General features: G+C 40.8%; 1 protein-coding gene across 4 annotated transcripts; it reads right to left on the bottom strand.

The window, feature by feature from the left end:
• Positions 1–26,288: 26,288 nt before the first annotated feature.
• On the bottom strand, positions 26,289–142,283 carry POLR3B (RNA polymerase III subunit B). Of its 4 annotated transcripts, XM_086401143.1 has the most exons (29): positions 142,006–142,281; positions 138,385–138,417; positions 137,096–137,187; positions 136,140–136,196; positions 135,991–136,055; positions 129,976–130,051; positions 128,048–128,148; positions 126,697–126,788; positions 124,607–124,724; positions 123,013–123,121; positions 115,504–115,626; positions 107,209–107,328; positions 104,820–104,954; positions 94,383–94,544; positions 91,441–91,641; positions 89,162–89,324; positions 87,764–87,917; positions 81,902–81,976; positions 81,251–81,349; positions 74,263–74,390; positions 65,909–66,118; positions 63,134–63,292; positions 62,397–62,514; positions 60,761–60,903; positions 39,593–39,696; positions 38,873–39,039; positions 34,032–34,145; positions 32,476–32,649; positions 26,289–27,037 (listed from the first exon to the last, which is right to left on the bottom strand). In XM_086401143.1, exons 2-29 carry the CDS (start codon positions 138,410–138,412, stop codon positions 26,908–26,910), a joined length of 3,417 nt encoding a protein of 1,138 aa, XP_086257269.1. In that variant the 5' UTR covers positions 138,413–138,417; positions 142,006–142,281; the 3' UTR covers positions 26,289–26,907. The 4 variants fall into 4 exon arrangements, with proteins under 4 accessions (XP_086257269.1, XP_086257270.1, XP_086257272.1 ...); XM_086401144.1 differs by lacking the exon at positions 137,096–137,187 and having other exon boundaries at positions 142,006–142,283; XM_086401145.1 differs by lacking the exons at positions 26,289–27,037; positions 32,476–32,649; positions 34,032–34,145; ... (7 more) ...; positions 81,251–81,349; positions 81,902–81,976 and adding an exon at positions 82,696–82,835.
• Between the last annotated feature and the right edge of the window lie 1,896 nt (positions 142,284–144,179).

The following is a 144,179-nucleotide window of genomic DNA, read 5'->3' as shown; positions in this document are numbered from 1 at the left end:
TTTTCATCTTTGCTAAATAACAAAAGGGCTTCCCTGGTGGCTCAGTGGTAAAGAATCCGTCTGTCAATGCAGGAGACGCAGGTTAGATTTCTGGGTCAGGAAAATCCCCTAGAGAAGGAAATAGCAACCCACTCCAGTGTTCTTGGCTGGGAAATCCCATGGACAGAGAAGCCTGGCAGGCTATAGTCCATGGGGGTCACAAAAAGTTAGACGTGAGTTAGTGACTAAGCAACAAAGCAAATAACAACAGTAATATGTTTTAAATAAAAACTCATATTATATAAGCATGTATTAAAAATTAATACTCTCCCTCCCCCATAATTCTATTGTGATAACATATATTAATAGTTTAGTATATGTGATTCTACACCTTTTTCCAAGCTCAACAGAAACAAATTAACTGGGTAAGAATATTTCATAGTGTAGATGTATTATAATTTCACCAGTGTTTCTTTTATTGAAGGTTTTTAGGGATGTTTCCAGTTTGGGGTTTTTTGCTGTTATTTTTTTGCCATCATGAATAATGTTACAACAGGCCTCCTCACACTTATGTTCTTAAGTACTGGTGTTTAAGTACTCTATCAAATAGATTGCCATGAACAGGAGAGCTAGGTCATTTAATATTTGAATGACCTTGATGAACTGCTTTCCTCAGAAGTTTTAACAGTTCACACTTCCACCACCAGTGAATGAAAATACATGCATGCCCTTGCTTGTGGTAAATGTTATCACTTAAAATTTTTTTTTAGCCAAATGGGGAGCAAAAATGGTGAATAATTGCTGTTTTAACTAGTGAGATTCAGCACCATTTCTTGTATTGATTAGATGGTAACATTTTGTCCCATGTGGATTGCTTATTTCTATCCTGTTAAGCAACATTTAAATCCCCATCTCTGGAATTCAGACACTCCTGTAATTCTCTCTCCTTGAATGTGTGCTGGACCTATTGACTCATTTCTAATGAATGGAATTCAGCACAAGTTGTGGGATGTCACTTCATTTTTTCCCCCCACAATCAAGTTAGTCATAAGGGATTTGATTTAGGTCATACCTGAATGGTCTAGTGGTTTTCTCCACTTTCTTCAATTTCAGTCTGAATTTGGCAATAAGGAGTTCATGATCTGAGCCACAGTCAGCTCCCCGCCTTGTTTTTGCTGACTGTACAGAGTTTCTCCATCTTTGGCTGCAAAGAATATAATCAATCTGATTTCAGTGTTGACCATCTGATGATGTCCATGTGTAGAGTCTTCTCTTCTGTTGTTGGAAGAGGGTGTTTGCTATGACCAATGTGTTCTCTTGGCAGAACTCTATTAGCCTTTGCCCTGCTTCATTCTGTACTCCAAGGCCAAATTTGCCTGTTACTGCAGGTGTTTCTTGACTTCCTACTTTTGCATTCCAGTCCCCTTATGACTATACAGCAGAAGTGAGAAATAGATTTCATGGACTAGATCTGATAGACAGAGTGCCTGATGAACTATGTAGGGAGGTTCATGACATTGTACAGGAGACAGGAATCAAGACCATCCACAAGAAAAAGAAATGCAAAAAAGCAAAATGGCTGTCTGAGGAGGCCTTATAAATAGCTGTGAAAAGAAGGGAAGTGAAAATCAAAGGAGAAAAGGAAAGATATACCCATTTGAATGCAGAGTTCCAAAGAATAGCAAGGAGAGATAAGAAAGCCTTCCTCAGTGATCAATGCAAAGAAATAGAGGAAAACAATAGAATGGGAAAGACTAGAGATCTCTTCAAGAAAATTAGAGATACCAAGGGAACATTTTATGCAAAGATGGGCACAATAAAGGACAGAAATGGTAGGGACCTAACAGAAGCAGAAAATATTAAGAAGAGGTGGCAAGAAAACACAGAAGAACTATACAAAGAAGATCTTCACGACCCAGATAATAACAATGGTGTGATCACTCATTCTAGAATGTGAAGTCAAGTGGGCCTTAGGAAGCATTACTATGAACAAAGCTAGTGGAGGTGGTGGAATTCCAGTTGAACTATTTCAAATCCTGAAAGATGATGCTGTGAAAGTGCTGCACTCAATATGCCAGCAAATTTGGAAAACTCAGCAGTGGCCACAGGACTGGAAAAGGTCAGTTTTCATTCCAATCCCAAAGAAAGGCAATGCCAAAGAATGCTCAAACTACTGCACAATTGCACTCATCTCACACGCTAGTAAAGTAATGCTTAAAATTCTCCAAGACAGACTTCAGCAATATGTGAACCGTGAACTTCTAGATGTTCAAGCTGGTTTTAGAAAAGGCTGAGGAACCAGAGATCAAATTACCAACATCTGCTGGATCATTGAAAAAGCTAGAGAGTCCCAGAAAAACATCTATTTCTGCTTTATTGACTATGCCAAAGCCTTTGACTGTGTGGATCACAATAAACTGTGGAAAATTCTGAAAGAGATGGGAATCCCACACCACCTGATCTGCCTCTTGAGAAACCTGTATGCAGGTCAGGAAGCAACACTTAGAACTGGACATGGAACAACAGATTGGTTGCAAATAGGTAAAGGAGTATGTCAAGCTGTATATTGTCACCCTGCCTATTTAACTTTTATGCAGAGTACATCATTAGAAACGCTGGGCTGTAAGAAGCACAAGCTGGAATCAAGATTGCTGGGAGAAATATCAATAACCTCAGATATGCAGATGACACCACCCTTATGGCAGAAAGTGAAGAAGAATAAAGAGCCTCTTGATGAACATGAAAGAGGAGAGTGAAAAAGTTGGCTTAAAACTCAACATTTAGAAAACTAAGATCAAGTTCTTAGAAAACTAAGAACTAACTTCATGGGAAATAGATGGGGAAACAGTGGAAACAGTGTCAGACTTTATTTTTCTGGGCTCCAAAATCACTGCAGATGGTGATTGCAGCCATGAAATTAAAAGATGCTTAGTCCTTGGAAGGAGTTATGACCAACCTAGACAGCATATTCAAAAGCAGAGACATTACTTTGTCAACAAAGGTCCGTCTCATGAAGGCTATGGTTGTTCCAGCAGTCATGTATGGATATGAGAGTTGGACTATAAAGAAAGCTGAGCACCGAAGAATTGATGCTTTTGAACTGTGGTGTGGACAAGACTCTTGGACTGCAAGGAGATCCAACCAGTCCATCCTAAAGGAGATCAGTCCTGGGTGTTCACTGGAAGGACTGATGTTGAAGCTGAAACTCCAATATTTTGGCCACGTGATGCGAAGAGCTGACTCATTTGAAAAGACCCTGATGCTGGGAAAGATTGAGGGCAGGAAGAGAAGGGGACGATGGAGGATGAGATGCTTGGATGGCATGACCAACTCAACGGACATGGGTTTGGGTGGACTCTGGGAGTTGGTGATGGACAGGGAGGCCTGGTGTGCTGAGATTCATGGGGTCACAAATAGTTGGACACTGCTGAGCGACTGAACTGAACTGAACTGGGTTGTTTAAACAACAGAATTTTATTTTTTCACAGTCTGGGGTTATGATTCTAAGATCAAGATTCTGGTAGATTTGACAGTCCCTAGGGTTGCAAGAGTTGGATGGGACTGAAGCATGCACCCATTCTTGCAGGATGCAGACTATGACTTGATGTCTCCCTCTTCCCCTAGCAAGGAATGTTAAGAGGTTAGCCAGTTTGTTTGCACATATTATTAACTAGCTCTTAACCATACAGCTTGGCTGGAGTGCCTACTCCGATGTTATGTTGGTAGTCCTGACAGTATGCACTGGTTGTTTGCTTTCTTTTCCTGCTTCACCATGGCACTGAGATGAGCAAAGCCTTCCCAAGACAATGTTAAAGAGCAGAAGGTATATCTCAAAGTCTCTGCAATCCACTTGCCCGTGTTTGCATCCCTGAGGCTCAGCCATGCTTGGTTCTGGGCTTCCACTTCTCCCACATCAAGACCTAAACACTTGCTATTGCACCAGAGATTTCTCATGCATTTATGTTAGGAGTCACACAACTTCCTCCTGGTTTTTATGAAATAGGATTTAGAGGAAGGAATTAGTGAGGCTAAACTGATCCTTCATCTTGTGAGGAACTGTAACTACCAAATTATTTGCATTTTAAAACTGTATACACATGTATATTTGATAAAACAAAATTTAATTTAAAAATAAACAGAAGAACAAGGAAATTGAAAAAAACTGAGGGGATGTGCAAAAGTTATCATTTGAGCAGTGCCTAAGAATGAGTCAATATAGTTAGAATTAGGTTCAACTTGAATGGAAACCCAAAATAAGAGTCGCTTATTCAAGACAGAAGCTTCTTTCATGAAGTAGAGATACTTCGTTATTTTTTCCTGCATGACCTACATTCCTAAGATTATTTCATAGCCAACATGGCTGCTTCAACTCTATTTATCATGTATATATTCCTATATACACAAAGGATAAAGGAAAAAAAAGAGGCAAAGAGCATATGATAACCAAACCATATATATATAGGCTTATAAACAACAGAAATTTATTTGTCACAGTTCTGAAGGCTGGAGGTGTGAGATCCCTGTGCCAGCATGGTTGGGTTCTTGTCACCATCCTTTTCCAAGTTGTAGACTGCCAACTTTTTGATGATAACCATATTTTAAGGCAAGTGTTTTTATTTCTACTGAAGCATAACAAGCCACCTCAAAACTTGGTGGCTTAACACAGCAATAATTTATTAAGTTATTCCTCATCATGATTCTGTGAGTAGACTACCACAGTTCTGCCTCACCTGCTCTTGGCCAGCATTCCGGGACAAATGATAGATCCAAGTCAACCGCTGGCTTTTATCTAGAAGCTCACTGGGGCCATTGCCTGAAGCCTCAATTCTCCTTCACGAGGATTTTTCCTCACGGCTGCCTGGGGTCCCTCACATTATGGAAGTTGCCTTCAAAATGTATCATTCCAGGGATTTCCCTGGTAGTCCAGTGGTTGTGGTTAAGAATTCATTTTCCAATGCGAGGAACACAGGTTTGATCCCTAGTTGGGGAACTAAGATCCTACAAACTGTAGTGGGGCAACTAAGCCCACACACAATAACTACTGAGCCCGCGCGGCACAACTAGAGAGAAACCTGTGCACAACAGTGAAAGGCTCCACACGTCACGACTAAGATCCGATGCATCCAGATAAATAATTATTATTATTTTTTGGAAAATGAATAGCATTTAAAATAAAACTGTCAAATAGTTTCCCAAAGCAAGTGTTGCATGGTGCAGTCCCATCAGTATGAGAGTTCCAGTGTCTCCACATCTTCAGATCATCACTTGACATTGTCAAATTTAAACATGCTTAGTCATCCTAATGGCTTATTGGTATTTCACTGTGTTTTCTCTAATTCTTTAAAATTTTAGCATTCAATATTGTTTCATTTATCGTTACATTGCCATAAATAGATTAAATATCAGTTTAGATCATTCTAATTACAATTCTGAGGAACTCTTACTTTCTACAATGCTTTTTCCAAAAAACTTTTTATTTAGAAGAATTTAAATTTACAGAACAGTTGCGAAGGTCATAGAGTTCACATAAACCCCACACCCCACTTTCCCTTGTTAACATCTCACACTGGTATAATATACTTGGTAACTAGTGAACCAACATTGATTCATGACTATTAACTAAAGTCAGCCCTTTATCCACATTTCTTCAGTGTTGATCTAATGTCCTTTTCTTATTTCAGAACCCCATCCAAAATACACATTACATTTGGTAATCATGTCTCCTTAGGGTCCTCCTGGCTCCCTCTTGCTCCTCCATCTCCAACAGTGAGAAATCTGGCTCTCACCATATACCATCATTTTCTTAACTGTTCAATTCCAGTATTGTATAGTGGCACTGAAATTGTTAACCCGTACTCCAAAGGAAACAACTTTATCACCTAGAGGACAGGGCCTAAGTCTTACAGACCACTGATGTCCAAAGTAACTTGGGACAGTACCTTTCCCACCCACTCCCTTCAATAAAGTTGCTTCGTTCATCTGTAAAGGAGATTGTTTAGTCACATTTATACCCCATCTAACCTCATAAATAATGTTTTAACTTTGCACACATTAAGGTTCACACTTCATGCTATAAAGTTCTACGTATTTTGACAAGTGCCTAATGTCAATGTATTCACATGTATTCACAATTACAGTATCACATATAATAATTTATCTACCCTAAAAATATGTGCTTCATACCCGCTATTCCACCTCCTACTTTATCTCCAATCACCTGACAATCAATGATATTTTTACCATCTCATTTTTACAAAGTTTTGCCTTTTCCAGATAATCTCACTTAGCAATATAAAATTAAGATTAAATCTTATCTTTTAGTGGCTTGATTGCTCATTTGTATTGCTTAATAATATCCCATTTTATGTATGTACCACAGTTGGATTTGAAGGACATCTTGATTGCTTCCCTTCTTCTGGGAATTATGAATAAAGCTGCTATAAACATACCTATGCAGACTTTCCTTTGTGCATCAGTTTTCAAATCAGTTGGATAAATTCTTAGCCTCCTAATTGCTAGATTATATGGTAAGGCAATGTATACTTTTGTTAGAAACTGCCAAACTGTCATCCAAAGTGGCTGTCCATTTTGCATTTTTACCAGCAATGAATGAGAAGTCCTCCCGCTCCATACCCTCACCAGCAATTCGTAGTGTCAGTTTTCTTTTGGAGTTTTGCCATTGCATATGTAAGTGGTGGCATCTCATTGTTTTAGTTTGAAATCTCTAATGACAAGTGATCTTTTTAAAACTTTGATCACTTCTGTTTAATATAAAAGATCCTAGATGAGCTCTCACAGATGTAACCATTATACTGACCTTTCAGTACAAAGGGTTCTATTGAGTACAATTCAAAAACAACTCTTTCTCCCACTGTCCCCTTAGATATGCCTGTGGGCTCACCCAGCTCTGGATGAAATCTCAGGCAGGATTAATAACTTCCTGTCTAGTATTATACATTAAACTTTGAAAATTCAAATGCCATAAAATTTACCCTCTTAAAGTGTACAATTCAGTGGTTTCTAATATATTCACAAAGTTTTACAATGAATCACAACCAATTCCAGAACATTTTCATCACTTCAAAAAGAAAATCCATACCCATAGCTGTCACTCTCCACTTTCTCCTCCCCCTAGTCCCTGGCAACCACTAATCAACATTATATCTCTATGGATTTGCCTATTCTGGATATTTTATGTAAATTGGGTCATACATTACATGGCCTTTTGTGTCTGTTTTTTTCACTTAGCATAATGTTTTCAAATTTCATCAGTACTTTATTTCTTTTGTGGCTGAACAATATTCCATTGTCTGGATATATACCATATTTTGTGTGTCCATTCATCAGTTGACGTACATTTGTGTTGTTCAGAATTCTTAGTTATTATTAATAATGCTGCTAGGAACATTCACAGACAAGTTTCTGTGTGGTTACGTTTTCAGTTCTTTTGGGTGTATACCTAGGAGCAGAATTGTTGGGTATTTGAATATTCAGGGTTGATTTCCTTTAGGATTAACTGATTTGATCTCTTTACAGTCCAAGGGACTCTCAAGAATCTTTTCCAGTACCACAGTTCAAAAGCATCGATTTCTTCGGTGCTCAGACTTCAGACTTTTTTTAAACTGGAAGTTAATTATTTTATAATATTGTGATGGTTTTTGCCATACATCAGTATGAATTTGCCATAGGTATATGTGTGTCCCCTCCATCCTGAACCCCCTTCCCACCTCCCTCACCACCCTATTCCTCTATGTTGTCCCAGAGCACCAGCTTTAGTGCCCTGCATCATACACCAAACTTGCACTGGTCATCTGTTTTACATATGGTAACATATATGTTTCAATGCTATTCTCTCAAATCATCCCACCCTCTCCTTCTCCCACTGAGGAGTGCTTTTGATAATGTGTTTGGCAATACTTTTTTACTTTTAAGTTCTTTATTTTTGGCTGTGCTGGATCTTTGTTGCTGTGAGGGTCTTTCTCTGGTTGTGAACAGGGGCTACTCTGCACAGGCTCCTCATTGCAGTGGCTTCTCTTGTTGCAGAGCATGAGCTCTAGGGTACATGGGCTTCAGCATCTGTGACTCCCACGCTCTAGAGCTCAGGTTCAATAGTTGTGGCACATGGGCTTAATTGCTCCATGGGATGTGGGATCTTCCCAGATCAGGGATCGAGCCCATGTCCCCTGCATTGGCAGGCAGATTGTTTTTTTTAACCACTGAGCCACCATGGAAGCCCTTGGCAATGCTTTTGATGGAAGCTTCCTGCAATTTTTGACCTGGGTAATGCCGTTCATATGCCTAGACTCCTATATCTCAATTCTTAATCATGGGCAGTCTACCAATGCAATAGAGGCTACCAATTATTTCCCAATATCAGTTTTACCCTTTCTACTCAGGATCCCCAACTAGCTGAGCACATGGAATCTTGGAATAGTATCATTTTCCAGTCTGCCTTGTAGCTGTCTGTAGCCTATAACCATGTTCGATCCAATGATTTGTAAATGAAAGTCATATTTGCAATTTCTGGGAATTGTCCTCAAATGCAAAAAGGCTGCTTTTCTCCTTTATTCCAGCTGTCTGTAATGCAGAAGTAATGGATGGAGCCAGAATAGCCATGTTGGGTTGGGTCCTTTGGTGCAAGCCATGTATTGAGTATAGCAAGGCAACTAGACAGAAGTATCCTGGACCCCTGATGATTTTGGAACCACCATATTGGCCCTCATTTACTTATACTTACTTGATAGAAATTAACTTCCCTTTTATTTAAGTGCTGCCATTGTTAATTTGTCCTCACTTGCAGCAAAACAAATCTTACCTAATGCTTTCCTACTCTGATTCTCTCGGAGCTCATCAACTCTTTAAAAATTTTTTTTAATTAATTATTTTTGGTTTTCGTTGCTGCTCGGGCTTTTCTCTAGTTGTGGCTAGTGGGGGTTACTCTTCATTGCAGTGCATGGGCTTTTCATTGCAATGAGTTCTCTTGTTGTAAACCCTGGGCTCTAGGGTGCCCAGTCTTCAGTAGTTTGGGCTCAATAGTTGTAGTTCCCGGACTCTAGAGTACGGGGTCAATAGTTGTGATGCACAGGCTTAGTTGCTCTGCAGCATGTGGGATCTTCCCCAGCCAACAATCAAACCACGTCTCCTGCATTGGCAGGTGGATTCTTTACCACTGAGCCACCAGGGAAGCCCCTGCATCAGTTCTAGAAACAGTCCTTATATCTGCCGTCCCTGTGACAGTATCACTAGGCAGCCTTCCTCCTGTGGGTTCATTCAGCCCTTGGGAAAACTCACCATTTCCTTGTCCTTGTCATCAGTGAAAGTGCAGAGCCCTGCCCTTCTCCTCTGCTCCTTCATCCCCATGGCCACAGTCTCTCACTTTTTGCTTTCTTGGGCATGTATCAGATTCAGACTGGACCCCTGTGGAGCCTCCAAACTGTCCCTTTTAAGTCCCTCTCTTTGGGGTTGACAGGAGGGAGGAACCGCCCCCCCCGCCCCATCTCACTGGCTTTCGTAGGTGATGGGAAGGGGAAATACCGCAACAATCCAGTTCCTCTCTCCAAAGAAACCCTCTCCCTCTGGCCTCTTCCACCCCTTCCTTCTGTAGGCTAGACATGGATGATTCCTGCTACTGATGGAATGGTTTCATAATCTCAATACATTCTGTGGAGAAGGTCTAGCACCTTGACTTAGGAAATGGGGACACATCATTGCTCTTGCCTTTTGGGTCACAAAATACCCAGTTTTAACTTCTGTTTACACCAAACATCACCTTTGGTATCTTCTTTCTTGAGGCCTCTCTTCCTGCTGGCCAGGTAAGAATGATTGCAAAAAGCATTCTTTCTTTACATGAATAAAGGCTTTTATGGTCACAAACACCTTTGAGACGTGTATGAATGTTGGGACTCAGCCTCACTCCTCACCACCACGAGCTGTTTCAAGGACTCTTACACTATGTTATGCTTCAGGCAGTAGTTCTCAAAATGGGGTCTACTAACTGGTTGACCTTGGTCACCTATCCAATGGTCCATGCGTGTAGCTAGTAAGTGGCAGTACTGGGCTTCAAATCAAGGTCCTCTGGCCTCCTGAAGCTTTACTCTGCAGTTCCCCCTCAACTGCCCTCAGCACAGGTCACTCTACCTGAAACCAACCTCACTATTAAGATTATGCTTGAAGGGACTGGCAGGCTACAGTCCATGGGGTTGCAAAGAGTCAGACATGACTTAGCAACTGAGCATGCACGCACTTTCTTGGCATGCATGAAGGACTTTCTTGGTGGTCCAGTGGTTAAGACTCCATACTTCCAATGCAGGGGGGCATGGGTTTAATCCCTAGTCAGGAACTAAGATCCCATATGCCACAGGATTCAGTAAAAAAGAAAAAGATTATCTTCTGCAAAAGAGTGGTGTGATGATCTGGCAGCTTTCCTTTCCTCAAATGACCTGAAGGGTGTAGATATTATCAGTGATGCACAACATGGACCAGTCCTTGTGTGGATGTGCACACAGCTGGATAAAACCTCTAACATCACAGATCATGGTCCTGCTCACAGTGTATCGCAGTACAGAGACAAACATGTACTGCATATTGAAAGTGGGTTTTTTTATTGGTGAGAACTGACACGAGAAACAAGATGTTTTACCCACTTGATTAATCATTAGTTCTGAGGTGGTGTGGATAGGATAAGGTATGCAGGGATTAGAAGTGACAAAAAGGTTAAGAGAAATATTCTCTAACAAGGAGCTGCCCATAAAAGCCAACACATAGCACCGGAATTACAGAAAACAGTCAGTGTAATAATAAGCTTTTGAATCTGGACTCAGCATTGAGGGAAATAGTGAAAACTGAATAGGGCCCAATCTCAGGACCCATATGAAATATAAGCCCAGTTCAGTTCAGTTCAGTCACTCAGTCGCGTCCGACTCTTTGCGACCCCATGAACCGCAGCATGCCAGGCCTCTCTGTCCATCACCAACTCCCGGAGTCCACCCAAATCTATGCCATCCAACCGTCTCATCCTCCGTCGTCCCCTTCTCCTCCTGCCTTCAATTTTTCCCAGCATCAGGGTCTTTTCAAATGAGTCAGCTCTTTGCATCAGGTGGCCAAAGTATTGGAGTTTCAGCTTCAACATCAGTCCTTCCAATGAACACCTAGGACTGATCTCCTTTAGGATGGACTGGTTGGATCTCCTTGCAGTCCAAGGGAATCTCAAGAGTCTTTTCTAACACCACAGTTCAAAAGCATCAATTCTTTAGCACTCAGCTTTCTTCACAGTCCAACTCTCACATCCATACACGACCACTGGAAAAACCATAGTCTTGACAAGACGGACTTTTGTTGACAAAGTAATGTCTCTGCTTCTTAATATGCTGTCTAGGTTGGTCAAAACTTTTCTTCCAAGGAGTAAGCATCTTTTCATTTCATGGCTGCAATCACCATCTGCAGTGATTTTGGAGCCCAGAAAAATAAAATCTGACACTGTTTCCCCATCTATTTCCCATGAAGTGATGGGACCGGATGCCATGATCTTAGTTTTCTGAATGTTGAGCTTTAAGCCAACTTTTTCACTCTCCTCTTTCACTTTCATCAAGAGGCTTTTTAGGTCCTCTTCATTTTCTGCCATAAGGGTGGTGTCATCTGCATATCTGAGGTTATTGATATTTCTCCCGGCAACCTTGATTCCAGCTTGTGCTTCTTCCAGCCCAGTGTTTCTCATGATGTACTCTGCAAAGAAGTTAAATAGGCAGGGTGACAATATACAGCCTTGACATACTCCTTTTCCTATTTGGAACCAGTCTGTTGTTCCATGTCCAGTTCTAACTGTTGCTTCCTGACCTACATACAGGTTTCTCAAGAGGAAGGTCAGGTGGTCTTGTATTCTCATCTCTTTCAGAATTTTCCACAGTTTATTGTGATCCACAGTCAAAGGCTTTGGCATAGTCAATAAAGCAGAAATAGAAGTTTTTCTGGAACTCTCTAGTCTTTTTGATGATCCAGCGGATGTTGGCAATTTGATCTCTGGTTCCTCTGCATTTTCTAAAACCAGCTTGAACATCTGGAAGTTCACAGTTCACATATTGCTGAAGCCTGGCTTGGAGAATTTTGAGCATTACTTTACTAGCATGTGAGATGAGTGGAATTGTGTGGTAGTTTGAGCACTTTTTGGCTTTTTCCACAGTGAAGTGTGCTGGCTGTGGTGGTGAAAGTGTTCATGCAAATTGCCTCTTCTCTGTTAATTTGATCTTTAATTATACAAATAGTACCTGATTACAGAAAACCAAAAAGGACAGATAAAGCTAAAGACCCCTGAGAACCATTCCTGATCCTACCTCTTGCCCTGGGAGTAATTACTATTATGAGTTTTTAAAGTGAGGGATGAGATAAAACATTTTTTATGATGCTGACAAAGCCAATAAGAACTGTTTTGATGATTTACAGGTGTCTTGCTCAAGGGCACCTCAGTGAAACAGGAACTTCTTTTGTGCAGCCAGAGCCTATCTTTTCAGGGCTAGGATTCTGTGAGCTTTTCTAGGAGGAGCTGGTATCAAGACTTCTTAAGAAGGACAAACTGGTGCAGATGACTTAAATGCTAAGTGTGAATCTTTTCCAATCCCCTTCCCCCCCTTTTTTTGGCCGTGCTGGGTCTCTGTTGATATGCATGGACTTTCTCTAGTTGCAGCGAGCAGGGACTATTCTCTAGTTGCCATATGTGGGCGTCTCACTGGAGTGGCTTCTGTTGTTGCAGAGCAGGGGCTCTAGGGGGCATGGGCTTCAGTAGTTGCAGCATGTGGGCTCAGTAGTTGTGGCACATGGGCTCAGTTGGCATATGGGATCTTTCTGAACCAGGGATAGAACCCATGTGCCTTGCATGGCAGGCGAATTCTTAACCACTGGACCACCAGGGAAGTCCCTTTTATTTTTCTTTACTCTTCAGAATAAATCAGGACATCTTTATATGAAAGAAAAAAAAAAAAAAGAGCACATTCAGGGACTTCCCTGGCAGTGTAGTGGTTACGACTCTGCATTTCCAGTACCTCCACTACAGGGGGCATAGGTGTGATCCCTGGTAGATCCCACATGCCATGCACAAAACAAACAAACAACAAAAAAGCCACATTCCAGTGCTGCAATGGAAAGGAAATATTTTCAAGGGTGAAATCCTAAGATTGCCACAAAAGGTGCACTTATCACTACATCCCAAGTTGAAACAGTGACTCTTCCAGCTGTTGGGCAGGAAACATTTGGAAGCTTGTCTCACACAGTGCTAAAAGAGGCTGAAACGAGAAAGTCTCCAGTGTATACTGTTATGTTGGTGGCTCCTGGTTATGCCTCCTAGGGTTCACACACTTTGTGGTCCTTCCCACACTGACTCTGGACTTGGCTATGTGACTTGTTTTGACCAATGGGATATGAACAAATAAGCTGTCTTTGAGAAGTACCTGGGCTGTCCCTTTGGAACACTCAGCCTTGGAGCCCATCTGCCCTTGTAAACTGTCTGGACATTTGCTGGGAAGCCACATGGTGGGAAAGGCTATCAGTCATTCCAAACACTCCAGCTGAGGCTCCAGACATGTGAGTGAGGCCTTCCTGGACCAGACAGAGCTGGACACAGTCTAGAGATGCCTGCTGACATGGCACGGAGCTGAAGAACCACCTGGCTGAGCCATACACACATTCCTGACCCACAGAATCACCCACAGAGAAATAAACTGTTGCTTTAAGCTGCTGAGTTCTGAGGTGGTTCAAGGTGGCAACAGAAACACTTTCCACAATGAATATCAGAACTACCTATCAGAACCACTTATGACTTGTGAGTTAGGATTTTCTAATTGAGTAAAAAGTAATAGTTGAGAAAAAAAAGAAGACTGATGGAAACCCTCACCTAGGTCTCTAGCCATTCATCATCAAGCTGTATATAAAACCTGGGTAAAAAAAAAAAAAATGCAAGTATCATCTCTTTCACAGATTTAAAGTAGAAATAATTTTAAAATATTGTTTTTATTGTTTACAAAATGTGTTGAAACTCTATGTATTATTTGACGTAAAACTGATGGGATGCATATGTGTAGTCGTTAGCTGATGGATCCCGAGAATTACTGTCTTGGGGATCCTCCCACAAAGGTGGTGTGCATCTGACTATATTTCCAAAGCAGGAGGGGAAGGGGGAAGGAGGCATCTCGGGTATTAGGTGATGAAAGGCAGGCTACAAAGTAGTGTGTAATATCTGATCCCACTGACAGAGACCCATTTATTCTATACACTACCATGGAGAGGTCTCAAGGATACAGTGTTAAATGAAAAAAAAATCAAGTTGGAGACGTATATGTAGTTATTTCTGTTTTTCAAGGAGGAGGATATAGGTATACAGTTAAAAATATATACATAGAAGCGTAACATTTAAGTGGCTACCTAGAGAAGGAAGTTCATAAGGTGGAGAAGACAGGGATAGAAACTAGACTTAATATCAGATCAGATCAGATCAGTCACTCAGTCGTGTCCGACTCTTTGCGACCCCATGAGTCGCAGCACGCCAGGCCTCCCTGTCCATCACCAACTCCCGGAGTTCATTCAGACTCATGTCCATCGAGTCAGTGATGCCATCCAGCCATCTCATCCTCTGTCGTCCCCTTCTCCTCCTGCCCCCAATCCCTCCCAGCATCAGAGTCTTTTCCAGTGAGTGAACTCTTCACGTGAGGTGGCCAAAGTACTGGAGTTTCAGCTTTAGCATCATTCCTTCCAAAGAAATCCCAGGGCTAATCTCCTTCAGAATGGACTGGTTGGATCTCCTTGCAGTCCAAGGGACTCTCAAGAGTCTTCTCCAACACCACAGTTCAAAAGCATCAATTCTTGGGCGCTCAGCCTTCTTCACAGTCCAACTATCACATCCATACATGACCACAGGAAAAACCATAGCCTTGACTAGACGAACCTTTGTTGGCAAAGTAATGTCTCTGCTTTTGAATATGCTATCTAGGTTGGTCATAACTTTCCTTCCAAGGAGTAAGTGTCTTTTAATTTCATGGCTGCAGTCACCATCTGTAGTGATTTTGGAGCCCAGAAAAATAAAGTCTGACACTGTTTCCACTGTTTCCCCATCTATTTCCCATGAAGTGATGGGACTGGATGCCATGATCTTCGTTTTCTGAATGTTGAGCTTTAAGCCAACTTTTTCACTCTCCAATATCAGACTTAAAACAAAATTAAATAAAAGTCTTAAAAACCAAATTCCAATGACTCTAACTTTGCACATTGTCAGTGGAAACCTTGATCCCCAGTGACTTCCAGGTCCACCTTGGCAGCCCGGCCTCTCATCTCGGGTAGGGCCGCTGACTCAGATGCTCATTGATAGGCACCCAGCTCAGTACGCTCCCAGTGAAACATATCATCACCCACTTCCCCCACCACTAGCTTTCTGCCAGCCACTCCTCATCCTGGTGGCTCACTACCCAGTTGCCTTTCCAATCCCCTACTCCTGAGTTTCTTGTTGATTCTGTTCTCCTTCTCTCACCTCCTACAACATCAATTCTACTTCCTTATTCTTTCTACCCATCCTCCTCTTCCTCCTCCTCCTCCTCACCTCCAGTCCCAACCCAAACTATCCTTCCATTGGCCAATGTCCATTCACTCATCAAAAATCACTTCTGGGAGTCTCATCCTCTGGGAAACTTTGTTGGGAGATCCCACTTTGTGATGTCACAGGCTGGCTTCCCCCATCTGATGGAGGAACCCAGTCTCACTAGTGAATTAGCTTCTACAGTAAGCATGGAAGAGGGGACAAAAGTCAAAATTACTCCTGAAGACAACATAGACTCCTCAGCATTGGAACAACTGGCTATTTCTTTGGTTGACCACCTAATAAGACAGCATCTTAAATTCAGGGCCCAGAATGTACCAAAAAAAAAAAAAAAGTCACCTACAATTTTAATTCTAGAAACTCACACCAGAGCAGAGATCCACACAGTGAGGGGCACAGGAGATGACAGGTTATGTTTCCTTTAATCTAGATGAGGGGGAGGCAACAGCAGAGTTGTCTGGCTTGTTTCAATACTACCCTTCCCTCTCTTTTCCAGTGCTGAGCACTGTAGTTGAATTTGCCAAAATTATGTATGTAAAGGGCAGCCTCCCGGCTCCTTGTGTTTTAGCTTCTCTGTGCGTGTGAGTGTGCTAAGTCACTTCAGTCGTGTCTGACTCTTTGCGACTTTATGGACTGTAGCCTGCCAGGCTCCTCTCCAGGCAAGAATACTGGAGTGAGTTGCCAAGCCCTCTTCCAGGGGATCTTCCTGACTCAGGGATCAAACCTGCATCTCCTGCGGCTCCTGTATTACAGGCAGATTCTTTGCTGCTGAGCCACTGGAGAAGCCTGTATCTTCACTGTCTTCCCTCCCAGTTTGAGAATCTAACTCAGGACTGTATTCCCAGGACTTAGGAGAAAGCCCTCCACTTAGAAGAAACAGAGAATGGTGGTTGAATGAACTGATGGTTTAACTTCTTGGACCTCTCCAGGGATGCGGAATTCCACAGACAATGAAACAGCCCATGATGTCATCTGAACAAATGAAGTAGATCCACTGGTTCAAGGTCTCTACTGCCTTCCCAGGATTCTAACTGCAATTAATGCTCTGAAGCAGGGTTCCCAAAGAGGAGCAGGATTGAAAGGCAGAGAGGGCTCCAGATCAGCTGATCAGCAGATAACATCTCTCTGAAGCCTCTCTGGTGGCTGGACCAACCCAATGATAGGCTCTGGCCGTGTTCCAGCCGCTGGTCTGCTTGCCCCTCTTTTCCCTAATCCAGGTTTAACAAGATAAGCATCATTAAGAGAGGCAGAGCAGTTATCCTTTAAGTGAGCAAAGTGACTCTTCACAGAAGGACTGATTTTAATAACCCAGTGCAAGACCCCCTTTAAGGTACAGAGTGATTCTGGCACATCAGTTAAGTGTTACACAAAACAGACGTGAGTGTTCAAAATCAAAGGCGGTTTTCATTCATGTGAAAAGGGATCAGCAAGCTGCAAGAAAACTGGGGTGCGTAAAAGTCCCTGGGGCCTCCGTCCACAGCAGGAAAAGCTCAGAGTAGATTGGACCCAGGGGGAAGCAGCCTGGGCCGCCCATAACTCAGAGATAGAAGGCGGCGATCTCCGCACGCGGCCCCTATTTCATGTGCGGGCTCCTGCCTCTGATCTTTGGGCAGCCGCCTAATTGCCAATGACTGTTTCTGTGGACATGAGGGTCTGTTAAATGTGTAAGGCCTGCATTTTTCCAGGGGAGACTTTTTCCTTTGCACGTAAGCCAAAGATTCTTTCAGACACAAATTCTTTCTTACGCAGGTCATCAGATTCTTGCGTGGGGGACATTAATGTGGAGTTCAATGCACACAGCTGAAAATGAATACATATATATGAATATAAATATATAAAACCTAGTAACTGAGGGTTTCAGGATGCTGGATGGGAAGACCAGCACATTATGGGCATGTCCTGAATTTTTTTCACATGCAAAGATGGCGCTCCTAAGCCAGTATTAGGGTTAGGGTTAAAATACTTGAAGCTGTTTGCTTCCAACAGTGGAAACGGCTTTATTTTCAGTCAACCACACCCTCTGACCCAGTCTCCACTGTAACCAAGGCACATATTTGGGAGTGTCTGAATAGAAGTGAGGGGCAATTTAAACTTACCGCTCCAACCAAGATCAAACCCTTGCCTTATCGGTATTATAGGCTGCTGCGTGAAGGTAACAAATCACACAGCTGAACCAGACTTGATTCAGAAAGAGGAGAGATGTTATTATACAGGAAAGGCAAATAGGTTCCATACAGAAGCCACTTTCAATCAATTATAATGAGAGCTGATATTTATTGAGCACTCATTTATGTGGGTCACATAAACTGAGTATTCTTACCTCATTGATAGCGCAGTTGGTAAAGAATCTACCTGCAATGTAGGAGACCCCGGTTCGATTCCTGGGTCAGGAAGATTCACTGGAGAAGGGATAGGCTATCCATTCCAGTATTCTTGGGCTTCCCTTGTGGCTCAACTATAAAGAATCTGCCTGCAATGTGGGAGATCTGGGTTCGATCCCTGGGTTGGGAAGATCCTCTGGAGAAGGGAAAGGCCTACCTGCTCCAGTATTCTGGCCTGGAGAATGTGACCCCTATATAGTCCATGGGGCCACAAAGAGTCGGACACGATTGAGCCACTTTCACTTCATTTTGCAGATGAGGAAATTGAGGCAAAATAATTTGCCCAAGATCATTCAGCTAGTAGGTGGTGAGCCAGGATTTGAAGGTGGGCAGTGTGAATGCAGCATCCTAGCTCCCAACCATGGTCCTGGCCTACCAACTGGTGGGGGCTGGCGGTCTGAGCTCCGTAGGTCTGAGGCCGAATTCAGGTTTAAGCAGGGTGGACTGCCATGATTAATTAGAGAGCTGCCAAAGGGATGCAGACACAGAAAAGAAGCACATGGGTGGTACTGGCATCCCTGATTTTATTGAAAAGAGAAAGGTCTTACAACATCTGTGCAATCAGAACCATGGCTGTCTCAATCTCTGCAAATGTTCACTCCTAGATTTTTGTAACATCTGACACTGAGGAAGGTAATCAGAGTAACTCTCCTGGTAGGGAGAGCAGGTAATAGATCACAAAGAGCCTCGTGTTTCATTTTCTGGCCTGACGTTGATAAATTTCAGTTTCTGAAAGATTGGAGACCTACATGGGACACGCAAGACCCAGAGTAACAATGAAGGAAAATTTCTAGGAATTCAGAAAGACAGCTGCTGCTGCTGAGATTCCAGAGCCCTCGCCCCAGGACTGTCACCTTCCAGTGCAGGCGGGACTCTGGCTTGCTGGGATGGCCAGGACCCCGTTTACTCCCACAGGACTATTCAAAGGAAGGGCAGTCTTTGGCTTTGGAGTAGATGGGGGGCTAAAGAGTCCCTGCCACATGGCAGGCAGATGCAAAGCTGAGGTTTGCCTGGATAAAAGATGAGAATCAGCACCCATCTTTGACAAAAACAAAAAATAGGCGAAATCTAAAACGTCAGGCTGCGGGCAGATGTGAATAGAAATGTAAATTATAACTAATCTTATTTTTTTTAGTATCTGTAACATTATCAGCAGATACATAAAAGCACATTTTACAATAGGAATGAAACAATTAATGACCAACATGATTGACGTGTTTTATCTGATGTCATTTACGACGGGTACATTGGAGACAAGACAAGGGCTTTGTGGTTCGGGTTAACATTTGTTAGTATAGTCACTCCATTTTCCAGAGGCATATGAGCTGCCCGTCTGAGGGCCAAGCCATACAACTGCGGTCTGAAACTGTTTTCGTCTGCTTTGTCATGTAAACCGCTTTCATCTGCCCTGTCTGGAGACATGCTTGATCATCAAGACTAGGGGGAAGCTACTGGCATCTAGTGGGTAGAAGCCCGAGGTGCTGCTCAATGCCCTCCAGGGCACAGGTCAGCACCGCACCCCCCTCCCCACACACAAAATTATTTGGTTCAAAATGTCAGTAGTGCTGAGGTTGAGAAACTGATCTAGTTTGATGTTTACACATATGGGGAGAGGAAAGCTAACCTCTATTGAATGTTTACCGGGGCGGGGTTGGGGGGCGGAGGGATTTCCTTGGTGGCTCAGGAGGTAAAGAATTTGCCCACGATGCAGGAGACCCAGGTTCGATCCTTGGGTCAGGAAGATCTCCAGGAGAAGGGAATGGTTACCCACTCCAGTATTCTTACCTGGAGAATTCCATGGACAGAGAAGCCTGGTGGGCTATACAGTCCATGGGGTCACAGAAAGTAGTAGGACATGACTAAGTGACTAACCCTTTCACTTTCAGGTGCTGTTCACTTGAATTAACCCATCTCACCCCAAACCTGTGCGGTAGCCACTATTCTCACTCCTGAACCAAGCCCAGGTCGGGTGGAGGAGGCAGGCAGGCAGGTAGATTACTCTATGAGACAGATGGGAAGCGCAGGGCAGGGCGTCACCTCTGCTGGGCTCACACGCATAGTGCAGGAAGGGCAGAGTGTTCTGCTTGCTCTCTCCCTCCTTACTGGTAACACCACTGCCGATGCCTGTTCAGGCAGGAGCTCCAAGGTCACTAGTGGCTCTGGTGTTCCCTCACCCAAGCCTACAGGTTCAGCACCTGGAAAGAATAGGAAAATCACAGCTCCAAAATAGCCCTGCGGGGCCCACAGAAGCTGTGGGGCACCCAGCGCATCTCCGCTGACTTTGAGCTTTGCTTTGGGAGAGATGACACTGTGGTACCCCGGGAGCACCTGGACAGTACACTGAAACGCCCAGCAGGAATAGAGACAGAAACTGGAGTATTCTGGAGAGAAAACAGCCACCTTGGACGTGGGTGTGTCTGTGGGGCTGGCAGGCAGATCTGGACTGAGTGGAAAGAAGCTGCAGGAGAAAGGGGAACCTCAGGGCTGGAGAGTCAGAAACCGGTCAGCACAAGAGACAGCAGCATCCTAGGTTGCTCAAGAGTTGTTTTTTCCTGCATAAATCTGGCCTTTAATGAGTAATTTCCTCTCCATCAGCAGGGGGTGGGGGTGGGGCGCAGGAGGGTGTTGGAAGGGAGGGCTGGAGCCCTGTGGGAGGAGTGGCCCCGCCAATCTGCTTCTTAAGGGGAAGTCACATCACAGGAGAGAGAGTGGGGGGCTAGTTTTCAATGTGTGCCTTCTTTGGCACCCCTAAAAATCCAAAGGCTGGTTCTAAGAGAGGATGGAATCCAAACCTCTTCACACAGCTTGCAACAGTGGGTCTCAACGTTTAGACTGCATTGGAACCACCTAGAGGGCTTTTGGGAGAAGGCAATGGCACCCCACTCCAGTACTCTTGCCTGGAAAATCCCATGGATGGAGGAGCCTGGTGGGCTGCAGTCCATGCGGTCGCTAAGAGTCGGACACGACTGAGCGATTTCACTTTCACTTTTAACTTTCATGCATTGGAGAAGGAAATGGCAACCCACTCCAGTGTTCTTGCCTGGAGAATTCCAGGGACGGGGCAGCCTGGTGGGCTGCCGTCTATGGGGTCACACAGAGTTGGACACGACTGAAGCTACTTCGCAGCAGCAGCAGCAGCAGCGGGCTTTTGTTCATCAATCCATAGACTGCTGTGCATGTGTGCTAAGTCGTTTCAGTCATGTCTGACTCCTTGCAACCCCGTGGACTGTAGTCCGCCAGGCTCCTCTGTCTATGGGATTGTCCAGGCAAGAATACTGGAGTGGATTGCCATGCCCTTCTCCAGGGTATCTCCCTGACCCAGGGATCGAACTCGTGTCTCACATCTCCTGTATCAGCAAGCAGGTTCTTTGTCACTAGCCCCACCTGGGAAGCCCCACAGACCTCTGTGTTACACCCAAATTCCTAACAAGTTCCCAGGTGACATTGATGCCTCTACTGGTCCAGGGACCACACTTTGAGTCAGGCTACCTGCCCCACTCCAAACAGCAGTTATCATTACTTAACCATAAATGGTATTATCATTATTATTATTCCAGTGTCTTCAAAGACAGTGTTAATAGGAGTCCCTATTTAACACGCAGTAAATGTCCTAATCTCCAAACAAACTGTATGAAAAATGCAAATGTAAACGTCACCCCAGCATCTCATACAAAAGATTTTGGATCCATCATCTGTTTTAATTTATTCACACTACTCCTTGCCTTCATTAACATGGATGATCGGGAGTTACCAGACCTAAAATTTATTATGTATGGAATGAGATCTATTACCCGGATTTGAAAAACACTTTAAGTCCTCGGACTTTGGTCTGAGATTTTAGACCTGAATAAAGAATGTGAGTTTCAGGTTGTCCTGAGAATGTCTGCCATGATATCCTGATCACAATAAATTTGATTTGCTGCAACAAATCTCTTAATTGCTTCTGGAGCCCATGTCTGAAATCCAAATTGGTAGCTTGGCTTCGATAACAGAGAGTATATATACTTCTGGATTGCCACCGCTGATTTTCTTCCTCCCGTTTGAAATGGCCTCTTTAAAGGCTTGACAGTAATTTCCCACCAACCTTGGCCCCGTGGGGCTGATGTAGTAAAAGTCCAACTTTTAGTCAGCAAATGAAATAAGCTGTTTTCAAGACACATATGGAGTAAATATGGACGGTAAAGAGGTGCTACTTTTACAGTCACTTTTCTGAACATCCGTCTCACAAAGGAATCACTTACAGGCCTCTGGGAACCTGGCTGCTCTATCCTCAGCCGGGCGAGCTGCGGATGGGCTCAGCCACCAGCCCTCCTGTGCTCCCTCTCATGCGACTCATTACCGCAAATGAAGGTGTTGGCCCCAAACGCTCTGAAGCAGCTGAAAACTATCCTAATATATAGCACCCAATCAAGCCCCTCTCCGCCTTGACTAGACTCTCCGCACATGGAAGTGTTTTGAGATCTGGTTCTGTGGGCTCCCACGCCGACGACAGGCCTCACTTTGATGTCAGCGATAAAATGGTTGTTCCATGGAAGTGTGTTCTTTAATCCCACCACCCTCCTTCCCCCTCATCACCGTGAACCAGGGCAGCTTTCACAAACAGCTTTGGTAGAACCCTCCAGTCTCTGCCCTTGGCCCTGGTTCCTATACTCTTTCTTCCAAAGGAAACCAGGGGCTTACTTTTCCTGACCCTTTCCTGATGAGGCCAGTCCTGGCAGCGGTGCAAGTGAGGAGTCTGAACACTCTCACTGTGTGCCTGTCACGCGCCAGGCACTGTGCTGAGTCATTTAGACATATTATCTCATTTAACCTTGAAAAGGGGCCCTGGCTGTCAGTTTTGTTACTTTTTCCCGTTTTGAAAATGGATAAACTAAAGCAAAGATAACATATGATAGTTGGGGTGACAAAGCCATTGGATGAAGAGGCTGAACAACAGGTTTAGAATCTGTGTTCTTTTTAAAAACTTAACTTGTTGAAGTATAACGTGTATTCAGAAAAGTGAAAAATCCTGTGTATGTAGCTCAGTGTATGTTCATAAACACCCATATAACCAACTTAGGTACAAAAAAAAAAAAAAAAAAAATACAGCCAGCACCCTAGAAGCCCCTTGTACTACATAGTCACCAGCCACCCCACTCAGCACAGGAACTGTTATCAAGATTTCTTAGATCATACGTTAGTTTTGCTTATTTTTGAATTTAAATGGAATCAATACAGTGTGTATTCTTTTGTATTTAGCTTTTTTTTTAACCCACTATTACCGCTGTGAGATTATCTGTGATCTGTGTGAGGCTTTTCATCACTATATAGTGTTCCACTTGCAAACATGCTATAACAGATCTATTTCATCATTAGTAGTAGTAGTAGTTGTTGCTCAGTCATGTCTGACTCTTTTTGACCCCATGGGCTGTAGCCCGCCAGGCTCCTCTGTCCCTGGGATTTCGCAGGGCAAGTACACTGGAGTGGGCTGTCATTTCCTTCTATATCACATTGTTAATAGGCAGGGGTTATTTATGTCAGGGCTACTACATCAGTGCTATTAGAAGCATTTCTGCTCCTGCCTACTGATAAGACACACACACACTTCTGATGGGCACACACATCCAGGAACGGGACGGCTGAGCATGTTCAGCTTTAAAAGACACTGCGAGCAGGCCAGCCAGTGCTGTTAGGAGCTGGCAAATGCCTTGATGGGTATGATGGACTGAACTGTGCCTCTCCAAAATTCCTGTGTTGAAGCCCCAACTCCCAATGTGGCTTTATTTGCAGACAGGGCCTTTAAGGAAGTAATTAACGTTAAATGACGTCACAGGTGTTCTTTGAAACAGAGGAGACCCAGAGCTCACTCATTCTCCTCACACACACAGAAGAAAGGCCACGTGAGGACACAGTGAGAGGCAGCTGTCTGCAGCCAGGAAGAAACAAGAGTCCGCACCAGAGACCAAACCTGTCAGCACCTTGATCCTGGACTCTGAATCTCCAGAACTGTGAGAAAATAAATGTCTATTGTGTAACCGCCCAGTCTGCGGCATCCAGAGCCGCCTACTACGAGGGGAAAAGTGGTAGAGAAGCTGGGTTCACCTCAGGAAGCTTGCTTTCTATTTGGGATCTTGGCCTTTCTAGGCCTGTCCTCTTGGCCATACTGAGCCCACAGTTTTGTCTCCCCAGCCCTTGGACTCACCAAAGCTCGGGAAAGGGGTGCAGTCTTGCAGTGGCTTTGGCCTGGCTTTTTAGCCTTTCATCCTTGAGCCAATTTCAGCCTGGCAAAGCCCAGAGGGAAAAAGGCACTTTGAGAGTGGCCTGCAAAAGGTTATTTATCATTCCTGGAAATGGAAATCTAAATGGTCATTTTTTAAAATAAGGAACTTACAAAATAAAGCTGTTGCTGCTGCGGCTGCTAAGTTGCGTCAGTCGTGTCTGACTCTGTGGGACCCCATAGACGGCAGCCCACCAGGCTCCCCCGTCCCTGGGATTCTCCAGGCAAGAACACTGGAGTGGGTTGCCATTTCCTTCTCCAATGCAGGAAAGTGAAAAGTGAAAGTGAAGTCGCTCAGTCGTGTCCGACTCTTTGCAGCTCACCAGGCTCCTCCGTCCATGGGATTTTCCAGGCAAGAGTACTGGAGTGGGGTGCCATTGCCTTCTCCGAAATAAAGCTGTAGTGGAGCTCATATCAATTCTGGGTTCTTTTCATCAAAATATTATTCAGTCAACTAGTTATTCAAATGGCGTATCTGCTGGTTTTTGAAATTACCAACCTGACACAATTTTTTGCTCTAAGGAGGTCTCAGTTTGGAACCCATACTTTCTAGATCTTTGTTAACTTGGAGAACTGGGAACTTCCTAGCCAAATTCCCTTCAGAACTGACTGAACTGTTTTTGAAAAAAGAAGTTTAAGAATTCAAATACTCAGTGGCACTTGAATTAAAAAAAAAACAAAAACCTGTCACATTTAGTGACTGAAAAATAGAATCCTGTGGATGATGCTCAGAGTTGCACAATGTGAATGTACTTAGTGCCCCTGAACTGTACAGTTATTGGTTAAAATAGCACATAAAATATAAATAAATAAATAGCACATAAAATAGTATGTGAATTTCACAATAAAAAAATTTCAAAAAAAAACCCCAGAAAAATAAGAATCCTGGATGCAACCCAAAGTGAGCCCTCCAAACCAGGAACCCTGGTCTCCAGGCCCCTACTGTTCCCCATCAGTGGTGGGGTGCAGGGTGAGTCAGCCAGTTGCAGCTTCAGCTTCTTGGGCTGTTTCGGAAACTTCAGAGCACAGCTAACCCTCAGCACTGCTGGGTTAAGCCTCAGCACTGGTTGACGGGCAGTGTCCCATGACTAGTGGCATCTGGTCTCCCCCACTGGGCTCTGAGCCCCTTGGGGCAGCAGTCGTGTCCTGCCCCTTCTATCCTCAGTACAGGGTCTCACAACGGGAATGTGATGAAGCCCCCGTGCCAGCACTCTGCATGCTGGCAGCTCCTCCCAGGGGTCACTGTCATGGCATGCCTCACGGGGCAGGGCTACGGCATCTTTAGCAGAGTTGATAGTGAGTTGTCATGTAGCAGGAAATAGTCAAAAGTTACCGTACAAAGCTCCTTATACGGCCCACGAAATGCAGGACATACACATCCCATCTAGTAGAGTCATCTTCAGGCACCAACACTCTTGAGAACAACAAAGCCAGATGCAAAGAAGGAACCACCAGCTGAAGCAAGAGATCTGGGTGTGCAAACCCCTCTGCCTTTGTAAATCCTACCCGTCCCTGAAGGGAACAGAGACATGTGGAGACAGCTGGAGAAGGTCTGCTCCCCAGCAGTCCATCCTGAGAAACCTCAGGACCTGAGTGAGACTGTTGAGGTTGGCTTCAAATATCAGTGACTAGCCTGGCTCCCTCTCTCAGAGGTCCCAGCACAGTAGCTTGGTAAAGCCTCTGAACAAGTCTGTGGTAGTTTTACGTGGATACACTCTGTTTCTCAACCTTAATTGACACTGGACCTTGATTCTAGAACACCTATTAATATTCCGTGGCACAAGCTGAATGTGACACGCTGGGGACCTGGCCTTAGACCATTACTCAAAGGTTTTCTGACTTACAAATAATCCCTAACACAAATATTTATCTGGCTTCAGGGCAGAGCAATTAAGAACAACCTATTATAGAATCGGATGAAGAGTGCTGTCCGATTAAAAACCAAATGAACAGCTAAACATCCTGGCAGGAATGGAAGGGATGGAAAACTTAACAAAGCATCCATGGAATTATTTTCAGATACTCAACAAACGTTACTGCATATGATCATGGCGGTTCAGAAGAGTAGCAGTTAGTCCTTAAGACAAGGTGACATCCTTGGTAAACTTGAGAGTACCTTAGGAAGACATTTATTAATAGAATTAAAAAGTTGGGTGTATAAAGACAAGATTCAATTGTTGGGAAAATTTATCCCCTCACTGCACCGGACAAGAAAGACCCTGCTTATCCTCTCAGCTTCCTGCTGTTGTTTTCCTATAGACACAGCTCAGAACAGACTCCCAGACAAAGGAGTCAACCAACTCAAACAGATTCTTCCTGTTTCCTAAGAATCTTGAGTTTTCTTTGACCCTAAACATTATTTTCTTAAGGAGGAAGGTCTTTCTAATGAGTAAATTTCAAGATACCAGGCCATAAATAAAACCTTATCCTTTAGTTCACATCCACTTGTGAATCACATTTGGTACATGGACAAGAGACTTCACTAGAGTCTGTATCATTGGCACCTCTCTCGTGGCATGAGGCTCGTTGATGGAGGTTGCTCAGCCAAGTCTCCCAACGTATAAAAAGCCTCTCCATCAATTATGTGGTTTGTTTTTTTTGAGAGAGAGAACAATTCAAAGGATGTTTGAACACCCCAGAGTACAGGTGGTCCTCATCTCTTCCGCTTTCCACTGCGTTGGACATATCGACCGTTCTTTTTAAATAACCATCCGCCATCCTTACTCGTTGTACTTGGACAGTTTCAGTCTGGGGATGATGTTCATGGACTGCAGCTCCTGGAAGAGCAGCTTGCAGGCGTACGGGATGCGCAGGGAGGACACGTGGCAGGACGACTTGCAGAAGTGGCACCTGAAACCAAGTCAGCTGTGTTAGAGGGACAGCAACTCGGGCGGAGGCAGCGCGAAGGAAGGGAAGATGCGCTCTGCCCATTCCACGACCATCCTATTGAATTCCCTCGTTTCCTAGTCCTCGTGTTCATTCACACTATCAAATAACTATGTATGAAAGTGAAAGTGAGTCACTCAGTGGTGTCTGACTCTCTGTGACCCCATGGACTATAGCCCGCCAGGCTCCTCTATCCATCAAATTCTCTGGGCAAGAATACTAGGGTGGGTTGCCATTTCCTTCTTCAAATATGTATGTGTACACCCGTGGAATAAAAAGAAGCATCCAAGGCAGGAAAAGAAAAAAACAAACCAAATACCACTCCCCCAGTTTTAAAAGCACGTACTTTTAATCAGTTGCATCCACACTTCTAGACCTTTCTCTTTAAAATGCAAAATATCTGCCTATACACTTGTTTTGAATGAGGCCCAGAAATCTGAACTATCTGAAAGTAACTCAGATTTAGTCTTTGTTGTTGAAAGAATTTCAAAACAATTTAGTCCCTATCCCTGTAGTTGAAAAGCTACTACTGCTCTATACAATTCTAGACAAGATGCTCAATTTGCTTTCTGTCACTGAAATGCTTGAAGTGTGATGGGCAAGAGAAGACTTTCATACAGGAAGGTGGTGTCAGTCACATGCTACTTATTTTTCCAGTGCTCTTCAAGCATAGATATTTCCCTTAGTCCTGGAGGCCACTGCGCTCACAATGCACTGATTCCTGTGTGTGTTCATGTATTCCCACTTTATCCTCACAACAGCACCTGCTCCGAGCCAACGTATCTGCTCTTTCAATTAGTTTTCTTTTCTCTTCCTTCAGGAAAAGCCAGTGAACTGAACCTAGATCTTAATCAATGGCTACAACGGAAGAAGGGTCCCAGGAGAGCAGCTGAGTTATTCTCTTAGGTTTCAGACCAGAATAGGACCTCACCCTGTATCTCAAGGGTCTGGGGTACCTGGGACAATAGATTTCCAGTATATATCCTGAAACTTAACAGGTAGAAAACTGGATCCTCCCAGCTAACAGGGTGCAAAATGAATGTAGGAGGGACAGCAACCATGGCTTAGAAGAGTCAGTGCTGACTGGGGGCTGGAGGGAGATTCCTTAGTGATGGAGATTCCTTAGTGATGGGCAGAACAGAGCAGTAAGACAACGTGTGTTAAACATGTAGAGGTGTGTGTCATTTCACTGAGTAAGCACAAAAGTGGCACAAGAATGTTCATGGTCAAACTGGTTATAACGGCATAAAGCTAGAACTCACATGTCCAATAAATTACTGGTTCTGTGATTACAGGACATTTATGCAGAAGAACCCTGTGCAGCCAGATCCAGATTAGTGAAATGTAAAGGTGATCAGGACACAGTGTGGAGTGAAAAAGCAGTCTACTCAACAGTGTGATTACATGGGGGGGTTCTCAGATGGGTTTCAGTAAATGTATGAAGCTTTCAAAATCATCTGTAACCAGATTTTCTGGTGTATATAATTTTCTTTTTATGCTATTATCAGAATCTCAAAGGGGTTCATGATTTAAAGTAAAAAAGGGTACAGACTATTGGGAGAAGGAAATGGCAACCCACTCCAGTGTTCTTGCCTAGAGAATCCCATGGACAGAGGAGACCGGTGGGCTACAGTCCATGAGTTGGACATGACTTAGCAACTAAACCACAGAACAACTGGCAAACAGAAATGTCCCCAAAGGGTCACTAAAATGTTGACAGTGGTCATCTGTGGGTGGCAGGAATTTGTATTGTCACAAACGTGACAATTTTTTCTATATATATGTATTTTTTACAAATGAATATAATAAAAATATTCAGGGGTCATTTTTGCCATCAGTAAAATAAAGCTTTATTAATTTTAGAAAAGCATTAAGGCTGAGAATTTGAACAAGATGGTGGGTGACTATGCAGATATGAACTTTACAAGGAGAGGTGGAGGGAAAAAGGACAAGCCACGATGGACCCATGCCCAGGTCCCCACCAGGGGACCTGCAGAGACCTTAACAAGCACTGTGGAGATCTGATTCCATCAACACTAATAATAGGAACATTATGGATGACTTTTTCCTAAAAGACTACCTAAAGACCTCCTTAATGCATTACAGTTTATGAATTATGTTTTTAAATGTGCCTGGGTTGATCTAATTTATTCAGGAATCATGTTCATGCTTTAACTAAACTGGAGAAATGGATTTAACTGGGGGAATGTCTTGCTGATTCTCCTGACCAGTACATTATCCTGTGACTTCAATCCAAGCTCATCTGTTTAAAGTTTCCATATGTGCTGATTCATAATCCAGAAAGTCCACTAATCTTCTCTATTATTAAATATTTCTCATCATTTAAGATGTTCCAGTGCATACATACATGCATAAATATATACAGATAAAACATACACATATATACAGATAAAACACACATAAATAAAAATATATAATGTTTTACCCTATTTCTGAAAGAGTTCCAAAGGAAGAGACTTGACCCAAACAACAAGAAAAGAAACTGATTTTTTAAGGCGAAGGCAGTGGAAGGAGGCTGTGGCTTCACATGAGGAATGACTGTCCAGTAAAATATCCTCTACGAGCTAATTATCCGAATAGGGATTTTCTTTTCTCGGCAGTTTTCCTCTCTTTTGTGACTTACGCCCTCCGTGTCTTCTGCAGAACAACAGTCTTGCTGTAAACATCCCCATAGCAATGCCTTACTAATGTGCAAATCACTGACAAAAGGCCAGTTTCAAGGTTCTGAACTGCTCTAATTACTCAGCCTCCATTGTGCTGTTCATTAAAGAGCGACTTCCTCCAACAAATGCCCCGTGCTCCCTCCCACACAACCCAGCGCGCCTGATCAGGTAAGGACGGGAAAATGACAGCATCATTAGGCCCCTCTGCTAGGAAGCAGCGGAAGGAGGGTGCCAGACTCCCAGAGTGGGTAAGGATTTTATTTTTTTATGTTGGACACAAGGGTTGAGTGGTCTGTAAGCAGGCTACTCAAAATCAGACCTATGCATATCTATGTCTGTTTAATTACAGTAAAGACCCTTAAACTGTATAACCTGAGTTAGTCCTCTTTCAAGGGATTTCAAATACAATACACATTGAACACATGAGCTTCAAAATCAGGCACTGCCATCAAACAAACGATCAGCAGCAAAGGAGATGAGAATTTAACAGAAGAACGAGGATATCAGCCACAGCTTATGTGAGTTTCCCCGAGTATTCAGCGGAAGACAGGGGAAGGTTTTCAAAGTATGTGAATGAAGCTCATCTACTGCTTCCGTTCTTTTTTGCTCTTTCTCTTCCCTGTCACACACACACTCTCTTTCTTCTTTGAGTGGGAGGCACAGGAGGGAATGTGGGGAGAATGGAGAAGAAAAGGAAACTCTGAAGTCTCATGATCCCTGTTCTTAATAAAATGATTCCTCTGCACCATCTTTTCAAAATAAATTACTTTGAGATCCTTGCGCCAGAGGATGGCTGTCTACGAGCCAGGAGGTAGGCCTTCTCCAGACAGCACATCTGCTGATACCTTGATCTTGAACTTCCCTGCCTCCATATATATGAGAAATACGTGCTTGTAGTTTAAGCTTATAAAAAAAAAATCCTTGCACCAAATTAGAAGACTTAAGCATAGTAAAACTAGTTCCAGGCATCTTGCTATTACACATTTTGTTGGTGTGTTACACAGCCAGAACAATAAAAAGCAAACTCAATATGCATTTCAAAAGACAAACAGACATCTCAGAATTGAAACCCCCCTCATGTCACTGATAAAGCAATGCCCAGGCTTATGCTTAGAATACTGTCGCCTCCTCTCTGCCATCGTGTGAAAGGAACAAAGTGCAAACAGCCACCTCTTGTGTTGGGTTTTTAATATGAAATGATTTCTTCACAGATAAGAAGAAACAGACGACTCCTTCTCAACTATTTTACACCAAAAAAAAAAAAAAATCATTAACTGGCTAAAGGGTTTTGTCGTGTAACTAGCAAGGTATATACACTGTGTTCAAAGAAGTTCACTCATTCCAACTCTTGATTTGCTTTCATTCACCAAGAAACTGGCAGCGACAGATGGCAAAAAGTTGGGGTTCTCTCTGGAAGGAGGCTCTGAAGGGGGACTCAGTGGGGGAAGGGGCTCTGCGAGGGTGGGTGAGGGAGTTGAGGCTATTTCCTGTCCCACAGCATCTGCCTTATACCCTGCTAGACCTCATCTCTGGCAGAAGAGTGAGTAAACACCAGGGAACTGCTGGTTCTCCTGCCTGCAGGGGTATTTCAGGGCTCTGGATCATGACTAACCTAAGGAGAGCAGCTGCTCTTCAGTGGTGGAGTAGAACCAGTATAAGGAGGAAAACAAGCACAAACAAAAAATACGGAGTATCATCTTTTAACTGGCCTGTGTACTGAACTCAACACAGAAATTACAAAGTTTATGAATTATGCAATTTATCTATGGATAATCCTAAGCAATTATATTTGATTTAGCATCAAAAAGGTCCCAGGCTGGAGAAGTAGAGGTGGAGTTAGAATGAGCTAGAAGACAAGCTCCCTGTGAGCAGCCATTCATCTGTCCTATTCACCACTATAACTCTGGGGCCTAGAACAGTGTCTGGCATGTAGCTGATTCTTACTCAACGTTTGTTGAGTGAAAAACCGAGACAGACGTGGTCTCTGACTTCAGGGAATTCACAGGCCAAATGTAAAGCAGAGAGGGTACAGACAAGGTCCAGGCTCTGCCACCAATTTGCTATAAGAGCTGGGGCAACATACCTGGTTCTTTGGGTTTGAGGTTAAACAAGGGCATTTGACACGGTCTTCTATTGAAGGATACTAGTTAAAATATGCTATAATTCTGAATCTGCTAGTATTTACAGATGAATAGTATTATAAAAACAGAGAAGGCGATGGCACCCCACTCTAGTACTCTTGCCTGGAAAATCCCATGGATGGAGGATACTGGTGGGCTGTAGTCCATGGGGTCGCTAAGAGTCGGACACCACTGAGCGACTTCATTTTCACTTTCTTGCATTGGAGAAGGAAATGGCAACTCACTCCAGTGTTCTTGCCTATAGAATCGTGGGGACGGGGGAGCCTGGTGGGCTGCCGTCTATGGGGTCGCACAGAGTCGGACACGACTGATTTAGCAGTAGCAGCAGCAGTGTTATAAAAGGTACTTGAGATAACATTAAAAAGAAGACAAAGTCTCCTTGGGAGTTTAAACTGTAGTGGTCGTAGAGAGCAGAACATCAGGCAGACAAACTAAGCATGTACATACAGAATCCTGAATTCCGGAATGCCTGGATAGGGAAGGCTGCAGAATATGTGGGGAAGATGCAGGGTGAAACACTGAGCTGTGATTTAAGAGGCGAGGGATGCGGTGCGAGAGACATGTGGTATCCACTTACCAGCCAGAGTACCCCAGAAGTCCGCATTGCCCACAGACATCAACCTCAAAGGCGTCACTTGAAATCATTAGTCTCTCTAGTAAAAGCATACTGGCTCCATAACCGATTAAACAGTCACGTTCCATTTCTCCAAGACGCAAACCACCATCGCGAGATCGACCTTCAGTGGGTTGCCTTTGGAACAAGTCAGACAAATGTGTTTGTACTAAACAAAGAGGCAGCATCACATGCTGGCTAAAAGCACAGGCTACAGAGCAGGGCTCACCTGGATTCAAACTGCTTCTATTTTTTAAAATTAATTTCCTATTGGTGTATAGTTGCTTTATAGTGTTGTGTTAGTTTCTGCTGTACAGCAAAGTGAATCAGCTATATATATACCTATATCCACTTGTTTTCGGATTTCCTTCCCAGTTAGGTCACTACAGATCACTGAATAGAGATCCTTGTGTGATACAGTAGGTTCTCATTAGTTATCTATTTTATACAATCCCAATCTCCCAATTCATCCCACCCTCTCCTTCCTTGGTATCCATAAATTTGTTCTCTACATCTATGACTCTGTTTCTGCTTTGTAAATAAGCCCATCTATACCATTTTTCTAGATTCCACATGTAAGTGATATTGTATGGTATTTGTCAAACTGCTTGTAGACAGTGACCAAAAGCATGCTGCTCAGCCTCTCAGTCTCATTTGTAAAAATGCATGTAAGACAATCTAGCCCAAAGAGCCTTCAATGAGAACAGACGTAACCCGAGTGGCTGCTAATATTATTATTAGATGGAAATAATAATTACACAAGCTTCTGTGATATAACAGTTAAGTTAAAATATAATCACATAAAACAGCAGTGTTAGCATTACTATCGCCATCACTATCATCATTATCAGCACTGTATAGTCGTCAAATCAGGGGAGAAAGTCTTTTGAGTATTTTCAAAGATGTCTCAGTTCTCTGTTATTTAAAAATAGAAAAACTAAAAAGAAAAAAAAATAAATAAATAAAAATAGAAAAACTAAGCAGAACACACTATGGAAGAAACCTGGGTCCCCAATAGCTACTGCCAGGGCTCCAGAGAGGAGCTTTACTACCAAGATATAAATTAAACATGGGAAGAAGCAGAGAGTTTTCTATAAAACTTGGAATAGATCAGGAATCCCCCGGAAGGATGGAGTTCTGAGCCAGATGGGAGGTTCCCCAGAGACTGGGAAGGTTGTGTGTGTCCCACTCAGGCCGTTCCTTCTTGTGTGAGAACTGGCCCCCTAAATGGACTTCCTGTGGTTTACGTATCTGCTGGGCTTGAGAATACTTTAAAAGGTTAGGGACCCAAGCCCCAACTGGTACAGGATAAATGACTTTGTTAGGAGATTACTGGCAAGACCTTCCATGGGTTTGCTTACCTATGAACTGATTTTCAATTGGTGGCTATTTTCTCACTTTAATCAGACATGTGAATTTTGTTGATGCCTACCTAACACCCTAAATTTTGACATCTGCCTACTGCTACATCCAAGAAATGCAACGTGGACTTGACTACATTATAAATGCTCTTCTCTTACCTGGTAAGGACAGCTCGTGGTCCCCGGGCCCGGGCATGCATCTTATCAAGCACCATATGTTTCAGTTTCTGATAGTACACAGGGCCAAAATAGATGTACGCTTCCAAGGGCTCACTGCAAGAAAGGCCAGAGTTTTAGGTTAAGGAACTAAGTCTGGGCTCACAAGAGACAACCTTTTTTAGGAATCATCACTGGCAGGTCCTAATCTGTTTTTTGAATGAGTTTATGACTGAATGAATGGGCAAGAGAGTGACTTTCAGACTGCAGTAAACAAAATGCTAGAACTGAAAATAGAAAAGTACCACAGATGCAATAAAAGATATACTGTTTGATTATAAATAAAAATTTATGAACACTGTGTGCATGTATCTCTTCAAATTAGGGTTTTTGGTTTTTTGGATATACAACCTGGAATGGAATTCCTGAGTCATATGGTAGTTTTTATTTTTTGCTTTTTCAGAAATCTCCATACTGTTTTCACAGTGGCTGCACCAATTTACATTCCCACCAACAGTGTACAAGGGGTCCCTTTTCTCCACATCCTCTCCAACATTTGTTATTTTTGTTCTTTTTGATGATAGCCATTCTGACAGGTGTGAGGTGGTATCTCATTGTGGTTTTGATCTGCATTTCCGATAACTAGCAATGCTGAATATCTTTTCATGTGCCTGTTGGCCATCTGCATGTCCTCTTTGGAGAAAGTCTATTCAGTTCTTCTATCCAGTTCTTAATTAGGTTGTTTTTTTAATGTTGAGCCATATGAGCTGTTTTTATGTATTGGATATTAACCCCATCCACTTTTCAGTCTTATCATTTGCAAATATCTTCTCCCATGCATTAGATTATCTTTTTGTTTTATTGATGTTTCTTTTGCTGTGCAAAAGCTTTTCAGTTTAATTAGGTCCTATTTGCTTATTTTTGCTTTTGTATCCTTTGCTTTAGGAGATGGATAAAAAAAATATTGCTGCAATTTATGTCAAAGAGTATTCTGCCTATGTTTTTTTCTTGAAGTTTTATAGTATCTAGTCCTGCATTTCAGTCTTTCATCCATTTTAAGTTTGTTTTTGTGTATGGTGTTAGAGTTTGTTCTAATTTCATTCTTTTACATGTAGCTGTCCAGTTTTCCCAGCACCACGTATTGAAAAGACTGTCTTTTCTCCACCGTATATTCTTGCCTCCTTTGTCACAGATTAATTAACCATAGTGTGTGGGCTTATTTCTGGGATTTCTATCCTGTTCCATTGATCTGTTTGTTTTTATGCCAGTACCATCCTGTTTTGATTACTATAGCTTTGTAGTACAGTCTGAAGTTAGGGAGAGTGATTCCTCCAGCTCTACTCTTCTTTCTCAAGATTGTTTTGGCTCTTTGGGGTCTTTTGTGTTTCCATACAACATTTAAAAATTATTTACAATCACCAAGGTATGGAAGCAATCTTAAGTGTCCATCAACAGATGAGTGGATAAAGAAGATGTGGTATATCTATATGATGGAACGCTACTCAGGCATAAAGAAGAATGACATTTTGCCGTTTGCAGCAACATAGGTGAACTTGCAGGGCCTTATGCTAAGTGAAAAAGCCAGAGAAAGTCTAATACCATATGATGTCACTTATATGTGGAATCTAAAAATTATAGCAAATTAGTAAATAAAACAAAAAAGAACCAGACTCATAAATAACGAACTACTGGTTACCAGTGGGGAAAGGGAAGCAAAAGGGGCAGTATAGGGGTAGGAGAAAAAGGGTTATTATGGGATTATATGAAACCATGTGGGAAACTTTTGAAAATCATAAAGCACTATAAAATGAAGAGTCTTTCATTCAATTAAAAAGAATAGTGAAAAAAATGTAAACAGGTTGTGAAAGAGTGTATATAGGACAACCCCTCTTTCACGGTTGCCACCCTTGTCAAGTCACCTTCCTTTCTTGCCTGGACCACTGCAGACAATCCTCTGATCTGTCTCTCTGCTTCTACTCTTATCTCTTAACAATCAATATATTCTTTACACAATAAGCCAGAGTGATTCCTTCTAAAACAGAGCTCACAGCAGGTCATTCTTCTGCTCTAAATTCCCAGTGGTTTCCCATTACATTCAGAATCTGTATCACCCAAACTGTGTATCATGGCCACAAGGTCTAACACAAGCTGGTTCCTGTCCACCTGACTCATTTTCTACTCCCTCTCCCCACCATGCAACTCTACTTGAGCAACACTGGCTTCTTCACTGCTCCTCAAATGTAGCATGCCTGTCTGCTTCAGGGCCTTTGCACTCACTGTCCCCTCTGCCTGAAACATTCTTCACCAGGTACTCATGTGGCTCTGTCAAATATGCCACCTCTTCAGAGAGATGCACCCTGATGGGGTCCTCCTTGCACCCCAGCATCACAGTGCCACGGCACTGTCTCAGCTCTCACCTAGGTTATATTTTGTCCAGAGTATTTGTCACTGTTTGGTATTAAAATATACATTTGGTATTTCCCTGATTATCGCCTCTTTTCCCCAGGAGAAGTAAACTCTGCAGGATAAGCACTTCATCTCTTTGTCACTGTGGTCCCTGCACTAATGACTCTGCCTGGCACACAACTGGTACTTGGTCAACATGTGTCACATGGCTGACTCATGAGCCTTTAGAAAAGGTGTACTAAGAGTTTCAAAAGAGAGTGAATATTTAAATGCTTTGACAGTAGAAAGCTTTTTTCTTCAGTTTGGAGCAAGAGCAGCCAGAAAGATGCCTTTAAAAACATGTTTAACTGCCCCAGAACTTCTTCCTCAAAAGAAAGGAAGCATCTAGTATGTTCCATCTAACTCATGACTTAATCCATAACTCAGTCCAGGGAGGGAGAGACTGTCTTCCCTCTGTTTAAGATGAAGAAATAGGCACAGAGGGCTAAATAAGAGCTGGTGAGTGGTACAGTGACTCAAATTCAGGGCTTTCCCTACTAAGTAAATTTTGGGCCACAGCCTGATGCAAGAGTGGAAAGAGCAAAGAAAACAAAAGACACAGCAGAGAGGACACAAAAGCACCTGCCCCTGCTTGCGTGGTACACATCTTACAGTGCTTTCCGCACCACTAGCAAAGACTTTTGCATCTATCAAGCCATTCTGCTGGCTTAAGTACAGCCAGACTCTTGGAAGACACAGTAGAGTGAAAGGCTCAATGGACAGGGTGTCAGGAGACACTATTCTCACCCTAAGCCTGTCACAAAGTAATTGCATGATCTCTCTATCTCAGTTTTCTTATTTGTACAAGGGGGTCACAATGACCCCCTTTCTTTCCAGCTTTTAATAATAAATGATTCTATTTCTCCACTGTATGGCTCTTCATGGTAGAATTTCTGGAACTCTGTCACCTAATGCCATTCTATCATTAACTGAATAAAGCCATATGCAATTTTTCCTCTTAACTATGCTCAGAAATACGACAAGAGATGAAAGCTGGTGGGTGAATATGTTTGTAAGTCCTGTGTGGAACTTTCAACTAACAAGCTAAAACAGTGTTTCTCAAACTTTGCCACTGAGATGAATGGCTTGGCTGGAGGCACTGGAGAAGGTGGTGTAGACATAGTCTACAGTTTTGTTCACAGGAAGCAGGGCACAACCCATTCAAATCTTCCAGTAAAATTATGTTCAGAAGGTCCGCCAAATTGAGTTACCAGTTCTGCACACCTTCTGGTCAACTACTGCGTTATTTCTGGATGAGAAGCAAAGCGTAAAACGATCAGTTGAGCAATGACAACTTTTCTTTTGAAATGGACCTTAGCTATTTCACTGAATCATTTTTGAAATGGACCACCACTTTTTTCCTGTAATGTGATTTTCTATAATATCTCAACCATGATACACCTAAAGAAATTCACATTATTACAGTCTGGGTAGATCATTTGAGAAAGTAATCTCTATCTTTTAATGTCTAGTAACAAATCTCAATGGTCAGATGCACAGGTCAGGGACCATGTCTATTCTGTTCACTGTTATATACTTAGGTGTTTAACACGCTGTTGGAGAATCAATGTGCAAACATTAGGCCTCAGGCTATCTGTCAGAGCACAAAATACCTGAAATTCATCATAGAAGTACAGAGAAAGGTCAACAGTTAAGAGACTTTGTATTATACACAATTGATGTGTTGTTTAAAAGTTGTGTAGTAATCCTAGTAAATAAGATCTTTTCTACTTTTTAAATGAGAACCTCCTCAGCAAAACAGCATTCCTGAATTTACCAGTTTTTTAATTAAAAAAAATTATTTATTTGTTTATATTTTTGGCTGTGCTGGATCTGTGTTGCTATGTAGGCTTTTCTCTAGTTGCAGCAAGCAGGTAGGGGCTACTCTTTCCTGCAGTGGGCAGGCTTCTCTCATTGCAGAGCACAGGCTTCAGTAACTGCGGCGCGAGGGCTCAGCAGCTGCAGCTTCCAGGACCTAGAGCACAGGCTCAATAGTTGTGGCACGTGGGCTTAGTTGCTCCGAGGCATGTGGGGTCTTCCCCGAGCAGGGATCAAATCTGTGTCTCTTGCATTGGCAGGCAAATTCTTTACCACTGAGCCACCCAGGAAGCCCTAGTTTTCTAAATTCAAACTTGTCTTCTCTCCGGTTCCCCAGTTTAACTGAGATATAATTCACATACAACATCAGGAACAGTATACAGAGTGCTGACGTGAGACACACATGTTGTAAAGTCATGACCACCAGAGCTTAGCTGCCACATCCAGCACCAACCTGGATTTTCTTGTTTCAGATTTCTTTAAAAAGTCCAGCTGTATATTTTAAGGGTTCTTAAGTCTTATCAGACTTTTACTTTAATAAAATCATGCTTTTCCTTTAAGATGTGTAAACACACACTCACCCTGTGATGCCAGATGTAACGTAGTCTTTCCCTAAGTAGTTATAACCGTGGCGGACGAGGTCCTCACACACATCTTTCACTTTACTGCCTCCAAACGCGGTGCCATAGTGGAATCTGCCATCTAACACGCCGGCCTTGCCTGCCAACAGCTCGATTAGCTTTCCCACCTGCGTGATGTGAACAGATTTAAGTAAGCACCTTCCTGTGGTGCAGGAATTCTGTTGGTTTATTTAGCTCTGGCCTTCCTTCCCCACAAAGATTATGAGACTATTACGCTTAGTAACAGTGACAAATTAAGAGCAGCAAATATTTACCCTCTCTTACTGTGACCTAAGTTTATGCCTCCAAAACCCCAATGGGATAGATACTATTATCTCCCTCTGTTAGCACACAAGGAAACTGAAGACCAAGGGGTTAAGCGACTTTGAAGTCCCAAGGCTGGTCAGTGGTGGAGCCAGGCTGACCAATGACAACCACGGAGAGGGAGATGCATTAGGTTTGATATGACGGACTCTTTTGCTGGGGAGTAATTTCGTCACTCAGAAGACTGCCATTGAAGAACAGCCCAGGCCTCTCCACCTCCCCTTGTTAGACCAGCCCACCTGGTCAGGAACCTATTTTTGCTCAACGGCCCTTTCTGAAAATCAGTTTCAGGGTCCCGTCTCTTCCAACTGCCTTGCCCTCTTCCTTAAAAGCAACGTCTCTGAAAAACGGACTGACCGTCATTCGAGATGGGAAGCCATGGGGGTTCATGATGATGTCCGGACAGATGCCAGAGTCACAGAATGGCATGTCTTCCTGAGGGACGATCAAGCCGCAGACACCTGGGGGAGAGAAGATTTCGGGCCGCGTACAGCCAGTCGGCAGGAAGGAAGAGCACAGAACTGAACCGGGATCTCCTCATTGCCATTTCTATCTCTGGTGCTCTCAAACCTTCTCCGTGGTCTCTATCAGGAGTTAACAAAAGCAATTTCTAACTGCCCTGCTAGACAAATGGTTCGAAACAACTGTCCCGGCGGGAAGGCCCTGCAGCCTGCGGACTGGCCTGCTGGCACAACACACAGCGTGCCGTCGGCTACCGGCCCAGCCTCTCCAGCCACGGAGAGGGGAGAGCAGTCCTGGCCCCGTCAGGAGCCCTGAAGCTGCAGGTCAGCAGCGGCCTCGCTCTGCGTCACCAGCTCCTGATGTGCCGTACCCAGGTCCCAGGAATGCGAGTTCTCTGACCACCAAACACAGAGAGCTGACTGAGCGAGGGGTGTGTTTAAATTGTGGTTTTAAAACCTGGGACAAGGAGTACTTGTGCGTGGCCGATGTGCTGACGGGTCTACCCACTGGCTGCTGAGCCCTTGGCTTGCGGGGCCGGTTTCTGCCCCGGCTCCCCTGGCTTTCCCTAAGCTGCCCTAAGGAATTGTAATTCCTATAGTTGACAGCGCATCAGAAAAGGGACCTCAGATTGAAGTGTGAAGCTAAACAAGAAAATTAAATGCCAAATTATTCTTGGAAGAAAAGGCTAGAGTTAGACATGAAATTCTAAGCATGAAAACAAAATCCCACCAACTCTCTGCACTCTACTGATAGTCTCTTAAATTGGTTGTACTTTATTAATCCCTAAATATTATTCTAATCTGTAGAGTTAAAAATCTAACTTATAAAATCTTACCACTTAAATAATTTTAAATTCCTCTGACTTCTTTGTTGATAGGAGGAATACAAGAGTACAATTTAGACTGCTAACCACAATCTACAAAATTCAGAATTAGAAAGCTAGTGTACAATGGCATTGGGGCAAGAAAAAGTGCTTTAATATTTCAAAATATGAAATTTATTTTCCTTTGTACACAAAGCTATCAACCATCTGCATCTATTAAAAAGAAACTGTCCTCAAAGAAACGTTTCTTTCCTCAGTTTGGTTTCTACATAATTACTCAAACTATTTCAAAAGAGATTTTTTTTGGGTGACATGTTATAAACACCAAGACCTGAAATCTAAAGAAAAAGAGCACCATTTATCTATTTGACATCAGTTATCAATATTCAGATTTCCAGTCACTGCCAACAATAATGGTAATTAGGTTTATGAAGCTGAATTCTAGAGCATGTAGGTACTTTACTTGGCTTTTTGGTTGAAACTGTATTGTTTATCATAAAGAACATATGCTTTCCTACATCAAGCATAGAAACAGTCAGTTCACTTGACTGCAAATTCAGCTACAGTGTGTTAGAATTTAAATCAAGCAGAGTCTGTGACTCTCTTTTCTTCTCTCCAAAAATCCATCTTGTCTACACTGAAATTATCCGACAAAACACTGGGGCTACTGGGAAATCTACTCTGAAAGAGATCAAATTGTAAATCTAGGTGCAACCGACAACAACATTGTTTAGCAGTGAACAAAATGTTAAAAACAGCAATTCCTGCAGAGGCCAGTCCCAGGATGTGCTTGGGTGAGAATGTCACTTTGGCTGGTGAGGAGGTGAAGGGCTCGGCTACATCCCTTAAAAACAAAACCGAAGAAAAGCTTCAGCACCCCCTTCCACAGCAGTTCACAGGGGGATGCTGGCGTCGGCTCTAGGGGAAGCTGCCTCTTCGCCTGGTAGGAGAAGGTGGGAGTGAGGAGCAGGAGGTGCAGGAACCCCAGGCGGAAGCTGGACACACTCAGATTGGTGGAGGGTAAAGAAATACATGATTTGCATTCTGTATTCCCAGTCTTAGTGGACACGTTTCATCAAGCAAATTTAACTTCATTTTGTGATTAAAATGAAAGCAGTGCTCCCTCCCCTGAAATCTGAATCTCCAACAACTCTGCTTGAGATCTGATTAATATTTGGTAGAGAGCTTCCTTTCTTGGGAAGTTATTTTCTTACCAGCCCTTTTCTGACATTGCAATTTAAAAAAGTATTGGTTATGTAAGTCACTTACAGATTTTTTTTTTTTTTCATTCCGTAATAGGAACTGCTGGGGCCACATCTGAATCAAGGGCACCTGTAAGCCAAAAATTAAATCTTCGCTAACTTAAAATTACTTTAGGCTCTGAAAACCCTTTTATATGCCAAGATGGTTCCCATAGCAGACAGGCCTGTGTTGTTTGTTTTGTGTGAAAGTGAATGATAAAAGATCCATGAAATCGACACAGAAAGCCAGAACAGCAGAAAGAACTGAGGGCTCTCCATCATTGCGGCTTCTACCCTCTGCTGACTTGTGGAACAATGCGCGCTACACATCCAACTGCAGATCCAACACAGCTGTGCATTTCATTAGATGAAGAGCACTAGTGACACAAGTAAATAATTAACTTATTCTGGTCCGCTGACTGTGCTTATGAGACCAGTCATAGCTGACAGATTTTAATACGAGTTAACACAAAGAAACCATAATGAGCTTAGGAGTTAAAACAAAATATTTAGACAGGATTTGATGATCTCGAATCTCAAATGAGACAGATGATTTTTTTAAACTTTGTATTTTACTGAATTCATTAGGCGGTGGGGGAGAGAGTTCTCGATCTTAGAACCAGACTTTTCTTTCTTTTTTTTTTTTTTTAAAGGTATTTCTGTTTCAGAATTATTCAAATCTTTAATCAAAGCAGAAAGGTTTTTTTTTTTTTTCCTCTTATTTTTCAAATGAAAAATTAAAACTTTGGCTTCTCCAGGAACAGAGGCATAAAAATCTCCTCCGATATTTACAACTCTTTAAAGTTACTCTCCTTTAATACTAGTTTAAAAATGTAAATGATATGCAGTACGCTTCAGTGTGTTAACACTCTCCTGGATCCTTGAAAAGAGGATGGACTACAAATAAACCATATCTAATGGAAGCTGTTGTGAAACAATTACTGATTCATACCTTAAATGCTTACGCAGCATTTCAGATTTTAAAATAAAATTTCATCCCCTGGCTCATGCTGGTGTCTCAACCCCATTGTTTATAGCACAACTGCCTGGCAGTGAAATACAAATACACTAGTTTAACAGGCCTGGAACACTTAACACACTCACAGGGGCCAAGTGGGAATTAGACCACAGATGACACTACAGAACTTTTAACAGATGGAAACAGACAAGAGGGAGAAACTGGAACACAGAAAGTTAGAGCAGAAAAAGTCTACAGATACCCAGTCAATAAAATATTATTCCATCACCATCCATCTTAACATCAAGTTGTAAAGGTGAAGAACTTAGGGAGTCTCAAGAAGCTACAAGTCCGACTGCCAAGCCACACGGCAAAGGCAAGTGTGGGGACCCGCTGTCACGGCTCTCTATGTCACGGTCCAGATAGTGGAGGCTCTTACACCAATTTGTTATTTCTATTTCTGTGCCTTGCAGAACACCACATAAATCATTTTAAGAACAGGTTTACCCAGCAAAATTCCAGTTAATCTGACAAATCACTCTTAGAAAGTATTTCTAATTATAAACAGCAACTGAGTTGTTCAAAAGTCATTTGTAGATTAAAAAAAAAAAAAAAACTAGTCTTAATGTAATGGATCCATTTCAATCCAAACGGGGGTGGTGGCAGGGGGGAAAGAAAAGGTAAGAAAGTAAGAAAAAAGATATGGAAAAAATACTAAAGCATTACATTACCACACAGAGACAGAAAAGCAAGTAACAGCTGGCTAAAGACAAAAACTGAAATAACATCTTTAAGTTGCTATTTTTGGTGTGACTTTAACGTGCTGAGAACCAACTAGCAAAGGGTTTTTCTCTTGTTGACAGCCTGGTCTCCCCTTAAGATCATATTCTGCTTCACTTTTTAATTTTTAAAAATTTTATGCAGCAAGTCTACCTTCTAAATATAAATACTTTCGGATTAAATTTACCACTTTCAGGTTGCTACATATTTTTACTCTTTCTTTTCTGAGAAAAAAAGAGAGAATCATTTTCCTCTATTAACAGGCTGTGTGACAAGTGCTGTGATAGAGGTGGGAATATGAAGAGGTTTAAGACTTGGGTCCACTTCAGAGCTGCCCCGAGCAGAGTAGCCCAACTGAATGCTGACCATGAAAATACCTGGACCGGCTCAGCTCACCGCATTCTAATGCTCTAAGTGATGCAGAGCCGATCCTGCTGAAATAACACCGATCAGAGTCTACACTGCCAACTTTTACTCTCTGTGGGTACTGGTTAGACAAGGCTATTTATTCTGCACAGTTTCATACTCTGAGCACTAAGCGAAGGTGAAATGATGCTGCCATGCTTCTCTATTGGTCACAGTGCAGGAAGAGGCTTGGTGTTCGGGGAAGGTGTGATCACTGCCAAGCCCAGTATTAATGAGGTTCAGACATGGGGGCAGGGGGAGTGCCATCTATAAAAGGCTCATCACCCCTTGGACGCTGAGACCTGCGGAGGGCGGGGCATCGAGGAAGCAGGAGATCTTACTTTATCTCTGTGCTATTCAACCGATATTGTTACCTGGGGGGTAAAGCACCGCGTTCCAGGCAGCCTTAGTTGTTTGGTCTTTGGAATGGGAATAATTAGCATCTATCTCAGGAGGAAATTGTATTACAAAAACAGATGAGCTAATGTCTGAGAGGTACTTTCAGGTCCTCAGAGAAAGGCGGCAGCTAAACACAAGGAATTATTATTATATAAGAAACCTAATTACTCTCAGCAGGAAGCAAACTAGCAAGGCAAAGAAGACCAACTTAATGAATGGATGGAAGGGGCAGATGCAGTGGCACTAACTGTGGCTTAAGAGGCTGAAAGGCAGCTCCCTCCACTGGGCCGTGCAGATCATTTCACGAGATCAGGACGGTGTCTCGTAATAACTTAGGACTTCACAGGACCTGGGCTGCGGATTTCCAGGGCAGAGTAGCTTACTGCTGATGAATATGGTGCTAAATGGGGCCGAAGAAGCAGCAGGAATGCTTTCAAGTTCGAACTGTTCGTGTTCAATAAGAAGTGTTTCTACTTTGAACAAACTCATCTCGATAAGCCTTTACATATTCAGAAATGTAAATCTCTAAGTCGAAATGGGAAGGCTAACACAGGTGGTTACTCCTTTCTTCCTCTCCCCCTTTCCAGTTATTGAATTAACCTTCTTTTATTCTCCACACCACCACCTTAAATAATCCTGAGGGGGAGGGGAGGAGAAAAAAAAAACTGTTGAATCATATTAGCTTTGTTCTGTTGTTGAATCGCTTCCAGATCTATCACATCACTTGCCATATCCCGGTTGACATAATTTTAATTCGGCTCTTCCTTACATGTTAACAGATAAATAATGCATAAGAAAACTTGATTAGCTTTCTTATTAAAACATCACTCTCAATGAGAGGAGGCGCTAGAAGACAATACAGTTTTTACACAGCTTTCCCATGAGCAGTTGAATGGTTTGATGTGATAAATTTGCATAGTCTGAAGCACACAAAGGGCTGATTAATTGAAACCCTTACAATGCTTCTGGAAGCAGCTATTGTAAAACAATAACCATAGGAACTTTACAAAATACACATGGCTGAATGTGTTGAGAGCTTAATAAAATGTGTTGAGGCTACACTATTTGGAAACAGAATTGGAGATTTTTATTCTGGGCCATAAAACACTAAAAACCCTAATTTCAAAGCTTTACTTGGATATTTACTAAAAGGTCAGAGGGTTACTGGCTAGCTACCGAAGACCAAAATTTGTTCTTCAAAAAGCAAATTAAATAAAATCTTCCTGAGGTGTCTATGTGGACAAAAATCACCTTGATTTCAAAGGTTAAAGAGTTGCCAGGATTTCTTTTTGGAAGGAAACTCTGAAGGACTGTCTGGTGTCATATACCTTATCTTGGGGCTCACGCTGTTAACTCCATCAGCCCCCTTCTCCCCTCCCACTGGAGTCTTTCATTCAAAAGGATCAAGCAAAGTAGGGAGCCAAAGACATCCAGACTTTGAAGCTTCAGACTAGCAGAGAGGATTTTAGACGGTTTCAAGTGTTACATGAGTACAAGGTATTATTATTATTACTCTAAGTCAAAGCCTTTTCATTCTCTCACTTTTAGAAAACATAAGATAGAAAACTGAAATGACAAGTGAAGGTCTGGAAAAAGCAAAGCTTCGCCCAGCCTTGCTTAACAAACTTTTTCTCTTGGATTTTTTGCCACAAGCAAATTTAAAATTTTTTACTTTCCACTGCCTCTTCATGCTTACTGTATACAGATTCTTTAATGTGTTGGGAAATCAGGGGAGACTTTCTTTTCTTCTAATAGACATTCAGTTAAAATCTAATAAATTAATTTAGCAGGTTGCTGAATAATTTTTATTAATGCAAAATGGAGGCAAGGGACCTTATCATGGAACTTTTGTTGAACAAGAGAGAGTCAAAGATGAATCTTCCAAACAATGTTATCCATAAAGGTGTAATCCCTATGAACCAAAGATAGATAAGCTGAATCAGCCTGTAGAAAAAAACTGCACTTTGATAAGACTGTATTTCTATTTTAAAACAAAGGTTGACTTCACTCCACTTAAACTGGCTGTTTGAGGATTTAGGGGGCGATGCTGAGGAGGGTATGCCATTATCTCAGATTTGCAGTTATTAAAAAGCTTCTGTTTGCCAGGACAAACACTCTTGCTCAAATACAGTTTTTCCTCTCCTTTGGAATACTGTTTGGTGTTGCTGCCGATTCTGTGATCTCCAGGACCTTTGTTGGAGGTGCTAATCCTTTTTCACATGAGAGACTGAGAAATGTTCTCTGAGAGAAGTGATATATTGCTTTTTTCCCCTACATCAAAGGAGTCCACTTTTTCCTCCCTCATTGTGAATGGCAGCAAAAGTCAGAGGAAATCTGGAAATATAATAATTTGGTTTCCTGAGGACTGAAATGAAATTTAACTTGGGAATTCCTTAGGCTGACAGGTAATTTTTGTTAAAGGATTAAACAATAAAACAAGCAAACAAAAACCCAACTGAGCAGGAAATCTGCTCACCCTTCTAATAAATGCACTGACCATCACAGAAAGCAAGGCTCAAGATACAAATGTGTGCCCTTGATGAACCTTGTTCATATAGAACCTATGCCAAAGTTCAAGAGGCTTATACACATTATTTTGACTTTAATAAAAACTCTAGTTCCAAACATGACTCCAACCAGCACTCTATGTGAATGCCCCTTCCTATCTTTGTGTGCTGTGCTTAGTCGCTCAGTCATGTCCAACTCACTGTGACCCTATGGACTGAAGCTCGCCAGGCTCCTCTGTCCATGGGGATTCTCCAGACAAGAATACCAGAGTGGGTTGCCATGCCCTCCCAGGGCATCTTCCCAACCCAGGGATCGGACCCAGGTCTCCCGCATTGCAGGCAGATCCTTTACCATCTGAGCCACCAGGAAGCCCCTTCCTGTCTTTAACTCTTATCTATAAATTTGATCAAGGAAGAATGTGAAGAGAAAACACGAAGAACATTCCAGACCCATGTCTGCTCTACTTTCCCCTGTGGAGCATCATTATGCATCTATTATACAGGTCATAGCTTCACTATGAAGTACCCGGATGTTGAGAACACTTGGGAAAGGAGATCAAGACTTTGGGGTCCTAATATTTTCCCACCACCACCAGAATTTAAAATTAAAGTAAGCTTTCCTTCCTTCATAAACAAACATACAACAAATTCATAACTTTGCTGTACAGGTTATTACTAACTCATCTCACCTTCCCCAATAGTTTGCATATTACTAAAAGGATGAACTGTTCTAGAGATCTCTGACCAAGGGCCAGTTCCTTTGAGGGGGAGCTCATTCACTAAGCATTTACTGATGAGATGCACAATGAACCTCACAAAGACCCAGAGGATGATGTACTTCATTAAAAGTCTTTGCATTTCTCATTGGAAAACTCTATTGGAATTCCCTTATCTAAAAAGTGTGTTGTGTATTTTAGGGGGAGAATAGATACATGTATATGTATGGCCCAGTCCCTTTGCTGTCCACCTGACACTATTACAGCTTTGTTAGTCAGCTATAATCCAATACAAAGTAAAAAGTTTAAAAAGTAAACAAAAAGAGTGTTGTGAGTGAATCCTGGCTGCTTCGCGTTAATTCCCTCTTCTTTATGGAATCCTTTCTCTCTCCTCCACGCTTGGCTCTCTCTGCTTGGTCCTCCTCTGTTGTCCAGGTCACAGGAAGTGCTGCTGCTGACTGGGTCTGCCACATTTTAAACAGCTACTGATCAAATACTTTCACTTCTCCAGCCGGCCTTCTCTGTCCAATCAATTGCATTCAAGCTTTGCTTATCACAGAGCACTTATGTTGAACCCAGCTAGTTAGAACTGATTTTTCTGTCCCAGTTCACCCACGTACTGTGGCCTCTTCGACCTTCTTCTTGAGTTTTTATAACACAGAGCTTGTAACTACCACTGTTTAGCTACCTCTTTAGCTGTGTTTCTTTTAGCTACTAATTATCCCACCACCTTTGAAGTGATCAGGCTGGAGCAGGATAGACACTCATGTTCTGTAAAACTAAATTTTCAAGTCTGTTAGAGAGGATATTTTCAGAGGCATTAGGTACAGAAATGCCATCTACACAGTGTGTGCATACAAAAAAGACTTCCTAATTCCTAATAACAACTTTGTCAAGGTAAACTTTCACCAAAAGACAAAAACGAGGCCATCTGCAGGGCCACATTGCTTTTTAAACACCAAGACTAACAAATTTAATGCTCTAAATGGAGGGGGTGAGAGAGGTGGGCATAAAGATGACCTATGTCAAAACAATCTTTACTTTTTCTCATAGAGAACACACTTGTGTCAGCTTGCAGGAGAGGCTACCAAAAAAAAACTTCCAAAAAAATTCTACATTTCAAGAGTAAAAGCTTAGTTCAACTAAGAGTTCTCTTACGCTGGTGTGCATCTAGACCAATACAGAAAGAAATCATTGTAGGAGACACCACATCACAACACTATGAAATTTTGGTCGGCTCACTTCATGACAGCCACAACAGCATAATGGACATTGTGGACTATTCTCCATTTCATTCACAGTTTATTCTCTCAGGCCTCATCCAGCTCCTCTCTGGGCCCCACGCTGAGGGCTGCGTGGCTTGCAAGGCTCCACGCAGATGCCACCAGCTGTGCCCACTGCACATGAACATTCAAGTCAGCTCCCTCCAGCCCTGTCCAGGTCACTGCCCTCAAGGGCCCTCCTGGCTCTAACCACCACATCGAGCCAGACAAACCAGGAGAGTGGACAAAGGAGAGGACAAAGAGAGTGAACAAAGCAAACAAAAAATCTTCTTTGTCTTCTACATAGGCTGACTCTTGACAGATTTAGAAATTTTAACCAAACACTGTCTTCTGGCCAGGCTACTGGGCCAATGAGTTTTACAATGAGTTGATTTTAGAAAGACAGGAATACCTGGTAACATAGCTCTGTGTCAGAAGTATATCTTAATATGGGGGATCGTCAGGCATTTTGGGAATGAGGTATGTGAGGATAGTATTTCCTTTGGACTGGTGGCTGAGGAGTGCTATGTAAAGCTGCTTGTCCAGGATGAAAGGGAATTTTGCATCTCCTCAAGGAAATACTAGAATTAATAAATAGGTAATATTAAATATAATATTAAGAAAAACTAGAATTTTGTCTCAGGAAAAGGCTGCGTCTTCTTCAAGGGAAAATTCCAGGGAATATAGCAACCTTGGCTTCCCAGGTGTGGTGGTGGCGGTGGCGGTTTAGTGGCTCAGTTGTGTCAGACCCTGTGACCTCACACACGGTGGCCGACCGACCAGGCTCTTCTCTCCATGGGATTTCCCAGGCAAGAATAACGGAGTGGGTTGCCATTTCCTTCTCCAGGGGATCTTCCTGTCCCGGGGACTGAACTCAGAGCTCCTGCATCGCAGGCAGATTCTTTACCACTGTGCCACCTGGGAAGCTGAGGCTTCCCCCGTAGGTCAGCAAGTAAAAGACTGAGCACACACATACACGGCAACCTTGGGGACAGAGTCGTAATGGGATACCAAGAGAGGACACCTTACCTGGTACAGAATGGGCAATGCACTTGGAATCAGAAATCTGGATCTCAACTGACTCTGCCAGCACTAAGCTGTAGGAGGCAGGCCACTCACGACTCTGACCCTCAATTTCCTGATCTGGATAGTAGGAACAATGATCCCAACTAGAACTGTAAAGGTTAAAGGATGGAATATAGATGAAAATGCTCATAAACTATTAATCACAAAAGGTAAGACACTGAAAGTTTGCATGCAGGTGACTCCCAAATTTTATCTCTAGTACCAACCTCCCCCCAGAGCACCAGACTCTATCCAAGTGCCTACTCAACCTTTTCACTTGGGAGTCTAATGTGCTTCTCAGACCAGAGAACCAAATTCAACTCCTGCTGCTGCTAAGTTGCTTCAGTCGTGTTCGACTCTGTAGGACCCCATGGACGGCAGCCTACCAGGCTCCTCTGTCCACGGGGTTTTCCAGACAAGAGTACTGGAGTGGGGTGCCACTGCCTTCTCCGAACTCAACTCCTGCCCCGGCCTAACTCCAAAAAACTGTTCCTTCCCGGTCCTCCCTTTCTTGATAGACCGCCTTGCCAGCGGCTCAGGCCACAGACCTCACCCTCAGTTCCTGTCTTTTCCATCTCCAGCATCTCAGCCATCAGCAAGTCCTGCTGGCTCTAATTCCAGAGCACACCCAGAATGCATCACTTCTCTCCTGTTCTCCACTACTGCCCTTGTTCAAGTCACCGTCCCCTCCTGCCTGGACCACTGCCACCACCTCTGGGCTTCTCTGCCTGCTCCCCTCCAATCTACTCTCCATGGGGAACCCAGGTTGATTTCTTAAAACGGTAATTCCATCTTGTCACTCCTTTGCTTACAGTCGCTACCCAACAGGCCTGCTGGTTCCCAGGATATTAGAATGAAGTCCAAATCCCTTTCTTTTGCCCACATGACCCTGTACGCTGTGCCCCATCCTTTTTCTCTCACTGTCTCAAACTGTGTTCCTGCTCAGGCACATGTCTGGCCAGACTGCCCTTGTGTGTCTTCTCTGATTGTACCAAGCTCACTCATGCCTCAGGGCTGGTGAACTTAACTCTCCCAGACCCTTGCGTCCCTGGCTTCTTTTCATCCTCCAGGTCTCAGTTCAAGTCCGCTTTCTCCAAGAGGCCGACCTTAACCATCAACTACAGGGCAGCCCTCTCTTCCTGAAAACCAGTCACTTTTGCATTAGTCTTCCTGTGTCACACTGATCACTACCTTATTCTGTTTGTATTTTTGTTTACTTTTTTTCTGTTTTCTTCCCCAAGAAAACATAAATCCCAGGAAAGCAGAGACTCTGTCAGTATTTACCACTGTTATTTCTAATATTGAGAACCGGGCCTGGTACATAGTGAGAGCTTGAGAAATGGATCGATTAATAATATAAGCACTTGAGATGATCCTCCATTATATCAAGTTCAATGAGACACAAAGTTGCTTTGTGATTGGTGCCATCCTTTACCAGGCTTAAAACCAGTCACTATGGCCTCCTGACTCTTCTTGGCTCTATTCCTGTAGGTCAACAGGTTTTCACTCTTTACTGCTGCTCCCCATTTTTTCTTTCACAGGAAAAACAAAATCTTCATCACAGCCCTCCAAGTCCAAACCACACCTAGCCTGTCTCCCTTTCCTGCCCAGCCTGCGACAGCAGACCTTCCAGCGGTCACCTCTCCTGACTGTGGCCATGGACCAGGCACTGCCTGTTTCACACACATCATTCTGTTTAATCCTGGTAACAACTCCTAGGAAACCGTCTCTATTTCAAAGGGATAAAACTGGTCACTTGGCACTCAGGACCTTTATCTCTTTACTATACTTTTTCTCAACCTGAAGGCTTTCTTTAAATGCTGAACAGAGGTAACCTCGAAAAAAAGGGGAAAGTGTGCATTCAGTAAGCCCACAGGGCAGGGCAGGGGTACTGGGTGTACATTACAGGCAAGTGCACTCAGGTTCCATATAAGAGAACCGTAGCCTCAGAAAGCTGCAAGAGGCTCCCTTCACAGGTCACAGGCAAAGAGGAACAGCATCTGTAAAATGTAATCTAAAAGAAATTCTTATTCTAGGGAAGATAGATTTGGACCAGACTTCTTAAAAAGTGTTTTCAAATGCTGAGTTTTATCCCTATCTACAACAACCTCACAACTTCCCTATCACGAATGGTCTTCACCATTTAGTTTAGTATGAACTGTATGCAATCCATTGTATTCATCTTTTTGCCAATTACTCAGGAACACTAGCCAAGGGCTGAGTTTCCTTGCTACCTCTCAAAGAGCCAACATGATTTTGAGCCCACGGCAGGGATTTAAATATGACCAAATAGATTTCTCTGGGCTGTCAAGGCAGATTTTTATTGAAGCTCAGGGTGCATCTCCGGGTGGGTATGTGCATTTAGCTATTTTGGTTGAAAAGCTTTAGCAGGCTTCTGTGGTCAGTTAGGGAGAGGGCAATGGCACCCCACTCCAGTACTTTTGCCTAGAAAATCCCATGCACGGAGGAGCCTGGTAGGCTGAAGTCCATGGGGTCGCTAGAGTCGGAAACAACTGAGCGACTTCACTTTCACTTTTCACTTTCATGCATTGGGAAAGGAAATGGCAATCCACTCCAGTGTTCTTGCCTGGAGAATCCCAGAGACGGGGAAGCCTGGTGGGCTGCCGTCCCTTGGGTCACACAGAGTCGGACACGACTGAAGCGACTTAGCAGCAGCAGTGGTCAGTTAGGGCTGGGGAGCTATGAGTCCAGGGTGATGAAAACCCTGGTACCAGTCTGGATAAAAATAGGACATTTCATTTCTGATATTTACTGGGACAAATAAGTTACATTAATTTGGGGAGGGAAGATTTTGGCTTGTTATATTTGTATGTTTGTGATACTTTATTTAATAAACTATTCCACAGACACATTGAACAGATACTGTATAATATGTAAAGTGCTGTGCAGGATGCTGGGTGGGGGTAGTTAAATTAGTAGGGCATGTTTTCCATCCTCAATAAATCTAAAATATACTTAAGTTAGCCCAACAAAGGGTTCTGATGTTTAACAATATATACAAGTGGTTTAACAAAACCATGATTATTTTTGAATCTTTATGATTTTACTATAAATGAAAAAACTTGAAAAAATAGGTTTCTGCCATTGTTGTGTCTCTGGTTTCAGAAGGGGGACATTCACAGAAAGGATAAACATGTCAGACTTTAGTTATAATAATGATCCAGGAAAAAGATATGCTATTCTCAGATAAGAGTTGCCAAACTGTGATGAATACCTTTCTGATAATCATTAGCATTTATGTCATAATTCTGATTATATGAACTTTAAACCTTTTTTAAGTTAGTTTTCAATCTCAGAAATGCTTACATCAGACAACAAAAACAAGGTACCTTGGAGGCAAGGCTCTGATTAGCAGATAAAAGGTGTTCTAAAAACTCTTCTCACCTTTTACTAAAATAACTTTAATTTCAGTTCTATATGCTGCAGTGAAAAAAATTCACACACTTAGCATTCTTGTGTTGAACATTCTTAAATAATAGACACGTGGATTTCCAGGAAACAGGGAAGAAGAAACATGTCTATCTCTACTCCTTCTCTGAACCTCACTAACAAGACAGTTGACAAAATTAAGGTATAAGCCTATAAGGAAAAAGAATGGGCAAGAGAGAACTATACAATTTTGAAAGCTGATGAACAGAGGAAAGAACACTAAGTGACTTAAGAGAAGGAGAAAATTACACCTGAAAAAGGTTTTCATTCCAATCCCAAAGAAAGGCAATGCCAAAGAATGGTCAAACTACCGCACAATTGCACTCATCTCACACGCTAGCAAAGTAATGCTCAAAATTTTTGAAGCCAGGCTTCAACCAGTATGTGAACAGTGAACTTCCAGATGTTCAAGCTGGGTTCAGAAAAGGCAGAGGAACCAGAGATCAAGTTGCCAACATCTGTTGGATCATAGAAAAAGCAAGAGGGCTCCCAAAACACATTTTCTTCTGTTTTATTGACTATGCCAAAGCCTTTGACTGTGTGGATCACAACAAACTGTGGAAAATTCTTAAAGAGATGGGAATACTAGACCACCTTACTTGCCTCCTGAGAAATCTATATACAAGTCAAGAAGCAACAATTAGAGCCGGACATGGAACAAGGAACTGGTTCCAAATTGGGAAAGTAGTCCATCAAGGCTATATATTGTCACCCTGCTTATTTAACTTCTATGCAAAGTACATCATGCGAAATGCTGGGCTGGATGAAGCACAAGCTGGAATTAAGATTGCCAGGAGAAATATCAATAACCTCAGATATGCAGATGACATTCCCCTTATGGCAGAAAGTAAAGAGGAACTGAACAGCCTCTTGATGAAAGTGAAAGAGGAGAGTGAAAAAGCTGGCTTAAAATTCAACATTACAAAAACTAAGATCATGGCATCTGGTCCCATCACTTCATAGCAAATAGATGGGGAAACAACAAGAGACTTTATTTTGGGGGACTCCAACATCGCTGCTGATGGTGACTGCAGCCATGAAATTAAAAGACACTTACTCCTTGGAAGAAAAGTTATGACCAACCTAGACAGCATATTAAAAAGCAGAGACATTACTTTGCTGACAAAGGTCTGTCTAGTCAAAGCTATGGTTTTTTCCAGTAGTCATGTATAGATGTGAGAGTTGGACCTTAAAGAAAGCTGAATGCTGAAGAATTGATGCTTTTGAACTGTGATGTTGGAGAAGACTCTTGAGAGTCCCTTGGACTGCAAGGAGATCCAACCAGTCCATCCTAAAGGAAGTCAGTCCTGAATATTCATTGGAAGGACTGATGCTGAAGCTGAAACTCCAATACTTTGGCCACCTGATGTGAAGAACTGACTCATTGGAAAAGACCCTGATGCTGGGAAAGACTGAAGGAGGGAGAAGAAGGGGACGACAGAGGACTAGATGGTTGGATAGCATCACTGACTTGATGGACATGAGTTTGAGCAAATTCTGGGAGTTGGTGATGGACAGGCCTGGCATGCTATAGTCCATGGGGTTGCAAAGAGTTGGACACAACTGAATGACTGACCTGAACTGAACCTGCACGGAGGCACAAGGAAGGGAACTGCCTCAGACCTCTCCACCGCTCCCGGGAAGGCTCAGGAAACAGACAAAAAGTGCTGTGAAAACAGGGTGAGGGGTGGGCCTAAGGGCAGTAGTACTGACTCATAGGCTCCCTGTCCACCGGCAACCCCGGCGGGCTCTGTATTTAAAATGCACCTCACTCATTGCAACCCCATGGACTGTACCTGCCAGGCTCCTCTGTCCACAGAATTCTCCAGGCAAGAATACTGGAATGGGTCGCCATTTCCTCCTCCAGGGTTCGAACCAGGGATAGAATATGGCAGGAAGATTCTTTACTGTCTAAGCAGTAAGCCCAGCGAAGCCCACCACTTCCCCCACTCACCACCAACTCTCACCTGGGCTGTTACAACTGCCTTTGAACTGGAATCGGGGCTCCCTCACTTGCCCCATACAGCCTGTTTTCATGGGGGCCAAAGGAAGTCCCATCGTATTTCTCGTTTGCTCAGACCCCTCGGGTGGCATCTCTCTCCCTCAGGGTAAAGCTGAAGTTCACAGAGTGACCAGGGAGGCCTCATCTCTGACTGCCTCCGCTCCAGCCCGCACTGGCTCCTGGCTGGGCCTCCACACACCAGGCTGAGCGCAGCCTCAGACCTCCCTTTTTTGGAAGAGGGTTTGCGCCCTTCCTTCTCTCAGGACTATACTCAGTCATCTTCTCAGTAAGGCACTGCTCCTCAACCACTTTACTTACAATGTCATGAATAATCACTCCCCCTTGGCCTGCTTCCTGTTTTGCTCCCCTATCTCTTAGTTTTTTTCATCTCAGCACTTAGCATTATCTCTCTTGCCCACAGGAATGTAAGCTCCAAATGGGCTGGGATCTTGTCTGTTCTGTTCACTGCGTATCAGCAGGACATGGAATAGTACCGGACACTTAAGAGATACATAACTAAGTCTTTGTAGAAATATATGTCTGTATAAGAAATCATCAGAACCTGAGTTTTTATTTTCTACCCTATACAGCCAAGAAACTACCTTCTACCCCCAAAAACCTACCCAAGAAAATGAACCAGAATGACCCATGACCCGGTGTGGGGTGTTGACACAGCAGAGGGTGGGGTAAGGATACAGAGGAATGAAATGAAAGCCTGTGCACTGGGCTCACAGCCTGCTGCCCCCGTCTGGCTTCCAGAAGGTCAGCTGACAGATAAACCTTAAGCACTGCTCCTACCCACATTTCCAACTGCAACCTGAAATTGAACCGAATGGCACTCGCAAGAAATACGATTCACTGCTTGATCACCTACAATGACTTCCACCAGTCAACAGGTTCTATCCCTGGGACACAGACTTGACAACCATTCTTTAGGGTTCCAGGAGGCACTGCACATTAAAGAAAAGCTTCCAACAACAACCAGACTCTAAAACACACACGAGGAAAAGAAAGCTCTCAAGAAACAGAGATTACATTAGAAACAGAAAAAAACCCAAAAAAGAAAACAAAACCAAAAAAGTAAAGCTAAAAACTAAAAGAAAAGTTAAAATATATAAATACATATCTGTTATTATAAAATGAAGAGTACAAATTTAAAATTATAATTGGAAATCAAAAATATAAATAGGTTAAAAGGATCTTGAAAATAAAACTGATCCAATCTCCTAGAAATAAAAATAAGAGAAAAGAATGGAGAGCAGGGAGAGAAAAGATAACAAAGCTAGAATATCAGTCTGGAAGAAATCTAACTAACAGGAAAACCAGAAAGGGCATGGGGAAAATGATGAAAAGGAAATTACCAACAACAAATATATGAAAACGTCCAAGAATTGAAGGAACTTGAACTTCCAGAATAAGAGGGTGTCTGATGTTCAAGGACAAGAAATGAGAAAAGAGTCTATGGAATTTCAGAATTCAAGAAAAGAAAACAGTAAAAGCTTCCAGGGGTGGGCAAAGAGGGAAGGATGGAAGGAGGAAAAGAGAGAGAAAAAGAGCGCACTGACAAAGATCTGAAGAATGATGTTGCAATTCATATAAGTAAGATGGAATCTGGACAATAATGTAGCGATGGGATCAAAATCCTTAGGGAGAGCAATTTTTAAATCTAGAATTCTTTACTCAACCAAACTATATTTCAAGTATGAGGATAGAATATGTTCAGACATACACGAGCTCAAAAAAATGTACTTTACATGCACACTTTCTCAGCAACTTAATAGATGGACTATCCCACTACAGGGGTGGGAGGTGGGGTAGAGAGAGCAGTGACGGGAGAGCCAAGAAACAAGGGCTCAAAGCAGGCTGTCATAAATGATTACCATTCAGCAGGCTTAGAGTGCAGTGCATGGGCTGGGTTGCCCCTAAAATTCATATTACTGATGTTGAAGTTCTGGCCTCTAGAGCTGAGAGACAATAACTTTTCTTGTTTAGGTCACCTAAGTCTGTGGCATTTTATTTTAGCAGTCCAAGCAAACCAATACAGAGTGCTTCCCAACCTTTCTAAGAATGGGCACGCAAGATGAGCTGTAATGGTCTTGGCTTCCCCAGGCTCCGGCCTGCACTCCTCAGAGTTCCAAGGATTAACCTCTCAGTTTGCCTATTACAATTCTTAACACTTTCCTGGGAAGGTCTGGCTCAGAGAAGAACCATCATGGCTTGGAGGAGGACGAGTGGGGACACTATACAAGAAACCATCTGGGGAAAAAATGGTTCTAACAGACCACCGATCATGTGGAAAATTGTGCTGAGAGGCTATTGATGGTATAGAAGAATGGTAATAAAAATAAGGAAAATTAAGCAAAATTCTTAAATGAGATACAGATTAACTTCTGAAAAAATAAAGTTATATAACCAAAGAAATGTACTCAACAATCACTTGGTTTGGAAGCAAATATTTATGGCACCAGATAATGCAATATAATTAAATAACTTAAAATTATGATAAATCTATGCAGGGAATGGAAGTTGGGAATAGGAAATGGAGGTAGCCAAGTGTAGGTCCTCCTACCTATCACAAGGCGAGATCAGCAAGCAATGTCTGCTGGTGAATCCGTCTGCAAATGGATGAATGAACACAGAGCTGCTTAAGAATATTATTTAGAAATACTAAGATGAAATTGAGGTGAAACTGCTTCAGGAAGCAGAATAAGAAGAAAGGAAAGGAAAGAAAACTATGTTTTTTACAAGGCACTCTTTTTTGGTACCATTTGACCTTTTTAAGCCATGTGCATTTATTATTTAATAAAAATTATTTAAATAAAAATTATGTGAATGGTCCTTTTACTCTGATAAAGCTTACATTATCTATTTTTTGTTTGTTTGCTGTTCCCCCCCAATCTTTTCAATAAATCTAATGAAGTTGTAAGAGAAGAGAATATCAAGGGAATCTAGGCTAATCAGAAGGTTTTACCCTTGGATTAAAAGCCATCTGGAAAAAGAAAACTAGCAAGATAAACTCCTCACTACAAGTGAAAGGTCATCTGGACCCAGGAGGACTTCTTTCAGTTTCGTATAGAGATATTCTAGTCAAAGCTCCCTAAGACTGAAGAGATCTCTAAACTCTGCTGCGTTTCAGATCACTGCAAGTTGGAAACCACTTCTGTCAATGAACACTATCTGTAGTTTATTGACAGTTTGAAAAAATGCGAGAGCACAGACTTGATGACATTTTACCTCGAGGTCTGTATTCACAGGTACTTACTAACCAAGCATGGTTTTCATTCAGAAGTACTGCTTTGTTTCTACTGTAACATACACACACTCATATACAATGTACAGATTAAAATCTGGGTAAAAATCAATCCATCAAGAGCGGGGAACCTGTTCCTTTTCATATTCCCTGTACTTTCAATTCATTCATATATTCAACTGTTATCAATTATCTACTAAATATCTACTCTGAGAAAAGCTCTTATGAGAATCTAAGGACATAGTCCCTGTCCTCAAGCTTAGTGAAATGCAAACACAGTGGATAAGTACTGAAATGTACACCAGCCTTCAACTCTTTACACAGTAACTTTGATGGAACAAAGCACAAGGATTTGGGCTTCAACTGTGCACACTGATTCAGAATAGAGATGTCCTCTTATGGTGTGCATGCTTGTAAAACTTTTAGTGCCAACCAACATTTTATAAGAGGAGTATCAAGCTTTGCTCTTGTCCAGGAAATAGGTCAAGTAAAATAGATGCTGTTAACGAGGCTATGGTTACCCCAGAAAGACTTCGGAGTATATCTCAGAAAGTGTCAAGACCAATGGAGAAGGAGAAACAATCTCAATATAGAGAATCTGACTTTCACTGGTAAGCAATAGAAAATAATAGAACCTCAAGATCGGTTTTAAACTCAAAAGTTAAGACTTAGCATCTTACGGAACTGTATGAAGTAGAGGTATCAAATTCACAGTTACAGATGGAACCAATTCTGTTTCATAAAATATTGATAGGCTGAAATAATCTTGTGTCTGTTAACTGAACTAAAAAATGCTTCCAATGAAATAGCACCTTAGTCTGAAAAAGTTCCACTGATGGAATGACAACTAAGGCTGGATTCATTTGACCAAACACATTATAATATGTGATATACTTGCCTGGCAAAGCAATAGTCAGAATCATCAAGAATTTAATGTATAATTATCTTCAAACCAGTCAATTAAAAACAAGAAGATGGGATGGGGTAGGAGATGGGAGAGGGGTTCAGGAGAGAAGGAATAGAACAAACAACAAAAACAGGAAGATACCACACCAGCAATTTATAAGCACAAGTGAGATTCAAAGTTGAAGACTGAATGAGTAATAGCCAGTATTAATGATCACAGCTTTCACTTCTTGAGCACTTACTATGTGTCAGGCACAACCCTAACTGCTTAACAGTCAGGATAGCAAACAGGTTAGTTACAGAGCATGGACTCTGGAGCTAGGCTGCTAGGGCCTAAAAACCAGCTCTGCCACCAACTGGGGATGTGGCAACCTTCTAACCTCTCTGTGCCTTGACTTTCTCACCTATAAAGTGCAGATTGACCTCCCTCCTGGGACTGTGGAAGAAACAGATGAGCAATGTGCCAGGCACACTGAGTGCTACCCAAGTGTTAGCTGCTGTTGTTCTGAATACTACTGCATGGCAGACAGCTAAAACTCAAACACCAGGACAAACTTAAACTCTAGGTATATATTGACTAAAAGAGACTCTGTTGCTAAGTTAATCAGTAGTGACACAGTACCACATGTTCCTTGAAGATAAAAACAAAACAAAACCAACAATGAATGAAAACCCAGCACTGACCATCAGCAGAAATAGGCTTGCCAATGGGATCTGATGGAGAAGGAGCCTCGAGGAGAAGGGTCACTGTGAGGTAGACAAAGCACTGCACTGGAGGCGGGGAAGACCACGGTTCTAACATCCGCTCAGCACCGAGCTGGGCACCTGTGACCGGCTGCTCACCGAGCAGGGCCTGAACTTCCTTTTGTGTTAAACAAAGGGGCAGATGACTCTGAGGTACCTTTTGGTGCTTACATCCTGATACTATGACCCAATAGAACATACAGCATTTTAAATAAACACCTTTCGTAAAAAATAGGTATTACTATTTATTTCTGAACAGCCACTTGTACTTTAGTAGGTACGTCATCTAGAACGTATTTATAATTTTGGGCTGAGCAGTTGCAGAATGAAATACATAGTATAGAGAAGCAACACTATGGTATACTGTCAGATGCTATTAAAATATAAACAGGTTAATCTTGGAAATAAAACAAGAATACTTTTGATAACATGGTTAATACTTTTTGTAACATACTGAATTTTTCTAACGGAGAATTATAAAGTAGTTCTTATATAATGTGGTTAATAAATACTACAGTTTTATTAAAAAAAAAGCTGAGAAACGATACAACTTACCTTTTTGCCCATGACGACTGCTGAATTTGTCTCCAATCTCTGGACGCCTTGTCTGTCTCAGCAGCATTTTGATCAGAAAAGCATCTTCGGCATTTGAAGATATCATCACTTTTTCAATATACGAGTCTGTTGCCCCTTTGTAGCTAATATTAAGAGAAAGTCACTATAGCAGAGCTTTCAAGCCGCCCTTGGTGAACCTATTCTTCCAGGCATATTTCATGTAATACCTATCACAGAATATTCTGACATTCTCATTTCAGGTTCTGAAAAATGACTCTCCTCTTTCAAGAATAAATTAAAATGTGACAATTTCCCTTGGACAGTCCTAGTTTAAAGTGGTTAAACATTTATTATGAGGCAGGCACAATACAATTTAATCATTACCATACATGGTATTCACATACTGTTATTCCTTTATAGGAAATAAGAACTGAGGAAAACTTAGGAAGGTTAAGAACTTGCCCAGGACACATGACTCATACAAAGCAGACCTGGGATTTAAGCTGAAGCCTGTTACTCAACTCCATATTTTTAAATATTACTTTAATCTACTCAGCTTTTCCATTGGGAACTTTTTCACACACTTCATATCATCTGTCCTTCATTCAACAAACATTATTCAGAGTCTACTTGTGTCAGATCCTTACAGGCTCTGTACATACAGAGATTAAGAAGACATAGTTCCTGCCCCAAAGAAACTCACAACCAATGAAGGAAGAGAGAAAGGGAGATACAAGAAAGTTTTCTGGCATGGCGAGAGGGGTAATGAGAAAGGCCTGAGGAGGTGACAGTCAGTCCTGCCAGTGGTTGGTGGCAGGGAGAGGCAAGCTATCAAGGACTGCTTCCTGGAGGAGGAGACCCTAGAGTGGAGACGTGACCAGAGAGAAGGAAATTCCAGGCAGAGGGAGCAGCATGAGTAAATGCACAGAAGTCACATGGAATGTCCGGAGAATAAGAGACAATTTACTAGAAATACGGGGGCTGGTGTGCCAAAGGGTGAGACTAAAGACATGTGCCAAGAGTCATGGATGGCTGTGTATTTATTATATTATCATTTCGTTCAGCCTTTATCCTGCAGGCGACATTGTCATTAGCAGTTTTACTCAATCTACTCAAGTTTTATTCTATTTACTCAAGAGAGTAGCAGATGAATAATTGAGGATAAAAAATAAATCACTCTAGCAGTAACAGAGCCTGAGACGTGTGGGGAGGTGCACGACTGGAGGCAGATGAGCAGGTACCAGGAACGATGAGTCCAGCAGGAGAAGCGGGCCAAACTCAGATAGCCACGCCTGTTACTGGGAAGTGAGAGAACCTCTGAGGAGACAGAACTGACAGCACTGACCGAATTAATGCAAGCAGCAGGTCACGCAAAGGAGTCAGGTGTATGCTGTAGGTGATTGGCTGGATGGCGGCACTACTCACTGAGAAACGGACCCAGAGGAAGCATGTCTGAGGCTGGGGTAGGTGAGGGGAGGATGACGGTTTGGGTCTGGGTTTGGGGACCCCGTTGTCCAAGAGTGGGTATGGAGCTGACATTGGGCAGATGTCTCTCTGGGAGTCACCAGCCAAAGGAGCTAACTTCTAATTTCCTCCATCCCTTCTTTTTAAAAATCTTTCATGTAACAGGACGTACGTGATGGGCACATCTTTGTACTGCGGCTGCTGGGGCACGTTACTTCCTTCCAGGGGAATCTGAGTCACTGTGGGCATGGACTTGTTTACAAGCACTTGCTTGTTTTCTACTTTCTCACCTGAGAGAGAGAGAAGAGCATTAGACAAGTCAGTATCATCCGTGTGGAGGGCAAAGGTTATTGGAGAATAAAACCCCATGATTAGACCTGGTGCATGAAGTTCAGACGTGGAGGTAACAAAAACAGTCCACATGGCTGGAATCAGAGTTCAACAGGGCTTGTGTGAAATTCTGCAAGCCCATCTGAAAATACCACATAGATTAAGATCACAGCACGTATAAAATTAAGACGCTGCTTTAGGGGACCACATGAATGATAGAAAATCCATCCACTTTAAAATATCTCCTAGGGTATCAGAATAGGTTTGGGCCATGTCACAGTGATTTCAGCTAGTAATGAGTCCCCACCAACTTAACTTGGACAATGAGAAAATATAAGCATTTCTTTGATTTTCCTGCTGTCCTCACCTTCGCTTTGCACCTTTTTGCGGTAAGCACAGACACCAGCTACTACACTGCTGTCACTGCACTTGTTTTCCCTGCCATAGCACCTAGGGTGATATGGTTTTATAGGTTGTTATTTTTTTTCTGCCCTGTATACCAAACATTCAGACATACTGCTGAATACTTACCATAATTTAAAAGCATATACATTAAAAAAATGATTTTAAGGCTTTTACCTGGAGAACAAATACCATCTGCATCTAAAATCTCATGTCGCCAGATGGGTTTCCTTGTAGCAGCATCCAGCATGGGCCCCATCACTTTATCAAAAGTCTGATTGGTATATCGTTTCAAGGTGCATTTAGCATTTTTATATACAAGGCAACGCCCAAAACCTAAAATGAAACCAAAGTGGGTTCAGAACCACCAGCAATATGAAACTATGAAGTCACAGATTTGTGTTATTCAACAAGCCACCCCACTCTACCTCCCTTCCCCTCCGAAGTGTCTGTCACTCAGTCGTGTCTAACTCGGTGATTCCATCGACTGTAGCCCACCAGGCTCCTCTGTCCATGGAACTCACCAGGCAAGAATACTAGAGTGGGTTGCCATTCCCTTCTCCAGGGGATCTTCCTGACCCAGGGATCAAACCCAGGTCTCCTGTGTTGCAGGCAGATTCTTTACCGTCTGAGCCACCTGGGAAGCCCACAGAAACACACTCCACGTTTGCTCTACATTTAGATTATGAGAGCAGCCAAGCCAAATAACAATCTGATGACTTGAAGAACTGGCTCAAGATCTCTACCATATAAGCATATAAACACTGGAATCTCTACAATCATTTTCCAGCACAGAATATACCTTGTCAGGTTGGAGGAAGGTGAGAAAAACCTAAGAATATCACTATGATTCTTTAAGAGTGCAGAGCCATAGCATGTGAAAATTGGAAAGGGTCTTAGAGATCACCTGGCTTAATCCCTCTATCTTACAGGGGCCACGAGTGAGGGGCAGAAAAATTAAGTGGCCAAGGGCACTCAGCAACATGGTGGCTGAGTTGAGACAGAGCAAGTTCACTGATTAGCCCTCATTCTTCTCACATATCATTTTGTTGCAAAACGTTTGCTACTCTTCTCTGGAAAGTTTTCTTTTAGCTGATTTTACCATTTAGAGGAAGTCTCAAACAAGCAAACAAAAACATTAATTTTTCTCCAGAGAAAAGAGAGAATAAAAAGAAGCAATCAAATGATATTAATGGGGGAGACAGTTCACCTTTGCCTTGAAGATTAGAGATTACTTTGATTACATTTTTATATTACATTTATCTAGTGGAGGAGGGAAAAGTGCTGGTACCAATTAACAACTTAAACATTAAGAAAAGTAAGCAAAATGAATAGAAAAAGCCTTTAGATGGAGCAAACTCAACCACTGAAAGCCACAGAAGGATTTGTCAGTTGCTCAAAAGAGCTGCCAGTCCTTCCACACTAAGTAACATTTCCTAAGATGCTATGGCTGAATTTCTTTCTTCTTCCCCTTTTGGCCAAGCTGTTATTTTAAATGGGATTCTCCCTCTGATCTCCCCAGGATATACTGAGCCATGTCAGAGTTCACTTAAATAGGAAAATGTCTCCAGATTAAATGCCAGCTATTACTGAAGAAATAAATGCAAGGCTGTAAAATCCTTTGCTTATGATTCTCCACCCAAAGCAGAACTCTTTCAAGAAATCTAAGAATTTGAGTTCAGGAAATTAATCAGGGAAGAGTGGATTTCTAAATAAAATCTCAGTGCTCTAATGTCATTTTTTAAATAGGAAGGTGACCACAGGATGAAACAACACATTTCTACATCTGGACAGTAGATGAAGACATCTGTGTGTCTCTGATAACAGTCTTCGTTGTTATGGCTCCTGGTAAATTGTGTATGGCCATAATAAACTCGCCTCAGAGAGCAAGCTGCTTTGAAAACCTTACATGATCTTGAAATTTCGTACAATGGCCATTAAGTGCAACATGCTGGAGTGCAGTGTGAATCTGAACTGCATGGAATCAGAAGCGTTTTCTTCTAAGTATAAATGGACATTTTATTTACAGGTGGGAGCTTAAAAGCAAGCAGACAGTAAACTCAGATCATTAAATTGTGTTGCGGAGTTTCTGACAGATATCACAAAGTCTTCAGATTTCCACATAAACGTTACCAGTTAATCAGAAAGGAAAACATCTAGCTTTAAAGCATGGCTGTTGTCATTTGGAGGAAAAAAAGAGGCATAAATTAAGTGCAGCCAACATTAACGCCAAAGACACATGTCTAGGAGTACTATTATGGCTGCCTAGCAACTGCAAAGAGTGAAGGCAGGGCGGGTCTGCCAGGGAGAAAGGAGAGAAATGGATGATGAAGACAGAAGTCACCCCGCAGATCAGGTGGTGGCTAACAAGCCCCCAGGTGGGGACGTGCAAAAGTAAGCCATCAAAACACTGGCAAAGAAAAAGGTAAAATGACGAATCAGGGTTTGTGCATGTATACTTTTATCATTTTGCTAACAAAAAGGTATAGCATTATGGAGCTGAGATATACAATAAAAAAAGAAAATAGTCGTTTACACACAACTATTGCCATTGCCCTTTCAACAGGTTTGTAATTAAATATACAACTTGATGTTTTTAAACAAAACAAAACAAAAAAAAAGGTATTTCATTTATTGTAATTCCTGCTAGGAAATAATCAAATTCTTACATTTCAATTTTTGTTTTCTGTTGAACTGTCTCAAGTCACCAATAAATTAAATAACAAAGAAAGAAAAAGGTTCCTTAGTAACAATTATTAATATCTCTATATAATATTCATTTAAAAAATGTCAACACCATACATAACCACTTCCTGGTTGTAGATTATAGAAATCAAATCACTTGAAACTGACATTAACATTCTGACGTCAAGTGACTTTCACATTGATCACACTTGTATCTGAATCTGCACAAAGGTACCTTTGGTGCTTGTGCTTTGAAAATTCACTTACCTCTGTCCAAGGAAGCCTTGTTTAAAACAAGAGCATCTTCGATATCATAGCCACTATAACTCATCACGGCAACTGTCGCATTCTGTCCGGCTGGCAGTTTCTCAAATTCTATCAACTCAATAGTCTTTGTTTTAACCATGGGTTTTTGTGGATATGCTAGGAGATACATGAGAGTATCAATTCTATTCCTCTGGTTGTATCCAATGGTACCTTCATTGGTATTGGAGAAAACAAAATGCAACATTCTATTAGATCAAATAATTAAGCAGCAATGAATATAGAGAGAAACATTCACTTTAATAATTAAAATGAAGAAAATCTTCAAATATTTAAAGAGCAATACCTCATAGTGATTAATGACTTTCAAAAACAATTTTTCTTAGTTATGTCAAAAATCCTACAAAGAAGAAAAACCATACTCAAGGTATACTAATCTGAATAATTTCAACTTTTGGATTTATAAAATTGATTCCATTTGGAGAGCTTTTGTCTCTGCTGGTTAATCATACACGTCAGTCAACAATCCTGCATTTGGTTCTACTATGTTCCAGGCCTATTTACAGCTGCAATTAGAAAATACCGCACAGTGCTGACGGCAGAAAGCTTGGACAACAAGACAAATAAGAAACCAGCAATTCCAAATGTTCAACATGAAAAAATAAAAAGGAGGAAAAAATAACTATTCACTTATTAAGCAGTTAATAAACACCTACTTAGGGCCCAGCGCTGGAGATAAAATGGGGAAAGGCAGGGTCCTTTCCCCTAAGGAATCCAGGGCCCTGTCCAGTCAGGGATGGGCTTTTCTCTCCTTAGCAATCAGCCTTTCCACCTGATTGGACCTTGGAAGAGTATCACTGTCAACTGAAAGTGAAGTTAGAATGTGACCTACCCTTCTCCTTTTTCCCCATTGGGTGCATTAAAGTTCAAAGATCGATTCAACAAAAAGGCTTTCGGTCTCCGGGGCTTGTGAACACACAATTGCTCCTACTCAGAGACCTTAAAACTGGGAAATCCACGTTTGCCCTACTGTTGAGCTTGAGTGCAGGTTTCTGGACCTCTTTAACTTTTCCCAAGTATCTCTTCTTTTCCCTGCAGCGGCACGTCTGCAATACCCACACACCTCTAAGCTGCTGACATGTCATTTAATGGAGTTAAGCTTTAATGTGAGCAGATATAACACTCAATTATTTGTTTCCTTTTCCTTTTTCTCTTACTCATCTCATTAAATCAATGGTGATTTCAATATAGAGATGGAAACAACCTATTCAGGCAGCAAAAATGATATAGTACTCCTTGATGGTTGGGCTTTAATGAAATCCGTAGGACACTAAAGAAACAAGTGCCTAGTACATTGCTAGGCTTATTACCAATGCTCAATAAATGTCAAGTAAATGAAATGGAAGAATTTCAATATACTTTTTATGAAGGTACATATTTGTGCTTAAATCTCTAGAAAATTTATCAAGATTCAGCTGAAAACCAATAGCTAAACTAAACTGCATGAACTTTTTCTCAAGTTCACAGTAAAAATCCCCAATTACTGTTATTTTAGTGCCAACTAATAGACTGGGCAGGATACCTGATAATAGATCACTTATGGCCTTACAAATAAAATTGCTGCTGCTCAGACTACAGTAAAATTCATGATAGTAAGTTCATCCTTTTACATGAAATCAATTCAAATTTATGTTGAGATTTCAGCTTCAACTGTATACTTTACCCACCAGAGACAACGGTTCAGGCAAAGTCCCACCAGGCTGCCAAACGTGCCCTCTGAGACCTGAGCCGAGTGTTACCATGCAGCAGAGACGCAGAGCCAGCTGCACTTGTAAACAAGGGTGACAGAGATGGCATCCTGCTATAAACCTGTGCTACTCGGCCCAGAGCGTAACTCTGGGGCATCGCAACCCACTGTGGAACGGAGGAACAGCTAAACGGTTTAGCAAAAGTTTGGGGCTTATGATCTCATCAGAAAATGTTCCTTAAAGACTTTTGAAAGAACTTGTAGGCCGATTCATGTATACACATCTCTAGCAGCACTGGCGATGGGTGCGTAGGTTAAAATATGATTTATAAACTATGACTTCTATGTTCTAAAATTCTCAAATGCCACCACACCCCATAATTTTTATACAAATTATGAATGACTGCCTAGCTATTTTTATCAATAAGTAAGTTTTTTGGAGAAAATGTCATGTAGAAATTATAACATTAACCCAGGGTGAAGCATATGCTCAAACTAGGACAGCTCTATCAGTATTTCCAGCTTCCTTAAGAAGGGCACTGCATGTACATAATAACTAATAGAATATCTATAAGCTGAATTCTCCTTCTACTGGCCCATTTTGCTATAAAAACAGTCTCCAATGAATTTATTTGCTCACTACCCAGGACATAATCTTTCTTACAAAGTCTTATTTTCTTGATCAAAACTTTCTTAAGGAGTCACAAATTGGCATAACATGGTATGTATATGTAGGTTAAAAACAGTGAAAACGTTTTTTAAGACAAAAGGAAAAAAAGTAAGGATGAACACAACTTAGAAAAGGTATATTGAGAAAAATAAAGTTGTATATATTTAACTAATTTTTCCATCTTCCTTCACCCAAGCTCTTTTTATTTAATTGTATATATTATGGAATTACAATAAATTTCACCCATTTAAAGTGTACAAGGTGATGAGTTCTGACAGATACATGAATCTGTGAAACCACTACCACAATTAAGATCCAGAACATTTCCAATACTTACAGATGATCCTGTCCCTGGCCTCAGGCAACCAAGGATCTGTTTATCAGTACAGTTTCAGTTTGCATTTTCTATAATTTTATATATAAATGGAATCATATAGTAAATGTACTCCTGAGTTGCTTCTTTCATTTAGCATGATTCTGAGATGCATCCACATGTCTGTGTGTAACAGAATTCATTCTTTTTTATTGCTGAGTACTATTCCAATATACATTTTGTCTATCCATTCACCTGCTGATGGACAGTTGAGATGTTTCCAGTTTTGGGCTACTGTGAATAAAGTTGCTATGAACATTGATGCACACATCTTTGTTACTCATTTCTCTTGGATAAATACACAGGACTGGAGTTTCTGTGTTGTTTGCTGAGAGTATGGTTAACTTTATAGAATAATTTTAGCATTTTCCAAAGTGATTTTACTGTTTTACATTTTCACCAGCAGTGTGTGAGCATTTTGGCTGCTTCACAAATGTCAAATCTTTTTCATCTGCTTCGTTCTAATGAGTGTGCAGTCACATCTTACAGAAATTTACATTTACCTGATGACTAATAACGTTGAACATATTTTCATGAGTGTATTGGTTATTCCTGTTACTCTTTGTGAAATGTCTTGAGTTTTCCCCTGGCCCCCATCTTCTGAGTTGTCTTATTACCCAAGAGTTCTTTGTATGTATTCTGGACACAAATCCTCTATCAGATATACTGAAAATACTTCCTTCCATTCTGTGGCTTAATGCTGTCTTTCATATATATATATATATATATATATTTTTTTTTTTTTTTTTGGTCACATCTAGTAGCATGCATAATCTTCATTCCCAACCAGGGACTGAACCCATGTTCCCTGCAGTGGAAGTGCTAAGTCTTAACCACAGGACCACCAGGGAAGTCCCTGTCTTTCATATTCTTAACAACATCCTTCAAAGAGAAGAAGTATAACTTGAGAAAATCCAATTTACTAAAATTTTCATTTTTTATAGTTTGTCCTTTTTGTGTTCTAAGAACTCTTACATCATTGGAGGTCACAAAGATTTTTGCTTAAGTTTCCTTCTATAAGTTTTACAGTTTCAGCTCTTACATTTAGGGGTGTGATTCATTTTGTATTAACTTTTTGTATGGTATGAGGTAGGAGCTGACATTCATGTTTTTCTATATAGATACTCAGATATTTTATTTTGTTGAAAAGATTTTCCTTTCCTCTGAATTACCCTGATATAGTCATTGAAAATCAATTGCTCATAAAAGTGTGACTCTGTTTCTGGATTCTGTTCCACTGATCTACATGCCTACCCTTATGCCAACATCATGCTGTCTTCCTTACTATGGCTTTATTGTAAGTCTAAGCACTGGGTTGTAAAGTCCTCCAATGTAGTTCTTCATTTCAAAAACTTTTAAAAATCTGCATCTGATTTCTTAACAATTTTAATGTGCTCAAAGATTCATTCATTGTTGAGACATTTATTAAGTAGCTACTAAGCTGGTACTCGGCTAGGCCCCAGAGATGCAGTGATAAATAGCAGACGTAGTCCCTGTCCTCAAGGGAGTTTATAATTTACAGTCTACCTTCATCATGATCCATGGTGAACCAGAAAAGTGAGGAAAGAAGTTAGTTTCAGCTGAGAAAAATTTTAGTAAGTTTTACAAAGATCACTATATAGAAGACATAAAGTAATCTCTTAAGAGTTACTCAACCAAACTGGAATTCAATTTCCTTGTCAGAAACAAAGAGGTATGTATTATATCTGACAGGACTATTATTATTAATATGTTAAATGAAGAAATGTACATAAATCAGTTGGATATTCAATGAGTGGCAACATTCATTATGACTAATATTAACAATACTAGCAGTAAAAATACATACTCATCATCCTGCAAGACTGCCCACTCTACCTCCAACTCTAACCCTACATACGGAACTGTACCTCATTATAAACATTCTAGTCTCAGAACTGTCACACAAGCTTACACCTACAATAGCTACAATGAGTATGTCTTTTTTAACCAACGGAATTCTAAAAGAGAATTACCATGGATAATTTGGTCAAGACATCTTTTCACTTTGTATCCCCAAATGGATTAAAAAAAATTGTCTTAAAAAAAAATTCAAACAGAAAACGAGAGAAGAAGAGATGTAGAATGAAGCCACATTTTATGAGTTTTTATGTGTACATTATGTGTTCCTAGTATTTTTAAATCCTCCAGCCTATTTCTAGTACATGCCATCCTACTGTAAAGTGGGGGATATAAGAGAAGGAACTACCCTCTTAGGAACAGACTCAGTCAAAAACAAAAACAAAAACAGAAGCTGCATTAACGCCGAACTTTAAAAAAGTCCAAGCAGTTTAGAGCTGAAGGAGGAAGGGGCGGTGAGAAGCAGCGGGGGCTGGAGGAGGGATGTGATGCATATTCATTAATTGAGCTGACAGTGACCAAAAGGTCCTTTTAAATGGGAGAAAGGCTTCTACTAGAGGCGTGCCAACTAATAAAATGGGCAGGATATGAAAGCGTGACTCATGTGAACTTGGCGTCGGGTGCCGGGGGGAGCAGACAACGCGGCCCCCTCAGACAGCCTTCACTTGCAGCACTGGGTGACCTGAAGACCCTGCCACCTCCACGCACGCCGACCTGACTTCGCGCTCTGAACCACGTCACAACAGAGCCACAGGCACGGCAGGGAGGCCTCCCAGTAGCTCAGTAACACGCTGTGTGGAGCCCTGAACTTCACGAATAATTTAAAGAGCCTTAGATTTAAGAAACACCCTCTGCTGGTGTTTTAGGCTGCATTCAAGTCAGCCCTGTCTTATATACAAGGTAAGGCTCTCAAGTCTCTGTGGTCTGTGCTGTCTTGGTCTCCTTCTTAGTGACAGAATATGACTTTTATTTTCTCACTGTTGAATGGGAGGGGTTAGTGGTAAATGGCATATAGTCAATTTCCAGGTTGGTTAGAGTATTTAGTGAATTAATTCTGGGATAATGTCTTTCACTTTCCACATGGACTAACAGATGAAGAGCAACTAAAATATTCTGTTATAAAATCCACACAGACACTGGGAGGATATATAAGGAATCACAAAAAGTGACTGTATAATTTTTCATCCGAAAAAAAAAAAAAGAAAATCCACACAGAATTTCTGAACTGTATACAGTGTTAAGCAGTGGCTGATACCTAAAATGGGATAGTTTTATTTTAGTTACTAGCTGTCAAGACAGCATGGAATTAAAATGACTTGAGAAGTCCAACTCAGAGAGCTGGGTTTGCTTCAGAACTGGGTCTCTGCTCTGGTCTCCCTCTGCTGCCCTCTCTCCTTTTGCCAGTTTTCCTATAGACCTCGCTCAATACTTCTGCAGCTATTTCAGTGCCCACAGAGCAAGGTGGCCTTCTCGTGTGCCAACTTTAAATATTACTTTTATCTCATGGCTTTTCTTTCCAGTCAGGTGTTTTATAATAACAAACAGTAACAAAGGCTTTTTTTTTTTAATTATTATTACTTAAGATATTCAGCGGCTTTTGTCTTCCTAGCGTCAGCAGTCACGTCAGAGGATTGTATCCAAGGAGCTAAATGTGCAGGACCCAGGGTCAGAGCAGCTGAATACACCAACCTCAGAAAACACAGACAATGAATTGCAAATGACACTCAAAACAAAACGAAAAAAAAAACCTTCACACAGAAAACTACAAAAGAACTCTACAGACACTGAATTGGCTTTCTGTACACACTGATCCTGCTTAACTGTGTGTGGTAACTGGCCAAACGTTTTAGGTACTCAGGGCTACAAAATAAAGGCTTTTTTTTTTCTTTTTTGGTAGGAAGAGAAGTTACAAAAATAAAAATATTATTTCGTTTGAGTCGCTTATTTACAAAAACAAAAAGATTTGCCAAGTGGTGAGAGATACAGCCCTTTCTGTTTCAATCTTCAAACACACTAAAGAGTGGCATTCGCGATGAAGTGATTAGTCTTCCGTTAATTCTGCTGAAGGTTCTACACAAAAGGTGTATTGTTTCAGCTGGGATTCACATCATGAAACAAAATGGTTTGGTAAACCCAATAGAAGTGATAGCCCTTTCAGGACACACAGGATTCAGTACTGTATATTTCAACTTGTTAGCAAGTCAGAAGCACAAGCGAGAACTCAGCCTACACTGCTGCGGAGGATGAATGGGAAACGCTAAATTGATGAGCCGCTGTTTAGATTTTCCCACTGGGAATTATTCTCAACTGTCCAGGCATTACATCATTCAGGTAAATGGTAGCAGGACAACATGCTTCTTATTTCTTTGTGGCCAACCAAAGGGCAATATAAAAACTCGAAAAGACATGCATACTCTTTATCCATAGCAGAAACAGAATTCCTTAATTGTCAAGCTAATTATCAGTAACTGAGAGGCTAACTGCATTCCAGTTGTTACCCAAAGGCAAAGCAAAAACCTTTTACGGTTTCTTTATGAACCTCCTTGTAGCATACTTTAAATCAGAGATGACAAGTCATATTGATGTCATAGACATGGATGAAAAAAAATTTATTAAACTTATTAGGATTTAAATGAGTTTTAAAAAATATTAAAAAAAAAAAAAAAGGCTTATAAGCAAAACTTTTTTTTTTTTTTTTTTTTTTGCCAGTATCCTCTGTATTCTCTTCAAGACAAAAATCCAAACTCCTACACATAGGGCATCTCTCCAGCATGCCTCTCTGCCCATACTATATAGCAAACACGATACAGAACAGCTGAATCAAAGTATGTACCAAGACTTCCCCACGCACTCATACCTGTGAGAAATACTCAAGAGTCCTCAAGACTCAGTTCAGTTCTAGTCTCCAGAAACAATCCACTCTCTAACCTTAGGTGTTCTTTCTGCTCCTACTCCCTTAGATGCTAGCTATCAGTCTACCACAGCGTTTATCAGAATATATCCAATTCCTGGTATATTTATTGTTCTCTCTTACTAGACTGTGAACTCATTGAGGGCAGAACTCTGTCATCTCTGTATTTTCAGGTTCCAGTACTCCTGTCTGGTTTATTGTTGATGTTCAATAAATGTTATGGATGATAAATAATCAATGAATGAATGAAAGGAAAGAAAAGTAAAAAGAAACACAAATTCAGGAAACCATGTGACACATACTGAATGTTTCAGGAGCTACAGGAGCAACTGTGTGGATATAACGGGCTCAGTGACGGTCATCCAGACAATAACTAAGTACATTCTAATCAATACTATAGCTCTTTATCCCTATTGCTTTCCACTCTCCTCTTTCTACCTCGAGTTTTCACTGCTCTTTCTTCCAGCTCTCCTGGTTAATAACTTACATTGATATAGGGCTTTTCTCTTTATATTTACTACCTTGTTATTCTGTGATAGTTATTATGTATCCTTTTGTTTGGCCAAGGGAACAAGTTCAGAGAGGTTTTCTCCATTTTTGTTTAGGCATTAGACATGACTTGCAAGCGCTGCAGAATTCCACAGCCTCCTGGGTTTGGTAACACTCATGTGTGTCAGCAACATCTGACTCGGCCAAACATGCAATACTAGTGAAACACGAGTAAAGGTATAAGTATTCATCCAAGTATTTAGAACCAAGTTCAAGAAGGAATTCTTACCCATGGCTTGTTTCCCCATGGCACACTGATACGTGTTTCTTGGGGACTGGTTGTGATGAGGGTACGGGATCAGGCCAGCACAGACTCCGAGAAGAGTGAAAGGTTCAATCTCCAGGTGGGTGGTATCTCTATCAAGTTAATTAAGAAGCAGATGTCTCAGGTTCCAAGTACAAAATAATATCTCTTTAAGGGTATAAAAAATATTACTATCCAGGCCCCAGAGGGATCTAGACAATAAAATTTAAGTTTACATAAATATATTTTAAAATCTATATATAAAACATATATAATGAATTTATATAATAATAAAACCTCAATAAAATTTGATGCTAGTAAAGCTGATAGGAAAAAACCCATACATAAATAAAATCTAATAAAGCAAATTATTTTTTTCAGTGAAACTAAAACATGCAACTTTATTATATGAAGCAATACAAGAGAAGGGAGACAATATAGAATGCCTATATAAAAAATAAAACATTATTACATACTAATAATAACTAACACTTTTTAAGAAATGACTATATTAAGCACATAGAAATGCGGTATCAAAAATATCTACATGGCACAACATTGTACATCAACTATACTTCACTTGCAAAAGAAATGGCAACCCATTCTGGAATTCTTGCCTGGAGAATTCCATGGACAGAGGAGCCTGGTGGGCTACAGTCCATAGCGTCACAAAGAGTCGGACACAACTGAGCAACTGACACACATACTTCAATAAGTTTTTTTAAAAATTAAAAAAAAATATATCTACGTGGATGAGTAGCCTGGTTTCTCCCACTTTTCTAACTTATATCAATGAAAAAAGTTGTATTATCATCTTAGAGAGAGGAATATGTCCCCTTTAAGAACAATTACTAAGACGTGAAGTGAAAAGTTAAAGTGTTAGTTACTCAGTAGTCTACGAGTCTTTGCGGCCCCATGGACTGTACCCCCAGCAGGCTCCTCTGACCATGGAATTATCTAGGCAAGAATACTGGAGTGGGCTGCCATGCCCTTCTCCAGGGGATCTTCCTGACTCAGGGATTGAACCTGGGTCTCCTGCACTGCTGGCAGATTCTTCACCATCTGAGCCACCAGGGGATCAATACTGTAACCACTAGCTAAACATGGCTGTTGAGCACTTGAAAGGTTCAAATAGTGTAGCTGAGAAGCTGAATTTTTAATCAGTTATTTTAAATCTTTTAGTTATGCTTGTAATCACTTAAATGTATTAATTTACCTTTTCAATTGTAAATCTTTTGAAATCAGATCAAGTATTTCCAATGAAAATTTAGCCTCCAAATTGTGATATGGATAACTATACACCAGATAAGACTTAGTAGGAAAAAAATGTAAAATATCTCAATATTTTTATAATGATTACATGTTGATATAATCTTTCAGATACACTGGGTTAAATAAAATTATTAAAATTAATTTCATCTGTTTCTGTTTTACTTCTTTAATGCGGCTATGAGAAAACTTAAAAGTTATATGGTGACTTGCATTATATTTTTACTAGACAGCTCAGTTCTAGATACTGGCCACAAAGTAAGACTTTGTCTAGTAAGTGTCAGAATCTTGATTACTTTCATAATATAATTTTGCATAAAGCTCAGTTTTGGTTAAATGATAAGGCAACTGAGATACTGCAATGGGAAAGGGCAGCTAGACTGTTTTTAGGTCTTGATGAAACATCTCACATCCAGGACCTGTGGTCTCCAATGACCCTCTGTCCTTTCCTTGAGTGTTTCTGAAGCACAACCTTAATTGTAATTTCAATAGTTTACAGTACTTCTGAAGAGAAGTGATTTCCAAGATAACCCAACACATCATGGAGAATTAGTTGCAATGTACATGGCAAGGATCTCCCACTTATCCAGTTATCCATCTATTTATTTTTCAAAAAATGTGTACTGAATTTTGTCCCTCGTTTGGTTAGAGAGCATGCTTTCCATGCAGTCTTTGGTTTTGAAGAATACAGTTCTGACCTCACAACCTCGCAGAACCCCAATCCTCTCAGACACTTTAGGTCTTTGTCAGCAGAAAGGAAAATGGCTCTAGGTTTTGTTTTCTTTCTTTTTGTTTTTTTGATAGAAAAACAGCTTATAGAAACATTTTATAACCAAGAATGAAACAGTTTGTTAAAAGGTACTGTTCTGTTTATATTTAATATGATGGCCAATTTGACCAATCCAAAAAACTTTACTTTTTCTGATGGAAAAATTGGGATAAGCTGAAAATGAAGAAGGTAAAGATCTGAGTTTCCTCTTTTTTCATGACAAGAACATATAGAAGATTATATGAAAGTCCAAACATTCAGTCTGGATTTGAATTTTACAAAACAGAAAGGAATTTTATAGGATTGGCCAAAAATTTACTCGGGTTTTTGTGTAACACCTTATCATTCAATATTATTCAAAATTATAACCACTCTAAGCTTCTATCCTAAAGAGGAAACAGGAGATTTACTGTTCACTGTGCATAAGGGCATTAAATTTAGCTCAAATTAAGAATAACTGACCCGTTGCTTGCAATAGTGAAAAAATTAGAAATAGCCTCAGAGATCAGATCAGATCAGTCGCTCAGTCGTGTCCGACTCTTTGCGACCCCATGAATCGCAGCACGCCAGGCCTCCCTGTCCAGAAATAGCCTAAATTGTCATCAATAGTGGAGCAAATTAAATAAGGTACTTATGTACAGACAACATAATCAAAAGCAATTAAAATATTTATATGTATAAATATATACACATACATTCATGTGGAAAAATATCCAGGATGATAATGTTAATAATGTTGAGTTAAAAAATCAAGATGCTGAAAATAATTGTAACCATGTATGTATGTTTGCATTTACCTAAAAAAAATCTAGAAGAGTACATATTAAACCATTAGCACTGGCTACTTCTGGAGGGTGGAGTTTGGTGGGATGGGGAATTACTTTACACACTTCTACATTTTAATAAATATCCTAAGTATGAATTTACACTACTTTTTTTCTTATTTTTAAAGTAAAATTAATTTTATGTATGGGATAACTTGGTGTTGGGTGATACTGATAATCATTTTCCTTTGCAGAGGGAGATTTGTGACACTGAACAGGAGACAGTGATCAAGACCATCCCCAAGAAAAAGAAACGCAAAAGGCAAAATGGTTCTGAGGAGGCCTTACAAACAGCTATGAAAAGAAGAGAAGTCAAAGGCAAAGGAGAAAAGAAAAGATTTGAATGCAGAGTTCCAAAGAATAGCAAGGAGAGATAAGAAAGCCCTCCTCTGGGATCAACGAAAAGAAATAAAGGAAAATAACAGAATAGGAAAGACTAGAGATCTCTTCAAGAAATTAGAGACACCAAGGGAACTTTTCATGCAAAGATGGGCACAATAAAGGACAGAAATGGTATGGACAGAACAGAAGCAGAAGATATTAAGCAGAGGTGGCAAGAATACACAGAAGAACTATACAAAAAAGATCTTCAAGACCCAGGTAATCACGATGGTGTGATCACTCTCCTAGAGCCAGACATCCTGGAATGCAAAGTCAAATGAGCCTTAGGAAGCATCACTATGAACAAAGCTAGTGGAGGTGATGGAATTCCAGTTGAGCTATTTCAAATCCTAAGAGATGATACTGTGAAAGTGCTACACTCAATATGCCAGCAAATTTGGAAAGCTCAGCAGTGGCCACAGGACTGGAAAAGGTCAGTTTTCATTCCAATCCCAAAGAAAGGCAATGCCAAAGAATGCTCAAACTACCACACAATTGCACTCATCTCACACGCTAGTAAAGTACTGCTCAAAATTCTCCAAGCCAGGATTCAACAGTATGTGAACCATGAACTTCTAGATGTTCAAGCTGGATTTAGAAAAGGCAGAGGAACCAGAGATCAAATTGTCAATATCCGTTGGATCACTGAAAAAGCAAGAGACTTCCAGAAAAACATCTATTTCTGTTTTATTGACTACACCAAAGCCTTTGACTGTGTGGATCACAATCAACTGTTGGAAAATTCTTCAAGAGACAGGAATACCAGACCACCTGATCTACCTGCCTCCTAAGAAATCTGTATGCAAGTCAAGAAGCAACAGTTAGAACTAGACAGGGAACAACAGACTGGTTCCATATCGGGAAAGGAGTATGTCAAGGCTGTATACTGTCACCCTGCTTATTTAACTTATATGCAGAGTATATCATGAAAAATGCTGGGCTGGATAAAGCACAAGCTGGAATCAAGATTGAAATATCAATAACCTCACATATGTAAATGACACCACACTTTTGGTAGAAAGCAAAGAACTAAAGAGTCTCTTGATGAAAGTGAAAGAGAAGAGTGAAAAAGTTGGCCTAAAACTCAACATTCAGAAAACTAACATCATGGCATCTGGTCCCATCACTTCAAGGCAAACAGATGGGGAAACAGTGACAGACTTTATTTTTTTCAGCTCCAAAATCACTGCAGATGGTGAGAGCAGCTATGAAATTAAAAGACACTTGCTCCTTGGAAGAAAAGTTATGACCAACCTAGATAGTTTATTAAAAAGCAGAGACATTACTTTGCCGAAAAAGGTCCATCTAGTCAAAGCTATGGTTTTTCTAGTAGTCATGTATGGATGTGAGAGTTGGACTATAAAGAAAGCTGAGTGCTGAAGAACTGATGCTTTTGAACTGTGGTGTTAGAGAAGACTCTTAAGAGTCCTTTGGACTGCAGGGAGATCCAATCAGTCCATGCTAAAGGAAATCATCCTAAAGGAATATCTATTCCAATTAAATGTTCCAACTGATGCTGAAGCTGAAACTCTAATACTTTGGCCACCTGATGTGAAGAACTGACTCATTTGAAAAGACCCTGATGCTGGGAAATATTGAAGGTGGAAGGAGAAAGGGGACGACAGATGATCAGATGGTTGGATGGCATCACCAACTCAATGGACACGAGTTTGAGTAAACTCCAGGAGTTTGTGATGGACAGGGAGGCCTGGCATGCTGCAGTCCACGGGGTCGCAAAGAGTTGGACACGACTAAGCGACTGAATTGAACTGAACTTGTAGCAGTAAACAAAACAGACAAAATCCCTGCCTTCATGAAGCTTCTACTGGAGGGAGATAGACAACACACAGATGCATCAATAAAATGCACATTTTACAGATTTTAAGATTTAAGCACTAGAAAAATAAAGTCGTGAACAGGGGTGGACTGAGGAAGGGTTTCTACTTTAAATAGGGTGGTCAGGAAAACTCGCTGAGAAGGTGGTGCCTGAGTGAAGACCTGGAGAATGTGAAGCAGTGAGCCAGGCATGTAGTTGAGAGCATTCCAGGCAGAGGGCTTGGGGCAGGAACATGAAGACGAGGCCAGCGTGGTCAGAGCAGATCGAGGGAGGAGATGACACAGCGGCACAGGTTCAGTGTAGTAACGTGAAGGCCTCTGCAAGGACTGCAGAGGGACAGGGGAAGCCACTGGGAGGTGGTGGTGGGTTTGGGGGTGGGGGAAGGGGTTGAGAAGAGCAGTCACGAGAGCATTCTGATCCTTGAAGAACAGACTATGTAAGAACAGGTGCAAACCTAGTCAGATGCCTTTTGCAACGGTCCAGACAAGCAATGGCAGTGGCCTCCCATAGGGCAATATGTGAAGGAGAGCTCAAATTCTGAGTATACTTGGAAAGCCCACATAGTGTGTTAAGTGATTAGATGTGGGTGCAGGGCAGAAGAGGAGGCAAAGCTGAAACTGAGGTTTTGGGCTTGAGTAACCATGATGGAGGCTTCCCTGGCAGCTCAGGGGTAAAGAACCTGCCTGCCCATGGAGGAGACATGGGTTTGATCTCTGGGTTAGGAAGACTCCCCTGGAAGAGGAAATGGCAACCCACTCCAGTATTCTTGCCTGGAAAATCTCATGGACAGAGGAGCCTGGTGGGATACAGTCTGTGGGATCGTAAGAGTCAGACATGGCTTAGTGACTAAACCACCTCCACCATATAACAGTTCTCCTTTACACTCAATCTTGAAATGAGGGGTATAAAAATTGTACTTTGAGAAAGCCATATATTTAAGAATGAAAAACTGACTGAAAAGCATTATTTACTAAATTATAGTAAGACAAAAATAAAATGGTACATTTCATCTGGCAGCAGAAAGCAGAAAAGCACTTTTCTGATTGAAGACATAAATAGTTATCAGCTGGCAATATTAACCATTTAACAACATAACTGCAAAAATTCTCATTTTAGGTAAGTAGTACCTTGATGGTTTAGTTTCTAAGTCACATCCAACTCTTGCAACCCCAAGGACTGTAGCTTGCCAGGCTCCTCTGTCCATGGGATTTTCTCAGGCAAGAATACTGGAGTGGATTGCCACTTCCTTCTCCAGGGGATCTTCCCGACCCAGGGATCAAACCCTGGTCTTCTGTATTGAAGGCGGATTCTTTACCTACTAAGCTATCAGGAAAGCCCAAAGTGGTACCTTAGCCACAAGCATCTGACAGCAAGTGACATAAATGTCTTTTAATATATTTCAAATGGAACACAGATATTTCTAAAAATATCACTGTTCTAGAAGAAACACTGTGGACACATTAACATTTCATGTCAATATTATACTTAAGTTTAGAGATATCTTTACAGCAAAACAACATAGGGAATTTCTGCAATGACAACAGGAATTCAGATATCCACTGACAAAATCAACCCTTAGAGATATACACACCATTACATGGCGTGATTCGTTAGTTCAATTTTTGTCAGTAATCGAAGTCAGAGAAGCAATTCCTTTTAAGAAATACACACTATGTGTAAAATGAAATGGAAGGATAATTAAATCTAAAGATTATTTGTTAGCAGTTCTGTGATACTCTTGGGATAAGCAATGGATTATGCTTCATTATAAAACAGAATACTCCTAACAGTTCCTACTAAGAATACACAACAGAACTGAAGATGAAATGTAAAAAGGAGGCTGTGTCTAACATCAGAACAGGTTTAATTATGGCTGTTATGGATCCTACTTACTTATTAATTGTATGTTCATAGAGTGCGATGTTACAGTCATTTTCTTCATTCACATCTAAGTATTCAACCAGACTCTCATGTAAGAAATCTTCAAAATTCCTGAGAAAATATTGGTGAAATGGACACTTAAAAAGCATGTTACTGCCATATTTTATATGCAATAATGGAAGATATGTGCTTTCATTTAGCCTCAAAGCATTCTTCTCTCCCAAAAAGAATACACTGGGATACTTGAAACATATTATTCTTAGACCACAGTTATCACAAATCACCAAAATATTAGAAAAATCTGTGATTCTTGTTAATCTGGTCCCGCTTTTAAAAATACCTTCTGTGATTTAAAAAGTCCTATATGATGAGAGACCCAGTATCTACATCAACATAACTTTCTCCTACTACTTCATCTGTGCTGATTTACACCAACATTCTATAACCTGCATTATCTAAACTGATAAACATTTTTACTATGTCCAAGCAAGCTCACACAGAGAAAAGGTTTTTAACAGGTTGTTATATTTGGTAGAGAGGAATTAAGAGACTAAAACTGAAAATATGCTTTTCGTAAAAGCTCAGCTCAAACACCATTACTTCCGTTTAGATCCCATAAATGAGTCTTAAGGAGACTGAGAAGTTTTGCTTTTGGCTACTTACCTGTACCCCTGAGCCAGCTCTTCCATATGCTTATTTGTGACTGCAGGTTTCTGTTTCTTTACAATTATATAGGGTCTGGAAGAGAAAAGAACAGCTTTACAGCAATAGTTCAACAGAAGAATAAAACCAATAAATTCACTACAGTGAAGTGAGGGAAGCTATAGACATGCTTCTGGGTTGTCTGAGGACACCAGGTATTTTTTACAAGTGTGAGAGCACAGGGGCCTATTTTCTCTTACATATACACCAGCCCATGCACAAGCACGTGTTCACACACACAGTTACTTCGTCCAGGTATCTTTGGAAGTATTTGGTTTTGAATGAGAAAGCATTTGAATGAGAAAGCAATGTGAAATAATACCTGATAAAGTCTAGCAAAAAAAAAAAAACAACTTTAATACCTTAAATATCATATGTTTTTGTAAATGCAGCCATCATACCAAAAATGTCTTCTGATTTCATGCTGGGAATATGGAGAAGTCAGCAGTCAGAGAGAACAGTCACTGAGAAAAACAGTGGCGTTTTTAGTGAAGGTCTGATGACCGCCAGCTGTCTAGAGTGCTTTTGCTTCAGGATAAACAGGATCACGGGACGACACTAGCAGGGTACTTAAAGCTACGTACAACCAAAGAGTGGGTATGAGCTGAAGAGAACAAAGCTTTCTCACTTTGTGATTTTTAGTGATATCATGGGTTTAAGTAAGGCAGAGAGGCTCGGTCCACACGTTCTGATAGATTAACCCGTAACTGCAGTGGGAACCTGCCTTCGAGGGCTCCGCTTCCGCGAGGAAATACCGACACAAAGCACGGCGCGTGGCTTGATCGTCAAGGGCTGTTGCTATTTGGACAAGCGGTTCCTGCAGAGGAGCCAGTGGCCGGCACGCACGTGTGCACCCCACCCTCAGGTCCACGCGCCCTTCGGGACTAACGAGCACCTGGAGACAGTTAAGGGGAGGAGTTGCACGATTACAAAAGGGGGAAACAAGGTGCTGAAGATGACTGGATGCTACCTTGAAGTCCTGGCTGCTCCTCTCATCAGGGAAGCAGGAACCCCACGCTTCCCCAGGTGGGGCTGCAGTTTAGCTCAGGACAAGCGACTGAGAAGCGGTGACAGAGCAGGGATAGGCGAGGGCAGGGACTGCACTAAGCCACCTCAGTTATCTTTCACTTTATTCCAAAAATTCTACTAACTCTTCTTGCCAAATCTATGTTGGGTCATTATAAAATCACTTCTAAAAAAAGAACTAGTTTTCTTTTTAGGCTATGCCATATTATATTGGATGTAGTAAAACACCTTAAAAAAAGAGTAATCGAGAAAATGTCAGTGTTTTCTCCACCCTTAACTGGACCATGTTAGTGGCTATAAGTACCCCGTGTTTGCCTAGCACCCTACAAGGCACTTACCACACCTTGTATCAATCCTAGGAAGGCATTGTTATTTACATCTTTACTGATGAGAAAAATCAAGGCCCAGAGACATAAGTAATAAACTCAAGAGTCACATGAGTCAATAAGTGGAACATCAGGATTCAAACATGGGTATAAGCTTCAATTAGGCCTTTTTGATTGCAGAGAATAGGAACCAATGCAGGCTAATTTAAGCAAAGATGGAATTTACTAAAAACTAAGTAGAAGAAAATTTTAAGGAATTTACTAAAAGGCTCAAAACTTACTAGAAAAATAAGAATGAAATAAAAAGGTACAAGGCTCAGCTTCAGAAAGAAAAGGAGCCAGAACAGTCCCAAAGATCCAGAAAGGCAGGGGGAGTGGGCAGTCTCCTGCATGCACTGCTGCCAAGATGAATCTGTTCTGACCACGTCTTGCTCTCAGTTATTCTCCTTGGGATTCAAGCTCTCCAAAGAGAGTCTGACTGTCCTGGCTTGGGTCATATGCCTGATCTTTGGCTGAGCAAGAGACAGCACCTGACTGACCAACCTAAGAAGACTGCCAGTGGGGAAGGGCAATCCTAAGGAAAACAAGGAGAGCGACTAGAAGGAGAAAGGGAGGCTGGACAGACATAGGCAAAGGCAGTCCAGGTTCCCAGCTGTCAGACTTGGCAGCTCCTGCCACCTCCCCAACCATTGCGAGCTCAGCGACTTGCACCCTCACACCATCTGAGGCCCTCAAGGAGAGACTCCGGTGAACTGAGTGAAGGCCTGGGAAACAAGGTGACATCCTCAGCCGAGGTCCCTGCATACCCCCAAAGCACCAGACACCATGTCATACTGGTCTCTGTGGCCCTGTCTCTGACACAGCTGAACGAAACAGGCCCTAAACATCTTCCAAGTGATTACAAGGCACCTGCTCTTCTAAGGCTCTAACGTGGTGTCATCTCTTTGTGCTACCACGTTTTCTTTCTTGCCATTCCTGAGCCTTTTTCCTTTAAAGCAACAGTACTCAACCCCCACCTCTTTGTTTCCCCAAAGGACTTGGGCTTTTGTTTATTCTACTTAGGTTTATTTTTAGTTTATTTATTTGGCTGCACTGGGTCCTAAGTTGCAGCATGCAGGATCTAGTCCCTGACCAGGAATCAAACCCAGGCCCCCTGCATTGGGAGCTCAGAGTCTTAGCCACTGGACCACCAGGGAAGTCTGTTCAGTTCAGTTCAGTCGCTCAGTCGTGTCCGACTCTTTGCGACCCCATGAATTGCAGTACTCCAGGCCTCCCTGTCCATCACCAACTCCCAGAGTTCACCCAGACTCACGTCCATCGAGTCAGTGATGCCATCCAGCCATCTCATCCTCCGTCGTCCCCTTCTCCTCCTGCCCCCAATCCCTCCCAGCATCAGAGTCTTTTCTAATGAGTCAACTCTTCGCATGAGGTGGCCAAAGTACTGGAGTTTCAGCTTTAGCATCATTCCTTCCAAAGAACACCCAGGGCTGATCTCCTTCAGAATGGACTGGTTGGATCTCCTGGCAGTCCAAGGGACCCTCAAGAGTCTTCTCCAACACCACAGTTCAAAAGCATCAATTCTTCGGCACTCAGCTTTCTTCACAGTCCTACTCTCACATCCATACATGACCACAGGAAAAACCATAGCCTTGACTAGACGAAACTTTGTTGGCAAAGTAATGTCTCTGCTTTTGAATATGCTATCTAGGTTGGTCATAACTTTCCTTCCAAGGAATAAGTGTCTTTTAATTTCAAGGCTGCAGTCACCATCTGCAGTGATTTTGGAGCCCAAATAAAGTCTGACACTGTTTGCACTGTTTCCCCATCTATTTCCCATGAAGTGACGGGACCGGATGCCGTGATCTTCGTTTTCTGAATGTTGAGCTTTAAGCCAACTTTTTCACTCTCCACTTTCACTCTCAAGAGGCTTTTTAGTTCCTCTTCACTTTCTGCCATAAGGGTGGTGTCATCTGCATATCTGAGGTTATTGATATTTCTCCCGGCAATCTTGATTCTAGCTGACTTTTCTTCAAGTCCAGCGTTTCTCATGATGTACTCTGCATATAAGTTAAATAAGCAGGGTGACAATATACAGCCTTGACGTACTCCTTTTCCTATTTGGAACCAGTCTGTTGTTCCACGTCCAGTTCTAACTGTTGCTTCCTGACCTGCACACAAATTTCTCAAGAGGCAGATCAGGTGGTCTGGTATTCCCATCTCTTGAAGAATTTTCCACAGTTGATTGTGATCCACACAGTCAAAAGCTTTGGCATAGTCAATAAAGCAGAAATAGATGTTTTTCTGGAACTATCTAGCCTTTTTGATGATCCAGCGGATGTTGGCAATTTGATCTCTGGTTCCTCTGCCTTTTCTAAAACCAGTTTGAACATCTGGAAGTTCACGGTTCACATATTGCTGAAGCCTGGCTTGGAGAATTTTGAGCATTACTTTACTAGCGTGTGAGATGAGTCCAACTGTGTGGTAGTTTGAGCATTCTTTGGTATTGCCTTTCTTTAGGATTGGAATGAAAACTGACCTTTTCCAGTCCTGTGGCCACTGCTGAGCTTTCCAAATTTACTGGCATATTGAGTGCAGCACTTTCACAGCATCATCTTTCAGGATTTGAAATAGCTCCACTGGAATTCCATCACCTCCCCTAGCTTTGTTCGTAGTGATGCTTTCTAAGGCCCATTTGACTTCACATTCCAGGATGTTGGCTCTAGGTCAGTGATCACACCATCGTGATTATCTGGGTCATGAAGATCTTTTTTGTATAGTTCTTCTGTGTTTCTTGCCACCTCTTCTTGATATCTTCTGCTTCTGTTAGCTCCATACCATTTCTGTCCTTTATTGAGCCCATCTTTGCAGGAAATGTTCCCTTGGTATCTTTAATCTTGAAGAGATCTCTAGCCTTTCCCATTCTGTTGTTTTCTTCTTTCTTTGCATTGATCGCTGAAGAAGGCTTTCTTATCTCTTCTTTCTATTCTTTGGAACTCTGCATTCAGATGCTTATATCTTTCCTTTTCTCCTTTGCTTTTCGCTTCTCTTCTTTCCACAGCTATTTGTAAGGCCTCCCCAGACAGCCATTTTGCTTTTTTGCATTTCTTTTCCATGGGGATGGTCTTGATCCCTGTCTCCTGTACAACATCACGAACCTCATAGTTCATCAGGCATTCTATCTATCAGATCTAGGCCCTTAAATCTATTTCTCACTTCCACTGTATAATCATAAGGGATTTGATTTAGGTCATACCTGAATGGTCCAGTGGTTTTCCCTACTTTCTTCAATTTAAGTCTGAATTTGGCAATAAGGACTTCAGCATCCTTTAAAGCTCAGATCAGAGCACCAGAATAGAGTGGGTAAAATCAGGATTACTGGAGTAAAATGAATTCTAAGAACTTTCCAGTAAAAAACAGTCTCCACCACCATCTGGCTTTGGGTAATTTAGTCTCACCAAATTCCAGTACCTCATTTGTTAAATGAAAATAATAATCCAACCTCATAGGGTTGAATGTGGTTAAAGCCTTACAAACAGAGCAGAAGGCAATGGCACCCCACTCCAGTACTCTTGCCTGGAAAAGCCCATGGACGGAGGAGCCTGGTGGGCTGCAGTCCATGGGGTCGCACAGAGTCGGACACGACTGAGTGACTTCACTTTCACTTTTCACTTTCATACACTGGAGAAGGAAATGGCAACCCACTCCAGTGTTCTTGCCTGGAGAATCCCAGGGATGGGGGAGCCTGGTGGGCTGCTGTCTATGGGGTCGCACAGAGTCGGACACAACTGAAGCGACTTAGCAGTAGCAGCATAATGGCTAGCACTTACTACTCACATCAGTTCAGTTCAGTCGCTCAGTCGTGTCCAACTCTTTGCGACCCCATGAATCGCAGCACACCAGGCCTCCCTGTCCATCACCAACTCCCGGCGTTCACCCAAACTCATGTCCATCGAGTCAGTGATGCCATCCAGCCACCTCATCCTCTGTCGTCCCCTTCTCCTGCCCCCAATCCCTCCCAGCATCAGGGTCTTTTCCAATGAGTCAACTCTTCGCATGAGGTGGCCAAAGTATTGGAGTCTCAGCTTCAGCATCAGTCCTTCCAATGAACACCCAGGACTGATCTCCTTTAGGATGGACTGGTTGGATCTTGCAGTCCAAGGGACTCTCAAGAGTCTTCTCTAACACCACAGTTCAAAAGCATCAATTCTTTGGCGCTCAGCTCTCTTCACAGTTGGTTGTTATTACTAATGATTTCTGCCTTTCCCAGCAGACTGAGTTCTCTGAGGGCAGAGATTGACTCCCATTAATCTCTGAATCCCCAGTAGCCAATATGCATATTCATGAAGTGTTTGCTAACTGAATTAAATTTATCTTAACAATGAAAAAGGTTAAAGCAACTTTTAAAATAAAAACAAGTCCATTTCCTTCAAAAGTAAATAAAGAGATCTTAACTATTTCCAGCCACACCTACCTGCACAGCCTTCCTCCATCAGAGGAAATATAGACACATCGATCTGTCAGATTTGTTGAGATGGAAACAAACTCATTGATATAGCCTGCTCTTCGCATCAGTCGAAATGTATTCACCAGCTTCTTGTGATCTCGAATGACACCCAGGATGTTACCTAAACAGAAATAAGAATGTTCAAGATTGAAATAAAAAATACATCGAATGGACTTAAAATATCTACTCAATAAAAACAATAACCAGCAGTGAGCAGTCATTTGGAAATACTGTTACTAAGGCTGCAGCCAGTCCACAAGGCTGGAGAAAGCAACAGAGTGGAGGGGTTGAGGGGTCAAGGGCAGTCCAGGGGACTCAAAACCAGAGCTGGCCCTACCACATGCTGAGTGCCTATCGCTGGTGAAGTCAGTCTGTCTCCTTATCTGTCAGCACTGTGCAGGGCCATGAACTTGGGCTCCAGAGCCCTGGAGTTGAACCCTGGCTCTATCATTCCACTGTGTTCATGTGAGGATTAAATGAGCTGATCTCCTGTAAAGTACTTAGAACTGGACACAGCACTGAGTAATTGCTATCATGAAGCTGCTATTGTTGTCATTATCTGAGAGATGAAGAGAACAGACTTGGGCTCCCAGGGTGAGTGGGAGGATTCAGGGAGGTACTGGGTGAATGTGGCGGATAAGGTCACATTCAGTGTGAGCTGCCAGAATTCACTGACCAGGCAGGCAGTGAACGGCCCCGTTTCCTTCCTACCAGCGTAACAGTAAATGGTGAAGCCCTCCCAGAGCAGGAAGGAGGGGGAGAAAATGTGGGGCTTGAGGTGAGGACGAGCACGTGCAGCACCCCAGGCAGGGGACAGACACCCAGGCCACCAAGCCACACCTGCTGCAGCGTCTCTGGGGGACCCTGAGGGGATGGGGAGGGTGTGAGACAGCAGCACATGGAGATGGAGCGGAAGGAAAGGGACCCTCCTGCAGAGCCTGCTGACACTCACTCACTCAGTGGCTGAAGACAAGTCATCTCACTCTAAGGGCTGACCTGATTATTTCTGCAGAACACCTCACATATTTAACTTGAACTTAAGAATATCATGTTGAACCTCGTTCCACTGAGGATACACTGGCAGCTGCCACAGGGTCTCTGCACCTTTACCTTTAGCTCTGACAGCCAAATCATCTCAGAACCTGGGTGACCCAGTCAATGGAAGAAGTGTTTGTTACCATTTTTTCTACCTTTCAGTTAAGGCCAACCTGGATCCAGAACTAAGGTATATTTAGGGAGTAGAGCTCAGTGGCAGAGAATTTGACTGCAGAATTAAAAGTATATTTGTGCTTTAAATACATAGTCAATTCCTTCCCCTTCCCCCACAGATTGTTTAGGATCAACATGTCTCCCCAACAGACTCACCATTGAGGAAGACGAGAAACACATTTGGGTAAGAGAGCTCTTCCCCACACAATAAGTTCACATCTTCTACTCCCAAGTTACTGGCTAATTTGACAATGGGTCCATCTTCCATGTCAGTCGTGATGTGTGTCATAAGGGCCAAGTTTTTAACCAAACCACATGCCTAAAAAACAAAAGATAGTCATGTCTAAGAATGAACACGAACAACACAAAATATGGTCTGTGTCTGAATATAGCTCACCACTCTGCTGGCAACAAGGCACAGAAGTGCAGCCTCACAGGGAACACTTCGGAGGTTCATACAAAGCCTGAAGGAGGCACCTACCCTTTATTTCAGAGGAACTGATACTAAAGTCACAAGCAAGGATATAAATATAGATTTAGCCACAGAAATGCTCAGTACTATTTGAACTGGAAATGATGATCGCATTATAAATGTCCCCTCCCCAAAGAAACTGATTTACCTAAATTTTTATTTCCCAACAATAGTATATCATAGTCATTTAGATGATGTTGTGTAAAAAGAGTAAAGAAAAACACTGATAATTGTGAACACATGAACATAAAACTTCTGGCCTGAAATAAGAGTGAGTCTGCAAAATAACTGGCCAGTACTCTATAAGCTTCTTGGTCTCAAAAAATAAAGAAAGGCTGAACAAACTGCTCCAGATTAAGAGACTAAGGAAACTTGACAACTGAAAGTGCAATCTTGGGATCAGAAAAAACAGGACGATTGGCAAAATCTGAATAAGGTCTAGAGACTACAATACTGTTACCAATGCTAATTTCATGAGGTTGATAAATATAATTACATACTATAGTTACATAAGACATCACATTTAGGGAATCTAGGTGAACGATCATGGAAACTCTCTGCACTACTTTTGGAATTTTTTTGGTATATCTAAAATTATTCCAAAGTAAAAAGGAGATGAAAAAACATTCTTTTAAACTTCTACACAACCCATGAAAAAAATTTAAAGCAAACATAAAGAAGGACTTAATACAAGAAATTAAGAAAAAAAAAAGCCACTTGAGACACATGTGATATTTAAAGATTACATCTTTAATTCTTAAAAACCATCTTTTGTAGTGATACACAAAACAGTTTCTTTATGAGATTAGCTGAAGCAAGCTCTGGGGAACTTGGTGTCCCAAAGCTCAAGATGTATACACTAGGCAAATTTGACAAGCAGCACAATTTTAGCATGACTTTCCATATGGTTTAAAATAAATTAGGAGAAAAATGATAATTTCTAAAAATTATAACCCTGTATAGACTTCTATTTTTCACCTCTCCCAAGTCATAACAAATTCCTATACTTCGAAACATACATCTTTTACTTGTCCTAATTAAGTAATTTATTCATTCAGCATATATTTATGGGACCTCTACTCAGAATGAGGCTCTGGACTGAGGAGCCTGGGATACAATGGTGAACCTAACATGGTTCCTTCCACCAGACGTTTACAAGTTAGAAGGAATAAGATCAAGTGAAACCAATGATAGCTAACACAAAGGAGAAAGAGCCATGACACAGGAAGTAGCTGGTGTCTTGATGTAAACCAATTTAAACTCCTTGGTTTAGTGTTTAGGTAACTGCTTACATTTCCTATATAAGTAAGCAGGAATCCACTTTAAGTCTTGGACTGTATGCTTCTGGATGGCTGCAGCTATGACTTTGATGTCCTCTAAGAAGAGTCAAGGAAAATAAGGAGTTGTTTAAAAAGAGCTCCTCGTGAGCAAAGGTGATGAGTCTCCCAATTTTCCTTCCTATTCTTATCCCTTATTCACTGAGTGGTTTGACTCTTGGGATAAAATAAAACAAGCAAGAAAATTTGGCCCATATGTCTCTTTAGGTGAGAAAAGAAAGTAAAAGTGTTACTCAGTCGTGTCTGAGTCTTTTGCAACCCCTGGACTGTACCCTGCCAGGCTTCTCTGTCCATGGAATTCTCCAGGCAAGAATACTACAGTGGGTGGCCATACCCTTCTCCAGGACACCGTACCAACCCAAGGATTGAACCCAGGTCTCCCGTGTTGCAGGCGGATTCTTTACCTCTGGGCCACCAGGGAATCCCCTCTTTAGGTGAGCTATTAATAGTAAATCAAAGGCTTCTGGAGGTACTGTTTGGGAATGACACTGATGTTCTCACAGGCTGCATCAACACTTCTCTGACAGATAAATGGCTGACCCCAGAGAGGATACAGCCTGGGGGGAACGGGACAGGAGCAGAACAGCCATTACCTCTGACACAGTGGAGACCCTCAGGGACCTTACCTCTCCTTCAGGAGTGTCTGAAGGGCACAGCATGCCCCACTGCGATGGCTGGAGGGATCGAGGACCACTCACTTTTCTTGTTTTCTCGAACTGGGAAGAGATTCTCGTCATCATCCCCAGTGCGGATATATATGACAAGCGAGACAGCACCTGAGTCACACCCTGGCGATCCATTTTAAATCTCTTTAGAGACCAATTGCCCTGAAGAGAGAGGAGAGACATGAGACTACCCCAGACCGCTCGTGCTGCCTGACACCCTGAAGTCATTCTGAGAGGCTCTGCACAGGAACTGCTTATTTGTGAAATTAGAGTCATGATATATATTCAGAAATCAAAAATCACAATTAAAATCTAGCCAAGTTACTCACTGGGGTTTTATAGGAATTTAAGGAATATTACCTATATCTAGCAACCAACCTCAGAATGTTTCAATGGATTGACATTATCACATCAGAGCAGGTATTTCCTAAAGAACTAATTACATTCTGAACAAGCCAGTTCAACCAGAGATTTTCACTGGAAGCAATAAGCTAACTAATAGAATACTACCAATTTGTACACATATTTAAGGTAAAATGAGCCTGAAGCTCAAAGAGATAATTTCATGTTGGAATGTGCCGTTATCTGGATGCCTTCCAAAATTAGTTTTAATTAGAGAAAAATATAGCAAGAGAAAAAAAAAGACTCTAATAGCAGTTATCAGGGAAAATGAATAAGTATAGGCTTCTTAATCAAGGATAAAAATTACACATATTCACATTAATAAATATATCTTCTGTGGTTATCATGTCAATCTTAAAATAGATTTATATGAAATCTTAAGCCTTAAATTTACTTTACTTCAAATGCATTAGAAGTACTGAAATACATTAAATATATTATTTTACAGAAGCATTAATTGTACACATTAAATATTCTCAAGGATAATTTAAAGATCAAGGTTAGGAATCAAATTTTCAACTCATGGTAACATGAATTAACAGAAAACAGTATGCAAAGAAAAAACAAAGTAGAAAATAAAATGTCAAAAAATGATTGATTCAATATTTCTGATTCAAAAGGGAAAAAACTTAAACCTGCTAAATAGTGGTTCTTCGTTTTCCTTTTGATAATCTAATGAAAGCTATGACTGTTCTCTTGAGAAAAATGCACACAGGACCACAAATACAAATTTTTAATTCAATTTCAGGGGCGGATTCCCAGATACCAGATTAAAATCCTTCCCAGTAGAAAAATTCATCTGTCTGAATTTAAATATGTGACTTCAGAGGAGCTCCTCACAAACTAAAGTTTAATCACTATTACAGTGAAGATCTATCACTTCAAAAACTTGAGTTTTGATAGAGTGGAAAAAAGCTAAAACCTAGGAAGAAACAATGCATTACAAAGCAGAGAAACAGAGCAAACACGTTTATCTCACAAGTTAACTCCTCATACTGCTCAGTTAACTCCTTGTATGCTTTGAATGAGAATGAACCTAGTGAACTGACTTATGACCAAGAAGAGCAAGGAAGATACACAAACGTTCAGCAGAGAACTAAGCAGCTGCTGGCAAATAAGAAGTAGATGGGGATGAAGTCAAGACATTCAGCAAGATAATTTGTTCCAATATTCTTTTTTTTAAAAAGGGAGAGAGGAGAAACAAAGGGCTAAAACTGCTCCTCTGAGAAAATTTATTTGTTGAAAATATTCTACATATGACAACACTCACAATTTTTAAGATTTTTTTATGTGGACCACCTTTAAGGCTTTATTGAATTTGTTACAATATTGCTTCTGTTCTATATTTTTTGTTTTTTGGCTACTAGACATGTGGGATCTTAGGTCCCTGACCAGGAGTTGAACTCAGACCCTCTGTCCTGGAAGGTGAAGTCTCAACAATGGAACCCATCTTTTTCCAGTTGCCTACAGATTGGTGTTCACCCACAACAAGGCCCACTACTGATTCTCCTAATAAGCAGTCTGCTCCCAGAGTTAATAAGGTGTCATTGGGGGGCAATACAACTACTCAAAACAGCTATTCTGACCTGAAAATAAAGCGTCAGAAAGCAAGGAAAAGTCACTCTAACAAAGTGTGTTTGAGTGCTCTTTGGAGGCTTCTTTTCAAATATCCAGGAATCTACTTCCAGACAAGTTTGGGCCTCATGACTGTGACGGGCCCAGAGAGGCACAGAGGCCAGGCCGCCTCCAGTCTGGATGGAGCTGTCACAGTGGGGGCTGCTCACACAGACCTGCTGCACATTTCTCAAGTCAGACAGGGCGGCAAGTCAGCTGCTGATATACTCTTCTTTTGTTGGGACCAAATCCCATCCATAAAACTAATTTTATGTCTGGCATACAAAACGTGAACCAGACTTTATCAGATAGACCTATAGATGTTACGCTTTAAGAAAGGGAGCAAAAACCTATCTGATAACCCCTGATGAACAGCCAGAGGCCCTGAATACACAGCAGCTGCTGAGGCCTGAATTCACTGCTCACATGAGAACAGCTGAGAGCCCTTTGAGGACTATGAACCCACAGTGCAATGAAACGTTTTACAATGTTTCGGACAAAAGTTGTCATTAGTAAACCTACTTGCAATATGTCAGCTTTATTACAGAAAAAATGGGGTAAAGTATCCATTGAAAGAATGGTTATTAATGGTTAAACTGAAAGATTTTTTCCTTTATGGAAGAGTGTATCTATTTCCTTATTGCCTCAGTAAATTGTAACAGGAACTATAATTTGGCAATACAGTCATATAGCAGCAAAATTTCTACTGATTTCAACTGCAGATATTTCAAAGAAGAAAATTTGTGACTTGTAGCATCCTCAAATAAATATACATGTATATTATAAATTTTTTTTTCCCCACCTAGATTCTCAAAATACTTTAAATTTCCCACTGAACAGATGTACAAATAAGTTACAAAACTCTGCCCGAGGGATCAAAGACTTACAGTTGAAATGGCATTCACCATGCCATTGGTAATCTGGTCCTGACGCATGTGTTTCACGACATCAAACTGGGCTGCTCTTTGTTTAGGAATCACCTGATCTGCAATCTTCTTCATTTCAGAATTAAATTTTTTGAACAAATCTTCAAAAAGAAGAGATAAAAGCTAAAGAAAAAAAAAAGTATATGGTAAACTTTCAAAATGCATCACTAGCTTATTTACTAAATTTTAGGTCTTTATTAAACTTTGTTTAAAAAAACTGATGGAAAAACTGCTTAAAACTGGGGAAAACACATTTTAAATGTACTTATATATGTACTTATCACTATGCTTGGTGTTGAAAATACAAGCGAAGATGATGACATAATCCCTGCATTCAAAGACATTAGACCAGCCACTCCCAGACTAAGTTTCCACTGACCTAATTTTTAACTTCACAAATAAAGACTATTAAAACCCATAAAAGATCAGGGGAGAAGAATTAATATTAAAAATTCTGCCAGCACCAAGGATGGGTGCCATTTGAACCTTCCTGCATCACTGGTAAAAATGGAACTGGTGTAACTACTAACAACCAGTTTGTAGTTTCTGCCCATCCCTAGGCCCCAAAGTTCCTCTCATAAGGACATCCTCTATAGCCATGGTTCTCAAACTTTAACCTGCATGTAATCACATTGAGGGATTATTAAAACACAAATTGCTGGCCACACCCCTCTGGTATCTGCTTCCATAAGTCTATGGTAGAATCCAAGAATTTTCATTTCTAACAAGTTCTAGGAATGCCACTGTTGCTGGTGGGGGAAGGGTACCCCTGAGAATCACTACCCTACAGAAATGTCTTTATGTGCATCACAGTACATATACAAGATGTTCAAAGCAGCACTATTTGTGTCAGTTAAAAACTGGATACCATAAAAACACTATTTAGTCAGACAAATTGTAGTATATTCATATAACAGAATACTACAGGGCATTGAAAATGGACAAAAAAATTACTGGCCACAAAATCAAGGCTAAATCTTTTTTTTTTTTTTTTTTACAGCTAAATCTTAAAAATATAATATCGAGTGAAAGAAGCCAGATCCAAAAGAATATATATAATGTGACTCTATATAGGGTTCAAAACCCAGCACAATAATCAGCTATATTGTTTAGGAAGGATAACTAGCAGGCAAAATGAAAAGGAAAGACACAAACACCATAAAAATCAGGTTGGAGATTACACCTTGGAGGGGAAGGGGAAAGCTTAAGAAAGATTTTACAAGTTCTGCTTCCACCTAGAATGCAGAAAGCCACAAGACAACATCCTTCCCACCCTGATAACCTTTTTTAAAAAAGATGAATCTACAAAATCATAAAACTTCTTGACTCTAACCAAGAGGTAAGTTGTAAGGCAACCAGGGGGACTAAACTGCAAAGGCGTCAAGCCTCTCTAAGGAGAGATGGGACACGTGACAGAGCAGGAGTGTGCCGTAAAAGAGGACATCAGCTAAAATGTTCAGGACTGCTACAATGCCAAACGTGAGTTATCCCGAAAGCTTAGAATTCTTCCTCGCTCCAGACACGACAGGATCCATACTTGCAAGTTCATTCCACGAATGCTCAGGAAAGACTGGAAAGAGAAAGAAGACCTGAGAACGACCCCTTTGTTGCAACAAGCAACAAAACTCTATCTACTTCCCTGGACTTCCTCTTACATGAGAAGAAACCCTTAAGTCACTGGAGAAAAGGCAGGAAACCCTTCTGCCGAGGATCCCAGGCAAAGGTAACTCACACTGAGAGAGGCATAGAAGCAAAACCAAAAAAGGTCGTTTTTTCAAAGACAGACAGACACACACAGAATACATACTGAAAAAAAGGAATTTAAGAGACATCAACTGAATGCAGTATGTGAAACATGTTTGGATTCTATTTGAATAATCCTACTTTAAACAACAATATAAAGAAATCAGGGAAATCTGAATATATAATATTCAAATTTGATGAGTGATGATATTGATGCTTAATGACATTAAGCAATTTATTCTTTAAAAATTTTATGTGTGAAAATGATGTTATGATTTTTAAAAATTATATCTTTTAGAGACACATTTTTAAGTACTTACACAATGTGATTTGATTATTTGAAATGCTAAAATGATTTGATGGTTTGGATTTGTTTAAACAACTGAATTTGTGGAATGGGGGGAGTAGGAAAAGAGTTGAAGAGGACATAGATAAAACGAGATTAACTTCTATTGATGATAGCCAAAGATGTGTGATTAAAACATGGAAGCTAATTTTTATATAGGTTTGAGGTTTTTCTTATTAATATTTATATTACAAATATCTACCAAAATAAACCCCTAACATACTAAGGAGTAAGTCTAACAAAAGAGGTGCAAAGCTTTCATGGAGAAAATTACAAATCTTTATTGAAAGACATCAAAGAAAACCTAAACGAAGAAAATATTCATGGATGAGAAGACTATTTTAAGATTACTAGTTTTCCCCAAATTGATTTACAATTCCAGTGCAACTAATCAAAATCCCTAGGTTTTTAATGAAAATGGAGGCTAACTCTAAAATTAATATGGAAAAGCTAAGACTCTAGAGCAGACAGACAATCCTGAAAAAGAAGGCAAGTGAACTGATTAATGTATAGATAAACTTACCAATCAACAGAACAAAAAGTCCAGAAATATAACAACACGTATATTAAAATTCGTTATATGGTAAAGACATTTTATTTTAGCATTTAGCATTTTAGATCTGTAAGGAAATGAAAGACTACAAATAAATGATGCTAGGGAAATCAGTTATTCATTTCATGGATGCTTGGGGCTGGTGCACTGGGACGACCCAGAGGGATGGTATGGGAAGGGAACAGGAAGGAGGGTTCAGGATGGGGAACACATGTATGCCTGCAGCGGATTCATTTTGATATATGGCAGAACCAATACAATATTGTAAAGTTTAAAAATAAAATAAAATTTAAAAATAAAAAAAAATTAAAAAACAAAACAAAACAAAAAAAAACAAATGAAACTCCTTTCCTTACTTCACTCTACACACAAAAATCCATTCCAGATAGACTAAAGAACAAATAACAAAGGCATAAGTTTGAAGTATAAGAAGTACAACTGAAAAGAAGAAAGGACTGACAAAATTGAATGCAATTAAAATTACAAACTTCTATAATTAAAAGATCCCATAATAGTAAAAAAAAATACAAACTGGAAGAAGATACCAGCAACACATGTAACTCATAAAAAACTGGATCCAAAGTACACCCATATAATCTTAAAATTAAGGAAAATACAAACAACCCAAAAGATATTTAAGAAAAAAGTAGAAATGATCAATAAGTACATGAAACATAAAGACTCAACTTCATTAGCAATGAAGGAAATGCAAATTAAGCCCACAAGGAGATAGCACTTTGCATCCACTGCTGCTGCTACTGCTAAGTCGCTTCAGTCATGTCCGACTCTGTGCGACCCCAGAGACGGCAGCCCACCAGGCTCCCCCGTCCCTGGGATTCTCCAGGCAAGAACACTGGAGTGGGTTGCCATTTCCTTCTCCAATGCATGAAAGTGAAAAGTGAAAGTGAAGTTGCTCAGTTGTGTCCAACTCTTAGCAACCCCATGGACTGCAGCCCACCAGGCTCCTCCGTCCATGGGATTTTCCAGGCAAGAGTACTGGAGTGGGGTGCCATTGCCTTCTCCATTGCACCCACTAGACAAAACTAAAATTTTTCAACTTTCACACTAAGTCACGGGATAGAGACCATCAGGTCTTACATACAATGCAATGTACAAATACTTGGGAAACTAGTTTGACACTCTTCAGTTAAGCTGAAGGTTTAACTCGATTCCATGACTGGACAATCCTATTTGCAGAAACTCTTTCATAGAGAAAATATGAATAAGAAGGTTAATTTTTTAAAAAAAGAAAAGTCATACAATAGCCTTGATAAGTAGGATGGATAAAGGGTTATTTATCATTTGTATCATACCTTTACACATTGAATGTGAAGGTGAAATGCAGTGACATGAAACAATATAGATGAATCTTTAAAGCAATGTTAAGTGAAGAAAAAAGTTGCAAAAGAATGTATATGATATGAATCTATTCTTATAAAACTCAAACATACAAAAATAATACTGAGCTCTTAGACTGGAAGAATCAATACTGTTAACAACCATACTACCCAAGGCAAACTATAGATGCAGTGCAATCCCTACCAAATTACGAATGGCAATTTTCAGAGACCCAGAACCAGTAATTTTAAAACTTGTATGGAAACAAGATCCCAAATAGCCAAAACAATCCTAAGGGAACTTCCCTGGTGGTCCAGTGGTTAAGAATTCACCTGAGAATGCAGGGGGCATGGGCTCAATCCCTGGTCCAGAAGATCCCACATGCTGAGGAGCAACCAAGCCCTCATATCTAGACTCCATACTCCACAAGAGAAACCACCATGATGAGAAGCCCATGCACTGCAAGTGGAGAGCAGCCCTACTCACCACAACTAGAGAAAGACTGTGTGCAGCAGAGAGACCCAGTGCAGCCAAAAATAAAAATTTTAAAGAAATCTTTATTTAAAAAATATGGGGCTTCCATTGTAGCTCAGTCAGTAAAGAAGCTGCCTGCAATGGAAGAGACCTGGGTTCAATTCCTGGGTCAGGAAGATCCCAATGAGAAGGAAATGGCAACCTACTCTAGTATTCTTGCCTGGAGAATCCCACGGACAGAGGAACCTGGCAGGCTACAGTCCATGGGGTCACAACAGTCAGACACAACTTAGCAACTAAATCATCACATTTAAAGAGAGAAACTTTTGAACTGTTTTAATAAAAAACAATGTTGAGAAAGAACACAGCTGAAGGGATCAGACGCCCTGAATTCAGACTATACTACAAAGCTACAATAATCAAAACAGTATGGCACTAGCATAAAAAACAGAGATCATTGGAATAGAACAGAAAGCCCAGAAATAAACCCACACGCTTATGGCCAATTAATTTATGACAAAGGAAGCAAGAATACACAATAGGGGAACTTCCCTGGCAGTCCAGTGGTTATGCTTCCAGACTTCCAGTGCAAGGGGTGTGGGTTTGATCCCTGGTGGGTGCACTAAGATCCCACATGTCACGCAGTGCAGCCAAACATATTTAAGAACACACAGTGGAGAAAAAACAGTCTTTTCAATACGTTGTGTTGGGAAAACAGGACAGGTGCATGTAAAAGAATGAAATTAAAACATTCTACACATAAGTGATATCATACGATAGTTGTTTTCTCTGTCCGACTTACTTCACTCAGTATGATACACGTGGAATCTAAAATAATGGTACAAATGAACCTGTTTACAAAATAGAAATACAGTCACAGATGCAGAAAACAAACTTAAGGTTACCAAAAAGGAAAGGGTGGGGAGAGGATAAATTAGGAGCTACGATGAACAGATACAGACTCAATATATAAAACAGATAAACAACAAGGACCTGCTGTATAGCACAGGGAATTACATGCAGTATCTTGTAATAACCTAAAATGGAAAAATAATCTGAGAAGGAATATAAATATAGTATACTCTCACACACACACACATATATAACTGAATCACTTTGCTGTACATCTTAAACACAAGACTAAATAAACTATACTGCAATAAAAAAAAGCAAAACACACTGTAATAAATATTTTAAAATTTTTAAATAAATGATACAATAAAAAAGAAAACAATAAGTACACAAATTCAGGGTAGTAGGAGAAAGAAAAGGACAGAGTACGGAAGAAATATATAAGTAAATGAAATGGCAATTAGTGGTCAATTATTAAGAATTACTTAAACTGATAGTGGATTCGAGGTGATTTAATTTGTCACCTTCATAACTTACATATATGTGACATTTTTACTTTTACTGTTTATGTTAAAAATTAGAAAATAAATGACATTAAACCATGTTAACCATGGAAAACAAATCAGTGGGATGGGGAACGGAAAGTCATGAAAATAGACTAGAATGGTTCTGTTTCAGAATTGATGGGAGTAGCTCCTATGAGACTCATTTGTTGATAAAAATTATAAACTCTGGACAAAATATTAAAACTATTTGACAGCACTGCAGAGTAAATGCAGACAGAAACTGGAGGAAACTTGACAGTTATCAAAAGTGCATTTCCATTTTGAAGGCTTTTCAACTAAGGGTAGAAGACATTAGCAAAAAGGGTCCAGGTGACATTAGAAGCTAAAACTCAGAGAAAGACCCACAGTCTTACTGGATAGAAGGATCAGAGGGAGAAGATACCAGCCACCACAGTAGCTGGAAAGTGAGGGGAAAGTCACAGAAAGGAGATAACCACAAATAAAATTTACATCCTCAAATCCACTACCCACTTAATCTTGGGAGAAAATCTCAAGATAATGTAGATAAATTTTGCCCAAATCTCTGCTTGCTATGTCTCCTACTGCCCCAATTCAGGCAAGGGCTGTGACTGCTTTTTCTCCAATAAAGTTAGTGAAGATGTGACTTTTAAGACGAACTCATTAAGGTCACGCAGATTCTCCTGTGCATGGGAAACCACTTGAGTCCTGAGCCACTCTGATGTCACAGTGCTGCCATGGTCAAGACGGAGCTGAGCCCAGCCTTCCAGGCATCCCGGCACCTCCAGCACAACACTACCAACTGAGCTCCATGTGATACAGAAGAGTTACACAGCTGGATCTTGCCTGAATTCCTGACCCACAAAATCGTGAGATATAACAAAATGGTGGCTGTCTTAAGCCACTTAAGACAGTGGTGGTTGTCTTAAGTTTTGAGATAGATACCATACAATGCAGCAACAGACAAAACCAGAACACCACTTATAGACAGTTCACAAAACTAAGTAAGTGGCTTATGACCAAAAAATAATAGGCATACTTCTTCAATAATCAAATATAAAATTACAACTACTTAAATTCCCCTGAAAAATCAATTACATTTGTTTTTTATTCCTTTATAGAGGAATAAAACAGTTGGATATATATGTAATTTAAGCTACCTAGCACAATAATGTAGTATCGGAGGACATTATATATGCACTCCTTACATAATTCAGGAATTCTGAAGTTCAGGAAAATCTTATAAGCTAAAGATTTTCCAAATTCCACACTATATTCTTGAATGTTTACAACCCACAGGTAGTTTTTTGATTCATAATTTAGAAGACATGAAAGCCAATGAGTCGTCTCTTCCAGCCACTGTGGAAGAAAGCATTTCCTAGGTAGAACGTGAGTTTATACTCTTCTCCCTTAAGATAAAAGACACATCCTTCCACTTTTCTACAAAATCAACTTTGCAGATGGGAAAGCCAGGGTCCTTGATTTACCATGTCAGAAGTGTTCTAAAAAGAAAACTTCCTCCTCTGAGAGCTTAATCTTTTCTTCCACTCAGACCCAGCAGTTTCCTTCATGAAAAAGAATATGGGAATGGAAGCAGGTGCAGGGGAAGAGAGGGATGGACAAGCCCATTTCAGCAACTTCCTGTGGAAACTGGCAAAGGGACTTGAATAAGTATCCTGAACAGAAGCAAATGCCCTTAACCTTTAACCACAAAAGCTCAGCTCTGTTTTAATTAGTCCCTTACACTTAAGACTTTTGTGTCTCAAATTGCAACAAAGTTTTTTTGGGGATCCTAGATGAATTTGTTGTAGCCCCCTGATTCAAGTACAAGGAAATGCTCCAGTACTAAACAAGTAAAGAGTAAGAGCACACTCAACAAAACTACGGCCTCATTAATAAATTTCTCCACCCTTCAAATTTCTTCATAAGAGAAATAATGTGCTCCAGTTCACAGAGCAGTAAGAAGCTACAAGGCCTATTCCCACAATAAGCCACACTATTTAGGTCAAGAGTAAAATGATGAAAAGGGATGGAATGCTGGTGATATTATAATATTCAATACCTCTCACTGTTGGCATGAGGCCTTTCAGCCTGCCTAAGACAGGAGCACTAAAGAGCAAATTATATTTAAGAAAAAATGCTGACAGCTCATCAATTGATTTTCAATGAAAATGCTAAAAAAAAAAATTAATAAAGAAGTTAAGCTGCTGAAATACAGTTTCACCAATTAGCTTAATGTCAGAGAATTCTAATTAGGCGTCTTGAGATTGCTATTTAGTGTTTAAGCCTTCAGAGTGCCAAATTCTCCTTTTCACACAAACTGGTTGCAAAATTAAAGACATTAGGCAGCCTTAATTACATTATCAGAACAGCTGGGATTAGGCAATCTCTGAAGTCAAGACGGCATTCTTTTGTCACCGGGTGGAAATCCCTGGCTTTCCAGGGTGCCGGATTTTGGTGCCATTCCATATCTCACCCATACAAAGCAAGCTGCATTAGAAACAAAAAAATCTGCAGACAAAGAATAGAGTAATGCTCGGCAAATAATGAACACATTACCGAAAGAGAAAAGGTAGGTGCAAAGATTAAGCCTGAAACCGGTAGGTTTTGCTAACACCTCTATTGGCGGCCAGCCGGCCAGCCCTCTGGTGGCAGTGAGACTGAGGGAAGGCTCTGTGAACCTGCCTGGCCAGTGGATACAGCTCTGTTATCTAAAGCTGAAGCACATTCATACTCCCTCATCCCATGGGGTGTGAAATTAGCAGCTATTGTTTTTACACATTTTTGCCAACACAATGCCTTTTATGTTCTTACACTGTTTATAAAGCAATGTTTTCTTGCACATGGGAACCCTCTTTTTAATTCTAATTTTTTAAGCAACAGGGTAGTCTTTTCCTCTCCCCTCTCAACTCCATTCCTTAGTCCTCCAAACAACCAACATTTTTTTTAAAGGACTAGTTGAACATCAAGATTTCTTTTCCAATTATAAAGATCTGTAAAAATTTGGGATTGTTGGCAGCAGGGATACACACAATCAACCCCCTAAACTGCGGTCAATCTGAAGGTGGCCAAGAGCCCACCTGTTAGCCTTAGCCATTGACCAAACAACTTCCCAAGTATGCCAGGTGTTAATTTTTTTCTCAGAAAAAACTGATACAATTATAATTCCAGTTTTTTACATTTTAGACGTGGTAATTAATACCTGCTGTTATGATCCCAGCCACCATCACTCATCTGGAATACTGCCACAGTCTCCTAACCGGACTTTCTTGACAGGTTCATCTCCAAATAAGATCTTTTAAACTGAAATTGATGGTGTCACTTCCCTGATTATAACTCTCTTGTGATTCTCTACTGCAGGAGCAATTAAATCCAAACCCCTTCCCATGGCGTATGGTGCTAGTTCTCCAATGTCCTCTCTCACCACCCCCACACCTCACACTCCAGAAACACTGGTCCTCTTCCAGTTCCTCCAATAAGGCCACTGCCTGAAGACATATGTTGCTCGTGCAGGTCTCTTAACAGAATGCAGTTCCAGAGATTGTGTGAGACTGGATTCTCCTCTCAAGTCTCAGCTGGAATGTCTGAGGGCTCAGCTTAAAATATATATCACTTTTTCAAAGAGATATTTAATTAACTGACTGATTTAATCAAGAGATTGATTCTAAGATGACTGAGTTGTTGGAATGAGACCAGGATTCTAAAACAGCTGTTAAGGTTCAAGGATGTAAATGAAAACATGGTTGTGATGAATAAACAAATAAGAAATCTCAGTAGAGAAACAGAAGCTAAAAGTACCAGAATGAAATTTCTAGAACTGAAAACACAACATCTTAAGTAAAAAATTAATTGGATCAGTGTAGTAAGCATGTTACAGACAACATAAGAAAAATTAGGGAACTTGAAAATAGATCAATAGAAATTATCCAACCTGAAGAAGAGCGCTAAACTGGGGGGAAAAAAAAATTAACAGAGCCTCACTATCAAAGGGTCAAACAAGATAAATTGGAGTTAGAAGGACAAGAGAGAATAATATAAAAAAGATATTTGAAGAAATAGGTTCCAAAAATGTCTCAAAGTTAGTTAGACATAAATTTACAGTCTGAAGAATTTAGTAAACTCTAAGTAGGACACTAACAGAGACCACCACATCAAGGCACTTCTTTTAAGCCCCAAGATAGAAAAGGGACCTTTGTCTGTCTTATTTTTCCTCTATACCCAGCTTGTATAACTATGCCTGGCACATGGGAGAAGTTTAATAGACATCTGTTAACTGAATAAATGATACTACTTAATATCATACATCACTTTCTACATTAAACACGAGAGTAAATAAACATCTCAAAAAAGATACAATATAGGTAACACTACTAACATATTTAAAGAGCTAAGAGTTTTCATAGTTCAAGAAATTCTTAAGTCTAAGAGATAGTAAGTCACGTATGAATGTTTATATTCCAATATACAAACCTATATTCCATTCAACTGTTTCTTCCTCCTATCTAAAATGAATAGTAAATTAACTTTTATTGAGGAAAATAAGATTTGACATAAAATAGTTAAATCACCTGTCCTGCCAACTCCAACCTCTTGTTACCATAATAATCTCTGTCATCAACTTTATTATCTCCTTGGGCCAGAATTACTCTTCTCACCATCACTGCAGTATAGATACATTTGGCTCGGAAATTGAATTCTTTAACCTGTAATTCAGAAATTAGAGAAAAATGTTTAAGACTCTACACATTAAAATTTAAGGTGCCTCAAGAAAATAACCAATGCTATAATATTTAACTAAGAAAAAAATGAATTGTTACGATTCTCCTTATCCAAAAAATTCAACCAGTCTATAAACTTTCTAAAAGCTGAGATGATGACTTTCCATCTTTGTACTCAGTACTTGTGGCAGTTTTTCTTCAAAGATGACCACCATCAACTCCTTCCCTCCCTATATGTTTCACGCCATTCCTTCATGAAGAGGTGGAGTTAATCACCATCTTTGGGTTGGCTTGTAAACTAGCAGCTTCCACTTCTTTCCTTTTAAGAGTCCTGAAGCACCAAATAAGAAGTCTAGGATACTCTGCTGGGGAGAAAAGGGCCACTTGGAAAGGCAGTGAGGAGTCAGAGATGTGACTGACGACACATCTTTGATGTTCAGCCCAGTCAAGCCTTTGGGTGACTCCACCCTCAGCTGCTATCTGTCTGCAACTTCATAAGACTCATGTCAAGAACCTCCTTCCTGGGACCTCCCTGGTGGTCCAGCGGTTAAGAATCCTCCTTCTAATGCAGGGGACACAGGTTCTGTCTCTGGTTGGAGAACTAAGATCCCATATGACATGATGCAGTTGAGCCTGTGAGCTCCAACGACTAGGCCCATGTGCTCTAGAGCTATGTGCCACAACTAAGACCTGATGCCGCTAAATAAGTATTAAAAAAAAAAAGAACCTCCTTCCCCATCACTGAGCCCCTTCAGACCTGAGAATCCTGAGAGAGAGCAATGAACAGTTATCTCAAGCTACTAAGTTTTGGAAATATTTGCTGTGCAGCGATAAATAACAGGAATGGTACTAAAACACTGTCAGAACTCAGCAAGCATCTATGGAATAAATGAACAGATTGATAAGTAAATTGCTGCAAATATTCTTTTCAATTTTCTCTTGTACAACTGAAATCTACATAAATGAATCTGGCCCAATCAGTAAGTTAAATCAAAACTGGCGAAATCATTGCACTGGTTTATTTGGAGAGACAAAAATCTTAGATAAGTAGGTAAATTCTTTCTCTACATTCCAAACAATGAATACTGAGAGTAGTCTAAGTTTCTGTCAGTTCTAAGGAATATTTTATAGGCTTGTTTATAAAGAATTCATATTATAAAATTTGTTTTACTTTCCTAATTCTCTGAATCAGATCAAGGGCACACACAGATTGCAGCAAAAGGGCAAAATCATAGACCCACATTATTTGGCTAACAAGGTGTTTCAAACTAAGAAAGCTGTATCTTCATGTGTTTAGGTGGTCACTGTTCACTTCTACTGTTCCCTCAGCTTTTCATTATTCATCATCAGCCCCTGAAGGTAGAGTGTGCAATTCTTAAATTAGATCATTTGTGAATAATACACATGCTAAAAGTCAACATAAACCAGACTACCAGATAAGTCTGACTAACAATTTTATAACTTAGAAAGAGTACATATGTATTAAGTGAGAGTAGGGGAAGAATGACTTGCCAATATGGCTGAACTCTGTTTAATAGTAAGTTAATAAAAATAAATATTAAGCATTGGTTCAAGAGTCAGAAGATGGGATTCTAGCTCTCTCTCTCTGACCACTAACCAGCTGGGTGACAAGAAAAATCATCCAGCTTTTCTGGACCTGAGCATCTGCCTTCTAAGTGAAGGAGATTGGACAATGTGAGCTCAAGGTCTAAAAGATAAGCCCATCTAATATTTTAATAAGTATCTATGGCAGTGATGGTAACATAACAGTGAGAATGTACATAATCCCACAGAAACATACACATAAAAAGAGTAAATTTTATTTTTTTGTATGTTTTACCACAATTTTTCAAAAAGTTACACATATAGGCAAGGCACTGTAAGCTTGTTTTTAACTTATTTAAAAATATCTAAAACACCATCTCTGACCTTCAGAGATGAAATCTAGCAGCATTGCTAATATATATTTGAATATCAAAGAAAAAACTAAAATTTTGGATTGAAAGAAGAATCAAGACAATAAACATGATCAGATGATGACATAATATAGCAACATTCTCTAAGTATAAATAAACTGTTGATAATGGAAGATTATTTCCTGGCAGTCCATCAGAGAGTCCTCTTTAGGCTTCTCTCTTTTCTTATGGAACTAGACTTTAATTAATGTAAACTTGTACTCAAACAGAAGTTCATGGATACCACAGTGATCAGTATTCACAATTGCAAAGGGTTTACTCACTGGTACGTGGGTCAGAATGGTAGAAGCCAGGAGCTCTCTTGCTTCTTCTATTTTGGTTTTCTTTGGGCCACCTCCCCACATCCTTTGCCTTCTGACTTTGTTCCCTATATATTTTAATGCCTATTAAAAAACAGAATATATTACAATAATGTTTGAATGACATCAGAGAGAATTTATTAAGTAGCTACCCATACATAACACTATAAGCAAAAAAGACAAGGACCTTTATAAAGAAAACTGAATTGGTCCTAGTTTAAAAAAAACAAAAATTTGTCATAAACCAAGGCAATGGCACCCCACTCCAGTACTCTTGCCTAGAGAGTCCCATGGATGGAGGAGACTGGTGGGCTGTAGTCCATGGGGTCCCTAGGAGTCGGACACGACTGAGCAACTTCACTTTCACTTTTCACTTTCATGCACTGGAGAAGGAAATGGCAACCCACTCCAGTGTTCTTGCCTGGAGAATCCCAGGGACGGGGGAGCCTGGTGGGCTGCCGTCTCTGGGGTCACACAGAGTCGGACACGACTGAAGCGACTTAGCAGTAGCAGCAGCAATGACAAAATAGTTCCCTTTTTATAATTCGTTTTTTTACTATAAAATTGATACAGGACAATTACAGGAAGTTTAGAAAATACAAAGGAGATAAGTAGTTTGGCCATCAATCCTCCACCCAAAGAGAATCCTGTCGACAGTTAACACTTTGGGTGAGTATTATTTTGGGGGAAGGGAGAGTACTTTCTCTCCTCAAAAAGGAATCACACCATGTATGACTTCTACCCTGAAATCTACAAAGCATTGCTGTGAGAAGACAAAAGCTAAATAAACTGAGGGTTATGCCATTTTCATTGACTAGAACATTTAATATAGTTAAAGATGGCTTGCTATTAAAATTCTCTCCAGATTGACCAAAAGATGTTTTATTGTTAATTAAACAATTAAAGATGATTTTTATTGTTAATTATACTCCTGACGGGTTTGTTAAAAAACATAAATTGATTGGATTTCAAAATTTCTATGGAAAAGCAGAAGACCTAGAATAGCTGAAAACAGTGTTGAAACAGTCAGAAGATTTACATGATTTCAACTATAAAGGAAGACAGTAAGCACACAAAAATTAGTCAACCTTATTAGTCATCTGGAAAATGCATGATTAAAATCGCAATGAAATACCACCAAAACAAACTGGAACAGCTAAAGTTACAAAGACTAACAACACTGAATGCTGGTGAGGACATGAAGCAACCAGAACTCTCAGGCATGGCTGGGGGGACTGCAAAATGGTACCGTCACATCTGGCAGTTCTGACTTGATAAAAGTTACATACACAACTGATTATTTTTTTAATTTTTTATTTTGGGTTGGGGTTTAGCCAATTAACACTGTTGTGATAGTTTTAGGTGAGGAGTAAACGGACTCAGCCATACATATACACGTAGCCATTCTCCCCCAAACTCCCCTCCCAATCAGACTGCCACGTAATATTAAGCAGAGTTCCACATATTATACAGTAGGACCTTGCTGGTTATCCATTTCAAATGGATATGTACATGTACATGTACATGTCAGTCCCAAACTCCCTAACTATCTCTTACCCGATCCTTCTCCCCATCAGCAACTGTAAGTTTGTTCTCTGAGTCTGTGAGTCTTTGTTTTGTAAGTTCACGCGTATCATTCATTCCTTTTTAGATTCCACATAGAGGGATGCCATACGATATTTCTCCTTCTCTGTCTGACTTACTTCAGTCAGTATGACAATCTCTAGGTCCATCCATATTGCTGCAAATGGCATTATTTCGTTCTTTCTAATGGCTGAGTACTATTCCACACAACTGCATTTTGATCCAGCGATTCTATTCTTAGGTATTTATCCACGAGAAATGCCAAACTGTCTAGGCAGAGACTTAGACAGGAATGCTTATGGCAGTTTTATTCATAACAGCCAAAGAGTGAAACAAACCAAATGTCCATCAACAGGAAAAGATAACAAACTGTGGTATATTCATACAATGGAACACTACTCCACAACTAAAAGGAATGAAGAACATGGATACACAACATAACGGGGAAACACTTGATGAATCTAAGTCAATACGTTCAACAAAAGAAGCTGACAAAACAAGAAGTATACACTGCATAAGTCCTTATTTAAAGTTCTAGAATAGGCAAAACTAATCTATGGTGAAAAAAATAGGAAAAGTGGGGAAAAACGGAGGTGAAAACTGATTAGAAGAGGCATGAGGGACTTTTCAGGGGTCATGGAAATATTCTGTATCTTATAAAAAGTATACAATTAAGACTTGTATATTATGTGTATATACACTTTACCTAAAAAGTGAAATGTTAAAAACTAATCATATGACTGATTTGTGTTGCTGCTCAGCAGGAACCAACACAACACTGTAAAGCAATTTTCCCCCCAAATTAAAATAAATTTAAAAAACGTAACCAAGTAATAGGTGAGGCAGAGACAGAGCTTTAGATGAAACAAGAATAGCAAAGTTTTTCTGTTTTTAATGTTTATTTATTGAGCTCCACCGGGTCTTAGTTACAGTACACGGAATCTTCCATCTTTGTTGTGACATGCAGGATCAAGTTTCCTGAAGAGGGATTAAACCCAGGTCTCCTGCACTGGGAGCATGGAGTCGTAGCCACTGGACCACCAGGGAAGTCCCTGGCAAAGTGTTTTTCATGTTGAAGCTGGGTGACAGGAACATGGGGGCTCACAATACAATTCTGTATACTTTTTATATTTTGAAATTTTTCCATAAAAAAAGTTTGAAAAGATCATGTGGTTCTTATTATTTTGTGAGAGGAATAAGTGCATTAAAAAAATACCAAAACACTGGTTTCCATTTAGTCATAAGAAAGGACTGGTATCCCTGATTCTTTATCCTGGAATTCCTGCTGCCAGTTTCCTGCCTGGGAAAATTTTTTTCCATGCTTCAAAGCCTAGATCAGGTACCACTTCCTCTTCGAAGCCTTTCCTAACGTGCTTCTTTCTCTCTGCTCTTTAATCCCTTACATATGCAGAACTGGGTACTTCCATCTGTGCTCCCGTCACACTGTATTCTGTCTACTTACCTGTATGTCCCGCTTACATTTTGTCATTGTTTTTTTAATTCCTGACAAAATAGTCCCTGAAACTGACTGGAACATCTCTGTTAAGACTGGAGATCAAATCTAGAACCTTCCTGGTTTAAAAAAAAACAAGGCTAGCAGAGGGTAAAACAAACTAAGACCTTTAAAACACAAGCTGCAGTAACAAAGCAAGAAGTAGTAACTGAGTAATTGATTGAAGCAAGTCAGCAGATGGTGGGGAACAAGGAATAGACAGGCGCTTCAGTTTTCCCTAAACTTAGCTGTCTTTATTAAATTTTGGTTTTTCAATTCCCTTGGGAAAGAGGCTAAAGATTCTTCACTTCCCTGAGGAAGAAACAGGAATACAGGGGCGCCTTCTGATGCAGCAGAAAGTCACTTTTCCCTAGAGTAGCTGATAAAGTTGCCAGGGCTGCACAGTGTCAGGGCTGCGTTAAGAGCCCAGTTGGCTTTAAAAACAAGCCAAGATGCTACCCCTGGTGTATCCTCTCCTTCCAAAAAGGTAGTAACTGATTTCTTCTCCATTTTTCAGAGCCCCTGGCAATGATAATGTAAAACATCTGTGACAAATGTAGCAGCAAAAGGGCTTTATGAGCAGAATAAATAGAGGAGTCACTAAAAAGGGAGGCATTAAAACAAAACAAAACAAAACATATATTTTAAACAATCTACTGAAGTGCCATGTCAAAAGTTCTATTATGTAAGATAATACATTTTTATTTAGAATAACATAAAATATTTGTGTTGCCCTAACTGCTAAAGCTGAAACTCCAGTACTTTGGCCACCTCATGCAAAGAGTTGACTCATTGGAAAAGACTCTGATGCTGGGAGGGATTGGGGGCAGGAGAAGGGGACGACAGAGGATGAGATGGCTGGATGGCATCACTGACTCGATGGATGTGAGTCTGAGTGAACTCCGGGAGTTGGTGATGGACAGGGAGGCCTGGCGTGCTGCGATTCATGGGGTCGCAAAGAGTCGGACACAACTGAGCGACTGATCTCATCTGATCTGAACTCATATGTTCAAGTCATCAACCATTTTGGACTACCTGTGCCTCTGTAACCTTTTGTCAGTTGCAAATAATTAATATTTGCTTTAATCCAGCACACAGAGAACAAGCCATCTCAAACTTCTACTTCCTGTTTGTCTCATGTGAGTTACGTTTGTCTTTCTTAGCTAATCACATATTCTCATCTTTTAAAAGAACTTCTCCAGTTCACTTTAGTAACTTTTAGCTAGCCAATATTTTCTGTCAGTATCTATTTAAGAGGAATAAATGAATGATCTTCCAACCCACTGTTTAACTCCTGCTCAAACAGCTTAACAATGATAGAGTTACCTGACCAGCAATGATGATGCTTCCAATAATATGAATACTGGATCTCGCTGAATTATTCTTCCAGACATTACACAGCTTTAAAGCATTGAGTGTATCTCCCTAAATGTAGCCAATTCCTAAGTATTTAACATTTTCTCTTCACATAATTACAATGTAATTTCAGTTTATAATGAAGATGCATGTTCACCAATAGTTCACTTTCAGTGAAGACCAAAAATAGAACAGGGCAAAGGCTAACAGAGTTTTGCCAGGAGAACGCACTGGTCATAGCAAACACCCTCTTCCCAACAACACAAGAGAAGACTCTACACATAGATATCACCAGACGGTCAACACTGAAATCAGACTGATTATATTCTTTGCAGCCAAAGATGCAGAAGCTCTATACAGTCAGCAAAAACAAGACTGGGAGCTGACTGTGACTCAGATCATGAAATGTTTATTGCCAAATTCAGACTTAAATTGAAGAAAGTAGGGAAAACCACTAGACTATTCAGGTATGACCTAAATCAAATCCCTTACAACTACACAATGGAAATGACAAATAGATTCAAGGGATTAGATCTGATAGAGTGCCTGAAAAACTATAGGTGGAGGTTCATGACACTGTACAGGAAACAGGGACCAAGACCATCCCCAAGAAAAAGAAATGCAAAAAGACAAAATAGTTCTCTGAGGAGGCCTTACAAACAGCTATGAAAAGAGAAGTAAACGGCAAAGGAGAAAAGGAAAGATATACCCATTTGAATGCAGAGTTCCCAGAATAGCAAAGAGAGATAAGAGAGCCTTCCTCAATACAAAGAAATAGAGAAATAGAGGAAAACAACAGAATGGGGAAGACTAGAGATCTCCTTAAGAAAATTAGAGATACCAAGGGAACTTTTCATGCAAAGATGGCACAATGACGGACAGAAATGGTATGGACCTAACAGAAACAGAAGATACAAGAAGAGGTGGCAAGAATACACAGAAGAACTATACAAAAAAGATCTTCGTGACCCAGTGAAAAATCACCATGGTGTGCTCACTCACCTAGAGCCAGACATCGTGGAATGTGAAGTCAAGTGGACCTTAGGAAGCATTACTAGGAACAAAGCTAGTGGAGGTGATGGAATTACAGTTGAGCTACTTCAAATCCTAAAAGATGATACTGTGAAAGTGCTGCACTCAATATGCCAGCAAATTTGGAAAACTCAGCAGTGGCTCCAGGACTGGAAAAGGTCAGTTTTCATTTCAATCCCAAAGAAAGGCAATGCCAAAGAATGCTCAAACTACTGCACAACTGCACTCATCTCACATGCTAGCAAAGTAATGCTCCAAGTTCTCCAAGCCAGGCTTCAACAGTACGTGAACCGTGAACTTCTAGATGTTCAAGCTGGATTTATAAAAGGCAGAGGAACCAGAGATCAAATTGCCAACATTCACTGGATCATCGAAAAAGCAAGAGAGTTCCAGAAAACCATCTATTTCTGCTTTATTGACTATGCCAAAGCCTTTCACTGTGTGCATCACAATAAACTGTGGAAAATTCTGAAAGAGATGGGAATACTTGACCACCTGACTTGCTTCCTAAGAAATCTATGCAGGTCAAGAAGCAACAGTTAGAACTGAACATGGAACAACAGACTGGTTCCAAATAGGGAAAAGAGTACATCAAGGCTGTATACTGTCACCCTGCTTATTTAACTTATATGCAGAGTACATCATGAGAAACACTGGGCTGGAAGAAGCACAAGCTGGAATCAAGATTGCCAGGAGAAATATCAATAACCTCAGATATGCAGATGATAACACCCTTATGGCAGAAAGTGAAAAAGAACTAAAGAGCTTCTTGATGAAAGTCAAAGAGGAAAGTGAAAAAGTTGGCTTAAAATTCAACATTCAGAAAACTAAGATTATGGCATCTGGTCCCATCACTTCATGGCAAATAGATGGGGAAACAGTGACAGACTTTATTTTGGGGGGCTCCAAAATCACTGCAGATGGTGACTGCAGCCATGAAATTAAAAGACACTTGCTCCTTGGAAGAAAAATTATGACAAACCTAGATAGCTTATTAAAAAGCAGAGACATTGCCAACCAAGGTACATCTAGTCAAAGCTATGGTTTTTCCAATAGTCACGTACGGATGTGAAAGTTGGACTATAAAGAAAGCTGAGCGCCAAAGAACTGATGCTTTTGAACTGTGGTGTTGGAGAAGACTCTTGAGAATCCATCGGACAGCAAGGAGATCCAACCAGTCCATCCTAAAGGAAATCGGTCCTGAATATTCATTGGAAGGACTGATGCTGAAGCTGAAACTCCAATACTTTGGCCATCTGATGTGAGGAACTGACTCATCTGAGAAGACCCTGATGCTGGGAAAGATTGAAGGTGGGAGAAGGGGATGACAGAGGATGAGATGACTGGATGGCATCACTGACTCAATGGACACGAGTTTGAATAAACTCCAGAAATTGGTGATGGGACAGGGAGGCCTGGTGTGCTGTAGTCCATGGGGTCACAAAGAGTCAGATACGACTGAGTGACTGAACTGAACTGAAATCGAAACAACTTCTCCTGATGCTGCCTGCCTGATAACTAGAGTTGACTGGTTAATTAACTACAGAAAAAGAAGAAGGCAGTGGTAAGAATAATCCTTACTATTTTCTGCTTTGGAATTTATATGTATTTACATATGACAATCAATCTTCCTAAATGTTTGGTTCAGTCTATGAAAATATCAAGACTCATTTCATTTTTCAGAACACATACTAACAGATATAAGGAAAATGCTATCTCTATAAACATCCTGGGTGACAAGAAAAAAGCAGCATGGAATTTATACCTTATGTAAGCAACCTAACAGAATAGACAATGTACACGTGGATAAATAAGAAATGCCCATTGTGCTTCTCTATAGTAGGGAAATCCTACCTACCAGCATGGCCATGAGGAAGGTCACTACTGATTTATGCTTAGCAAAGCACCTTACAAACATGTAACTAAAAATCCTGAGTATGGCCATGAGGGCTACCTGTCACATGGGAAGGGAAGTCTAATTATTTTGATTATGTTTAGGATATATAAAGGGGCTTCCAAAGTGGCTCATTTGTAAAGAATTCACCTGCCAAGAAGGAGATGTTGGTTCGATCCCTGGTTCAGGAAGATCCCCTGGAGAAGGAAATGGCAACCCACTCTAGGATTCTTGCCTGGGAAATCCCACTGACAGAGGAGCCTGGAGGCTACAGTTCATGGTGTTGTAGAGTCGGACAGGACTTAGTGACTAAACAACAATAAAGCACATATACAGTTCCCTGTCTTCATCTTTGGTCCTAAAATCCACAGGTTCCAGCTGGAAGTGCCTAAGACAGGTCAATGAAGGCTCTGCAGTGGCAAACGTGTTCTGAGCCTGGGTCTTTCTTGCTGGAAACATTGAAAATTCAGCAAAAGAGATAGAGACCACATACAACTGGATGCTGAAAGCAACTTGAGGCAGGGAATAAAAAAGAATATTAAAGAGAAAGACATTAAAAAAAAAAAAAAGCTTTCTACACTAGAGGTGCTGTAGTTTAAAAAATTGTGTCACCAGGCAAATACAAAAAAAAAAATACTTGCTATTTATTACATTAGAACAAAAGCTTCTTGGTCCCTCTGCTTCTAAACTGGACACCAAAGCCGATAATTTGTCTAGGCAGACTCCTCCAATCCCTCAAATAATGAGCCAAAGAAGTTCCTTGACCACTACTCCCATCTCCCCAACATCCACCCCAAATCTCTACCCCCAAAAGTCACTGCATCTGATGCTTTAGCGACGAGCAGCATTAAATCTTCAATTAATTCCCTTTCATAGTGAAGGACAACGTGAAAAGACACACCTGCATCTGTGTGAAAATCTGAGCTTTCTGGCACTCTTCCAGACTGGGCCCAAACGCAGCCATCACGTGCTCCTCTGTTCCGATCATCTGCACAATTTCCTGGTCACTCTCAACACCCATGGCCTAGGAAGGGAAGAAAAGATAGAAAGAGTGTGGGCTTTGTGTTAACTCACTGACATTTGCTTATGCTAATTTGGCATTGTTTGTGAGTATTACTTCTAAGCAAAAGCTAGCTCTTTTCTCAGAAACGGTGCCATCTGGCATTGGCAGTCACAGCCCAAGCTGCAGAAGAACCTGAAACAGAAATTTTGATGAGGAAGAGGAAAAACAAACATTCTCAAGCACTTTCTGCATGTGTACTATCTTCTACAATTTATAAGTATCCAAGGAAGTACGACGGTAGAGTGGAGACCCTGGTCACAATTACAAAGGCAAACTGAAAAAAGAGAAAACAGAACAAAACAAAAGGCAAAGAGCAGCAAATCAGAAAATATGCCTGGCTGAAAATAAACAGAACCCTCAAAAAGTTTTGCCACAAGACAAAATTTTCTGAGAACTGTCAAATCATGCACCTTTAGGCTCAAAGAATTTTTCCTAGAGGATGTTTTACCTCACTATTCTAGAGATATCAAGCTCTACTTTATGTAGGTTTTTAATGAGATTTTTATAAAACCAAGAACACCCTTAGGTTTAAAAAACCCATTTATCTTTAAGTGTTTCAAGGTGGCAGCCAGCAACGCAAGTCTTTGTAGATTCCATATGGTCATCCTAAGGCTCACTCCTTCACACATTTGCCTGGCATTCTGCCACATCAAGAAATAGAGCATAATCTCACTAAACCTATCCTGGCAGAAAAGTACTCCACTTCTAAGAAGTTAGGGGAAAAGTTACATTTGTATTCAAATTCTTCCTTTACCTACGCAGAGAAAAGAGAACCAGGGGTACTCGTCTATTAAACTTTGACGATCTAGTTCTTAGCTCTTCTCCACACACGAGACAGGGAAAATCAAATTCTGAGTCTGATGCAGAACACGGACAGCATCACGCTGGGCACAATGGAAGGGGCACCTCTTCAAAGTTGACAGAGAATGTCAACACGCCTGACAACCACTAGTGCACATCACCTCCTCCACCTGCATTTCTTCATTTCTGTCATGACAGGGCAAACCAGGTCCCTTCCAGCTCCACATTCCACCACTCTACATTTGAATTTTAATAGTCTGTATCATACAAATTCAATTTGGATATCTTAGGATCATATGTAAGCTTACTGAAAGTTTCGAAGCTTGCTAGGACAGTTGCTGTTGTTCAGTAGCTCAGCTGTAGTTCAGCCGACTCTTTGCGACCCCATGGACTGCAACACACCAAGCTTCCCTGTCCTTCACTATCTACCAGAGTTTGCTCAAACTCAGTCGTGATGCCATCCAACCATCTCATCCTCTGTCGTCCCCTTCTCCTCCCACCTTCAATCTTTCCCAGCATCAGAGTCTTTTCCAATGAGTCAGCTCTTTGCATCAGGTGGCCGAAGTATCGAAGCTTCAGCTTCAGCATCAGTCTTTCCAATGAATATTCAGGACTGATTTCCTTTAGGATTGACTGGTTTGATCTCCTTGCAGTTCAACAGACTCTCAAGTGTCTTCTCCAGCACCACAATTTGAAAGCATCAATTCTTTGGTGCTCAGCCTTCTTTATGGTCCAACTCTCACATCCATACACGACTACTGGAAAAATCATAGCTTGGACCATACAGACCTTTGTCAGCAAAGTAATGTCTCTGCTTTTTAATATGCTGTCTAGGTTTGTCATAGTTTTTCTTCCAAGGAGCAAATGTCTTAATTTTGTGGCTGCAGTCACCATCCACAGTGATTATGGAGCCCAAGAAAAGAAAATCTGTCACTGTTTCCACTTCTTCCCCATCTATTTGCCATGAAGTGATGGGACTGGATGCCATGATCTTAGTTTTTTGAATGCTGAGTTTTAAGCCAGCTTTTTTACTCTCCTCTTTCACTCTCATCAAGATGCACCTCTGCTTAGGTGTGGGCTAAACTTAATGACTCACTTCTATAGATAAAAGGTAGGAACCACGGTATGACTCTGGAGTCTTGCTGGCTCCTCTGGGGACCAGTGGCCATGTCATGGAGATACTCCAGCTCCCATGGAAGGAAGGGCCAACAGTGAGGAACCAGGTCTCTTACCCTGAGGGTCAGCCACCTCCACCTCCAATCCATTCTTCAGATGACTGAGGCCTTAGCTGACATGAATGAAAGGTTTTCACGGCTTCGACTCATGAAAGACCCTGAGCCAGGACTACTCAGTCTAGCAGGGCCCAAACCCCTGACCAACAGAGACTCTGTTGTGATTTGTTACTCAGCACAGATAACTAATAAACCAACTTTGGGAGTTAAATCCACTAAACTTAATATTTTAAGCATACAACTTGTTTTGAAAAATTTTTTTGTTTCATGAACAAAATGAAGAAGTTTTCAGGATACAAATCTTTTTTTTATATGTTAATTTTCACGTCAGTTTTCATGTCTTTTTTATCTCTGATACAATGCATTTATTCAAATGGACACTAGACAGCAACTCTAAACACGACACAAATTCATTAAAACACAGTCTTCCTGGGACTTCCCTAGTGGTCCAGTGGTTAAGAATCCACCTTTCAATGCAGGGGACAAGGGTTTGGTCCCTGGTCAGGGAACTAAGATCCCACATGCAGTGGAGCTACTAAGGCTCCATGAACTAGAGAAGCCTGTGTGCCTCCATGAAGACCTAGCACAGTCAAAAAAAGAAAAACACACAAACGTTTAGTCTTTCATGGATTAAAGAAGAGCAATCCTAAAAAATTATCAGCTCTAATTTAAAAAAAAGAACAACCCTAGATTATCCTTTAACCAAACACAGAGCTGCATTTACTCTGATGGTGATGGCATCTATCTAGTACCATCTATCCCTTGTGGTCTGCCAAGGAGCCACTCAGAAATAACAGACGACAGTTCTTCTCTGTGAAAAGCCAGTTAGAATGTAAGTTAATTTTTACCTGTCAATCTCTCAAAATAATGGGTTTCAATGGAACTAACATATTTTTACAAAAACAACACTAAGGCAATAGTTTGCAGTCATCTTTCTCTAAAATCTCGAACATAAAACTTTGTAACTAAGGAGTCTCACTTCTCAGGGAAAGCCCCAACACTAAAGAAAACAAACAAACAAAAAAAACCACTAAAGGAGATAAGATCTGTGTAGAACAGGTGCCAAACCAAGGAGGCAAAACAATACAGCAGGAAAAGACCTCGCTGAAACAAACAGAATCCTAGAGCTGAAACGGCAGATGCATTCTGGGTCAGCCCCCTTTCGTTCGGCAAGACAACACCTAAACCACATGAAGGTCCGTATGTCACCTTAATACTTTTTAGCTCAGTAATCTCCAAGCAAAAAAAGACAGTGTTCTTGATTGTCTCTTTTGGTGTTTAATAATAACGAAAGAGTCTTCCCTTGAAGCTGCCACTTCAAGTTGCCCTGATGCTGATCTAAGGAGCAAGTCTTTAATTGCACAAAACTCTCGAGCGGCCTAACATGAATCTAAACAGACTGCTTAGGCCTTCCAAATATTTTTCCGCTATGAAACAAAGATATGCCAGAGATACGTCACACAGTAAATGACACCCTATATGCAGAAGAATGATCTGTGCCAAAGCTTAGCTCTAAAAGCCCTAAACTCTTCCTATATCAGATCACTGAAACACGGGGTGATAACTCAGTCAGGTTGTCATCAATAACGCTCCAGCTCCAAAGACGGAAGTGACTTTATGACTATTTAGCCTTCAGAAGTCACAGCTACAAATAAATGACATACTGCTATGGAAACGACAGCAAAATGCCCAACCATTTTGCTCTACAGACATAATTTAGACATCTGAAAACCAGCTTTATATGGAACTCCGTACTCCAGATATCTGAAATCATTTCACCTAACGAATAAGTCAAAAGTGAAGGCTATTTAATAACCGCATGAAAAAATAGCAGAGATAATACATTCCCACGGAAGGTCACCCAGTCTGGCAATCAGCAAAAAGAACAAAAATAAGGGGACGTGCTCTTTAAAAAGTGGCAGGAAGTCTTCTCCTTGGATATCCACTCAGTGTGACTAAAAGTGTGATTTTTAGAGACAGAAAGAAGAATACTAATAAGCAAAAGAGAATGATACACAAGCTAATGGTGATACGTTGCAACATATTATGTGAAGAAGGGAAAAGGGTTAAGTTCTTAAAATATCTAACATTCAGAAGCCAGAGATTTTTCTTTAGACAGAAGTCAACCTATCATTACCAGAAGCAGTCCATGCAGATAACAAAAGAACTGCATTCACTCACTTGAACTCTAATTTTTTTCTCTTTAAAGACCAAAAATTTCAAAATTATGCAATGCCCAGCCCCCTTGATATCTGTCCTCTTTTTCCATAAAAATCTTCAGGCTGCAGATGCCGTCACAGCACAATTGCTGAATACTGAGGGGTACAAAAAATAAAAGTGGGGAAGATTCATGGGCAGGAGAACCTTTGTTGTAATTCAAGTCCATAAATAAGGCTGATCTAGGTCTTAAAAGCTTTATCCGTCATATTCAGACTCAGCATGGAGTCTGGAAACCCTGCTGCTTCTGTCACTTTTAGCCAATTGTTGGCTACAATCAACAACCATCAAGTCCTAATGACTGTCAAGGTCTGTGTTAGGGCCACACAACACAAAAAGAGAAATGATGTGATTTCTCTGGTAGCCTACTTTATTTTCCCGGGCTTCTGACGTTAAATGTGTAAAGAAGACTCACTAAAAAGAAATAGCATTGTCTTTCTATGCAGTCTACTTTGCAAAAAATATATTATCTCATTTGCTCTTCAAAGAAACTTCCCCCGCCCCCCTACTTAGGTAAAATGCTCACTTTAGATGAGTTATCCAAGACTCAGGAAGACTGGGAAATCTATCCAAGGCCACACAGACTAGTAAGTGAAGAGACTGGAAATCAACCTGGATCTGCCTGATGGTAAGACATCCAATATTCATTCTATGCTGCCTCCCAAATGGGAAGGTCTTAACTGTGGTTAATAAGCAAGTTCATTAAAGCAACTCTATAGTGAGAGACCCAAAAAAAGTGACTATGTGTGACCAATGTATTCATTTGACCTAAAAATTTTCAAATATTTATTTTAGTTAGTATACACAGCTGATTAAAATGTAATGAATACATTTAGGGGGAAAATTAAACAACGTGTAAGTGTTTTAAAAAATATATAATCCCACTCCCAGGAATTAAGTCTTACAAAATAATCAGCAATACACACAAACATGTATATATAAAGATGCCCAGCACTGTGCATAAGAGTGAAAATTTAGGGAAAAAAGACACCTACATGTCCCACTATAGGAATTTGCTTAAATAGATATTATATACATGAATTCCATAGAATACCTAGTAAAAATAATGATGTGGATTTTATTTATAGATGAGGAAAGTTACTCAAAATTCATTGCTAACTGAAAAAAGTAAAATAAAATCAATGTGTATATTTCAAAAGCAAAGGAAAAAAGGTCTTAAAAAACTTTATCCAACGTTGTTACACTTTTTAGTGACTTTCTCAATTCAATGTAAGGACTATTTTACAATCAGAAACGGAGAAGCTGGAAATCTCAACTACTGGCTGCATAAAAATGCACATTATTAAGTTACAGCCCCATTCTAGAAAGGATTTAAGTCAGCTATGAATATGTATACATTTACAACATAATATTAAATTTGACAGAAAAAACTGTCTTATCAAACTTTTGTCACCTGCTGCTGCTAAGTCGCTTCAGTCGTGTCCGACTCTGTGCGACCCCACAGACAGCAGCCCACCAGGGTCCGCCATTCCTGGGATCCTCCAGGCAAGAACACTGGAGTGGGTTGCCATTTCCTTCTCCAATACATGCAAGTGAAAAGTGAAAGTGAAGTCGCCTAGTATTTAGAAGTGTTCTGGTTTTAATGCATGCATGTGTCTAATGACCCATTTTCCATATGAGTGACATAACAGTATCTGCATTATAATTAATTTATAATTTCTGGTCTAGGGAAAGCAGTCCTACACATCTTTATAAAGCTCTGAAATTGCCCATAAAAGTCCTTCTCGTGCATGGTAACATACTGCCCTCTGCTGGAGATGTAATTTCACATAGGTAAAATTTATCCACTAAACCTCACTCTGTACACAAGATACTGCGTTGGGCAATGTGGGATTCCCTTCAAGTAAAGACAGAATTACTTTGTCTTTTACAAAAATTATAATTACAAATAACATAAACTTCAAAGAAAGGCAATAAGAAGTAAATTTAAAAATTCACAGCGGACATGAGTTTGAGCAAGCTCCAGGAGATGGTGCCGGACAGGGAAGCCTGCCGTGCTGCATCCATAGGGTTGCAGAGTTGGACACAATTGAGTGACTGAACAGTAAATACCACTTAAACATTATTTCTACAGGAAAATGTCTTTTGGGTTCTAAGTCAACAATTCACAAAGAAGATTTTAAAAATCAGATTTAGCTTAAAGATTCATTATCTATGAAAAAATTCACAGGGATCCCAAAGTCCATAAAAAAGAACAAAAGACTCAGATCATCCTCTGTGACCTAGAAAATTACACTTCTAGAAACTTAGCCTGCAGATATCCTTGCCCTGTATAAAATATTACAGCAGCTTTGAAATAGCAAGAGCTGTGTGTCCACTGATGAGACAATAGTTAAATAAATTACGGTACACCTATAAATGGAACCATTAAAAAAAAAAACAGTAACTGTATATGAACTAATAAAACTCTATCTTCAAGATGTAAGTTACAAAAAAGAAAACAAGCTAAGTGCAAAATAGGGTGCAGTTTATGTAAGTGCAAGTGAAAGAAAGTGAAATCGCTCACTCGTGTCCAACTCTTTGTAACCCCGTGGAACTGTAGCCTACCAGGCTCCTCTGTCCATGGGATTTTCCAGGCAAGAGTACTGGAGTGGGTTGCCATTTCCTTCTCCAATGTAAGTGAAAAACAAAACATAAAAGAAACCTACAACATACTCAGGTGCTGTACACGCACAGACTAGCTCTAGAGGGACGCACCAGAAACCAGTGTTGCTGGGCAGGACAACCACGTTTTTAGGTCCAGGTGGGGGAGAAGCCTACTCATCACTATTCACCCTTTTGTATCTTTGGAATTCCTTATGGTGTTTCCATTTTAAAGAATAGATCACTACTTTTAAAAATACCTGAACCCCAGCCTCACTAGCTTTCAATTTATATTACACGCCTGACAATTTCTCTATGTCACAAATCTTTACATTCCTAGAACTCCTTGTGCTCAATTTTCTACCTATATATGAAAATAAACCATAAAAAATTTATAATTTTCAGAAGATATTTGCAGGCTCAATTTTTCTAACCTATATATAAAAGTATAAAATAATTCTTTATAATTTTCAAACGATACTTGCAGACTCACCTTAAATATGATGACAATGGGTATATCTTCTGACAAAGTATTATGTCTCAAATAAAACCGTCCTTGTTTCACAGCCATATTGGTTCTGCTTTTTTTCTCATGAGTAGAGCTGTAAGAAAACACAGTTGGTTAAACTACATCCCACCTAGTTTCAAACTAGTAACATGCAAAAGCAATAACTACCAATCAGTAAGATTCCAGTGATCAGCAACGATCAGTAAGGTCCTTCTAAACAGGTACCTTTTAAAGACACACAAGTCCTCTCCAGCCTCTTCTGCCACTTCCACAAACACTTTAGAACACTAGAATTGTTTCTTTAGCTGTGAGATTATGACAGAAGTTCTGTGGGTGAATAAGCAACAATCACCAATTCATTTTAACCTCCTTCACTTTGATTCTACCTGAACTGCTTTGTTCTAATATGGGATATATTTCTGATCAATTTTATATGTTTGAAAAGAAAAACTTTAAAATGAGCCTACCCCACAATGGGAAAACCACAAGGAAATGAATGAACACCATGAATTTTTAAAATAAGAATCCAATAAAACATCCTACAGTTTTGGTATACAGTGAAGCCAAAAGAAACTAAGGAATCTCCTATTCATAGCTCAGTTAGCTGAAACTTTCCTGATGGATCTAAAAATATTTCCCAGCTTTCATCCACCACAATAATAACACACACTGATCACCTATTACATACTGTGCACTGTTATTCACTCTATGAACATTAGCTCTAATCTCCTACATACTAACACTTATTTTGCAGTGTTGTCCCTAAATCATGTATGAAAGAAACCAAGGCTTAGAGAAGTTAAATATTGTAACTTCGCCCCCAAGTGCCTCATGGCTAGTAAACAACTGTGGGATTCAAATCCTGATTGCCCTGGCTTCAAAAGCTGCATACAACAGGAAGATGTGGGTTGCAGAATTATTACATCTTGATCCAAATGCTGGCTTCCTCTACTGGTCAATGTCACGCTGCGAGCAAGGCCTGTTACTCACCTAAAAATAACAGCACTTATGTTGGAGGGCAGAGGTGACAAATATATATAACGCACCTAATACACGCTCTGGCTCCTACTAACTGCTCAACAAATGCGCACTACTGTTAGCTGCCTCTTCACCAGAAAGAAAAATTCAGAAACTCTAAGCTGAGCAGTTCATTATAAGTCATCAGAAGAGAAAGTCTATTCCATACTGACATCTTAACCATGCCACGTATTTTTTATTCCCAGAACTGTTTGTTAACTTTTTTTAAAAGTTCCTTTAATGCTTTAATGTTCCTTTAATGTGTATAAGTCACTCAGTGTCCAACTCTTTGCGACCCTATGGACTGGAGCCAAGTTGAACTTGGATAAAATAACTAATGGCCTTTTGAACAATGTCTCACACTTTTCATCACCAAAAATTTTAAATCAGTACTCTCTGACACAGATGTACACAATCAACTGAATGCTAAATAGTTTAGTTTAAATATCACACTCCCTGTTATAGAAGAGAAATAAGGGGCTACTTCTGTATTCAGTGATCGCCATCTGACACCAATGGGATGATCAATATTTCGTAAGAACACCAACTCTGCCATCCATACCTGGTAACTGAAGCACCCACAGTCCCTTTTCTGTCGGCCTCCACAATGATCCTGTTCTTAGACAGTTGCTCTTGGATAAGAATAACTTTTTCTACTCCTTTAACGATGAAGTAGCCCCCTGCCAGAGGGAAACAAGAAAAGCATCACCAGCCATTCTTCCAACAGCATGACTGAGCAATGGCAGCGAGCTCCTAGTCTTTCTATTGGGTTGGCCAAAAGGTTAATTTGTATTTTTCTATAACATCTTACAGGAAAATCCAAATGAACTTATCAGCCAACTCAACACCATGACCTTATGGTGCTGAGAGATAGTAGTCCAGTCGTGTCTGACTCTTTGCGACCCCATGGACTGTAGCCTGTCAGGCTCCTCTGTCCATGGAATTCTCCAGACAAGAATACTGGAGTAGGCTGCCATTTCCTTAATTTAAAGGGGTTTGTCAATATTGTTATACAAATTGTTAACAGTCTTAGCACATGATTTAAACAAATGAGCCACAAGATAAATTTCTGGAGGACAAGGAATGCATCTTATTGGTCTATGGATCATCAGGACTTGACATATGAGAAGTGAATGAAAAAAAAAGCCAAATAAATTAGTCTTCAGATTTTATAAGCATAGAAATAACTGACAATCTTCAATATAAATTAAAATTCGCTCAAGTTTTCTAACAAATCATTGACAATGGCAGATTAAGATCAGGTTTCCAAAATATATTCTATACTTGACAAAACTCATAAAACATTGTTAAGCTTTTCTGCACACAATTCAGAATGGGATAAAGTGAGACTGTTTTACCTTCAGAATATAAGCAAAAACAAGGCAATATATTTGACTTATGGAACATCTTATTACTGCTCTAGTAAAGCCACATTCTGTGTTATCCTCTTTCCAAAACCTTCTCAGATTCTACATAAGTCGCTCAGTCGTGTCCGACTTTTTGTGACCCCATGGTCTATACAGTCCATGGAATTCTCCAGGCCAGAATATTGGAGTGGGTAGTCTTTCCCTTCTCCAGAGGATCTTCCCAACCCAGAGATCGAACCCAGGTCTCCTGCATTGCAGGCAGATTCTTTACCAGCTGAGCCACATGGGAAGCCCAAGAATACTGGAGTGGGTGGCCTACCCCCTCCCCAGTGAATCTTCCCAACCCAGGAATTGAACCAGGGTCTCCTGCATTGCAGGCAGATTCTTTACCAACTGAGCTATCAGGGATGCAATATATGCAACTATAAAGGAACTAGATTAACCATGAACTAAATCAAAGTGAAACATGAATTAAGGAATTAAAAGAACATTCTGTAAACTGCTAAGCACGAAGCTTAAAAAAAAACTGCCTAGAAATAAGTATGAAAATATAACTTAAAAAAATTTAAACAGACTCATTTTTTGCCCAGATATGGCATTCAAAACAGCCGGAAGTGAGCTACTTGTGTCTTTTCAGATGAGACAGACAAAAAACTTAGTGAGATTATTCTTGAATTTTTAAGCATACCAAAAAACACGATCGAGCAAAGAGACAGCCTGATAAACCATAGCAATAAACCAGAACATCCTGGGTGTTCATTGGAAGGACTGATGTTGAAGCTGAAACTCCAATATTTTGGCCACCTGATGCAAAGAGCTGGCTCATTTGAAAAGATCCTGATGTTGGGAAAGATTGAGAACAGGAGGAGAAGGGGACGACAGAGGATGAGATGGTTAGATGACATCACGGACTCAATTGACATGAGTTTGGGTGAACTCCAGGAGTTGGTGATGGACAGGGAGGCCTGGCATGCTGCGGTTCATGGGATCACAAAGAGTCGGACACGACTGAGCGACTGAACTGAACTGAACTGAAGTATTAAAGTTTTGAGCCTGAAATAAAAGAGGAAACAACATACCTTTAAAAATACAGACCAACAGAATAAAGTTGGAACCAAACTGCTGTATGTTTTGCATACAAAATTTTATCCTAATTCACTAAAAGAAGAAAAGCTGATCTTGTTTCTGAGAAAAAAATGCTAAATCAACAGCAAGAGTAAAACAAAAGCAAAAACAACAACAACAAAAAAAGAAGTGGAGGGGAAATCTAAGAAATCACACCTACCTGGATCTAAAGGACATTCATTTAGTTTAGCAAATTCTGCTGGTGTTTTTCCTGTAAGAACACAGTTTGAACTACGTAGCATTATGGGCATTCTGTTTAAAATAAAACAAAAAGAAAATATCATATTCAAATGGTCACTGGAAAAAAGGCTGAACAGAACACAAGCTGGCCAGTGCACACACCATTGAGGGGTCTGCATTCCTGTCAGACATGTGAGGAAAGGCAGAGGGATGGTATTGTGGGAGAGAGCTGAGCGAAACGAAGTTATGTCCTCAGGTACACTGTTTTTCTGGTACAGATACCAAAAACCCAAATCCATGGTTCCCTCCAACTTTGCAGACAAGCCTGAGTGACAGTCAACAAATGGCAGCAAGTCTTCATTCGTGGAAAACAAAGTGACTTGCCTTAGTCACGTAGAAATAGCACTATGAATCAAAGTGTAAGGAACCAGAGACTCTCAGAACTAACCAGGCAATTGGAAAAAAGAACTAAGATTTAACTGGACACAAGTATGGTCCATTTATAAGAGAGAACTTCTTCTCTTTTAACACTGATAAACAGTTGTGCTAAAACAAAGATTAATATTTTTTTTAATATCCCTATTTCTTTTTCTAAGTGAAGAATGAGGAGAATGTAGCCAAGTGAGCAACGTCTTAAGTATCTTCTATTTACCTGATAGAGGTACCAGCACAGCACATGACAGTAACATGTAGCTGGTGCATATTTGATGAACAAATGGATGTTTATTGAGCTCTTGGCTTAATAATAAACAAATGCATGTTTATTAAGTTCTTTTGAGGCAAGGGGCAACACTTGAGTGACAATTATTTGTGTCATGTTTAAAGTCCAACATCATTAGTAAACACACAATATTGTGGATCTGGCCCATTTCTACAGGAGAGTCAATACATTTCCCTAATTAGGAAAAGCAGACAGCAAAAATGCCAGCTGGTGCTATCATTTCCAAACTTGTCCTGGGCAAATAACTTCTCCCCTATATACTGCTATGAACATTCATTCTTCCAAGAAAACTCAAAATATGCAAAAATCCACCAAGAAGACTGGCCCAGGAGAGTTGAAGGAAATGCTATCTTACCTCGTGCTTCCCTAACAGCCTGCAGTTATAGGAGGAAATGGAAGCAGTTTCCTTAACTTCACAATTGAAACACAACAACGTGATGAACACTGCTCCACGTGTTTTACATACACTGACTCATCAGACCCATAAAGCAACCCGGTGAAGGAGGCTCCATTCCCCCACATTTCAGATGAGAGAACGGGGCAAGGCGTGTGTCAGCACTGCTCGGGGGTCACCTCACAGGGCCGCGATGCAGGCCGCGTCAGGCCTCACCTGCCAATGGGTAAGGCATTACGGATGATCCTCTGGCTGCCTCGGGTGTACTCGATATCCACTGTGATGGGAGCGGAGTACGTCATGTCCCGCAATCGGCACTGGAAGAGAATCACACAATCACTGCTCCTCCTCTGGGGAAAGAATGGGTCCCAACAGCCTCGAAGAGCCAATCTCAAGCAGAATAAGGTCCATGCTGGACTCTGACCCCTCCACGGTACCCAGCTGCCCCCATGCTGCCTTAAGGGACCTGGGAGTTATGACCTTACCTTCTCCATGAGGGGACAATGCCACCCACGGATCTAGACATTGCCACAGCAACCCTGCCCCTGCCAGCCCAGAAATGGGACAATAAATCCTGGACTGAGTCTCTACTCCCTGACCTGATGTTATCACCAGTCTCCTTCCACATCTCTGAAGCCGTTAGATCCTTCTTTGCAAACTGGGACCTTGGAAAGTCATCAATGTGGCTGGCCTACTCAAAACAGTTAACAACCAGTTCAGAGACTGAACACACACACATAACTGAAGTGTGTACAAACACAAACTAAAAAAATTAAACTGTATCTCCTTGTCTTCTTCAAATAAACTAAACTGTATCACAAAATTCCTTTGCAAGTGGCATGTCAGAGCACAAATCACTCAACACGTCATTCTAACAGCTTCTGAGTCACTTGCAGAAATTTTGGAATTGATGGTGCAAGCTTTACTTTTACATGGCCATGACTCACTAAGTGATGCCCTCGCCTGGGCCGTGATCGGACACAGGAAACACACCAGCATCTTCCGAAGACTTCTCTATTATATTGAAGGTCATCAGATGGCTTGTGGTCTCAAAAAGAGAATTCCTCTGAACACCAGTCATATAATTCATGATGCTGAATCCTCTCTTGGGCTTTTACTAAACCAAAGACAGATATAAACTTTTTTCTAGCCTAATTGTACCTAGGGTTTTAAAATAGTCACTTCAGTTGTGTCCAATACTTCACGACCCCAGGGACTGTAGCCCACCAGGTTCCTCTATCCATGAAATTCTCCATGCAAGAACACTGGAGTGGGTTGCCATTTCCTTCTCCAGGGGATCTTCCCAACCCAGAGATGGAAACCCAGGTCTCCCACATTGTAGGCAGATTCTCTACCATCTGAGCTACCAGTGAAGCCCTATTATTGACCAGTAAGCATTGCTTACACCATTTATTTAATTAGATCAAGCCTTCTTCAGGCCTGACAGAAAGTAGGCTGGCATGATGGTTAGTGTGGACTCTGGACTGTGTTCAAATCCTGGCTCTACCAATTAAGTTTTAAATAAACTTTCTGTATCTCAGTCATGTGAGTAACTTTAATTCCTAAAAGTATGAATATGTATTTTAGAATGGTGCTGGTACAGAGTACTATATAAATATTATCTTGTTTTCTTTTTTAATAAATCTAAGGTAATACCCATGATAGGCAGATATTCTTGGTATTAACAATCCCTTCAAATGGGAATGAAACTGGACAGGACCCCAAAACGACCTCAGGGACCCTTCTGTCCCCCTCGGATGCTCTCTGCTATCAATAGGAATAGAGTTGTATGGCAGAGCCTGCAGTACCTGCACCCCAAGTCTTACTGTGGGCCCCACGACTGCCCACCCACCTGGCTCTCCCACGCTCTCCATCTCTCCAAGAGTCAAAATCCCTCCAAGAAATCTTTGCGTCCTCTTTCTCTAACTGCAGTAACACCCATGAGTTTTCTTCAATGTCAGGAGGAATTATCATGACAGCTGCAGCCTCAGCCTTCTTGAACTACTTTGAACTCTTTGTCTTCTCCCTTTTCGGAGAATATATTTTTCCCCTATCTTTAAATCATTTTTTAAGAATATATTTTAAGGGCACTGACTCTTCCGATTAAGCCAAACAAATCCAATTAAATTATGGTTGGTAATTACCTCATGAGGGGACACTGGTCTAGTTACGTTGAAGCTTTCTTCAACATCAGGGAGCCCGACATAGATATTAAGATATCTGAAAGGCAAGTTATTCCAGAATCAATTATACTTCTTCAAAGAACATATAAACAATCAAGCTATTTTCCTTCCAAATATGAGATTACACTTTTGACAAATGTTTATCTTGCAGAGGATGGCAAACTAAAAAATTACAATTGGAGATCCTGAAGTCATAGAACACATGGTTTACAAAGGAGAGGAAATACCATCAAGCTGACTTTTTTTTTTTACAAAAAAAAGGTAAATCTCTACAAAAATACTGAAATTATCGCTTCCTAAAATGATACTTAAGGAAAAAAGCAAATGCAAGAGTATCTACAGTTTGCTACCATTCTTATAAGAAAGACAACATACAAATATTAGGAAATTTTATTCTCACAGAGTCATGATTCTGAAACTACTTTCTGTATATCCTAGGACTGAATAAACAATAAGTATAGCTCTGTATACTGAGACTTCAGTACCCAAATCTTGGTGTCTAAAACACTACTCTCCAGAAGAGGAGACTAAGGATGCTTGGAGAAATGACTGATTCCAGGCTGGAACAAGGAAATACTACATGAACCACATCTCATGGTAACAGAAAGTAAAGGAGTGCTCAAAACAGGCGCATGTTAAAAGGTCAACTCGATGGAAGCTTCCTATGGTCAAATCTGGGATTATTTGAGAAATAAAATAATGACAGTACTGGATTATGATGCAAATAATAAAATAACTATCTATGAGTTCATATTGATATAAATAAAATTATAATAGAATAGGAAAGACTAGAGATCTCCTCAACAAAATTAGAGATACCAAGGGAACACTTCAGGCAAAGATGGGCTCGATAAAGGACAGAAATGGTATGGACCTAACAGAAGCAGAAGATATTAAGAAGAGATGGCAAGAATATACAGAAGAACTGTACAAAAAGGATCTTCATGACCCAGATAATCACGATGCTGTGATCACTCACCTAGAGTCAAACATCCAGGAATGCTAAGTCAAGAGAACCTTAGGAAGTATCATTGTGAACAAAGCTAGTGGAGGTGATGGAATTCCAGTTGAGCTATTTCAAATCCTAAAAGATGATGCTGTGAAAGTGCTGCACTCAATATGCCAGCACATTTGGAAAACTCAGCAGTGGCAACAGGACTGGAAAAGGTTAGCTTTCATTCCAATCCCAAAGAAAGGCAATGCCAAAGAATGCTCAAACTACTGCACAATTGCACTCATCTCACACGCTAGTAAAGTAATGCTCAAAATTCTCCAAGCCAGGCTTCAGCAATACATGAACTGTGAATTTCCAGATGTTCAAGCTGAGAACATCCCTCTGAGAAAAGGCAGAGGAACCAGAGATCAAATTGCCAACATCCGCTGGATCATGGAAAAAGCAAGAGAGTTCCAGCAAAATGTCTACGTCTGCTTTATTGATTATGCCAAAGCCTTTGACTATGTGGATCATAATAAACTAGAAAATTCTGAAAGAGATGGGAATACCAGACCACCTGACCTGCCTCTGGAGAAACCTGTATGCAGGTCAGGAAGCAAGAGTTAGAACTGGACATGGAACAACAGACTGGTTCCAAAAAGGAAAAGGAGTACATCAAGGCTGTATATTGTCACCCTGTTTATTTAACTTCTATGCAGAATACATCATGAGAAACGCTGGGCTGAATGAAGCACAACCTGTAATCAAGATTTCCAGGAGAAATATCAATAACCTCAGATATGCAGATAACACCACACTTATGGCAGAAAGTGAAGAAGAACTAAAGAGCCTCTTGATGAAAGTCAAAGAGGAGAGTGAAAAAGCTGGCTTAAAACAACATTCAGAAAACTAAAATCATGGCAGCTGGTCCCATCAATTCAGTTCAGTTCAGTCGCTCGGTCGTGTCCAACTCTGCAACCCCATGAATCACAGCACGCCAGGCCTCCCTGTCCATCACCAACTCCCGGAGTTCACTCAAACTCATGTCCATTGAGTCGGTGATGCCATCCAGCCATCTCATCCTCTGTCGTTCCCTTCTCCTCCTACCCCAATCCCTCCCAGCATCAGGGTCTCTTCCAATGAGTCAGCTCTTCGCATGAGGTGGCCAAAGTATTGGAGTTTCAGCTTTAGCATCATTCCTTCCAAAGAAATCCCAGGGCTGATCTCCTTCAGAATGGACTGGTTGGATCTCCTTGCAGTCCAAGGGACTCTCAAGAGTCTTCTCCAACACCACAGCTCAAAACCATCAATTCTTCGGCGCTCAGCCTTCTTCACAGTCCAACTCTCACATCCATATATGACCACTGGAAAAACCAGTCTTGACTACACGGACCTTTGTTGGCAAAGTAATGTCTTTGCTTTTTAATATGCTATCTAGGTTGGTCATAACTTTGCTTCCAAGGAGTAAGCGTCTTTTAATTTCATGGCTGCAATCACCATCCGCAGTAATTTTGGAGCCCAAAAAAATAAAGTCTGACACTGTTTCCACTCTTTCCCCATCTATTTCCCATGAAGTGATGGGACCAGATGCCATGATCTTCGTTTTCTGAATGTTGAGCTTTAAGCCAACTTTTTCACTCTCCTCTTTCAGTTTCGTCAAGAGGCTCTTCAGTTCCTCTTCACTTTCTGCCCTAAGGGTGGTGTCATCTGCATATCTGAGGTTATTATTTCTCCCGGAAATCTTGATTCCAGCTATGCTTCTTCCAGCCGAGCGTTTCTCATGATGTACTCTGCATAGAAGTTAAATAAACAGGGTGACAATATACAGCCTTGATGTACTCCTTTTCCTTTTTGGAACCAGTCTGTTGTTCCATGTCCAGTTCTAACTCTTGCTTCCTGACCTGCATACAGGTTTCTCCAGAGGCAGGTCAGGTGGTCTGGTATTCCCATCTCTTTCAGAATTTTCTAGTTTATTATGATCCACACTGTCAAAGGCTTTGGCATAGTCAATAAAGCAGATGTAGACGTTTTGCTGGAACTCTCTTGCTTTTTCCATGATCCAGCAGATGTTGGCAATTTGATCTCTGGTTCCTCAGCCTTTTCTAAAACCAGCTTGAACATCTGGAGGTTCACGGTTCATGTATTGCTGAAGCCTGGCTTGGAGAATTTTGAGCATAACTTTACTAGCATGTGAGATGAGTGCAATTGTGCAGTAGTTTGAGCATTCTTTGGCATTGCCTTTCTTTGGGATTGGAATGAAAGCTGACCTTTTCCAGTCCTGTTGCCACTGCTGAGTTTTCCAAATGTGCTGGCATATTGAGTGCAGCACTTTCACAGCATCATCTTTTAGGATTTGAAATAGCTCAACTGGAATTCCATCACCTCCACTAGCTTTGTTCCTAGTGATGCTTTCTAAGGCCCACTTGACTTCACATTCCAGGATATCTGGCTCTAGGTGAGTGATCCTGCACAGCATCGTGATTATCTGGGTCATGAAGATCCTTTCTGTACAGTTCTGTGTATTCTTGCCATCTCTTCTTAATATCTTCTGCTTCTGTTAGGTCCATACCATTTCTGTCCTTTATCAAGCCCATCTTTGCCTGAAGTGTTCCCTTAGTACCTCTAATTTTCATGAAGAGTTCTCTAGTCTTTCCCATTCTGTTGTTTTCCTTTATTTCTTTGCATTAATCGCTGAGGAAGGCTTTCTTACCTCTCCTCGCTATTCTTTGGAACTCTGCATTCAGATGCTTATATCTTTCCTTTTCTCCTTTGCTTTTCGCTTCTCTTCTTTTCACAGCTATTTGTAAGGCCTCCCAGACAGCCATTTTGCTTTTTTGCATTTCTTTTCCATGGGGATGGTCTTGATCCCTGTCTCCTGTACAATGTCATAAACTTCCGTCCATAGTTCATCAGGCACTCTATCTATCAGGTCTAGTCCCTTAAATCCATTTCTCACTTCCACTGTATAATCATAAGGGTCATACCTGAATGGTCTAGTGGTTTTCCCTACTTTCTTCAATTTAAGTCTGAATTTGACAATAAGGAGTTCATGATCTGAGCCACAGTCAGCTCCCGGTCTTGTTTTTGCTGACTGTATAGAGCTTCTCCAACTTTGGCTGCAAAGAATATAATCAATCTGATTTTGGTGTTGACCATCTGGTGATGTCCATGTGTAGAGTCTTCTCTTGTGTTGTTGGAAGACAGTGTTTGCTATGACCAGTGCGTTCTCTTGGCAAAACTCTATTAGCCTTTGCCCTGCTTCATTCCATACTCCAAGGCCAAATTTGCCTGTTACTCCAGGTGTTTCTTGACTTCCTACTTTTGCATTCCAGTCCCCTATAATGTAAAGGACAACTTTTTTGGGTGTTAGTTCTAAAAGGTCTGGTCCCATCACTTAATGACAAATAGATGGGAGAGCAATGGAACCAGTGACAGATTTTATCTTTTTGGGCTTCAAAATCACTGCAGATGGGGACTACAGCCATAAAATTAAAAGACGCTTGCTCCTTGGAAGAAAAGTTATAACCAACCTAGACAGCTTATTAAAAAGCAGAGACATTACTTTGCCAACAAAGGCCTGTCTAGTCAAAGCTATGGTTTCTCCAGTAGTCATGTGGTATTGGAGAAGACTCTTGAGAGTCCCTTGGAGTGCAAGGAGGTTCAACCAGTCCATTCTAAAGGAAATCAGGTCCTGACTATACACTAGAAGGACTGATGCTGAAGCTGAAACTCCAATACTTTGGCCACCTGATGTGAAGAACTGACTCATTTGAAAAGACCCTGATGCTAGGAAAGATTGAAGGCGGGAGGAGAAGGGGACAGTAGAGGATGAGATGGTTAGATGGCCTCACTGACTCAATGGACAACAGTTTGAGTAAACTCCGGGAGCTGGTGATGGACAGGGAGGCCTGGCGTGCTGCAGTCCATGGGGTTGCAAAGAGTCAGACATGACAGCGACTGAACTGAACTAAACTGAAGTGAATAGAAAGAAACTGAGGGGAAGAAAAAAGCTCTTCTCACAGTAGAAATCTTACATTAATGTAAAAGGAATGACAGAAAAATATACTGGCCACTAGATAAACACCAAAGTAATTACTTTTTTTTTTAATTTAATTTTATTTTTTAACAAAGTAATTACTTTTAAAGGTAAAAATCACCAATGCATGCTAAAGTAGTGGGTAACATGGTATGACAAATAAGACACTTGCAGTCTCAAAGGATCACCCTGTAAGACCGCGACTGATTACTAAAGGAAAGACAGTAACTTTACTGTGGAGAAACCTGGAAGATCCACCTTAACCAAATGAACAAAGTTAAAATCACCAAGAATAAAACAGACTGACACCTATACCACCTGATATGGTGCAGTGAGAGCGACACAAAGCATCACTTCTGAGGCCAAAAAGGCATAAACCAATGTAGCCATGAGCAAAACACACACACACCCAAATTGAGGACCTTTCACAACACAACTGACCAGAATCCTTCAAAAGTGTCAAGGTCAAAAACATGTCAAGGTCACGTGAAAGACCAAGCCTAAGAGAACTTGAGGAACTGCCACAGGTTGGAGAAGACAAAGGAGACCTATGCCACCTGGACCTAATGCAGGTCCTGGATTGAATCCTGGACCAGATAAAGGACATTTGTGGGAAACCTAAGATTAGTTCACAGTATAGTATCAGTGCTGAATTCCCAGTGTGGCTAATTGTGCTATGACTACATAAGATGTTAACATCAGCATAAATTGGGTGAAGGGTAACATGGGAACTCTGTCTTATTTTTGTAATTCTTTAAGTCTAAAATTGTTTTTAAGAAAGGCTTAAACCTAAGTTTCAGTAACTTTTCACTCATAACTACTTGTTATCATTAGCTTACCAATTAAAAATTGAACATTTGATAATTATCTTCCTATTCAAAACAAAAAAGGAGAATTAAAAGAATTTTGATAGCAACTACAATCACCATTAAAAAAAAAGTCAGATAAACACACAAAAATGTTAAACATGATCAAAATAGCAAACTAAGAGTAGTCGGTTCCTTACTTTAAGTACCACATGGGGTCAGCATCACTAGTAACCTTTTCATTGGCTTTCATTATTTTCTTTATCTGCAATGGAAAGAGTAACATGAGGAAAGACTCTAGCTTCCAGTTCATTCGTAATCATATCCTTTCCCAAGATCCGATGCTTACCTCTACATTAATGAAATAGTTAAAGGAATCTATATGCTGTTTCACAAGACCTTTCACCTAAATGAATAAAAAATAAAAGCAGGTTAGCAACAAAATAGCAGATTACACGAGATTACCTGATCTATAAATTTTTCCCAAAACCAAAGTGACCACAAAAAGTCCATAAATTTTACTTAGCAAAACTTTTCTATTTTCATGTCCTCATTCCATTTCTCCTCCATCTTACTAGAACACCCTCAAACTTTCCTCCCTGAAAAACAACCTGATGTTTAGAATTCAAGATATATACCTAATGACTCCCGAGGCAAGAAAAAAAAAAAATCCAAGAAAAAAATATAGCAATCAAGCATCATCTCTCCAACCCTCAAACAATGCCTCTTTTCTTTTTTTCTTGCTCCTATGTAAGCGATTTTATGATTTCCCCGTATCTGGTTTTTCATATCACTTTCAGAAGAATGAGGGGGAAAAATAAGAATCTCTATTAAGGAAACCAAAAATAAATGCATTTAAAATTGAAAGCAAGGTGAATCCTAGGGATCTATGAACAGATCAGCTCCAGTGACTGCCTTTCATCTCAAAAGTCAGTACAGCTACACAGACAGTGCTGTGTGCTGCTATGAAAAACCCTGAAATGCTAAACACAGACTCCAAAGTCTTAAGATTGAAAAGGACTGTAACGTGTTCAACTTTTTACATTAATGTTCAAACACAATTAGTTCAACACTTTTAAAATACACCCAACAGAAAGCATCACAGGGCCTCTGCTTCAATTACACCTCTTTTGAGGGATCTCACTGGCTTACTAAGCAGCTATCCCATTTTGAAATAGTCCAGATTGTCGGGGGGAAAATTCACTCTTATAATGATCTGTAGTCTAACACTCCGCAGTTCCCCGGCTATGGGCTTAATGTCTTTTCTGGAGAAAATGTCTTCTCCACCACAGTCCATTTAGTTACCGTATCTCTTTTACGTCCTCTCTCCCAGGCTGAAGAGGCTCTTCCACTATTTCTCACAGACATGCTTTCCAGACTCTTCAGCAGCTCATGGACTGTAAAAACGGGTAAGAAATCTGGCCTTGACAATTCCCAACCTTATATGCCAGCATGCTCCCTTCTGCCAATAATACAGAACTAAGATGGAAAAAACTTGACTCATTTTTCAACCCTCTATTCTTTCACTGAGCATAATGCTTCAAGATTCATCCACATTGTATTGGCACTTTCTACTGCCAAAAACATTGCATTGTATGGATATATCATATTTCATTTAGCCATCCATCAGTTGGTATTCGAGTTGTTTCTATTTTTGGCTATTATAAATAATGCTGCTATGAACATCTGTGTACAAGGTTTTGCATGGACATATGTTTTTGTTCCTCTTGAGTAAATGCCTAGGAGTAGAATTGCAGGATCATACAGTAACTATATGTTCAACCATCTGATGAACTGCCAGGCTGTTTTCCAAAGCGGCTGCATCTCCATCAGTAGAGTGTGAGGCTTCCAATTGCTCCGCATCCCCATCAACACTTGTTATTGTCTTTCTTTCTTGACTATAGCCATCCTACTGGGTGTCAAGTGGTCTCTCATTGTGGAACCTGCTACTATTTAGCATAAGCTCTTTAAAACTGAAATTCAATAATAGGAACCTTATAATCTGTACTTCCTTTGTCCGAACCACTCATCCACTCCAGCCAAGCAGACTGGACTCTGTTTTCAACAGACCCTGTGGATCCTCCTCTAGAGGACCTTTATTAAGCCATGCTCCCCGCATCCTACCTTTCAGGTTAGGTAATTCCTTTCCTCTTGTTGTTGTTGTTTAGTTGCTAAGTCGTGTCTGACTCTTTTGCAACCCCATGGACTGCACTCTGCCAGGCCACTGAGCCAACTGGGAAGTCCTCCTCTCCTCTGAGGATGTGGTTTATGTCTCACCTCCTTTAGGAGGCCCTTTCTGACCACCTGTGGCATCAATCTTCTGCCAGCAGCACTTTGGTTTGTACCCTTTGGTTTGTATTATTCCTATGCCAAGTGAAAACATAAACTACTTCCTACCTCTAAAATTAGATTACAATCCCCTACCTAGTACTTTATGGACAGGGTTACTGCCTTATAATTTCTCATATTTCTAAAACTTAGAAAAGTGCACAGTTGTACAAAGTCAAAAAATGTTGGTGATAAAAATTTAATTTTAAAAAGGCTTATTTCTTGATTCTTGATTGGAAAAATAACTGTTATTAGATATTAATTACCTTTAAAAATGCTGGAAGCAGCCGCCATTTTTCCTGTGAATCAGAACAATAAAAGTATCAGAACTCTGTGTCAGTGATCACATATTTTCATGAGGTTATTTTAATGTACCAAAAGTGACTGACTTTATCACAGTAAGCAAAAGAAAGTAAGTGGAAACAAAAAGAACAATTTTTACATTGCAACCTTTTTATGGAAATCGTATATGTACTGTACATGTACATGCAAACATATACATACACACAAGCATATATAAACCACAGATTTCTTAAACAGAATATACTTTAATCTCTTTTTGATGACTCAAGATTCCAAGCACTTTTCATCTTTATTTTATTCTCATGACTCTTCCTGAGTAAGCAGGGTTTGCCAGTTTGAGAAAGGCGAAGTATTAGTAAGTTTCAGAGAGTTTGGTTTAAACCCAAAGGGAGTTCTTTCTCCCTCCTATTTTTTTCTCAACTGGCGCCTGGCCAGAGCCCAGGCTGAAGAAAGATATCACCTGGTGTTCACCTATTTAAACAGATGCAAACTGCCACGTTCAACTCTAAGGCCTGCTCTTCACACCTTCCTGGGGTTGTAAACAGCCTACCATGACACAACTCTTCATGAATGGTATCTGATCTGTTCATGGGAAATCTGACAAATGGTTAGAACTGGGTCTAAAGTAAGAAAACACAGTTTCTGAGTAAGAGCCCAAGGATCATGTAAGACCTTGTAAGAAACTGTAAAATTTTTTGACTTTGGGCAACGGAGAAGTGCTAGAAGGTTTTGAGCAAAATAGTGACAAGATGATGTGATCCATTTTAACTGGATCACTCCAGCTGCTGGGGTGAGAAAAGACAAGGTTAGAAGCAGAGGGATCATTTAGGAGTTCCCTGCAATACTCTAGGCTGATAACAATACAGGAAGTGAGAAACTGTCGCCTAGGAAAACACGATGTGAAGTCAGAGTCAACAGGACTTGACAGTAGATGAGATGCAGGAATCTGAGAAAGACGAATTGAGACTGACACCTTAGTGCTGCCATTTCTGGAGACGAGGAGGCAGGGATGCTGCCGGGGAAGCAGGTTTAGTGTGAAGGGGCGACCAGGAGTTTGGCTGGGGGCGTGTTAAGTTTGAGATATCCATTAGACATGCAGTTGGAGATGCCAAATAGACAACAAAGGAGTCTGGAACTTGGGAAGAGTGGCCTGGAGATCTAAGTCAGGGAAAGTCAGCAGACAGACGGCAGTGGAAGTCATGAAACAGGTAAGACCACCTACGGAGTGTAGATGGAGAGGAGCTCCACAAAGTGAGATCAGAAACACTCCAACACTTGGAGCAGCAGAAAGCACACTGAGCAAAGGAGATCGAGGAGTGGCCAGAGAGGGAGGTAGGCCATCTGGAAAATGGAAAAACATTTTTTAAGAAAAGGTAAGTGGGGGCAGGTGTAAATAGAAAATCTCTATACCTTCCTCTCAATTTTGCTCTGAACCTAAAACTACTCTTTAAAAAAAAGTCATCTTTTAAAAAAAAATTTTTTTTTACTTGAAGGACAATTGCTTTTACAGAATTTTATTGGTTTCTACCAAACATCAACACACACACACACAAAAGAAATGAGTCTGGCAAAACTAATCTATGATGACAGAAATCAAATGGTGGTGTAGGGCTTAGACTGAAAAGGGCACTTTCTACAATGATGAAAATGTTCTATATCCTGTATGGGGTGGTAGTTATTTGGGTATACATACCTGTAAAAACTAACGTAAATGAACACTAAGTAAGTACTTCTGCATTTTACTTGATGTAAATCTACAAAGAACGAACGACAGACCAGAACGGACTACATGAGGAGAGTAGAAAGAGCTTGAGGAGTTGGAGTGGAGAGGGGGCAAGTGAGGAGAAACAAGCTAGAGTGGCCAGATTGAGAAAAGTCTTAACAATATGGTAAAGACTAGATTTTTTTTTGCCCTGAGAGCAATGGGCAGATTCAAGAATTTTAACCAATGGAGCAATGTGAACATATCTGCATGTTTAAACTGATGGCCCTGGTGACAGAGCAGAGAATAGACTGGAATGGGACAAGTAAGAAGCCAAGGAAGTAAGAGATGACAGTGGCTGACTTGGAGAACAGTGGGAATGTCAGAATTGAGTACATTTTGTAGTTGGGGCCCTTAAGATGGGATGGTGGACTGGATGCAGAGGGTCAGGAAGAGGAACTCTTATTTTTAAATATGTTTAATGGAAATATGTTACTGGTCCCTTCATGGCTTTGCAAATTCAGAGAAGAAACAGAAATCCTGCAGCTCTCTGGAGAAGCAGTTCAGTCAACAGTTAAAGTCAGGAGCTCTGGAGTCTGACTGCTGAAATCCAAAATCCCCAACAGTCACTTAATGGCCTTCTCACACTGGGTTAGTTACTTAACTTCTCTGGGTCTTAAAAATCTTCATTGGCAAAATGGGGCAAAAATACTACTTGCTTCAGAAGATTAAATAACATAATGCTCATTAGGTTTGAACAGAGCTGGCGCATAATAAGTGCTCAGTAAATGCTGGCTTTTAAATAGCAGTTCAAGAGTTAAAAATTCAAACCAACTATACTCCAATATAAAATAAACAAACAAAAGAAGTTAAAAATCCAGTATTGCCTGATGAAAATCACCATGTACGAAGGCACTCAGAATCTAATAGACTGACTGTAATTCCTCAGAATGTAATTTGCAGAATGATTATAAAGAAATTGATTCATTGATCTTGTTAGTCATTCTCCTGTTTAACCTGTCAATAGCATCCAAGGCCTCCTTCAAATGTCTAACAAAACCTTTCATAACCAGGACCTTTATCTGTCACCTTTAATCTCTCCTCTACTTTTTCACACTCTGATACTACTGGATTTATTTTTATTTCTCAAAAATATCAGATGGCCTTGCCTCCAGGTTTCAAGTGTCTTCTTCCCGCTACGTCAATCTCTCCCTTGACTATTTCTCCATGTCCCCAACCGATGCCAACTAAAATTCTGAGCCCCAGAGAAGTTATATGTACCTTTCCAGAAAATAAAATTATATCAACAGCTGAACTTCATCAGGCAGCTCAGAGTAGGACAGTTATCCTTAACTTCTCAGAAGCTGATGAAAGCTACAGGGGTACTCCCCGAGAAAACACTTAAAATTTGGAGTAAATTTTCTGGGCACTTAAAATACTCTTGCAATCCCAACTTGAGTTCCCGGCGAAAAGGAGAAATTACTAGCCTGGGATTCAGAAGATTTGGTTTTAACACCACAGCCAGCGGTGGGAGCCTAAGCTCCCTGGACCTTGCTTTATAAGAAAGCAAGCAATACGTCCCCCAAGGTGGGTAAGAGTCAGTCCTCCCCTGACAACACACGTACACTAGAATGGGTTCAACCCCGGAGCCGTGGGCGGGGCTGCTAGGCCAGCGTGGCGCCTGCCAGCTCCCCCCGCTCAACCACTGCACGTGGGTCCAGCAGCCGGCTAGGGAGTGAACCCGCTGAGCCCTGAGCCAGCGCTGAGTCCTGAGCATGCGCGGAAGACGCGGCCCGCCCCTCTCCACGGCCAGGACTCTCGGGGCAACGCCTCTCGGGGACGCATCACGGCCCCTTCCGCTCACCATTTGCCCTGCACTCACCTCTACAGTTGGGATCGGCGCAGCCAGCTGCTCCGGGGTCAGGTTCCCAAACTCTTCCGCAAGCAGGTCCATGCTACTCACGATGAAACAGGCACTAAGCAGAATACTCACGTGCGCCTCCCTTGCGTCAAGGTATCCGCTGTACCGGTGGAGAGCGCTGCGTGGTGTCTTAAAGGGTTCGCCGCACAACTTAATAGGAGGAAGAAAGGTTCCGCCTGCTGTCGGTCGGAACCTGCGGTTGAACCCGGATGTGGCTGAGGTGGAGCCGGGAAACTGCGCCCTCTAGTGTCCATCGGAAGTCTCGCGTGGGTAATCTGAAATCCAGGCAGGTTGTTCCTGCGATCTCAGTCAGTCCGACTCTTTAGGACCCCGTGAACTGTAGCCCGCCAGACTCCATTATCCTAGCAAGAATACTAGAAAGTGTTACTTGCTCAGTCGTGTCGACTCTTTGTGACCCTATGGACCGTAGCCCGCAAGGCTCTTCTGTCCATGGGATTTCCTAGGCTCCAGAGGATCTTCCCGGTCTCCGGCATTACAGGCAGATTCTTTACAGTCTGAGCCACCAGGGAAGCCCCAAGAATACTAGAGTAGGTTGCCATTTACTCTCCCAGGGGATCTTCCTGACCCAGGGGTGGAACCCTTGTCCCTTGCTTCTCTTGCACTGACAATTTTTTTTTTTTTTAAACACTGTACTGCCTGGGAAGCCCCCAGTTATCCCATAATTGAGGCCAAAAAGCATATTGTTTTAAAAATATTTCACAGAAAAGGGTAAAAGGAGAATTTGCACGACTTGAGCCACGGAAGCATCAGTTCAGTTCAGTTCAGTCGCTCAGTCGTGTCCGACTCTGCGACCCCATGAATTGCAGCACACCAGGCCTCCCTGTCCATCACCCTGTCCAACTCCTGGAGTTCACTCAAACTCACGTCCATAGAGTCGGTGATGCCATCCAGCCATCTCATCCTCTGTTGTCCCCTTCTCCTCCTGCCCCCAATCCCTCCCAGCAGCAGAGTCTTTTCCAATGAGTCAACTCTTCGCATGAGGTGGCCAAAGTACTGGAGTTTCAGCTTTAGCATCATTCCTTCCAAAGAACACCCAGGACTGATCTCCTTTAGAATGGACTGGTTGATCTCCTTGCACAGGAATCATTTAATTTAGCCCCAAACTACACGTATAGTATGAAAAAGTAGGAAATATACCAAATACCTAGTAGGAGGGGATTGGTTTAAAACCTTAAGGTACGTGTGTGGTGGACTACTATACAACCATTAAAACAACCACAAAATGAGGAGGAATTAACTTTACCTAGAGAGTAGAGCATAACAGGACAGCAATAAAGATAGTTATATTCTGAAAGGACTAGGCAGAAGATCCAGGAGTAAACGTCAGCAGAAATTTAGTATGAAAAGATGACATTTTAAATCAGTTGGAAAGATGCTTTTCCAAAAAATGATGTTGGAGCTGCTGATTAGCTGTTTTGAGAGGAAAAAAAAAAAATATATATATATATATATATAAATCCTATAAGGATTACATATTTAAACGTTAACAACCTTAGAAGGAAATATAAAGTGAACAAATGCATGACGTTAAATGGTGACTGCCTTCAAGCATGGCAACACAGAAATCATAAAGGAGAATATTCATAGATTGAATCGTAAAATTCTACCCATAGTTTTAGGATTCCATGAAAAATTTTAAATTTTCTGAACAGATGATTAAAAATCTCCATGAATAGGTTTTAAGACACACAAGTTGGCAGGTGAGAAAGGATTGATATTCCTCATTTAAAATGAACTTACATGAATCAATAAGGGAAAAAAATCCCACTTGGGGGGAAAAAGGCAAAAGAGAATCAACAGTTGTTTAGTATGTACAAAGTTTCAGTTCAGGAAGATGCAAAAGTCTGGAAATGGATAATGGTCATAGTTTCACATTTGAAATGTGAGTGTACATAAGACCACTGAACTGTGCACTTGAAATGGTAAATTTTAGTATATTTTGCCATAGTAAATTACGAAAATTTATAAATATTCATTTGCCATTCTGAATGTCTAACCCTTGTGGTGATACTGGTAAAGAATTAGCCTGCCAATGCAGGAGACACCGGTTCAATCCCTGGGTCAGGGAGATCCCCTGAAGGAGGGCACAGCAACCCACTCTAGTACTCTTGCCT

The sequence above is a fragment of the Bos grunniens genome, chromosome 5 (assembly GCF_055505025.1).
Source record: "Bos grunniens cultivar Pamir isolate PY7600 chromosome 5, Bosgru_T2T1.0, whole genome shotgun sequence".
NCBI classification, from domain to species: domain Eukaryota; kingdom Metazoa; phylum Chordata; class Mammalia; order Artiodactyla; family Bovidae; genus Bos; species Bos grunniens.
Note: the sequence above shows the minus strand (reverse complement) of the source record. Positions and strands in the feature narration are given on the sequence as shown.

Coding starts and splice junctions, on each gene's coding strand:
- POLR3B (XM_086401143.1), bottom strand. CDS start 138,412: ATGGCGGCTGCTTCCAGCATTTTTAAAG. Junction 94,545..104,819: donor GGTTGGAGTTGGCAGGACAG/GTGATTTAACTA, acceptor TTTTTTCTTTAG/CTTTTATCTCTTCTTTTTGA. Junction 60,904..62,396: donor TACAAAGATGTGCCCATCAC/GTACGTCCTGTT, acceptor TCTTAATATTAG/CTACAAAGGGGCAACAGACT.